The sequence below is a fragment of the Anolis sagrei genome, chromosome 6 (genome assembly GCF_037176765.1).
Source record: "Anolis sagrei isolate rAnoSag1 chromosome 6, rAnoSag1.mat, whole genome shotgun sequence".
Classification (NCBI taxonomy): Eukaryota; Metazoa; Chordata; class Lepidosauria; order Squamata; family Dactyloidae; genus Anolis; species Anolis sagrei.
In genome coordinates, this window is record NC_090026.1 from 112367345 (window position 1) to 112511523 (window position 144179).

The 144179-nt window shown below is 38.8% G+C and overlaps 2 protein-coding genes across 5 annotated transcripts; one reads left to right on the top strand and one right to left on the bottom strand.

Annotated features, from left to right (window-relative positions):
- Window positions 1-9318: 9318 nt before the first annotated feature.
- Window positions 9319-90499, bottom strand: EPC1 (enhancer of polycomb homolog 1). 4 transcript variants are annotated; one of them, XM_060782504.2, is made up of 15 exons: window positions 90423-90499; window positions 79413-79601; window positions 38496-38655; window positions 31809-31954; window positions 31516-31722; window positions 31186-31334; window positions 30560-30719; window positions 29957-30133; window positions 29782-29871; window positions 29544-29692; window positions 27842-28194; window positions 14758-14876; window positions 13673-13814; window positions 13198-13561; window positions 9319-10701 (listed from the first exon to the last, which is right to left on the bottom strand). In XM_060782504.2, the coding sequence occupies exons 3-15, from the start codon at window positions 38593-38595 to the stop codon at window positions 10629-10631; spliced, it is 2229 nt and encodes a 742-aa protein (XP_060638487.1). In that variant the 5' UTR covers window positions 38596-38655; window positions 79413-79601; window positions 90423-90499; the 3' UTR covers window positions 9319-10628. The 4 variants fall into 4 exon arrangements, with proteins under 4 accessions (XP_060638487.1, XP_060638490.2, XP_060638486.1 ...); XM_060782507.2 differs by lacking the exons at window positions 79413-79601; window positions 90423-90499 and adding exons at window positions 14591-14677; window positions 56357-56825; XM_060782503.2 differs by lacking the exons at window positions 79413-79601; window positions 90423-90499 and adding an exon at window positions 56357-56824.
- Window positions 90500-113047: 22548 nt separating this feature from the next.
- Window positions 113048-128086, top strand: CCDC7 (coiled-coil domain containing 7). Its single transcript, XM_067470576.1, has 7 exons — window positions 113048-113077; window positions 115463-115552; window positions 118098-118186; window positions 119190-119256; window positions 121772-122104; window positions 124340-124401; window positions 127940-128086. Exons 1-7 carry the CDS (start codon window positions 113048-113050, stop codon window positions 127944-127946), a joined length of 678 nt encoding a protein of 225 aa, XP_067326677.1. The 3' UTR covers window positions 127947-128086.
- The last annotated feature ends 16093 nt before the right edge of the window (window positions 128087-144179 follow it).

The window sequence follows — 144179 nt, forward strand, 5'->3', positions numbered from 1 at the left end:
GTGTGTGTAGGTTTTATGTAAACTGTGTGGCCCAGTTGTTGATTGGGTTTGATGAAAGGCACTGCAGACTACTTCAACCAGAGAAGTCAGCCATAGCAGAGCACTTGATGAACCAGCCTGGACACAGCATATTATTTGAGTACATAGAAATGCTGGACCACTCTCACAACCACCATGTCAGACTACACAGACAAGCCACTGAAATCGACAAGCAAGTGTCCAATTTCAACAGAAAGGAAGAAACCATGAAAGTGAACAAAATCTGGCTACCAGTATTTAAAAACTCTAAAATCATAATGGTAAATAAAGAACAACACTCGAACACAGGGGAATTTCAGACAAGAAACAATCAGGGACAGCTAATCACCTCCCAACAAAGGATTCCCCCAGGTAGTAAGAAGCCAGACCTTGAAACTGCTAGACATTAAATGCTAATCAAGGTGGCCAATTGAAGCAATCACACCTACCTGCAACAGACAAGAGTTCTTTCTCCCACCCTGGACTTTCCACAGATATATAAACCCCATTTTCCTAGTTTCCAACAGAACTCACAATCTCTGAGGATGCCTGCCACAGATGTGGGTGAAATGGCAGGAAAGAATGCTTTTGGAACATGGTCGAACAGCCTGGAAAACTCACAACAACCCAATAACGATAGAGTAAAATAATGGAAATGTAATAATAACAGCAATGATAGTGTAAAATAATAAATGTAATAAAAATAATAGAGTAAAATACTATATGTAATAATAATAAAGTAAATTAATAAATGTAATAATAATAATAAATAGAGTAAAATAATGGAAATGTAATAATAACAACAACAAATAGAGTAAAATGATAAATGTAATAATATTTATTTATTTAGTTATTTATTTATTTCGGGCATTTATATCCTGTCCTATCTCGACCCCTGCAGAGGGACTCAGGGCGGCTGAGAGCAAAAGCATAAATATATATCTTAGGTAAAGACAGTATAAAACATAATAAAAACATAACAACAGAGTAAAATAATAAATAACCTTGACTCAAGTATAAGCAAAGGGGAGCTTTTTCAGCCTAAAAAAGGGCTGAGAAACTTGGCTTATACTTGAGTATATATGGTAATTGATTATTGCAAACTCTTACATTTCTCAGAACCGGAATGGTTCTTGCTGTTCCCATATCAATACTGGTCATTTATTCAAGACTGCCCAGGACGTTTATGGTGTGTGTCCAAATCATTCATCAAAACTAGATACTGAGTTGGATATGTTACACAATGAAATGCTCAAAAAAGTAAAAATTAAGAACAATATTATGCCTGCCTGTCAATAGCTAATTGATGGTAACTACTTGCAAATTGTAGTGTGCTTTGTTGCCACAAGATGGCAGGCTTTGTGTCTTTAGCCTTGTTTCCTAAAACATGCTTTACGTTTTATAAGGGAGTATATTCAGGTAAAGTAAGAAGGTAGTAGGAAATGACTTGTAACCATAGATCTACAGTTCTTGAAATATTTCATAAAATATAATATTATATACACAAATTCCTAGCAGTTTTCCACATTTGTATTTCAATGGTTCCCTCTTTTTTTTCTTTTTCTTTTTAAAAATGATAATGTTTCCACACGCCTTGAGCCAAAAGACCGTAATTTCAGTGGCTTTGTCAAAGTAAGTAGTGTTACATATGGGTGGAAATCAACAGTGGAACTCACTGCATTGAGGTGTGATGGAGGTCCTTCTTTCAAGGCTTTTGAATAAAAGACCTTGTAAAACTACAGTTCCTGTGATCTCATAGCATTGTGCCATTTCCAAATGAAGCAGAGTGTTTGGGGATCAGGACATCCATAGAGATACCAAGGTGCTTGTTTATAAAGCTATTGTCCTCCCAACCCTGTTATACGCCTGCGAAATGTGGACTGTCTACAGATGTCACACTCAACTCCTGGAACGATTCCGTCAGCATTGCCTCCGAAAAATCCTGCAAATCTCTTGGGAAGACAGGCAGACAAATGTCAGCATGCTGGAAGAAGCAAAGGCCACCAGCACTGAAGCAATGCTCCTCCACCATCAACTCTGCTGAAATGGCCAAGTTGTCTGAATGCCCAATCACTGTCTCCCAAAGCAGTTACTACGTATACTCCCAACTCAAGAATTGGAAATGGAATGTTGGTGGACAGTAAAAGAGACTTAAAGATGGGCTTAAAGCCACCTTAAACACTGTGGCATAGACACTGAGAACGAGGAAGCCCTGGCCCTTGAGTGCTCTAGCTGGAGGTCAGCTGTGACCAGCAGTGCTGTGGAAATCGAAGAGCCATGAATGGAGGGTGCAAGGGAGAAACGTGCCAAGAAGAAGGTGTGGCAAGCCAGTCCTGACCGGCACCGCCTTCCACCTGGAAACGGATGTCCTCACTGTGGAAGAACATGCAGGGTAAGAATTAGACTCTACAGTTACCTGTGTATCCACCGCCAAGACACTACACTTGTAGGTCCATTATCCTCGGACTATGAGGGATCGCCTAAGTAAGTAAGTAAGTAAGTAAGTAAGCGATAACAATTAAAATGGTGTTAAACTGCTCTAATTCTACAGTGTAGGATCAGTGGTTCTCAACCTGCAGATCCCCAGATGTTTTGGCCTTCAACTCCCAGAAATCCTAACAGCTGGTAAACTGGCTGGGATTTTTGGGAGTTGTAGGCCAAAACATCCGGGGACCCACAAGTTGAGAACCACTGGTGTAGATGCATCGTCTAGCTGAGGTCTAGTGAAGGTGGTATTTAATGTAAAGGCCCTCCCTCCATTTCAATGGCCATTTCTCTGGCATCTGAGGAGGAGAATGCCAGACACAGCTCCATTATGACTTGTCCCATTAGCTACTGAGAAGCTCCTCCCTCCATTCCAGTGTCCATGACTCTGGCCACTAAGGAGAAGAGTAGTCAACATTTGCTGGACTCAATCCCTTCCCTAGCTGCCATTCCCTTTTCCTTCTGTGCCATAGCTTATATAGCGTGTAAGCCTGAGGACAAGGAACTGTCCAATTAATGATTTGTAAGGGTCACCATATGCTGGGGAAGGACTTGAAGGTGCCTAACGACAACAAAGTCACCCTGGATGTCTTTCTGCATTAAGGGCAGGATATAAATAAATAGAACAGGCAAAGGAATACTAGCTGGAATGATGAAGAAGAGTTAATGCTCATGACATTCATGAATTCTCCAAAGCAAATCTCATCCACTCTTCCAAATCAAATTCTCAACCTTTAGTGTTATCTAAAACCATCTGAATTGGATGAATCCACCACAGCATGGAGAAGATTGCATTGTGTACTTGCTTGTCATTCCATGGAGCTCCCGGTGGCGCAATGGGTTAAACCCGGATGAGCAGGACTGAAGACCGACAGGTCGCAGATTCAAATCTGGGGAGAGTGCGGATGAGCTCCCTTTGTCAGCTCCAGCTCCCCATTCCAGGGACATGAGAAAAATCTCCCACAAGGATAAAACATCAAAATATCCGAGCATCCCCTGGGCAACATCCTTGCAGACAGCCAATTCTCTCACACCAGAAGCAACTTGCAGTTTCTCAAGTCTCTCCTGATATGAAAAAAAATTCCATTCCTACACACAAAACTCTTTTAACCCTTATCTATCCAGCATCACAGCGATTGCCCCCGGTGACACAATGGGTTAAACCCTTGTGCCAGCAGGACTGCTGACCAACAAGTTGGCGGTTCGAATCTGGGGAGCGAGGAGAACTCCCCTTTCAGCTCTAGCTTCTCCTGGGGTGAACTCCCGCCTCAGCTCTAGCTTTTCAGCGGGGGTAGGATGGTAAATCATCAAATATCCAGGCGTTTCCTAAGCAACGTTTCTCAAGTCGCTCCTGACACGGAAAAAAAACCCACAGCTATAGGTGAACCTCTACGAATTCAAACCCCTGTTTTAAGAGCTAAACATTCAAAGTCCTCTTTCTGGATAGAAGTATGCCCTTCCATATTTATGAAGAAAGTAGCAAATTTTAGATTGTTTTTATTTTTAAAAGGTGGAATTAAATTTTAACACGTCCCTAGGCATCCCTTTTCTTTCAAGGGCCAGCACACACCTCTTTCTTTTCCCTTTCATGACTCTACGCCCACCATGTACTTTAAGACAAGAAGAAATCGAGAAACCCACATAGTTCCAGTCACTGAGAATGAAGGGAAAGGAGGATCAAGCTTTCTGTAATTCAACAATGAGGTTTTTTTTCCCTAAGTGCCATGGAAACGAGAAGATAAAAAATGCTCTAAAGCAGCCCCTGCAATGCTTCCACTTGATAAACAAACCAACTGAACACAGAAAGCTCTCATCCCTGGAAAGGAAGACGATTTCCAAGTGCCACTTCTGGTCTGGTTTTCACATTTGACATAAAATAAATTAGCTTTGTACAAAGGCATTTGCAAAATCGGCACAAGTCGTCCTCAAGTAGTTCAAGCAATGACTCCTTGCATCTCCTTGTGCTATCTCTCTTACCTCCTGACAATGAAATCATGGAGCCAGAAAGTCAGATGGGTACCGATATTGTTTCATTTTGCCTGTGACAACAGGATGATGAGTTTTGGGAGTCCTTGTTAACACTATGGCCAAATGTTAACAACTGTCTAGTGCCATAGAAAGGGATGCTTTGCACTTAATGGCTTATATGAAAACTAGGAATTGACAGGGAGAATGAATTCCCCTTGTTTTCACAGCTGTTATAACTGTGGGTGGTGTTGAGAGGCATTTTCTTTTTCTTTGTTCACTTCTGTGCTATACAATCCATGACAATTCACCTTCCTTCTACCATTGTCTGCAAGGGAACGTGGCACTCCAGCTATTAAAAGGAAGGAATGCTTTTCCACTATATATCATCTGCAGAATCATTTACCACTAGATTATTCATCCCATCTGCTCCATGGCAGAGGTATAATGGAGCCAGCATTCACAAGGTCAACGCAATGGGAACTGGCTCCAATTGCAGCGGAGCAATGCATCTACTCTGGATTTGAGCTTGAATTTGAAAGAAGACATGCAATGGCCTCAAAATATGTTCAGCTTCTTGGATAAACACAGAAAACTGTAAATTGCAAATCACAATTTCTATATTACAAGAAATTCTACATTAAATGTAACGTGGGAACAGTAACTAGACTGATTAGTAATTATTTATAAATGAAAGGTTGCTTGTCAATATACTATAAACACAAAAAAACTTAAAACTTCCAGAATAACAATTTCTATATTCCAGGAGATTCTTCATTAGTTCATGATGTCAGGGATAGTAACTCAATTGTTGCTAAAATGAAAAGTTACTTGTCAATATTTTCAGAATACAATAAAATTTCAGCTTCCAAAATGACCATATCTGTGTTGCAGGAGATTCTTCATCAATACATAACACAAGGAACAGTAACACAACACAAGGTCTCCCGGGTTGTTTCCCTTGTTTCATAAAATCGTCTTGGGGTGTTATTCTTATCCATGATGCCTGAATGCGCTAAATAAGAAATAAAGCAACATACAGACAATAGATATGCAATAGTATATCATCTGCAGAATCATTTACCACTAGATTACTCATCCCATCTGCTTCATGGCAGAGGTATAATGGAGCCAGCCTTCACAAGGTCAAAGCAATGGGAACTGGCTCCAATTGCAGCAGAACAATGCACCTACTATGGATTTGACGTTGAATTTGAAAGAAGTCATGCAATGGCCTCAAAATATGTTCAGGTTCTTGGATAGCTCATCTAAAGTTCACACTGAGATATACCAACAGATCCCAGACAGACAAACAAACAAACAAAAAACACAGAAAGAAAAATATTAAGCAAATGCTATTGCCAGTCGAGACATCCATTGGCCACAAGCCATTGTAAACTCTCCATTAGTTGTGTGCCCAGAGGCCTGATATCAAGAACAAACTGAAATGATTATGCAATCTGATAAATTGCTGTTAAGCACACTGATTTATAGCTAATGTAAATGTGTGCCAAAGTAGTTATTTGGATACTGTTTTCTTCAGCACACAGTGGGAAAACCTGCATTATAATTGCTACATGCGAAGCACAGCTGTAATTTCCACCTGTTTGGCTATTGTTAGTTCTGCTACAAGAGGATAATTTCACAGATATGTTAGCTGGGTAGCGAAGTGTTTATAGCAAACAAAACCAAATTGCTACGATTAGTGTGATTAAAAGCCGTGTCTTCATGGGTAATTGTAATTAGGAAAGGCTAACCTTGTTCACTGCATTTTCTATATCCACAGGAAAAAGACACCAGTTTATCATTTGTTCAAGTTTAATTCATTAACAAGCCTTACCATGTGTGAACAGAATACATAATGCAGAAAAGGCAAATCTGTGGACAAGAAAGACAGAGGGACTACAAAGAAGTGAAGTGTTCTGTTGTGGTTTTGCAATGTATGGATTTCCTGTCTAGCAAAACAATTGGCTGGTTAATAAGGTTAGCAAAATAGAACGGCAGAAAGTGCCTCCTGTCAAACTGTCACTAGAATGACCTAAAATCTACTTCCCCGCTAGTCACTTTCCTGGGGCACATCCAGACAGTCCCCTTATTGCGGAAACTTCCGCAATAAAAAGGGAGCTGTCCAAATGACGTTCTGGGCAACCCGCAATTAATTCACCACAAACCAGGAAAACCCCGGTTTGTGGCGAATTAATTAGATAATGGATTTATTCCACACCTTCTTGGAAGGCACGGGATAAATCCACTACTTCTGGTGTCTGGGCTGCAGTCCAGACACCATTCTCAGAGTTTAAGGACTAAATTACTCCGGAAAACTCTGGGAATCCCAACCCCCTCCCCTAAAGCACTAAAACCCCCTTTTAAAGTAAGGAGTGATTTTCCAGTAAAGGAAAATCTCTCCCCACCCCACCCTGCTCTTTTGGTGTGTCATTTCTATGTGCCGGACGAGCTCGGGCAACACTCTGCTGGAGGCCCAGTAAGTTTTCCTTACTTTTAAAAGGTGTTTTAGGGCTTTGGGGAAGGGGGGGGGGTTGAGTCTCCAGTTGTTCTCCGGGCCAATCCCCGAAGAACATCTGGACACCCACCCCTGAAAGCGCAGGCTTTCTGGGGTGTGGGGGGATAGGGGCCCAGGAACATCCACGTTTTTAAAATCCGGATGCTCCTGGGATAAAGGGCTGTGTGGAAGCGCCTCTAGTATTCTCAGTTTACATTTGGAAAGGAGCAAATTTCACAAATTCCATGTAAGTTGGCACAGTGACATCCCAACACTACTTCCTGAGTCCAGTGTCTACTATAAGATGGAAGTATTTGTGTTACTGATATCCGATGCCAAATCTATAGGTTTTGTCACAGTGCAATGCATGGAATGGCTTAATGTGAGCATATTGATTAACTTTTTAGCCCAAGGGTTGGCATACTTTACAGTTCAAATATGTATGGTGTCGTTTCCAATGTCAGCACTAGTCAGAATGTTTCCTACACAGTAAAATATCATCCAGTGTTCTGCTATCAATCAGAGAGGCTAGGTGGCAAATTACCTTTTTCAAAGGGTTTGGATTTGTCTGGAAGTTACTGGGTGCAAACACGTGCATACATTCTCATTACTCATTGAACTTTGGCCTAAAATGTAGAATGAAGTCTCATTTGTCTGTAACCACAACACATAACTTTTCTCTCTTGTGCTACAGACTGAATTTAGTTTTCCTTTTGACTGCTTTTCTAGTCATTCACTTTGCAAATATTCTGATAATTCTTTATCAAAGTTTACATAGAGCACTTCTCACTCTCTAGTGGGAAATCCATTAAGAGCATTCCATTTCAATGGCAGGTGAATTTGCAACAGAGTTTAGTCTTGCCCATCATTTGATGGCTCATTTGAAGTTTGAACTAAACCCAGATTCACCATCCCATCAATGTGGAGAAATCTTAGGGCCTGTCAGTATCCCTTCCAGCTTTCTAAATGTTTTTGCGGCTTCAGAGTTCTTTCATGAACATCATATTCTGGATGGAAAGTGACTTTTGAGTTGAAATTTGTTAAGCTGAACATTGTTCATTCAAATATAACTTACTATTATCGTTGTGTGCCTTCAAGATGCAGCTTACAGTGAGCCTCTCATAGGGTGTTCTTGGCAAAATCTGTTCATTTCCATTACCTTTCTCTGAACCGGAGAACATGATTTCTGTATTTAATGCTATTTGGGGGTTTGGAGGGAGCAAAGCTGTATTTTCCAAAACTAGCCGCAGCTGGTGTAGAAAGAGGAAAATTGAATAGATACCACCTAATGAACCCTCTGCAGTTGCTCATACTTACCATATATATGGCCTAAATTCTCCACAAAACTATGAGTTAAGAACTTAAGCAGGTCAGTTCTCTCTCCTATTGAGCCTTTCCAGCCAACTCCTTACATTATGTAATGTCTTTGAAAACACTGATAAATCTTTGTTAGGCCATTTGATTGTTTAATATTGTACATGGTGGAATTTTCTCCTCACCCTGCAAAAGAGCAGAGATTTATTTTTTTTTTGGAGGGAGGTTTGACCCCAATTACCTGAGAAAACATGTAAGTAACAGGTTACCTCCCATGGTTGGGACGAGTAAGGGCAAGTCAGAGCTGTGATAAAATGCTTAGAATACCAACAAAAGATTCTTCATCCCACTTCCACCCTATCTGCCTTTATTCCATGTACACTGGCCATGCAGAACTTATATTAAATTTGTGGGCGGTATTCCAGTTTTCTAAAATGTTATTCTTCTAACCTCAAATTCGCCCCAAACATGTCCACTGTATTCTCCTTCCAAGTGGTGCCATTTTGATTACACAACTAATGGCATGTGCAGCTGAACAGTGGAAATGACGAATGCTACTAACTAATAACCAATTTATAGGTATGGAAAGTTGATACTATTTTAGCTTAAGAGTGTTTAATATTGTTATATAACTTATTCTGTTTGCAGAGTTTGTTTTTTTCAGCATCAAATAACATGATGGATCTAGAAATATATAAAAAGCCAGTCACAGCAGGAATCTTTCTTCCCCATTACTTAAGACATCTGTTTTGTTTTTTTAACCTTTCTAAAAGCGAAGTCAGAACACATTCTGGATACTTTACTTCATTTGATGGATTAGTGTCCTGATCTAATGGCCCTGAAGAAATTATGCAAGGTGGCAGGACAAGAGGTAATGTTATCTGATGATTTTAAATTGTTTGATCCAATGGTTTTATGGTTTTAATTGTAAACAGAGCAGGATGGTGCTGAATTACTCTGCAGACCTGTAGACCAAGTGGGTGGGATGGATACCAATTGAATAAGAGAATAAAACTGGGTATAAAACACACAACACATTTGTCTGTCAACATGTAATGCCCTGGGTTTATTTTGTGAGTGTTCTATCACAATTTTCCAGGTGGGATTAAAAACCTTAAGGATAATGTACGCCATTGGAGTGGGCATTCAGGCTTCGGTACTGACAAAGCACAAGTAGTAGAGTCTTAAGTACCAATCTCTTCACAGAAGAGAGGGCAAATATTTCCAAAGGAAGGCACCCGACAGTTGTGGTTCTGGCCTCGCAGCCTTCTGGAGAATCTTAAAAGGAAAAAAAGCTGGCTGTTTTCAGAAACTGGAATGATGATACACGTACAGCAATTACTGCATTTCTTTCTCCCTTATAGCCTTTTTCTTAAGAACAAGTAAAGAATGAAGTCTTTTAACAATTATACAATAAAAAAATATAATTTGTGATCAAAAAGAAGGGCAAGACAACATAAAAACTCCAGTTGTAAGGACTCCATTTGCATACTTGATTCGACACCACTTTCTTTTTTGGTGCGCAAGGAAATGGGACAACAGAGGGGGCTTTATGAAGAGCAGCAACATAACTTTTAGTGCTTTAAGTACCAGAAACTGCACACGTTTGTGAGCTAGTCAGTTGGTATAATCCATGAGACTTCATTTTTAGCTTGTTACTTGCCTTATGATATTAAGAACTGGAAGATCCCATTGAATAGTACATTCCCCATTTTTAAACTGATGCCTTTTAAAAAAATTCTGTATGTATGTCACCATTTTTCACATGATACACAGAAAACTCAAGGACCCAGAGGGGGAACCAAGTTATGTTAATACCATTTACAAAATACCAAGGAGTCCACAGCTACCTAACACATTTACTACAGCACAGGAACCAATGAAGGTACAGTGTACAAAAAACTGTAAACACGGCACAATAAATAGATAAAACAGCAGGTTCCGCACCATGCACATGATGTGATGACACTTCATCTCTATACAATCTCACCTTCTCACACTCTTACTTTGTTGCAATTGTCCCTCCCGCCCCTCCCCTCCCCAGCCCCAAGTGCAAAGCATCACAAATGAACGGTTCTGTATTCAAGTAACGTATATACAAGGGTATTACAAATATGCAGTACTGTACAGATAATTGCTGTAGTCTTAATTTACAGGTGTTGATTCCTTTCCTATTAACAGTAAGAAAAGAAAAACCAAAGCATGAGAGATGTGCATTGCTGTCAAGTCCCCACAGCTGCCATGGAAACGCAATAGGCTGCATTCCACCATCCCTTGCATTCAAATTGCTACTGATGCATAGCACCTAAACAAGTTCCCAAAGGCTGCAGTTCCATTACTATAGAAACTACGTCACCTCCATTGCTACTGTATTGTCTGCTATATTGTTCAGTGCTGGCTTTTCTGTTTCATGGTTTTCCCTGTGGAAATAAGAAGGAAAGGGGAGCAGTTAATATCAAAGTAGGACAGAAGGACCAAATCAATCTGTGAAGAGCCCCATTAAAAACATTGCTTCTATCTTTCCAATATCAATTTGGCTGACAGATATAATCTCCCATTTCCACTTCACACCTCTTTGTGCAAATGTAGACAAAAGGTCCACACACAAATATCAGTTAGTTGCTCAGCTTAACTCTGATGGTTTTCAAATTTTTACTAAACATAATATGCCAAAACGATGCTCCAGACAGTTAATACAATATACAGATAAAAGTAATACTGAAAAATTAGTTTAAAATGCCATAAATAATGCAACATATAATAATAACATAAATCAAATAGATAAGCAGCACAAAATAGTTAAAATTCCTATCAATAACAGCCTAGTTTAAATGACAAAGACCTCTTTGAATATTGACTTCTTTGACTGAGAATGTCAGAGCCTAAGAGTGGCAACAACATTTAAAAACGTTGGGGAAAAACCTTATAAAAAGCCCAATAAGGCTCTAAGGGGACTAAATATGGAATGACATAGGGAGGAAACTCCAACAACCAAGCTGGAGGAGGTGTGGTATTGTACAGGAAATCTGATGACTGGAAGAAAAGATGTTAAAACTTCATCGCATTGTCTGGATTCATACTGAGAAGCTGCCTGTAAATATCTCAAAGGATACAATTAAATGCTGCCAAGAAAATATTTGAGGTAGCTGGGACTGGGTACAAGTGAGACCTTTTAGCAAATCTAGCCAAAATGAAGGAGAAAGACTAGCATTTGACCAGTGAGGAGTGACTGCTCTCTGCAAACACAGAAGGTCGACCAATTGGGGAAAGAGTAGGGGAAGAAGGATAGAAAGAGCAACCCAATTCTGGCTAATTTAGCTGCCAATTAGGAAGAAAGGTAGAGTACAGCGGTATAGAAGTAAAGTAAAGTAAAGTAAATAAATAAATAAAATTTATTTACTTTATTGGCTGCTGGTCTGTTTCTGGGCCAAATACAAAGTGCTGGTTATTACCATAAAGCCCTAAACGGTTTGGGCCCATCATATCTAGAAAAACACATCACCTTGAACAAACCTGCTCAGGGTCTTTGATCTGCTGAGGAGGCCCTACTCTTGGTCCCACCCCCATCTTAAGCAGGGCTGGTGGGAACAAGAGAAGGGGCCTTCTTGGTGGTTGCCCTCCCAACTGTGGAACGCCTTCCCCAAGGAAATCAAAATTTCCCTCTCCTTACTCGCTTTTAAAAAGCAATTCAAAATAATCTTATGCTCTCAAGCATATGAGGAGGAATAAAGCTTGCAACACTGATAAATGGAACTGAAAGGAAATGGATTTGACACTCTACTTTAGATGGGGCTGCCTTTGAAGACAGTCTGGAAATTGCAATTGGTACAAAACTCGGCAGCTAGGCTTCTAACTGGAGCTAATTATAGGAAGCGCACAACACCCCTATTAAAACAGTTCCACTGGAAACCAATAAGTTTCCGGTCCCAATTCAAAGTGCATATTATGACCTATAAAGCCTTAAACGGTTTGGGTCCTGCCTATCTTTGGGACCACATGAACTGGCGCAGGCTCTAAGGGAGGCCCTCCTCCTGCTCCCACCATAGTCACAAACATGGTTGGTGGGGACGAGGGAGAAGCCCTTGTCGGTGGTGGCTCCCTCTCAAGGGAAATTAGACAAGCCCTGACATTGTCCTCCTTTCACAGGGATTTGAAATCCTGGATGTTTCAGCTTGCATTTGAGAAGGCCTAATCCCTAGTTATAAATGCCCAGTCCCTAGGCTCAATAAAAATATTTTGTTCTCTGCATTTCATCCAATACCTGAACCTATCATATGCTGCTTGCACTATTCCATGCTCGGCCCATTTTTAGTTGGGTACTACTGGAAATTCGTTTTGTTGAGTATTGTTTTGCTTGCATTTTAATGCTGCTGTTTTATACTCCTATGTTTTATTGAATTATGCTTTTATCTGGAGTTATATTTAACCATTTTTTATTTTAATTGTGTTTTTGCTTTGATGGATTGTTTTGTATTTGTGTCTGTGGGCATTTTGTCCCATATGTAACCCCCCCCCCCCGAGTCCCTTTGGGGAGATGATGGTGAGGTATAAGAATAAAACTGCTGTTGTTGCTGTTGTCATTATGTGCAAACCTAACTCAAGGTGTTGCCATTTAGACAGGAGCCAATCTCAGCCATCTGAATGGTATTGGCGAATACAGGTTTCAAAATTCAGAAGGAAACCCCTTCCTTCACTATGGACTTTTAAATTCGAACTTCATATAAACAAAGTGTACACAGATTTCATGTAACCAAAGTGTACATGAAAGCCCAAATACATCTGAAGAACTAGATATTTGGATTACCATGAAAATAGTCAAGGATTTGTCCTCTTTAGTTGGAGCCACACTTTATATTAATTTTTCAGTCATTAAGAGAAGTATCTGGACCAACCGGATTTCCAGCACAAAAGCTTACCTTGGTACTGCGTCCACGGAAGATGAAGCTGGCACCTTGGGCACCTGACAGTTTGCTGCAGCCAGCTTTAAGGCAGATGATGGAACAGCACTTAAAGTCCTAGGTATGTGTCGTGCATTGAGCGTAGTAATAGAATTTGCAGTGGCAACAGATGAAGGTACAGTTAATCGGATGTTGTTCCCAAACAGAACCTGAGTTGTTGCAGAATTGGCAGCAGTTACTTGGTGACTCAGTGCACTGTGGGAACTTGAAGTCTGTGTTATATTTGAAGGCTGTAACAAGGTGGAACCTGCCGTTGATGAGGAGCTTGTATGTACAAGTGCTGTAGGCGTACTACTGCTGAGGTGTAAGCCCTTATATACTCCTGTGAAGAGGAAACAAAACATGATTGACATCTTTTTTTTAAAAAAAAATGCTGATATACCAATGAAAACACACTGACTTGGAACATAATATATAATATATCTTTTCTTACCTGAGGCTTGAAGGATGCCATTCACCCCAATTCCAAGCACCACATCATCCTTCATTTTGAATCCCATGAGCTGTTCTGATGTAACTAGTGCTGAAGCAGCGAATTGAGCACTAACAGAATCCAATGTCTTGGAAACAAAACCCTTTAAAAAACAAAAAGGAAAAGTAACCAAAAATGTAATGCTGAACTATAATCTACATTTTTGTGTAAAACCAAACTAGCAGAACCAATAAACTACTGAAATAATGATAAGGTTACAGAGTTTGAATATAATTACACAAAATAAAAAAAAATTACCAACTTCAAAAACAAAACATTAAACCAATATTTTTTACTCCAAGAGTTTGGATCTTTACTTCATTGCAGAAACAATACCACCAATATCAAAGAACTGGACTCCACAGAAAAGGCATTTCCTTGATCTTGGGGACAATGTACTTACTAAAAGCTGTTATCAAAATCTTCCTAAAAAGCAAACACCTTAGTGGCCAAATCAGGACAAGCACTATAAGCATGATTTGAAATCAAGTACTGATATTTGCAGAAATGATAAAGCCAGGCCTTTGTACTGTCGCATTAATCTACAACCATCCTCTGGCTTTTAAGATAGCTATTTAAAAAACTAAACAAAATAAGACATTCAGGAAGTCAAGTACATCAAGTCCTAGAAGTAATCCCCATTCTTATTAAAAATATTAAAATCAATGTAACATATTAATCTCTAAAGACCAGGGCATGCTGAAAAGGCATTTTGTAATAGTTAAGGCTTTGAATGTCAAATGGGAAAAATACACACAGAGAATAACGAAAACATGCAAGTCTAGATTACCAATGTTATCTGAAGCTCTTTAAGATACATATAACTAAGCCACCTCTTTTCTGTTAGGAGGGAGCGGAGGCAATGCCTACTATACTCACCTGTAGCATCCCTTCTAAACACTCTAGAGTATGGCTAAGATGTAGATTCGAGCGAAAGCCACTTTCCTGTTGGTTAGTTGCAAGGTGCTATGGCAACAGTTGACAATTAGAGATGAACCCTGGTGGAAAAAATGAGGGATAAATCATAATACAGACAACTCCCTCACCTGTGAAGCGTTCGCAGAAGAATTACTATTTGCTTGCTGCTGATGAATTTGTGCAAGCTGCTGTTTCTGCATTAGTGCCAGTTGCTGTTGATGTTGCTGGTATTGTTCGGCGGTAAATGCTGAACAAAATATAAAATAAAGAGAATACCACATCAAAATACGTAAATCTTCTGTTTCCATTCCTTACCCTAAAAAAGGAACACCGTACAGGTGTGAAGCACAGCAAATGCATTCAGTGCTCTCACTCCAATGGGAGCTGATAATAGCCATACTTCTATAATGTGTATAAGGAAAAAAAAGAAGCTGGCTTGTGCTTGCAGAGCAAGTAGTTGCTACATTTTAATCCCTTTGCTAATACAACTTGTAACCACAAATCTGTCCAGTTAATTTGTTTCCTGCTCCTAATTTAGATAGTATCTACATTTAATCTAAAGGAAGAATTTAATTTAGTAAGTATACAGTAATTCTATTTCCTACAATTAACCCATGGACGAGGTTGAAATCCTGTCAACAAGAACACTCTGTCATGCTAAATTGTAATGATATTAAGAAAAAACTATACCACACAACCTCGTTTTCAAATGTAGATGTGTAAACATGGAAAATTGACCATACTTTTTAAAATTTCATTTACCTTATTGAAATACTTCAGGTTGAAAACTTTTAATGTGAATTCAAGATAAAGAATCAGAATGGCATGCTAATTTAAGTCTTTTAACCTAATCTTGGCCATATGCATTAGTACATTTTTCTAAGTTAGAATTCTTCAATTTCAGATTTTGATACGAGATTCGAAATATGAGCAGGGATATTTTAGACTCTTCTCTATATCAGAGAAGTACTCTTCTCTGTACCACAATCTTGAATCACAATCTTCTAAAACAGTAAGACTTGCAATATCGCCAATCACATCAGTTCAGGATGCCTGGGACTGTAGTCCAACCAATTTGACAACACTTTGAAGAAGGCTGGCATAGGTTTTTCCCTTTACGCTTCAATTTTACATAAGCCATTTAGTTCTGCAAAACTACTACCAATTAAGAGAGACGAAGTTCAAGTGCAGAGAAAGAAGTATTGAAAGGGAAGACAATCAAAGATTTATACACACTTTGTTCAGCCACAGATTAATTCATAACTGGAACATTTCAAATCAGAACATACATGTTCTGTTGACTAAGTGTAATTATTAAGACTCATAGAATAATTGCGTTGGATGAGACCTTATGGGCCATCCAGTCCAACCCTCTGGCAAGAAGCAGGAAAATCGCATTCAATGCACTCCTGACAGAAGTTCAAGTCCATGGCTCTTACTATGCTAAAAGGCAGAGGGCTACCTAGGCTTTTAAGATTCCCCCTCTTCTGTGCCAGACCTATTCAAGTAATGACATTAAGACTTCAAGTTACACTACAAGCACAGGAGTTTGAAACATGACAGCCCATAACACAGGATTACTTACTTAAGATATAGATCTACTCTTGTCAGCTTTTATCAGTTCTCATAAAGACACTAATTTCAATCTCACTCGTGACTCTAGTCTTTCAGGTAGAAGACTTTTTTTGCTTTCAGGTGTTACATCAAAATGTTAAGCAAAACCATTTGAATTACACAAAGAGACTGAATTAAATGGAAAAATGGTACAAAGCTCTACAAATAAATTTCCTTAGACACGTATAAACAAGAAAATTAGATGATGGATCAAATTGATGTCCTGTGTTCTTAGTTTCTACTCAATGAAAAGGTGAAACAGACAATAGAAATACTTGGGACAACGCTAATGCAGCATCAACAACATGTTGGCTAGAAGTAAAACCAGTTATTCTTGAATTTCTCTGTAATCATATGTAGGTATATCATCAAAAGGAGGAAAAAAAGTAGTCAGTGCAAAACAGGCAAGCTAGAAAGTAGTGAATTATACAAATGGGCAATACTTCACTAGTTCACAAAAACCTTTCTCCACATTATTATCACCGTAGGTTTATTTATATTCTGCTTTTTCTCTCCACAAGGAGACTCAAAGATGCACATGGCTGTTTATATTTAGCCCCTTGTTGTTGCTGTTCTTGTATGCTTTCAAGTCCTTTTTGACTTATGGAGGCATTAAGGGTAACTTATTGTGGGGTTTTAGTGGCAAAATTAATTTAGAGATTTGCCATTGCTTTCTTCTCAGGCTGAGAGTGTGAGAGTGTGATTTGCCCAAGTGGGTTTCCAGGCCTTCAAACCATGGCCTTCAGGAACCGAACGGAACCCTGCATAGATTTATTGGAAGACAATGCAACATAAATTTGCTCCCAACTAACATCTATATTTTGGTTGGGTCAGAGCTACTTCTGACATCTCAAAGCTGACTCACATCCCCACATATTCATCTGCTGTTGAAATTTGCCTGAAATTTCATATGTGGTTTCTGTGTGGTTAGTGCAACTGCTATTTGAGAAACAAGGATTTTAAGTGCCCTAGAGCATACAGACCTTAACTTTGGACTCTAGCCCATGGAATATAACTTTAATACATATACTTTTACTATATGCAAGATATCAATCAAAAGACATAAAAGAGACTCTGGTCACTGGGCCCATGGAAAAGCCAATCATGTATATGAACAAGTGAAGAAAATAACAGAATTTGTTCCATTCATTATTCCTCCAATTATATAAGCAGTTAGTATTATACACCTGTTTCTAATTACCCTAATTATAGCAGTGGTCAGAATTATACATCTATTTTGCATAGTAACATATGACAAGATTGACTTGTGAAATGCCTGGATGTGCTGGAGGAGATTGTTCCCTGTATGTTATTTGTGAAATGTAATATCTATGGAAAACACATTTGAATTGAATTTCCACTTTAACTATAAACCTCCAGAATTAGGCACAGGTATGGTCATTAAAATCCCAGAATAAAAATTCAGTTCCCAAAATAACAATCACTGTTGGCTATGAAGGGGTAAAATTCACAAGTATATTGCCAAGATAAGTGCGGGCAAACCCAAAATATTTATGTAGGTTCTTTCGATATTAAAATTTGCAACTGGCACAGCACTTGCAATTTTGAACTTTTTAGATTTTATTTATTTATTTATTTAATTTTTCAACATTTCTACCCCGCCTTTCTCAACCTTGGAGGGGACCTCAAGGCGGCTTAACAACATAATCAACTATTCAATGCCATTAAAAACAATGTAAAATTAAAATTTAAAATAGGATTATAAATACATCAAAACATTTTACTGCTTAAAAGATTTTAGTGCTTATGTAACACTAGCCTGAATTTATTTGTAAAGGTCAAAGGTTAAAATAGACTAAGCAAGCCTGATATTGCTATGCTGTGACCAACATTTTAGCTGCACAAAGGTGATGAAGAAAAAAAATCAACATTTTTTTAAATAACTGGGGCTTGGGTTTTACAAATTTGGATGGGCTTATTTGGCAAAATTCTAATTGGGGATTTTTAATTTTTTTTGCCGTGAGGAGAGGTGGGTAAGAAATATTATTATTATTATTTTATTTTTTAGGAACAAGTGCCTCCCGAACATTTTAAAACAGTGCCCTAAAATATGCTTGTCTATTAACTAGTTTTTATAAAACTCAAGCAATATTTGTCCTTGAAGTATAGGATGCCTTGCATTCAACTTCTAGTAAAATTATTATTATTAGTACTACTAGTAGTAGTATTTGTAGCTCGCTTTATCTTCCCCGAAAGGGACTCAAAGTGGCTTAACATAAAAGCATCAGCATAACAATATAAAAATATACAAATATACAAAAATCAAAAGAGCATTAAATATAACCAGTATTTTAAAAATGCCAAGTTAAAAACCATTAAAACACACCCAAAGTTAAAAACCACACCACCCCCTTAATTGATCTTAAATACCTTTATCTTTAAAAGTCTGCCTGAATAAAAAGAGTTTAGCTTGCTGCTGGACAGACAGCCCGGGGGGGGGGGGTCTAGTTTCCCTGAGCAGGGAGTTCCAGAGTGAAGAGGCAGCCACCGAGAAGGCCTCTCTCTTGTTCCCTCCCACTGAGCTTGAGATGGAGGTGGGGCCAAGAGAAGGGCCTCTCCTGAAGATCTCACTGCCTGGGCAGGTTCGTACAAGGGGATGGGGGTCAGCCAAATAGCCTGGACCTGAACCATCTAGGACTTTAAAGGTCATAACCAGCACTTTGACTTGTGCCCGGAAACAGACTGGCAACCAGTGGAGCTGCTGCCACGGGGGGTTGACTGCTCCCAGTAGCCAGCCCCAGTAAGCAACCTGGCTACAGCTCTTTGGACCAGCTGAATCCCCATTCCCTGGTCTGGCCATTCCTAGGGATCTGAGACAAGATCAGAGAATGACTTCTAAAACTATTTCTCCACACAGCCCAAGAAATAATTTTAAGGCAGCTTTTGTTAGCAGATTATTTGAATAATTGGCAGGGGGAGGCTGCAAGCACCCCCAACTGATGGCTATCCAGACTCTGTTTAAAAGCCTCCAAAGAAGAAGCCTTCACCACACTCCAGGGCAGAGTGTTTCACTGCTGAACAGCTCTCACAGTTAGGAAGTTCTTCCTAATGATCAGATGGAATCTCCTTTCCTGTAATCTGCAGCCACTGTTCTGTGTCCTAGTCTCCAGGGCAGCAGAAAACAAGCCTGCTCCCTTCTCCCTATGATTTAACCTCGCATATTTTTAATGGCTATCATGTCTCCCCTCAACCTTCTCTTCTGCAGGCTAAACATGCCCAGCCCTTTAAGCTGCTCCCCTTAAGGCTTGTTCTCCAGACTTTTGATCATTTCAGTCGCTCTGGACACATTCCAGCTGTGGCCTGACCAAGGCAGAATGGAGGGGTAGCAGGACTTCCCTGGATCTAGACACTATACACCAATTTATGCAGGCCAAAATCCCATTGGCTTTTTTAGTCTCAAGAATGGTTTTAGGAAAATAAATTAGGGCATATAAAACATATTTTCGCTTGGCCAGAATGGATTGAATTTTGTGAATGAGATCTCAAGTGTATCAGAATAATACATGTAATATAAACAGTTCCTCATGCCCTACCAACTAACAACAACAACAACAACAACAACAACAACTTTATTTTTATACTCTGCCACCATCTCCCTGAAGGGACTGGGGCTGGCTTATAAGCGGGACCAGGCACAGAACGTACAACAAAATTCACCAGCAAAAACACAATAAAAAACTTAACAGTCCAATTATAACACAATTAAAAACAGCAAAGTATAAAAGCAACATTAAAACTGTATCAAACCAAACTCAACCACCAGTAGCCAGAAATACAATGGGCATGGTAAGACTAGAGAGGGCTTGGCATGGACATGTACAAAAAGCAAACTGTAGGGCCAGGGCGGGGTTAAAGTGCTGGGTACACCCTTATCGGTAAGCTGGGCTGGGCATTCATGAACAGAGACTAACCATCATCAAATGCACACTGGAACATCCAGGTTTTCAAATGCCTGCAGAAGGCGGGCAGACTGGGGGCTAGCCTAATCTCTCTGGGGAGGAAATTCCAGAGTCAGGGGGTCACCAATTAGAAGACCCACTCTCTTATCCCCACCAGCCGTGCATGTGACGATGGCAGGAGCAAGAAGAGGGCCTCCCTGGCAGATCTTACAGCCTGCGCTGGTTCATAGGGGATGATGCGATCGAGAAGATAGGCAGGACCCGAACCATTTAAGGCTTTGTAGGTGATAACTTGCACTTTGAATTGAGACCGGAAACTTATTGGCAGCCAGTGGTGCTGCTTTAGTAGGGGAGTTGTCCTCTCCCTATAATTAGCTCCAGTCCGCAACCTGGCTGCCAACCTTTGCACCAGCAGCAGTTTCCAGGCAGTCTTCAAAGGCAGCCCCATGTAGAATGCATTGCAATAATCTAGTCTAGATGTAACTAAGGTCTGGACCACCATGGCCAAGGTGCCAAAAACAAAACAAAAGCAAACAAGTTGGTTGGTTCAGGGGGTACATATGTTTTAAAAGAATTACTAGCAGTATGTCAACTAATAAGATGAGTAAACAGAGGCTCTCAAGGAATAATTGCACAACATAGTTTGACACTTTGAAATCCTGAAAAATATATCAATCATTTGTGATATTTCCTTCTGTAATCCATTTCAGAATTATCTTCTGAGCTAGTGTTGGTACACTTTTCGTAAGTGGCTTTCAGAATTGTTTCGTCTAACAGTTATGTTATAATAACAATTTTCCCTATATGCAAACCCCTAGATTAGCTTGCACATCTAAGGGAAACATGTGAACTGGTTATTTAGCAAAGTTCACCTTCAACAGAAAATGTTCAGTATAAAATAAAAACTCAGAAAAGTAATAATAAACCCCATCCTATCTATACATTGTAGAATTAATGTTGTTTGGCACCACATTAACAGCCATGGCTCAATGCTATGGAATCCTGGGATTTGTAGTTTGGTGAGGCATCTGCTCTCTTTGACAGAGGCTAAAGGCCTTGTAAAATTACATCACCTATGATTACACAGCACTCTAGTATTGCTTACAGGAGGAAAAACAGTTAAGGAGACTATTGAATTTCTAAATTGAAAAACCATTCTGTCAGTTGCAACGGCAAACCAGAACAGCCCAACCAGGTCTACAGTTCAAACTTCTATTCAGTAAGTTCAATAAACATTTAGCTTGCTATGTAATATTTCTCTTAAGCTTGTCAAAATATTATAATATGAGAATTATCAACACGCTCAAAGAAGTCACATAAAACCATCAGTTAGTGAATTTCTTTCTTTATATAATACCAACATTAAATTAATTGTGGCAAATCTGCACTGACCCATAACCCAGGGCTGACTGGGTGTGCCAAATATTGGACTGGTCCCTAGTGTGGTCCAGGTAGGGACTCCACAGCTACTGTGGAGGTTGGAGGGAGTCCCAACCCTAACTGCCCCTTCCACCCTCCGCATCATGGCTTTATCCAGTGATGACATCAGGCCTACTGGGATGTCAGAAAACCTTCCTCCCCCCCCCCCCCGCTTCCTAGCATATCCTGTTGCCATGGCCAATATCATGGCACAAGCCAGCAGCCAAATAAGATCCACCTTGCAGCTGGAGACCACCATGACATGGTGGGTGGAAGAGAGGTAACTACTATTCTATGGGGTGGCAGTGAGGGTCAGTTGTGGCTGGTTCAGTTCTGAAACCAACCCAACTGTTCTCACAGGCCCTAAGTCAGGGGAAAGTCCAAATTCTACCAACTTTGGCTAATGTGGAATGAGGCTGCATTAAGATGGCCTTGCCACATATTACCCTGCATCGACCACCATGACACAGAAAAATGTCTATATTATTATTAATATTAATAAGATATTATAATTATATATTTTATAGTACATGTAATATTACTAATAATATCACAATATAATGGTATAGTACAATATAATAATGTATAATACTGGCATTATACTATGCTAATAATATATTGTATGTATATGTATCTTGTAAGCTGCTCTGAGTCCCCTTCGGGGTGAGAAGGGTGGCATATAAATGTTGTAAATGAATAAATAAATGAATAAATAAATAAATATAGATGGGACCTTTGTTTCTATTTGAAACATTTCACCAATTGTTAGTTAAGAGTTTTTATCAACACTCATACTTAATAATGCTGTATATTATGATCAAAACCAAATAACCATTCTATATGCCTAACACAAGTTTGGATTTATGTCTCTTGAATACTAGCCCTCATTTTCTTTTCGAAGCAAATCAAGCTTTGCAACATACTATTTGATGGCAATTTAGAGAAGACAGGAAATAAGAGACACAATCTCCAGTGTGTACAGTGTAAAGGGCCCCTGCTCCTCTGACCAAACACAGCTTCCTAGGTTGTGACACATATCCCAACTAGATTTATTCAGCACTTGTCTGAAGGCAGGACAAGATTAATTTTATTTCTGCTAATACTAAATGCACTATGTAGCTGCTATCTCTCCATCTCTGTCTGGCTCTGTCATGCAGAAAGACAGTAGCAATATTCCTCTGAACAAATCTTGCCAGAAAAACCCTTTGTCAAGTCACAATTAACTCTGAGTTGATTTGAAGGCACATAAGTTTTCTTCACTTTGGTGTAAGCAGTCCACTTCCTTTCCATGTTCAGAAACTACTTCTAAGAGAAAGTTGGACAAAGTAGTCTATTAAGTCCTTTCTACTGTTCCACTTTTTCAAATGCAAGATCACAGCAGGAGGTTATTAGTAGGTATGAAACCAGATTCTGACAAAATGGATACATGAACTCTTTTAGAAATATTTCTTTAAAACCATGGTTAAATTATAAGAGTATAATGAAACTGTGCCTTATCAGATGAGTAACAGGATTCGCAATCTGACCTAGAAACAAGCCATACGAGTGTTTCTTTCATCTAACTTGAAGAGGCATAGATTTTTTGACACTGAAGAATACTTTAATCAAAATGTAATAGGTTGTATCCAGATTGAATCAGGTTGGCTGAATCAGACTTCTCTATGCCATTCTATTATTGTTTCTGTTGTTGTTGTTTACATTTATGAACTGCTTTTCTCACCCCTGGGGTGATTCAAAGCGGTTCACAACATAATCAATGACAAAATTCAATGCTTTACATGTATAAAACATCACATATCAAAATAACCACACATGACAATAGATTAAAACCATTAAAACTATAAATAACAATCACAAACACAACATAAAACATTTAGGCCTCGCATCAATCCTGAGATTATCTTTGGCAATCCCTTTAGCCTCCTGACAATTCTAGAAAGAAGGATCCCCTGAAACTAGACAGAATAGATTCATTGAAGACAGATCTATGAATCTGTTCAATCTGATTGTGAAACATAGATCCACATGTGTATCTAGCAGAAATATTACTGTTCATGTACCAAACAAAGAGTGGAAGTTTTCCAAATGATTAGCTTTCTGCTTATGAAATATCCTAAAAGCACCAGATCTTTTCTGATAATAGAAGATAAGCAGGCTTTGGTTGTTACTTGTATGAGAGACTGCCAATGGATACCAAGTACTGTAGGCTATAGTTCAGAAGGAAGTAGTAAATCTACTTCTGGGCATTCTTTGCCAAGCAAAACCTCTATGAAAGTCATGGAATCAACCTAAGTCCATATGTCTAGGTAATGTATGTGCTAGCATCACATCAAACTATGCTGAAGAAACTCAGAATTCAGTCTAAAAAACTCTTGTTTCAACAGATTCCTGTCAATATTCTACATATTTTTGTAGACCAGTCTCAAAATGCAAGCTTCTAGTTCATTTGTTTTTCCTATACTAAAGATATATTAATCAGACTAAAACCTTTTTACCTTTAATCTACCATTTTAATTTCCAAATATTTAGGATGCAAATTATTCAACGCTGTTAACTGGAAGTCTAACTTTCACTTCCATGGCCCATACAGAATAGGAATTATATAAATAAAATGGGTTCTTAATTATATACCAAAGTAATCTATACCCACAAATACAACAGTATGTATAAGTCAATAATCAATAAACAGGTATGAAATATAAATTTGCAAAGTCAGTTAATTGAACTGAAGAGTCTGTGGAGCACATGACCGGTTTTGACTTTTTTAGCCTTCCTCAGGCAAAATTATACATTTCTGTAACAGTCACTTAATATTTCTCTCCCAAGTAGTGTTCTAGTGTTTTTTTTTCTTTTTGTACATTCTATCAAAGGAGGGTAAGTTTCCATGAATTTGTATTTCTTAGATACTCTGCTCAGTTCTTTGATTCTTATTGTGAGTACTCACAATAAGAATCAAAGAAGTGAGCAGAGTATCTAAGAAATATAAATTCATGGAAATTTATAGAATAGAATTTACAAAAAGAAAAAAGTCATAGAACACTACTTGGGAGAGAAATATTAAGTGACTGTTACAGAAATGTATAATTTTGCCTGAGGAAGACTAAAAAAGTCAAAACCGGTCAATTTGCAAGTGGCAAATTTATGTTTAGTTTGTTACTTATTCTGATGTATGGAGCACTAACATTGCACTTGTAAATTTGTACTTATTTACCAAATATAAGTTTATATTTCATACCTGTTTATTGATTATTGACTTGTACATATTGTTGTATTTGTGGGTATAGATTACTTTGCCATACAGAATAGGAGCAGGAAAGAAAGGAAGTTAAATACATCTGCAAAATATGCTTCTAACTTCCTCAGCCTGTAATTTTCTTAAAACAATGATCATAAATTGCTATCCTTCCCAGTATAATCTAGCATGAATATATAATTATCACAATCATATTATGACATGATGATTTCTAGCAACTTCAGACTTTTGGGGGGAAGAGTACTCCAATCCACAGGTTACAAACTGATTCTCTATAACAACTGCTGCCCCAAAACTGCTACTTTGGCTATAATGTGGCCTGCTCTTACATTCTCTCCATGGCCTTCCAGGTGGTACAAACTACAGGCCACTTTCAGGTTTTGATGACAAACACAAATTGTAAATTTTGATGTAATCACTAATTAGGACTTTTCCAAGCAAAGGAGTAAACAAATGGGTGGGAAAGAAGAGCTGAGAAGAGAGAGCACGTTTAGAGAAAAAGGGAGCACAGATCTGATAGCCATGCTAAGGTTGAGCTAATGTGTTCAAAACAGCCATTTATTCAACCTCAGGAATTAACATATGAATGGTGTTGACTTTTAAGATTTCAGATGTTATTATCAGTATCTTGTATTTCACAACACTATGCAAACAGAACTGTTGCCTTAGAAACAATTGTTTGTTTCAACTATAGACAAAAGAAGGATAAAATAACAATGCAAACCTTGCTTGTTTCTATGGCATTTGCAGGGACTTGTTTCATAATGAATGTGTTTAAGACTGGTGCCTAAATACTTATTTAGGCTGTAGCAAATATTCAAACTATTTAGACATATATTTATAATGGTAAATGTTATAATAACTGTTCACACCTGATAGAAAGCCATTATCGGCAAAGGAATGATGCTGATTATTCCTGGTACAACTAAAAAACAATGTACAATAGCAGCAAAGTCTCTGGAAGTCATTAAAATAATGTCCTTATATTCTGAATCAGTTAAGCTTTCTTAATGCAGGCTCTACACAACTATTCAGAACAAAATATACAGAAACTAAATTCTGACACTATTGCTTCTGTTTGGTATATCTGTGGTTCTGTAGCTCTCTCTAAATCTGATGCTAATTTTCCTGATTACAGAAGTTGCCAATAATAAATGTCTTGAATTCTTAAAACAATTAGATTATCAAATGTCTTAATAAAACTTCTAGGGACGACACTGTTGATACTCTTTTATTCTGAAAGCATACAAGTTTTTCAAAAGACATGTATTCATTGCTATTAAATAACTCAGTGGAATTGAAGACTGATGATTCCTCAGCCTCATAATAGTTCCAAAGAAGAACAAGAATTCTACTACCGGAGTATGAATATTAATGACAACATATAAATCATCATTCTGCATAAGTCTGGAAACTGAAAACTAATCTAATAGGATGCCAACAATATTTAGAACCCAGGCTATTTGCTTAGCTGTATACCAACTGCAGAAATGCTTTCCTAATTTAACAAGATAAAATGTTAGAACTTGGACCTTTGAAAGTTTCAACATAATGTGCCTGTTACTTAGGTGGAGAGTTTTATTCTTTATTTGCCATTCCACTCCATAAGATCTGCCATTGGAAGTCTGCTGGTTGCCCTACTTTTTATAAAGTTAGACGCAACTGCCATACTTGTTGTTGTTCATTCGTTCAGTCGTCTCCGACTCTTCGTGACCTCATGGACCAGCCCACGCCAGAGCTCCCTGTCGGCCGTTACCACCCCCAGCTCCCTCAAGGTCAGTCCAGTCACTTCAAGGATGCCATCCATCCATCTTGCCCTTGGTCGGCCCCTCTTCCTTTTGCCTTCCACTTTCCCCAGCATAATTGTCTTCTCTAGGCTTTCCTGTCTCCTCATGATGTGGCCAAAGTACTTCAACTTTGTCTCTAGTATCTTTCCCTCCAGTGAGCAGTCGGGCTTTATTTCCTGGAGGATGGACTGGTTGGATCTTCTCGCAGTCCAAGGCACTCTCAGAACTTTCCTCCAACACCACAGCTCATACTAGATGCTTTCTATTACTTTTTTCTAGCATTAAAACTAGTACTTTGACATATTATAAGACACAGTTAAGAGAATCTTGAGGCAGAGCTTCTTGTATTTAGGTGTTCAATATACAATGTTGGCTCAATTATTTTAACTTATCATTGATCCCAGCAATTGTTTACTTTAATGCAGTGGTTCCCAACCTTTTTTTAAAACCAGGGACCACTTTGACCAGGGACCATTCTCCAAAATTAGTACCAAAAAAGATATGAATCAGAGATTTTGGTCAACTTTAGATTCAGTTTGGTTATTTGGGGTGCTGATTCAGAAAACTGCATTTAACAGACCACGTCAGCTCTAGTTTCTGATACAAAACATATGTTCTGTATCCACTAGGCGCCATCTGCTTGCCTACAGAAAACCATATTGAATAAGGCTCGGTACTATAAGAGGGTTTCGCGAGACTACTCGTTCATGTTGGAACGGTGTAGTAATGGTGAGGCTACGGACCATATTTTAGTTCTTGCGGACCATTGGTGATCTATGAATCACAGGTAGGGAACCACTACTTTAATGTCTCAGATTTTACACTTTGCTTTGATAAATCTGATTGAGAAGCAATCAATGATGGCTCTGTATCATTAAATATTAATAAAATAGCACAGCCAAGAAAATTGTGAATATGTGAAGATAGACATATCAAATCAGATTGATAAAAAACATTTAAAATATATTGGACTAGATCCAGACTTAATCATACAGTAGGACTGATGAAACCAATAGTTTCAATAAAGGAAATAGAATAATTCACCATCACTAACCTGACCAAATATGGAACTAACATATTATTATTAAAGTTTAGATTTTAGCAAACCAATTGTTTTATGCAACAATAGAAACATGCAAGAAAAATGAGGAATTAAACAGAAGCTGAATTATCTTTATCAAAGATATTTTTAAAATTAAGTTTATCAAAATCAACATACCAAAATGTGCTGAACCACTGCTACTTTTACTTTGTATAGAGGTACTGCATGTCTGGGTCCCAGGTTGTGTTGTGCCTGTTCGATTTATACTTCTGTGTAATTTCCTATAGGAAAGTTCATCATTGTCACTGTCATGTAGGGGTGGTGTCCGAGGCCTAAAATGCCGCCATCTACATGATTTAATATTGACTAGTATCTGACTGAGGTCTTTAGAGCAAGTTCTGTCCGAGGTATTTGTTTCTGAGGTATTGGCTGATTGATTGATTGAAGAGTGTAGTTGTGAGGAAAGCATTTCTGAATCCAGCTGGCAAAATAAACTGTTGTTTTCCGAATACGCTCGGTCCAGTTGTACCCTTAAAAAAAGGGAAGGGGCAGCAATTAATTTATATAGCATTTAAGTAAAACATACTTATGATTACAAAAAGTCTATACAACAGCACCTTCTAGTAGACAAAGTAAAAACACACTGAGAATTCTGTGCCAAAAACTTTTCAAAATCCATTATTAATACAATGTATCTCCAATGTACACATATATGTCCATATTATTAAGAGCCATATTTGAAACAACCAATTATCAGAAATGTTAATTTGCTACTGAAAAATGTATTGCCATCGTAGTATCATTACTTACATATCATTAAAACCTGGTTTCTAGATAATATTTTTATTATTAAGGTGTCCTATAAAAGCATGTGAAAATCTACCAGGAATAATTGTAAAACTGCACATCAGAAAATGACTTCCGAAACTGTGAGGAGGTATCAAATATCTTTTCTAAAAGATCACAGGAAGATTCTGTCTTAGATATATGCCTGAGATTTATATGCTTCCTTCTTCTACCCCTGAACATCATAAGTCATTGCTTTTTATTTAGGTTTGAAGCAAACCATGGTTTGATCTCTTGAACGAAATGAAAAAACTGGATGGTTTGAAAACAGAATAGGAATCAGAAAAATAGCACTCAGAAGAAGTTGACCATCTGCTATAAGCACCATAGAACTGATAGGAGGGAAAATGAGAAAGAATAAGGTAGGGGAATGATACATATTGAAAGAACTTTCTTTGCGAACTTAAGAGTACTCATGGTTGGGACTATTTTCAGAGTACAAATCACCATCTTCTTTAACAGTAACTGTTTACTATACTAATTGTTCAAGATGCCTGCAATTTAATAGACCAAGCATGTACCATAGGGTTCCATTCATTTCCAGGAACCTTTAGTGTTCTTTGTTATTACATCTTACTTGTGCAGCTACAATTATTGCTAAACTCCAGAACACATGTTTTGAAACTGTCTTAAAGGAGGCATGAAAGTCATGACACAGTTAATGTTTTAATAGTGATTTGGGCAATATACGGTAAGGTAATTGGTTTCTGGTAGGTATGGAAAACTTCCTGACTTAAACCATGTTAGCTACCTACCTGGCAGTATCAACAGTATTAGCAAGATGGACTTACAGTCTGATTAAGTAAAGGATAATCTCCTGTTTTCTTATGAAAAAGTATTCCTGCATTCCTATATACAAAGGTATGGGCGCACCACAAATTTCACATGTAGTGATTAAAAAATAAAAGGTTGGTTGACATCTTTGTAATTGTTTTAAAAACAGCAAAATGAAATTACAACAGTTTGATGCAATATTCAATTTTTGTTTTTATAGTATTACGTAACTGGCTAATTGTAAGATAAAGAGACCTACCTTCCACCACGTCCAACCCGTCTACGTGAAAACCCAATGCACCTCTGTGGCACAGTAAGGGTTGTTAAGCAGTATCTATAACGCTCATCCCCTGACGTTCCCCCTTTAGGACTACTCCATGGCCAGTCACCAGTTTGGTCTAAGTGAGGCTAAAAAAAACACAAACATTGAGAATTAAGTAATACTACTCAAATGAATGAACCAGACTTCAAAAGTTCTTTAGAAACTAAAGACTTACGGCATAATACTGACAGCCTGCCTTCCTACGGAAAGCAAATTGACCATCAGGATCATTATCTTCCTCAGCTTCCGAAGAACCCGACAAGACCTTTAAAACATCCAGGAAGAGATTACGTAAGAATAAGAACCATTTTTTTTCTTTTTCCAAACCAATCAATATAAAGTGGACGTACTTGAGAGAGAGGTTCCTCGTCAGAGCTGGGAAAATCATATTGATTCATATCTTTAGCATTAAAGACTGGCAGTGCAGCAGGAGTTGTCTGTTGAGTAGCAGCAGTTGCTGATGAAGGTACGATTTTAGGTTTCTTCTCATATTTTCTTTTGGGTCGTATAGCATCAGCTTTCTCTTGCTGTAGGAAGAGAAAACAGGTTAACAGTTTTATTTTAAGCTCCAAAATGCCTGATCAACTGAAAGCCCTATTCCTTCTGTAGTCCAATTCTCTGACCAGATCTAGATTTAGAGGCTGACAGGGATCTGCCGACATCATGGTGAACAAATTATTTGTATTTACAGTTTTGTACTCCAATGTTACAGTTCTAATTTTAAAATAATAATAAACACAATAAATAAATAATAAATAATAAAATTCGTGATTCCTAAGAGCAACTGCCTTCTACTGAGTATAGCAAATGCAATTACCCATACAACAGAGACCACTTTCACTGGCTATTACAAGAGAATTGATGTGTTTCTAGGAACATGTAATTTCAAATGGCATTTTCCTATATCAACATCCAATAAAGTACTACATGTATTTTAAAAAAGAGTTAGTCACCTTATTTACTTTAAATTCTTTGAGTTCCAAACTTTCTTGGTGTTTAAATTGAGTGCTATTAGGAACAGGAATAACAGGGATGGCATAGGTGGGCTTCGTGGGCTGTCGCTGTGCCATTACCTCAGACATGATATCTCCATTATAATCACCCAAATTGTATCTGTAAATTAAAAAGAAAAAAATTAGTTGCCACAACTTTGGAATGTCCAAGATCTTAATATTTGTTGTGCACCTTTTACCTCAGGGAAGCAAATATGCATACAGAACATTATGAACCCAAGTTCAAAAGGAATTATTATAGTAAATGTATTACAGAGAAGAGCAAATGATGTATATTCACTACTCTAAGTCCATCTTACTAATATTAAGACAAAATGATGGAACAGAGTATAAATAAAGTGACTTTCCTTGTTGAGGAAGCCAGCTGGTACGGATTATGCATTAAAATTTAGTATATACAAAAGGAATATTCTATGTAACAACAACATTAGTAATAGACAGGCACTTCACATTTATATCAGTGTTAAAAACACAATACATGATTCACAGGAATACAAAAAGCTGTCTTATACCAGAAACATTATCATTTTAAAAACCACACTCCACAAAATTGAAGCATTCTTTACCTCTTTTCCATAATTTCCAGTGTTAAATGCAGCAGCTCCCTCTTGCTCTTTTCTCTCCTTTTTATCATCTCTAAAATGGTGACTGCACGACTCAAATCCCTACGCAGTTTGAGCATCTTTTCATAAGAAGCTTCATCATTCTTTCGATTCTGCAAAACATACAAATACATAAATAAGCAAGGCAGGCACACACCTTTAAGTTAAATTCAAACCTAGCATTGCCAGGTCATAACAAGGTCCATATCCATTATTTTGTTTTTATTTTTACAATGGTTTGTTCCAAATAACCTGAATGTGCAAGGATTTTACATATAAATAATACAAACTTACCTTGCGAGTCTGCATCTTTTCTGTTCGCCTCCTAAATGCAACGTAAGGGTCATTTGTGCTGGAGCCATCACGTTTCTCCTGTTTCACTGCTGGGATAAGAGAGGGACCTCGACAGTTTTTCCTCTTTTTGATCCAGTACTCATATACTTCTCTAATCAATTCATCATCTTCTTTCAACAGTAGCTTGGCCTCCTGCAGGCTAACTGGCTGAAAGCAAAACACAAATGTGTCATTTTCATATATTAATTTCTTCGGGGATGGGGAGGGATCGTATTTTTGAAGTGGTGTTGTACCTGCTGACCACTGCCCTTTTCCAACCGATCTATCATTTCTTCAAATTGCAGAGGAGAAATATCAATTTTTTTCTTCAGCTTATTCACAAAGGCCTCATCTTCTGAATCCAAGTCATAATCTGGTTGCTCAGCATCCAAACTAAAAGCTGGGGGAACAAGAAGGTACATTTGTATTTGTTGTCTTCCAATTTTTTTCCTACCAAGAGTTAGTAATATGGCAGAAAACAAACTATTTGAACTGCGGGTTGTGTAAGTTTTTCGGGCCATATGGCCATGTTCCAGAACTGCCTTATGGAGCAAATCAGCTTAGCAACTGCTCATTTTATAGGGCCCAGTTTAACACACACACTATCATGGCCCTATGTTAAATAAGCAGTATTTAAAATGGTCAATTTTTGGAGCTCTAGAAAAACGCATGTAGTATGAGTACTGCAAACGTAAACACTGTATTTCCACTGAATTCTGAGAATGCTTGTGTAAGACAAGTGGGCTATTTCTAAAACCCAGTTAAGCAGCTAAGTGTAACTGAAGATAAATTATCAACACATGAAAGGGGACATCAATAGCATGGGCTTTCATCACTGAGCCAGCCTCGCAGAAAAGGCTATTTAACTGCCCAATGTTCAGTCTGAGTGGCAATAGGACACTTTAATGTTTGGTCCCTGCCCCCAAATCTTAGCATTTATGTCAAGATGGAGGCATTAGGAAAGAATAGCTGAAGTGCTTCTGTTACATTTATACTGCAAATAAGTAAGTGGAGTGTATTTGGCGGGGGGGCGGGGGGGAGGAGGGGGCTATATTCAGACTATAATTTGAAATTACAACTTTTCTGTCCTGGTAACAACAAAAACCTTCCAACAACTTTATTTTGAGGGTGGGGAGAAAACAAGTCCCAAAAGACAACACTATTATGTTAATATCAAATCAAATCATTTATTTTGGTCATAGACCAGCACAGGAAATAAAAGTCACAATTTCATACAAACTTGGTACGTTTAGTACATTTAAAATGTAAATATAAATATTTAAAATGTAAATATAAATACGATTATGTTAATAGTTGTATAAGAAGCCAACAGCCCGATTCTGAAATGTCAAAGCAAAAACAACAATCCTCACAAAGAAAACATTATAGACTTCCTTAGAGATTAACTGTTTTATTTTGGCATGATAAAACATGCTAGCATTCTGAAAACCAATGTAACTGTGCTAACAGACTGAGAAGCACTACGCAAATGCAATATACATTATTAAGATTTTTTTTGACGCAACGACGATCCTTTCTTTTCTCCCTTGCCCCAAAACAGTTTTTTTTCCAAATATTTTTTATTGGTTTTCTTAGACTACATCAATACATCAATACCTTCGATTCTCTTACATTCCATCCTCAATTCGTTACAACCATAAGCGTATATATATCTTACATACTTTTTTCCCACCTCTGTGCCCCCCCCCCCCACCTTCTGAGCCACTTCAATTTACATTCTCTTTCCAAAATGCCATTTCTTCTTATGGAGGTAATTTCCCGTCTACTTCTTTTAAGCTCTTATCAATAAATTTTCCCCAAACTTTATCAAAATCATTTTCCTTCCATACCCCTTTCTTGACTCTTAACCTACATGTCAATTTATCATTTATTGCTATTTTCCATAATTCTTTATACCATTCTTCAATTGATATATTTATTTTACCTTTCCAATTCTTCGCTATCAGTACTCTTGCTGCAGTTAACATGTTATCTATTGCATCTTTCTGTTTTTTTCAATTTCTTAACATTATATAGTGACAACAATGCAATACTTGCACTTTTCCCTATTTTCATATCTATTATAGCTTCTATCTCTCCAAATACCTTCCCCCAAAATTCATTTACATATTTACATTGCCACCACATATGTATATATGTATCCACCTCCTGGCAACCTCTCCAACAATTTTTTGTAGTATTCCTATTAATATTTGCAATCTTTACTGGAGTTAAATACCATTTCCAAACCAATTTGTAATAATTTTCATTAACACGTATCGATAAGATCTTTAAATATCTTTGATCCCATAATTGTACCCAATCCGCTTCTTTTATTCTAATTCCTAGGTCTTCCTCCCATATCTCTCTTAATGTTACATCCTTTATCTTTTCCCCCTTAATGTCAATTATTATCTTGTATAATTTGCTAGTTATTCCTTTCAGCTTGTGGTATCCTGCCGTAGCTCTTTCTTTTCGTATCATTTGTTCAACTTGCGTAAGTTTGCCTCCTTCCCCATTATTTTTTATCCAATTCTTGAACCATTGCTCTATAGTTGTAAGCAATGGAATCATGACGGTTTAACATCTCTAAATCCTCTCAATATAGTTTCTTTCCTCATATTTGCTTTTATCCAATCTCCAATCTTATCTATATTCTTCTCTCTTAATTTTTTATCTAATAAGTTTTTTAATTTTGGGGGGAATTTTTTATCCATTATTATTGGTGTTAGTGTTGAACTTTCTGATAATAATATTTCCTTGTATCTATTCCAAATTCCTATCACATTTATCAGCATTGGGTTTTTTATTCTCTTAATTTCTTTCCTTTTTATATCCTTAACAAATATATTCCAAATTTTGTCCTCTACTTCTTCTGAGTCTTCCTCCAACCGTTCCATATCCTCCCTATTTATTATCCCTTCTATAACTAGTCTCATCCTATTTGCTTCATAGTATTTTTTAATACTGGGAAGTGCTAGACCTCCATCCTTTTGTGACTTATACCAAAACTTTTTATTTAACCTGTTTTTCTTATCGCCATTGCAATATTTATTAATTAATTGTTGCCATTTGTTTAATTCCTCCTCTGATATTTGCAGTGGTACCATTCTAAATATAAAATTTATCTTTGGGAGAATTTTCATTTTAACTAGCGCTATCCTTCAAAACCATGAGTTTTATATTTTCATATTCTCGTAATTGTTTTTGAGTTGCTTTCCTTTATCTTGTTACATTTGCCTCTTCCATTTCCTGTAACTCCTTAGTTATAATTATTCCCAAGTATTTTATTTCATTCTTAATCTTTATTCCCATATTAATCTGTTTCATAAAATCTTCCTTTTTTGTGTAATTAAGTAACATCATTTCTGATTTTTTCCAATTAATTTGTAAACCTGTTATTTTGCCAAATAATTCTAAATGTGACTTTATTCTATCCATATTGCCACACATATTTTTAATTGTCAATAATGTGTCGTCAGCAAATAAACTAATTTTTTGTTTTGTTTTTCCAACCCCTTCTAATTTTGTATCTTTCCTTATTACATTTGCAAGTAATTCTATCACTGTGGCGAACAATATTGGTGACAAAGGGCAACCTTGTCTTGTTCCCCTCATGACCTTTATATCTCCTGTCACCCCATCGTTTATTGTTACGATCGGTGTATTGTTTGAATAAAATTGTTCTATCAATCATTTCCCCCCCCATTCCAAACTTACTCATAATTATTTTTAGTGTCCTCCATTCCACACAATCAAACGTCTTAAATATATCCAGGGCCAGTATCCCTACTTTTGTTTTCCCATGTTGAGTTGCCCAAACTGTATTTATTACCCTCCCTATTAAATTTGGCATTTGTCTCCCTTTCACGAAACCACACTGGTCTTTCTTTATATATTTATACATACAATTATTCATTCTGTTGGCCATTATTGCTGATAATATTTTTACATCTTGATTTATTAATGATATAGGTCTATATGAACCTGTATCTGTCAAATCCTTATCTGGTTTCGGTATCAGTATTATCAGGGATTTCCTCCATGAATCCGGTATTTCCTCCCCACATAATATTCCATTATATACCTCCAATAGTTTAGGGATCAGCATTTCTTTAAAGGTTTTATAAAATTCCGGACCTAGTCCGTCCAAACCTGGAGCCTTTCCGATCTTTAATTTTTTAATAGTTTATTCTATTTCGTATCTCTCAATGGGCTTTTCTAATAATTCTTTATCCTCTCCTTTCTTTTCTCCCTTGCCTCAAAACAGTTTTTATAAAGCATATTGTTACACTGAGTCCTGGGAATCTATATGTACAGAGCAGCACATTATCAATATACAATAGGTTCTCAGTTAACTAGAACTCAGGAGGCAACCAAAACTCACAAGCAATTGGAAAAATGTTTAAAACAAAAATAAAATAAAATAAATTTAGTTAAAATATAACTTTAAGTTAAGTTTGTGTTTATTTGCTATTAATTACTATATTTCAATATTAATATCAAGTTTATGGTATGGTATAATATGGGGCATAATATTAGCTAGGTCTATTTTTAATAATAGGCCTAGGGAAATTATATTTTAAAAAGTATTTTAAAAAACAAAACAGAGTTAGAAAATACAAGATTCCAACCTAAGAATATTTAAGAAGCTCAATCCCATCACTTATACCTATTATATGGTATTCCTAACTTAACAGCAAAGGAAAAGGGCTGAAATCTCAATACTGCTGGTTTAAAGTAGACTACATGGCTTGCTTTTGTACTATGAAAACTCTGTCAAGCTTAAAAAATTGTAACTAATTTAAAAAAGATCAGTGGAATAGCAAATCAGTTGAACAGCAGCAACAGCAGCTGCCTCAATGTAAAGGGTTTGAATTTCCAGCCTGTTTCACTGTGAAAAATGTCAGCATATACTCTTCTTTTCAGTAACTGTTAAAATTAATCTTACACAGATACAAGCACACATGTGCCAAAATAAATTTCTTAGATATTATTAAGAGGACAAAGTAGCACCACACACTGCTGATACCAAAATCCTTGGATGCTCAGGTCCCCTTATATCATTGGTTTCACACCAGTGGTCCTCAAGAACTAAAATATGATTTGCGGCCTCACCATTACTAGACTACTGGTTGGGAACCACTGCCTTAGATGCAATGACATAGTAGAATATTGTCCCTTATATAAAATGGCAAAATCAAAATCAAGGCTTGTATTTTGGACCTGGGGGGGGGGAGGGGTCCAAGCCATAGATGGCTGAATTTGTGGATGCAGAATGAAGGGCCAGTTGTATTTCTCAAAACTACCTGTCTCTCCCTTGCTTTAGTTCTGTGTGAATTCATATTAATCTCCCTCTCCCACTAATTACAATTCAAATCATCGGAGACTTCTGACAAGTAATTTAAAACTTGAACAGCAGTCACACCCAAATTCAAATGTAAATAAAAGGTCACATTTTAAATGGAATCACAACCACATTAAAGATTGTAAGGAAAAAATATTTATGCAGAATACATCCCCAGTGCTTTTTTTCTGTGACCAGACATGAGAATTCTGCGATGTGAAATAAGTTTGCTTGGCAACCACATTAATGAATTCACAGAGTATAAGTCTTTTGGGTTTCTTTCTTAGAAGAAATACACTAGTGGAATCAAAGACAATGGCAATGTGCAAAAAAACAAATGGTGCAGAAATAAAGAAGGAAAGACTAAACATTTAACAGTGGCACCCATGATTCTGGTCTATTTCTAAAACCTGAAGCATTCTGGAAAGTGTAGTTTGGAGACTTCCAGCGCCTTGAATCAATTACCACTTCTCGCAGATGACATTTGGTAGCAAGAATTAAGCTTCATTGAAAATAGGCTACTTGGAACTGGAACTACTATAAACTAATTGCTTTTGTTGCTACTACTGCTACAAACACCACAGTATAATCTGCATTCTCCTGCCTGCTTCAGCTGAGTATGATAGTTAGTATAGCACACCATTACATTAGTGTGACGCATCAATAGAATTCTGGCTAAGCAATTTTAGAAATTAAATTTTACTACCCAATGACCTAATCAGAAGAGGCCCTGGGTTAAATTCTTGTGCTGGCAGGACTGCTGACCAAGAGGTCAACGGTTCAAATACAGGGGAGCTCCCTCTGTCAACTCCAGCTCCCCTGGGCAACCTCCTTGCAGATGGCCAATTCTGCCACACCAGAAGCGACTTGCAGTTTCTCAAGTCACTCCTCACACACACAAACTAACCAGAATTGTAGCAGAGATGTCTGAATGAAACAACAGCGCTATATGGACAACTGATACTTTGTTGGTTTGATTCTTGCCGGATTTTATCAGAGAACATTGCAAATTAAAGGTTTTGAGACCACTTCCTTTCTTGACATATTAGTTTCCACAATCTAAGGTATTACCTAACAAATGTATGTGCTACTTTACATAAAGGAGATGTCAAAGCAGTTCAAAAGACAATAAAAAACAATACAAAAGAACAATAGAAATAATGACAGTTGATGGATCAATGGCTACAATCCCACAGAGGACTTCTGCTGATGGAAGTGCTTCTGTCAGCAGAACTAGGAAGAGACACCCCCATCACAATTATTCTTCATAGACTCCAAAAACCTCCTCTAGAATATTGAAAATTCCTCTAGAACTGATTTCTGAGAATTACTGGAGGCAGAAATGGGGAAAGAAAGTGAGATCATTCTGGTGTTGTAAAGCTAGAGTGACTCTGCATTTGGGCCATTATTTTATGAACTGCTGTTTGTATTTAATGAACTCATGCAATTATAAGTGCAAACATTTGTTACAATAAGCCAATTATTTTCTTGTTATTTCGAAACAACTCTTCTGAAATGAAAACAGCATCCCCCCCCCCCAACAAACCCAACCAAGATCCCACACATTGCATTATTTTTATAAAAATACACTCACGCTGTATGTGAATAAGCTGCTTTGGCATCTTAAATTCTCCAGGGTATATGGATTCATAATAAGCAATATTACTTTCAGCTTCTGGGACTGGTATAACCATATTATCCCTCTTCTCTCCATAAACCTGCTGTGCTGAAATGGCCCGCTGAAGATGATGTTCCTGCAATTGAAAAGAAAGTTATGAGGAACACTGGAAGCTAAATGACACTCTACACACAAATCAGTATAGGGCAAATTTCATAAGAATATTATTTTAGCTAGGTGAAATAAATTTGAAAGAGATCACCAAGAGGTTATAGAGATTCCCACTCTTCACTGGTGAGATTATCAGCATTCTTATTAAGAAAATGCGGCTAAGTGTTTAGGAATGGTAAGCCAAAACTGAGAACAAATATTACCATAAGTCTTTCTAGAGAGGTATTTTAGAAAGAATGGCAAAAATACAGTAAGCCACGGTATTCTACTGTTGAATACATTCTCTTCCATTGTTGCCTTCTACTCCACAGAGCCTCTCAAATATCATTAATTGAAGTGTCAGTAGTATTATTTTATTTACTTCTATCCTGCTTTTCTCCTAGAGCAGCGTACAATATAACAAAGACAGATTTACATAAAATAAAATACAGTCATAAAGGCCTGAACCATGCTTTTGGATCATGTGATTTTAATGTTTATATTAATATGTTTTAATCCTTTGTTTTAATGTTTAAATGTAGTTTAAATTTTATTATTTAATTGATAGTTTTATATTACTGTTGTTTTATGTTAGGTTTTCATGTTTTGTAAGGCATTTAATATTGCCGTGATATGTTGGAAACCGCTTTGAGTCCCCCTTTGGGTGAGAAAAGTGGTATATAAATGAAGTAAATAAATAAACTCTGACGTATATGAAATTAGCAATTTGTCACCTTAAAAAAGTCTACATCCCCAGCCCCAATAAGACAAATAAGGTAAAAGCATAATTTTACATTCTAGTTAAAAAACCCTATGAAAATTCAATTCCTTTGAGCCATAAACACGCCATTACCAAATCTGTAATAAAGTTCAACTGTGGTTAAGGGAGAAATCTCCTGAGATAAAAGGAATAGCACAATCTCAAGCCAGGATGATGTCTTATGATATTTTTGTCTACAGAAAGTCAATGCAGAAAATGCACAAGTTCTCTTTACAATTTTTCAACTATGCAGTAAAGCAGGGGAGACGACCCATGGATTTTTAATTGCTGCTGACATGCAAGTGCCATCTAAGTCCTAGCCAGAGGAATGATAAGACTTGGGAGGTTCCACGCTACTGTAGAGCTCACAATTGTCCACCCATGCTTTAAAGAAGACATAAACAAAGTGCATGCAGTCGATCAGATGCTGCTGTATTACAGCTCCCAACAGTCATCACCTCACTACTGAGGTGATGACTGGGCTGATTGTGCTGGGAACTGTAATATAACAACATCTGGAGGACAGTATCCAAAAGTGGCATTCTGCTGGCTGAAGAGCGAGATAAAAAAAAAAAAACCACCGGAAGAGGAGGCAATTCAAATATAACCATTCTATCATGTCATGCACTTTTCACAATTGAATATAGAGAGCTAGGTCACCCTTCAGAGGAATTTTTGAACAGCTTGAAGCAAAAACAGGGAAGGGAATTTTCTTCTTCAGTTGTGATTAGAATCCTGCCTTTTGGTCCTTGATGCTTAAAACCATAGAACCACACCCACTGGCAAGTTTCAATTTGCACTGCCTTAATTTATAACATTTCAAACATATGTATCTTCAGAATAAATCAAAGTCTCACCCACAAACATAGCTCTCCCACCATGCCTGAGTGAGGCAAAACAGGGAGGAAGAGCCAAGAGAACAAGGGTGGGTTGAGAAACTGACTGCCTGGAGTTAGATACAGAGTTCTGATTGTTGTGTTTTTTACCTTCCTAGGTTGGGGGAGTAGGAAAAAGCAACTGAACAGATGGAATAAAGGTGTTTCCTTTGCCTGTTTAGAAGGGAGATGAGGAAACCTGAATCTTGCCACTCTCTTTGGAAGAGAGTGATTTCCTTTGTCTGCTTGGAAAGGGGGTTTGGAGAAATCAACTTGAATCTTGAGATTCTGGTCAAGCTCAAAAGAGTTTCCTCTGCTTGCCTGGAAGTCTTTGTCTTGCAAAATGGCTGGAAAGAGAAAAAGTGCTTTCTCTACCTGGGAGGTCTGATGCAGAAACCACAACAGAAGAACAAAAATACTCATAGTTGTTCTTTGGCAGTGTGCTCATCTGCCAATCAATTTTTGCCTACTAATAACCGATTCATCAATCAGATCAGGTCTTATCTGCCTCTTTCAGACCTGGGCATCAAACACCATCACTAAATGTCCATGATGACTTGTATCAGTTCAGCTGAAAAATTTGAGACAGCCTCACATGCAATGTTTAAAAATGATCCAGTGATCACTAAGTGAGCTTATTTAGGGAGGAATTAAGAGAACCTGATGACTATATAAGATCTCTCCTCTGTTTCCACGTACTTAAAATGTGTTAGTAGAACTCTAAGAATGCCTTAGGGAGAAAACTCAGTACTCAGGTCAGTAGATAACAGAAGGCAGTCTTTAAGATTCCTTGATCAGCCTTTAAAAGTCAGGAACAGTCTGTAAGCATATTGTGTTACAGTAGCCAAAATGTGATTAATACCGCCTACAAATCTCAACTTGAAAAGGAACACAAAACATGGTCTGATATTACTAGCCATAACCTGCTCTCAACAACTCTAGTCGGGAAAACCAATAAAAGCAGAAGTGTCTCTGAAAAGGAACAAAATAGGGGATTCTGCCAGCCTCTGTCATGTTCTTGATTCCCCAAACAAGGTCAGAGTTGGGCCTGCTATATCTACTACATTCCAGTTATGGAATGGTGAACTATCTGTAACCTTTAAAATGAACTCAATGACCGCAATCATTTCATTTTTTAAGATACATATCTATTTGATCCCATTTTTTGTTTACTTATCAGTTCTATACACCCTGCATCTAATCGGCTGTTAAAAACAAATAACCAAACCAACAAAAAAACAAACAAAGGTATGCTTTGCTGAGCATTTTCATAATCACTGAAATATCCCTGTATACAGGGCTATGAAGAGACTAGGGGCACACTTCTTTCAGGACATTTAGATTATAAACCTTTCAAAATACTTCCAAATTCATACATTTCCTTTCTTACTACTTCCAAAATTAATTCTAAAATTATATTTTAAGCTTCTGCCACCAAACATCATGCTAATATTACATTTAAATATTAAGTAAATTTTCCCTTCATTGAAAGCAGCCTATTTTAATTAATTACATTAACTATTACAGAGATTGTCCAAGAATAATTTGTATTGCAGTAAAGTTTCTATCATGACATTATTTACCCCACTGAAATAAATGCTGCTTATGTAAATTAAGTATAATGCACTCTCTTGCCAAGTCTTCATGATTGTCATGATGACTTTAATTGAGAATCAAGTCAGCCAACCTGTACTTAAGCATAACCATAACACACACACATGCGCGCAAGTATTCCAAAAGCCAAAATATGGAACATTTCTGGTCTCACTATTTTCAGATAAGGGACACTTAACTTGTATTTACAGACTTTTCCATCCTTCCTTCTGTTCACAATACGATCTGAAAGTTCATTGACCTGCACACCAAAATGCTAAAAATAAGCAGCATATCTACACAAAAATAGTAACTAACAATGGCCAAAGAAGGGGTCTATATTGTTACAATTCATAAATAGGCATCACATTTTTTGGCATGCCTCAAACTCGTCCCATATCTCTTAACTTCAAAATGCAGAAATCTAAGAGTTAGGATAACTTTTTACATCAGAAAAGCTTCAATATTGTCGCCAATATAAACATTATTTTTAAGCATCTATATTATGGCCGATGTATGTAAATTATACAAAGTAGGTACGGGACATATATAGTAGGTTTGGTCAAACACAGCAAGCCAGAAATCCAGCGAACTCAAACTTATTAGCTATGAGCAGTGATCCAGCAGTGGAGTAGTGGTGTGAGCAATTGGACTATGGAAAACAGTTTGATTCACCACTGGGCCATGGAAACCCATTAGGTGACTAGGGCGAATCACATTCTCTCAGCCCCCAAAGAGATTTAAAGGCAACCCTCTCTGACCAAATCTTGCAAAGCCCCAGGGTTTCTAGAAGTTGGAAAATGATTGGAACACAATACAACAAAGGTTAACGGTCAAACAAAGGTGTCTGCAATGTTTTCTTGAACATATCACTAATATTTCTTTCCCTTTCTGTAAAATATCCAATGAAAGAGGCTACTGGTGATTTTATTTTTTTTCTCATTTTTCCAATTTTTTTCTCCTATTTTATCTTTTTTTCTTTACCCCTATCTGCTTGTATTCCTACTTTCCTTCAAAACACTTTACTTGGAAATTATATTTTTTCTTCTATATATCAAATAAAAATTTATTTCCAAAAAAAAAAAGAAAGAAATACAAGGAAAAAGAAGCAAGCCAATACATTACAAATCAGAAGCACCATCAGGGTATTACCTGCATGTCTAAAAATTCAGTGTATTTATCAACAGCACACCCACCCACCCTTTCAGGGAAGCTATAAAGTTTTTTTTCAAATAGAGAAGATTGTGAGGATATTCTGGGAAGCCACAAAACCAGTAGTAGATGCCTTACATTAGGGGTCCCCAAACTTAGGCCAATGGGCCAGATGTAGCCCTCCGAGGTAATTTACTCAGCCCCTGCCCTAAACTTTAGACTTAGGGTCATCCTAAATGTGAAGGCACACAACAACAATGCCAAAAGGAGGCCCACACTTCCCAACTGAAAAAGTGGTAAGTTTATGTTGGTTAAAATTGTTCTTCATTTTAAATACTGTATTGTTCTTTCATGGACTTTTTTTTTTTTGCACTACAAATAAAATATGTGAAGTATACACAGTAATTAGTTCATGTTTTTTTTTCAAACTATAATCCAGCCCCCCAACAGCCTGAGGGACCATGAACCGGCCCTTTATTTTAAAAGTTTGAAGACCCCTGCCTTATGCAATTCACTGGCCACAATTTACTCATTTTTCAAGATTTGAATTTAATATGAGTTTCTTTAAACACTCACTTTTAAATAGCCTATCACTGTTGACATTGCAATTCATCAAGACAGTTCAGTAAAGTTCTCTCTAAACTAAGTTGAACACAAGTGCGATCCAGGTCCCTTCGGGAATCATTTTTTTGAAACCAAACAAACTCTAGGGTAGGGATTTTTAAACCTTTCCACTAACAACCCCCTTTGGCCTAATTTTACACAACAGCAGGTATATAAAATACATACCTAAAAAATTAGTGATAACAAATCTGCATTTGCAAGACTTGTTAAACTGGCTGATTTTCCTTATGAAGTACAGCTGAAACATCTTCTGCAAAGTTTACTGTAAACACTGCACAACAAATTCATATAAATATCCAAACAGCCACTTAGGTGATGTCTAGAAAACTTTTATTATTGCCAAATTTTTCGGGACTCCCAAAATTAATCTAAGCGAACCCCATTTGGGGCCAGAACTCACAGTTTAAGCAGTGCTCTTGGAAATGTGGGGGGTATTTTTGTCATGGGGAGGGGTATCTGTGGTCGATTTAAAAACAGGCACCAAAAACAAAGGATCTGGTGCTGGGGAGCTTTAGCCTTCCAAGATCTCATGCAGGATCAAGGACAACTCCTAGCCTTCCAACCTTGCCCCAAACATGAAAAGATATCCCAACATTTCATATGCTTATAAGATGTAATTTACTTATGTAGAAGTACAGCTGTATATGCTAAATATAAAGTATAGTGAATCTAAACCCCTGTTAGATAGGAACTTAAATTAGTTTATTTACTATCATAGTTGTGTGTGTAATGCGTTAATTTCTAAACCGAACTCATTTTTATTGTTGGGAGTAAGTTTTATTATGTCAGACTAAATCTTCGCGCTAGTGAGCAGATGGTCACCTGATGCCAATAAAATATTACATTCTTAAAAGAAACTGAAACTGATGTGTTTGAACACTTTGTAAGCAATCACCCAGTTTCTCCATAAAATAATACAACCAGATTTTGATTACAGAATAAGTTATTCTATATTTTTTCTACTTCAACTTGCACAAATGCAGAGTATTCTGTTGAAGCATCTTCAACCCCATGGCTCATATAGATAAGTATATTAATTCATCTCTGAAGTGAAAGTGTGGAGTTTCACAATGGAATGTGAGAAGAATGAATCAGAGTACGCTAGATATTGTAAAACATGAAAGGGAAAATAAAAACATTGAAACACTTGGAGTGAATGAGCTAAAATGGACAGGATTGAGATATTCTGAGTCAGATAATTACAATGTTTTACATAGGAAATGAGAAACCAAGAAAAATTGAGTGGCATTAATATTGAGGGGCAAAAACAGTCCAAAAGATCTAGTAGAATGTCTGAATGAATTATATCAATAAGAGTTCACCCCTTCCCCCATAAATATAAACATAATCCAATTACAGAGGGAGAAGAAATAAAAAGACTTTGTCCTGGAATCTAGGAGGAAACTGATCACCCATCAAAACAGGACATATTGATAATCGTAGGTAATATAAAAGTAAGGGACAGAATAGAATTAAAGAAGGTCTATTGCCTTCTTTCTCAGGGCCCCTCCCCATACCTAAATAAAATCCCACATTATCTGCATTGAATCGGAATATATGGCACTGTGGACTCAGATAACCCAGTTCAAAACAGATATTGTGGGATTTACTGCCTTGCTATTCTGGATTATATGGCTATGTGGACGGGCCCTCAAACAGTACTGGTTCCTCACCAAACTAGAGCTCCCATGATTTTGTAACATTGGGCCACGGCAGTTCAAGTGGTATCAAACTGTAATAATTCTGCAATGCAGATGCACACCTAGGCTCCTTAAACAAGAAATTCCAAATTCTGGAAGCAGCTACCAAGAATCTTATCCCCCTCGTTGTCAAACATATCTGAAAAGGAATTGGGACAAAGCAAAGGGTATTTCCAAAAGATTTTAGAGCTCAAACAGGCTCTAATAGGGAGACAGCCCTTTAAAAAGACAGTTGGCCCTTAAGTGTGTAGGGCCAACTGATACCACTGAAAAATGAAATTTGGAATATTAAGCAACCTTGTAAAACAGGATATAATTATCTGGAATAAGAGAAATTAACATGCAACCAATGCTTTACATACTGACCTCTACAACATTCACATATTAAAATTAGATGTCAGAGCATATCACAGAGATCATTTGCAGATTATTAATCCAAAATAGTAGCTCCTGAAAACAATATAAGTACATAGTGTGAAATCCAAAGCGAGGGTGCTCTGAAAAATGTGTAAAGCACAAGGAATCCTCTCAAGTATCAGAGGGGGAAATAATTTCTCTCCTATTTGCATGTTCACAGATTTCACCAGCTCTGATAACTGCTGCTGATATATGCAACAAAAAAAAAGTTAATAAAGCATACTACACTTCAATTAAATTCACAGACCAAACATTCAAATTTTATCCTTAAAATGTCCTATTACAGAAACTCATCAGACTGCTCTGGAACATCGTCTCCCAAACTGTGAAGGACACCAACTGTATGAACAAAGCATGAGTCTTAAGAGCTGTGGTAAGTTACTGATGGATTGGCCTTAATAATTGTTGTCATCAGTATCACTGACTGAATTACGCAGAAAATGATTTCCTTAATAACTTCAAAAAGCTTACCAATTTTATCAGTATTTTCTAAAAATAGTAGCTAGGAACACTATCAAACTTAATAGGGGAAATGTCTTCCCTAAAAATCAAGTGCTAATTAGTGACTTGGTTCAAGTTGGGACAACTCAGCATGGGAAATCCTGATTACCAGATTCCAGTGTTAATGTTTACATAGCTGTCTAGACCAAATGCAGAACTGGAAAGGAACTCAAGAAAAGCAGTAATGATAAGAAAAACAAAAACAACATATACATTGAGGAATGATAAATGGATCACAGAGCCCCAATGCCTTGCTTTTGTTATATGGGAGTAAATGCAATATAAATTCAAGTGGGATTTATTTCCAATGAAGTACAAAAAGGACTGGGACAGAAACAAATATAACTATGATATTACAGTCCTCTTTTTCAGAACTCCAAAAGTTCATTGCTACATGCACCACACAACAATAACACAACATCTCAAAGAATTTAGCTAGATGGTAAATAGTATAGTTAGATGTATTGTCGAAGGCTTTCATGGCTGGAATCACTAGGTTCTTGTGGGTTTTTCGGGCTATAGGGCCATGTTCTAGAGGCATTTCTCCTGACATTTCGCCTGCATCTATGGCAAGCATCCTCAGAGGTAGTGAGGTGAGGATGCTTGCCATAGATGCAGGCGAAACGTCAGGAGAAATGCCTCTAGAACATGGCCCGATAGTCCGTAAAATTAACATAAGCGTTTGAACTTTCAGACTACACCTCATTCGTTCTTTGGTATCAATCCTGTTAATTTTAAGATACAAATATTTTATTTGGGAAAATGAATACATGGTTAATTTAAAGATAAGCCTATTTTAAAATGATTATAGGAGAAACTGAACTTTGAACCATATTATCATGGATTTGGAATATGTATTTTACACTGCTATATAATCCAGACTATCAAAAGATAATCCACATTATCTGCTTTGATCATATGAGTCTACACTGCCATATAATCCAGTTCAAAGCAGATAATCTGGATTTTATATGGCAGTGTAGAATACTTAAAAGCAAAACTGAAGTATCCACTTCAAATCAGATGTCTTCCTCAAATAATGATATTATCTATCAATTTGTTAGGAACAGGTCTACCAAAAGTAACGATTGTAGAAACCACCAAGCCTCTAAACTTGTAAATTAAACAAAAAAGGCATCTTAAAATCCAGCCACTTGCCTACCTGATGAAAATATTGAAGCATACAAAATGCTAATGGCAGCTAAGTCTATAAATAGGGAAAAGGAATGTGTGGGCCTTCATGTTTTATCCTGCTGCAATTCCTATAATTCCTAAACAATACATCCAATATTCATGCATGATGGGACTTGTAGTTAACAACATCTGTACAACCACACATTTCTTATGACTGCTACAAAAGCTCCCCCTCCCCAAAAGTCTAAAGACATAGAACTCAGGAAAACTATGCTTCTAGTCTAGTGGGTTTGTATATTACACAAGGGATCAATTTCCTTCACAGAAGACAATATTTCTGTACTATGGAGCCTTATTTTCCTTATCTGAATTGAATAATGAAGCACAGCATAAAATAATTCTGGAGGACCTAGACAATACCAGGAGAACTGTTTGCTCTAGGCCTCCAGTGTTATTCTATGGTTAACATTTGGTGGAACTTCCACCTAGAAAGAACACGTCTCTAAACATTATCTAGATCAGGTATGAGCAAATTTAAGCCCTCCGGCACTTTGGACTTCAATTCTCACCATTTCTAGATCCTCCAGAGCAATTCTATGTTATTCAAAGCTCTTCGTGTATAAATGAAACCACATTGAATGAGCTCGCAGAATTGGGCCCACTATACTTGAGACATCAAGACTAAGTTTATATAAAACAATGAAGCATAAACCTAAACTTAATATGAACAAGCAATATTTGCTCCCAAAAAGTTAATTTCCTAGCTACAAACACTGATTCTGGTTCACACTGGAGTAAACAATAAATCGGTACACTTTGTTCAGATGTCACAAGAAGCTATTATTTCCTGGTTAGTTTTATCCATTCGTATGGAGGAATGACTGATCAAGCTGAATGTATCAGAACTGTATTTATACACAGTAAGTAACAATAAGTACATCATTATGTGTAAATACAACTGTTAAGGTGTCAGTTTTGAAAATGTTCCCCTGAAGGCACACAGTGGACAGTGAGAGAAGATGGCTTAATCAGGTTTCAGACACACAGTAGAGCACAATGACAGGAGTGCACAATAGTGATGCCTCAGTTTTCAGTCCTTGATGCTTCCTATTTGTACCTATTTGATCAGGTTTGGGGTTGTTAGCCCATTAAACTATAATAGCCAAAAGAGAAAAATGCCATGGGAGAAGAAAGAGGTTAGTCTGTTTTATATTGGTGTTTCTCAAACTATGCTCCTTCAGATGTTTTGGACCTCAGCTTCCAAAAATCCCGGCCATTTTACAAGCTGTTAGGAATTGTAGGAGTTGAAATCCAAAACATCTGAGGGAGCACAGTCTGAGAACCACTATTCTATATAAATACTGCACTAGAACTTGCATGTTCAATGTCATTCCAAAAATGCTACTATATGAATAATCTGCAGTTTTGCTTCTATAATGCTGTAGCTCTATACTAATTACTATTTTTTTTATTTTCAACCAAAGCATCTTTCCTTATTTGGATTACACTAATCTGATTGAGCAGTAGATTCCATATTCTTCAAGTATCTGTGCAGTCGCTATGATCCATTCCTTACTCATAACAATTCCACTTGAGCAATTCTGCATGAACAGCTCAGAGCTGCAGAAAAATGTTTTGAGATTTTAAGACCTTTCAAATTTTGTTGCAACTGCAACTCCTATCAATCCTAGTCAACATGCCAGTGGTAAGATATTATGGGAGAGACAACCCAAGAATGTCTGCCCCTCTTACTTTACATTCATCTTTATTTTGTTTTGGTTAGCACATGTCAGTTAAATAAATAGTATCACTGCACACAGATATTCAGTCTCCTCTACAGATCTCCAAGCTAAGCGGAAGAACTAGGTGGACCCTTCCTTGACCAGATGACCAAACATGCAGAAAGAGATAAAGTATTAATGGGGGACTACTCTGATATTTGTTGGAAAACAAACTTTGCCAAGAGTACAAAGTTCAACAAATTCCTCACTTGCCTTGCAAACAATTTTATTGTCCAGAAGGTAGAAGAGGAAACAAGAGGATCAGTGATTCTGGATTTGATCCTAACGAACACTAAGGATCTGGTCAATGGAGTGGAAGTAGTGGAACCCTTAGGTGGGAGCGACTGTGTGCTCTAGAGTTAGTGATACAAAGAAAGGGAGAAGCTAAGAGAAGTCAAACACCCATTCTAGACTTTAGGAGAGCTTACATTAAGGAAATACTGAATGAGATACCATGGACAAGAATACTAAAAGAGAAGGGAATTCATGATAGATGGGAGTTTCTTAAAAGTGAGATACTGAAGGAGAAAAATAGAAAAAGTGTAAAACAACCAGAATGGATGTCCAAAGAACTTTTAAATGAGCTAAGATTTAAAAGAGATATGCACAAGAGATGGAAAAGGGGGAAAATCACCAGAGGAATTTAAACAAATAATCAACATATGTAGAGAAAAGGCTTGTAAGTCTAAATAACAAAATGAACTCAGACTTGCCAGAGATTAAACCCAATAAAAGGGGTTCTTTGATTATGTCAGTAGAAAAAGGAAGAAAAAGAAAATGATAGGGCTTCTGTGTGGAGCAAGTTGTAAAATGCTAAAAGGGGATAGGGAAAAGGCAGAGTTGCTCAACATCTTCTTTGCCTCAATCTTCTCCTAAAAGGAGACTAGTGTTCAACCTGAGCAATAAGGAGAGGGCAAGGTAATAGGAGAAATGCAACCCAGAATAAGTGAAGTAGCAGTCCAGGAATACCTGACTACTCTAAATGAATTCAAGTCTCCAGGGCCAGATGAAAAACATCCAAGAGTATTGATTGAACTAGAAGTAATTTTGGAACCACTGACAATAATCTTTGAGAATTCTTGGAGAACAGAAGTCCCAGCAGGCTGAAGGAGGGCAAATGTTGTCCCTATCTTCAAGAAGGGAAAAAAAGAGGGCCCAAACAATTACTGTCTAGTCAGCCTGAAATCAATGCTAGGCAATATTACTATTAGATGGATCTGTAATTGATTAAGGGATCGAACCCAAAGAGTGCTCACCGATGGATACTACACTTAGGCAGAAAAAATGAAATGCAAAGATATAGTATAGGTGATGCCTGGCTCGACAGCAGTCCATGTGAAAAAGTCTTGGGAGTCTTCATAAACAAAAAAGTTGAACATGAGCCAACAGTGTGGTGCAGCAGCTTAAAAAGCCAACGGGATTTTGGACTGCATCAAAAGGAGTATAGTGTCTAGATCAGTAGTTCTCAACCTGGGGTCCCCAGATGTTTTTGGCCTACAACTCCCAGAAATCCTAACAGCTGGTAAATTGGCTGAGATTTCTGGGAGATGTAGGCCAAAACACCTGGGGACCCACAGGTTGAGAACCACTAGTCTAGATCAAAGGACTAGTCTAGATCATAGTGCCTTTATATTCTGCTTTGGTCAGGTCTCACTTGGAATACTGTGTACAATTCTGGGAACCACAGTTTAAAAGACATATTGACAAGCTGGAAGGTGTGCAGAGAAGGGTGACTAAAATAATCAAAGGTCTGGAGACCATGTCCTATGATGAGTGTCTCAAAGAACTGGGTATGTTTAGCCTGCATAAGAAAATGTTGAGGGGAGACATGATAGCCATGTATAAATATGTGAAAGGGTGCCATAAGGAAGAGGGTGCAGGCTTGTTTTCTGCTGCCCTTGAAACTAGGACTCGGAGCAATGGGTTCAAATGACAGGAAAGGAGATTCCACCTGAACATTAGGAAGAACTTCCTGACTGTATGAGCTATTTAACAGTGGTACTCTCTGTCTCAGAGTGTGGTGGAAGCTCCTTCCTTGGAAGCCTTTAAATAGAATCTGGATGGTCATCTATCAGGGATACTTTGATTGTGCTTTTTCTGCATGGCAGGGGGTTGGACTATATGGCTCATGTGGTCTCCTCCAACTCTATTATGCTATGATTCTGCTCATCTTGTAAATTTAGGCTACAATCTTACACTGTTCAAACAGAAGTAGGTTCTCCTAAACTCAGTGGCTCCTACTACTTCTTTTCAATTAGATTTGATTTCATGCCATTTTTGTCAGAAATAAGTATCACTTCTTCTTCCAAAATCAGGACTGATGCCCCAAGACTACCATCAACATGCTGGCATCTCTGTGTGTCGGGCCATACCAACACTCGCAATTTGAATAGAATTTTCATTTTGTTAGCATTTATTTCACAAAAACCAAATATTACTGAAATGAATGGGACACAAAGTAATCTTAAAAGGCCATTCCTAAGATGTTGTATTATGTCAGTAAACAACTATATTGCATAAAAATCCTATGAATTTTCTCTGGAAAACAATATTTAATGAAAGCATTTTGAAGTTAAATCCACAAACTATTCATTCATCAAATCTTTACATGATACCAACTAGATCAGGGGTCCTCAAACTAAGGCCCGGGGGCCGGATACGGCCCTCTGTGGTCATTTAACCGGCCCTCACTCAGGGTCAACCTAAGTCTGAAATGACTTGAAAGCACACAACAACAGTAATCCTATCTCGTCAGCCAAAAGCAGACCCACACTTCCCACTGAAATACTAATAAGTTGATATTTGTTAAAACTGTTCTTCATTTTAATTAGTGTATTGTTTTAAGTGTTTTTTGCACTACAAATAAGATATGTGCAGTGTGCATAAGAATTCATTCATGTTTTTTCAAATTATAATCCAGCCCACCAATAGTTTAAGGGACTGTAACCTGGTCCTCAGTTTAAAAAGTTTGTGGACCCCTGAACTAGATTGTAAAGTATTAGCAACCATACCCAGGTGCATCCATGCACTTCAATCCACATGTCTGCAATTCAAGAACTTTAAACTGTCACAGTTCAGGAACATTTGTACATCTCTTCAGAAGCTGTCATTTAAGTGAACTATTAGAGGTGCCCTCTCCCTGCACACTGCATGGGCTATACTTAAAAACTCAAAAGTATACTGTTCAGACACATTGAACAGACATCCTTCTTAGACAGAAAGGATTGGCTGTAGTTTAGACTCTAAACTTAATCTCCATGTTAAGAAGTGTATAGGAAGTTAACAATGGTTTAACAAGAGGCAAAACTGAGAGGACCTGTCACATCAGACAGTAACACACAAAAACATCCCCTGCTTTGAAATCCTCGTTTAGTGTATTAACTACAGAAAATTCTTGAAGTGATTTCTAATGCAGATCTTACTTTAACATGTTCAAGCCATAGCTGAACTTTGTAAAGTTTTAATGCATAACAACTTTCAGAGAAAACAAAAACATTAAATAGTTTGGACATACTTTTATTTTTAACTATTGTATCCTGTAACTAACACTACACAGTGTGACAAGAGGATCTCCTTGTCCAGCAGTTAAAACAGTATTATCTGTCCAGTATGATCTGGACAGAAGGATCGCAAACAGCATGTACATCCCTTATCTGGAATTCAGCAATAATAATAATTAAAAATACTCCAGAATCCAAAACTGTGCCTATGGTGGGCTCAGAGTGACACATTCACTTTCTGTTCAATGTACACTAACTTTGTTTCGTGCACAAATTATTTAGCATATATTACGTATAAAATTACTTCAAGGCTATGTGCAAATGAATTCTGCATTTAGACTAGAGTCCCATCTCCCTGATATCTCATTATGTACTACTAATAATAACAGAGTACTAAGAACCACAAAAATCAATATATTAAAAACAACAGATTAAAACATTAATACTAATAAAAAGTAAATTTAAGGATTCAAAGTTTAAAATTGACTGCAAATACATGTACTCCAATATCCGAAAAACTTCAAAACCCAAACACTTCAGATGCCAGGTATTTTGGAGAAGGGATACTGAACCTGGTAGTAGAACAGTGTTTAGGTGATAGCATCCTGTTCCATGAAGCTTTGCCCGCAGTATAAAGTACCAATCTAAATAATGTGAGTAAGCAGGTATGTTTGTGTCTGCATTGACTGCTCAAGTGCCTTAAGCTATGTTATGAAACCTGACTCTCCCTGGGAAGCTCAGCAATACAACTTTGGTTCTTGCAATGCATTATAAACTTCAAATAATGTGAATGAACAGGTATAGGTAAAAACTGTACAACAGTGGAATCCTCTGCTTTAGAGTGGGAGCTCCATCCTTGGATGCTTTTAACAGTGGCTGGATGGCCATATGTTGGGGGGGGGGGGGGCTTTGCGCTTTTCATGCATGGGAGAGGGTTGAACTAGATGGCCCATGTGGTCTCTTCCAATTTATGATTCTGTGATTCTATGTATGTTTATGTCTACATTGAAAGCTCAAGAGTGCTAAATTGCATCACGAGACCGGTGCAACTAATGCAAGGCGAGCTCCTTGGAAAACTGTCCCAAATTAGTCCTTAGTTTGGTTACAGGAAGATCTAGGAGTGAGCATATTACACCTATCCTAAAGTCACTCCAATTAGTTTCTGGGCAAAGAACAAGTTGATGGTTTTGACCTTTAAAACCTTACATAGTTTGGGTCCAGGTTACCCACCCACACACTTTGGTCTTCTGGGGGGTGTCTGCTCCAACCAGCCAGAACCCGAGTGGAGTGGCAGCCACCACCCAGACAACCTTTTCATCGAACGCCACAAGGCTGTGGAACGACCTGCCCATAGAGCTCTGACACCTGGATCAGCTGTCAGAATTTAAGACACAAGTCTTAAGACACCCCCCAGAAGACCAAAGTGTGTGGGCGGGTAACCTGGATCCAAACCATGTAGGGTTTAAAGGTCAAAACCATCAACTCAGAGTAGGCCTGTCTATTCTAGCAAGCCGACCCAGAGAGTCTATAAACACAAACTTTCATGGCCAGAATCACTGGGTTGCTGTGAGTTTTCCGAGCTGTTTGGCCATGTTCAGAAGCATTCTCTCCTTATATTTCGCCCACATCTATGGCAGGCAGCCTCAGAGGTTGTGAAGTACCTTGTCTAGTTTCCAATATACCTCACAACCTTTGAGGATAGCTGTCATAGATGTGGGTGAAACGTCAGGCGAGAATGCTTCTGGAACATGGCCATACAGCTCGGAAAACTCACAGCAACCCTATTATTATTAGTTCCTGCACCCCAGTAGACACTCCAAATCTTCATTGTTTTGTTGTGGTTGTTTTGTGATGTTGTGGGGCTAGGCCTCTTGTAAGCCGCACCGAGTCCTGCGGGAGATGGTAGCGGGGTATAAGAACAATAAATAATAATAATAAGTAGGTATGTTTTATGTCATAAACTTCGGCCCTCCAGATAGTTTGGACTTCAACTCTCACAATTCCAAAGAGCCAGGAACTGTGAGAGTTGACGTCCAAAACACCTGGAGGGTGTTTTAGTGTTTTGCTGCATTTGTTCATTTGAATTGTTTAGTGTTTATATATTAATTAGTATATACTATACAACAGGGTTTCTCAACCTTCCTAATGCCACGACCCCTTAATGGAGTTCCTCATGTTGTGGTGACCCCAAACCATAATTTTTTTTACTACTTCCTAACTGTAATTTTGCTACTGTTATTAATCGTCATGTAAATATCTGATTTGCAGGACATATTTTAATTCAATGGACCAAATTTGGCACAAATACTCAATGTGCCCAAATGTGAACACTGGTGGAGTTTGGGGTAAAAAGACCCTGACATTTGGGAGTTGTCGTTGCTGGGATTTATAGTTCACCTACAATCAAAGAGCATTCTAACCTCCATCAATGATCTAATCAAACCAAACTTGGCACACAGAACTCCCATGACCAACAGAAAATATTGGAAGCTTTTGGTGGGCATTGACCTTGAGTTTTGGAGTTGTAGTTCATCTACATCCAGAGAGAACTGTAGACTCAAACAATTAAGGCTCTGAACCAAACTTGGCACAAATACTCAATATGCCCAAATGTGAACACTGGTGGAGTTTGGAGGAACCAGACCCTGATATTTGGGAGTTGTTGTTGCTGGGATTTATAGTTCACCTACAATCAAAGAGCATTCTGAACCCTACCAACAATAGAATTGGGGCAAACTTCCCATAAAGAACCCTTATGACCAACAGAAAATACTGTGTTTTCTGATGGCCTTTGGTGACCCCTCTGACACCCCCTCACGACCCCTCCAGGGGTCCCGACCCGCAGGTTGAGAAACCCTGCTATACAAGGTATGTTTTATGTCTACCTCATAAACTTTGGCCCTCCAGATGTTTTGGACTTCAACTCTCACAATTCCAAAGAGCCAGGAACAGTGAAAGTTGAAGTCCAAAACACCTGGAGAGTCTTTTAGTATCTTCATAGTGTTTTGCTGCATTTGTTTATTTGAATTGTTTAGTGTTTATATATTCATTAGTATATACTATGCAAAAATTAGTATATACTAATTTTTTGAAATGTGTTTGATACGAGTGAAATAAAAGCTGTTGAGGTGGCTGGGATTTCTGGGAGTTGGAAGTCCCAAACCACCTGGAGGCCCAAAAGTGAGGGGACCACTCCTGGAGTGCGAGCCTGGGAAGAGAGGAGAACACGCGGGGCGCGCGCAGCAGCAGCAGCAACACCACATGGCCAGCCTGGACTTCCTTTCTCCCCAGCTGGGAGCGCGAGGCGCAGGCGCCACCTAGCGTTGCCTGCCTTCCCTCTCCCAGGCCCAGCCCTTCCAACGAGCGCCTCCACAAAATGGCGGCCGCCCGCCCGTCGCGTCACGTGACGCCCTTTGTGCCTTTCGGGGGGCCGAGAGCGAGCGAGGCCGGGAGGGCGACCCCGAGGGCGCGCGGAGGGGCCCGGCTGGCTCGCTGTCTCCCCGCTCCCTTCCTCCTCCTCCTCCTCAAGGCAGAGGGAGAGGGCTCGAGAGGGCGAGGGCGGCGGGAGGGGGGGAATGGCGGCCATTTTGTGCCTGCGCAGAGGCGGCGATGGCGGCGGGAGGGGTTTTTTTCCTTTCTCTCTCACGTACCGACTCCTCTTCCTTCTCCATGCCCGTGGGCATCTGCGGCACGGCCCGGTTGATGGAGGCATACTCGGCCAGGTCGGGCAAGTCCTCGCAGCGGAAGACGGGCAGCGGCTTAGACGCGTCCAGCGCCCGGGCCCGGAACGACAGTTTGCTCATGCTAGTCGGCGGCAGGGATGATGATGATGGCGGCGGCGGAGGAGGAGGAGGAGGAGGAGGCGGGCGGGGGAGGGGGGCTGGAGGCGGCGCTGCTGCTCCGCGCGGAGAGCCCGGCCCGGGCGACGCCGAGTGCTCCTCTCCTCCGCCGCCTCCTCCTCCGCCGCCGCCGCCCTCCTCCGCCTCCTCGCCGCTCCGGCTCCGCTCAGCGCGCCGCGGCCAACATGGCGGACATTAAACCTCCTCGACTGGCCGCCTCTTCCAGCCAACCCCAGCGCCACAGCCATTCCCACACTGCATCGCGCAAAGGGGCGCGCGCACGGCGCCGACAGGAGGGGGCGCGCGCAACAGGAGACCGCGCGGGCACGAGCGGCAGGCTGGCGGGAGGGAGAGAGAGAGAGAGCTTGGAAAGAAACAGGCGCGATGCTTCGCACCGCCTCACAAACACACTTTGGAAGGGGTCCCCCCCCCCTCTTTTTTTGACCTCTCGCCCAGAAGATTTTTGAAAAACCCGACGGTTATTTCGTCCTCTGTGACATCAAGCCATTCTATAGAATTGACGGGGGAACCTTGTGTTTGGACACCAGGCCTGAGCCAACTTCGGCCCTCTTTCCAGATTCAGACCAGCTATATACTCAGGGTTAAGGCACTACAGCAGGCCTGGGCAAACTTGGGCCCTCCAGGTGTTTTGGACTCCAACTCCCACCATTCCTGACAACCTCAGGCCCCCCCCTTTCCCCCTCAGCCTCCTATTTTAGAACAGGCCTAGGTAAACTTGGGCCCTCCAGGTGTTTTGGACTCCAACTCCCACCATTCCTAACAGCCTCAGGCCCTTTCCTTTCCCCTCTCAGCCGCTTAAGCCTCTTATTTTAGAACAGGTCTAGGTAAAGCAGCTGAGGGGGGAAAGGAAAGGGCCTGAGGCTGTTAGGAATGGTGGGAGTTGGAGTCCAAAACACCTGGAGGGCTCAAGTTCGCCCATGCCTGCTATAGACCCTGTCAAATATTCTTCCAAAGCCGCTTAAGCCAACTTCCGCCCTCTTTCCAGATTCAGACCGGCTATACTCCTTCCTCCCCCCCCCCCGTCTCTTATTTTAGAACAGGCCTGGGTAAACTTGGGCCCTCCAAGTGTTTTGGACTCCAACTCCCACCATTTCTAACAGCCTCAGGCCCCTCCTTTGGGAAAAGGAAGGGGCCTGAGGCTGTTGGGAATGGTGGGTGTTGAAGTCCAAAGCTGTTAGGAATGGTGGGAATTGAAGTCCAAAAGAAGGGGCCTAAGGCTGTTAGGAATGGTGGGAGTTGAAGTCCAAAGCTGTTAGGAATGGTGGGAGTTGGAAGTCCAAAAGGAAGGGGCCTGAGGCTGTCAGGAATGGTGAGAATTGAAGTCCAAAGCTGTTAGGAATGGTTGGAGTTGAAGTCCAAAAGAATGGGGTTGAGGCTGTTAGGAATGGTGGAAGTTGAAGTCCAAAAGGAAGGGGCCTGAGGCTGATAGGAATGGTGGGAGTTGAAGTCCAAAGCTGTTAGGAATGGTGGGAGTTGAAGTCCAAAGCTGTTAGGAATGGTGGGAGTTGAAGTCCAAAGCTGTTAGGAATGGTGGGAGTTGAAGTCCAAAAGAAGGGGCCTAAGGCTGTTAGGAATGGTGGGAGTTGAAGTCCAAAGCTGTTAGGAATGGTGGGAGTTGGAAGTCCAAAAGGAAGGGGCCTGAGGCTGTCAGGAATGGTGAGAATTGAAGTCCAAAGCTGTTAGGAATGGTTGGAGTTGAAGTCCAAAAGAATGGGGTTGAGGCTGTTAGGAATGGTGGAAGTTGAAGTCCAAAAGGAAGGGGCCTGAGGCTGATAGGAATGGTGGGAGTTGAAGTCCAAAGCTGTTAGGAATGGTGGGAGTTGAAGTCCAAAGCTGTTAGGAATGGTGGGAATTGAAGTCCAAAAGAAGAGGCCTGAGGCTGTTAGGAATGGTGGAAGTTGAAGTCCAAAAGAAGAGGCCTGAGGCTGTTAGGAATGGTGGGAGTTGAAGTCCAAAGCTGTTAGGAATGGTGGGAATTGAAGTCCAAAAGAAGAGGCCTGAGGCTGTCAGGAATGGTTGGGAGTTGAAGTCCAAAACACCTGGCGGGCTCAAGTTTGCCCATGCCTGCTATAATATTATATAGAATATATAATATTCTTCTAGAGCCGCATAAGCAACTGAGGGGGAAAAGAACGGGGCCCGAGGCTGTTAGGAATGGTGGGGACTGAAGTCCAAAACAGCTGGAGGTCCCAAGTTTGCTCAGGCCTGTTCTAAAATAAGAGGCTGGGGTGGGGGGAAGGGCCTGAAGCTGTTTGGAATTGTGAGAGTTGGAGTCCAAAACACCTAGAGGGCCGATGTTTACACATGCCTGTTGTAGTGCCTTAACACTGAGTATATAGCCTGTCTGAATCTGGAAGAAGGGCCGAAGTTGGCCCAGGCCTGGTTAACACACTTCTCACTTTTGAAACTTCTAAGATAGAATCCTGCTTTTTTCCCCCATTTTAAATCCAAAAATTATTATTATATTGTTATTTTAGGAGCATAGGATACTCCTTTATATCGCTCCGCGCCTAAGGACTGTTCCAAGTTGAGCATCCTTTACAACAGGCCTGGGCCAACCTTGGCCTTCCCTCCAGGTGTTTTGGACTCCCAACTTCAACAATTCCTATTATTTTTCTAGAACCATAGGATGCTCCCTTATATCGCTCTGCGGCAAAGGATTGCTCAAACAGGCCTGGGCAAACTTCGGCCCCCAAGGTGTTTTGGACTCCAACTCCTACAATTCCTAACAGCTTCAGGTCCCTTCCTTTTCCCCTTTAGCTGCTTAAACTGGGGGGGGGGGGGACGTGTATATTCCAATGTGCTTCTGAGTAACCTGTTCACTAGATAATTTTGGCCCTTCTAGCCATAACTTAATATCTGGCTACTGCACTCTACCATTGTCCCTGCCCCTGTAGTTGTAGTTGACTACATGAATTGACTTGGGCTTTCTAGTCAAAACATATCATCTGGCTTCTGCACTTTTCTATCAGCCCTGTCCTTGCAGCTGTATTGCACAAACCCTGCCTCCCCCCTTAATTTTAGTATATGGCCACTATGCTCAGCTACTGGTTGTAGAATAAAAAATAATAATAAGAGTTGGAAGAGACTGCATGGGACATCCCCTGCCAGAGAAGCACAGTCAAAGTATCCCTGACAGATGGCCATTCATCTTCTGTTTAAAAGTTTCCAAGGAAGGAGCTTCCGCAACACTCCGAGGCACAGAGTCCCACTGCCGAACAGTTCATACGGTCAGGAAGTTCTTCCTAATATGAGATGAGATGGTTTAAAACAATTGATTTTAAAGTGGAGATAATTTATTTTAGTGTTTTTGTATATTTATAGTTTGTTTTATGTTCCAGCATTGAATGTTTGCCTTGAGTCCCCTTTAAGGTGAGAAAAGTAGAATATAAATGTTTTAAATAAATAATTAAATAAAAGAATGTTCAGGTGGAATCTCCTTTCCTGTAATTTGAGCCAACTTCGGCTGTCCAGGTGTTTTGGACTTCAACTCCCACAATTCCTAACAGCCTCAGACCCCTTCCTTTTCCCCCTCAGCTGCTTAAGGAATTGTGGGAGTTAAGAGTCCAAAACACTTGGAGGGAGGGGCGAGGTTGGCCCAGGCCTGCTTTAGAATCATAGAATAACAGAGTTGGAAGAGACTACATGGGACATTTAGTCCAATCCCCTGCCATGCAGAGGAAGGACAATCAAAGTATCCCTGACAGATGGTCATCCAGCCTCTTCTTAAAAATTTCCAAGGAAGGAACTTCCACAATTGTGGGATTTGGGAGTTCAAACACCTGGAGTGCTGAAGTTGGCCCATGTCTGGCCTACACTGTGTAGATGGGACCCTTGGGTTGCAACCACTTGATATTTTCTCCCCAACTACACCTAATATGAAATACTAAGCTAATATTTCTTACGTCTTTTGAATTAAAATCTTCCATTTTAAACCAGTTATAATTAATAGTTTTTGAGAAGCACATAACCACATACAACTTCCAAAATGGGGTTGCCCACCTAATTTGAGAAGCATAATAAAAGGGCCTGGTGGCACAGCAGGTTAAACCACTGAGCTGATTGAAAGGGTGGCAGTTTGAATCCAGGCAGCGGAGTGAGTTCCCGCTGTTAGCCCCAGCTTTTGCCAAACTAGCAGTTCTAATATATGAAAATGTGAGTAGATCAATAGGTACCGCAGGAAGGTAACTAATCCATGCAGTTATGCTAGCCACATGACCTTGGAGGTGTCTACGGACAACGCTGGCTCTTCAGCTCAGAAATGGAGATGAGCACCACCCCCCAGAGTCGGACACAACTAGACTTAATGTCAGGGAAAACCTTTACTTTTAATAAAAGGGAAGTGGAACGTGTTAAATTTACTGTAAAAGACAGCAGTTAGGGTAGAATATACTGAGAAGTTATGACAAAATATCCCTTGCTTAAGAAAGAATCTCTACTCAGAAAACACACAGGCAAAGAAGTGTTTCTGGATTAGATTCGCTCCAAAATGGTAGGTGTTTGTTATGTACATGTATTTCATCATATTTTAGCAGCACTCTGACACAGTAGTGTCTGATGAAAATGTTGATTTATTGTAACTTCCTGCAAGTGTTTAAACTACAGCCAAGTAAGAAGACAGATGAGGTGAAGACTTGGACTGTCCTTCACGATCTTTGCCTCTGCAGTTTCTATGGTTAGTAATTAGGTGTAATATAAATCTCTACAATGCAGTGTGCACTTTCTAATTTCTGAGACCATGTAAAGAAAATCCTTGAATTGAGGCACTGGTCAACAAGGGTCACTTCAGCAGGACTGTGGATGACGAGGGCCTAAAAGACAGCCAAAAGATGAACAGAACTAAAGTGAAGTGACCACAAGTCTATTTTACCAATTGAAAAGCATGTTTTTTGATGTAAAAACAATGGAGGGGCCACTATGGTCTATTCAGAAACTGAATAGACCATAGAAAGCATCTTCCAGGAGAGGCAATTCTTCACCCTTTTTGCCTGAAAAAAGTGTGGCACAAACATCCTTGAGACCAGAAGGCAGAAAGGCATGCAATCCCAGGGCACACTTTCCCCAGCCCTGATTTAAGAGGTGGCCTTCAGTCTTTTGTGACTCAGGATGGACCCATTGAACTGATAGAAAAGACAGGTACAGATACTTGAGATATTGAAAAGATACTGAGAAGGAATAACTAAGTAATTTAAAATATAATCGTAATATAGTAATAAATCTCTGCTATCCAAATCTTTTGTAATGCATATATTAAAATTGCAGTCCTGTACATTCTTTGGTGTTAGGAATACAGTGCCACTACAAAAGTGGGGGGGGGGGGACGACAGAAAAAAAGTCACCTAAAATAACACCTCTCTTGCAAGCTCTAGAGCTTCCAGTGCAACTCTCTATGGCCATTTTCTGCTAGAAGTTAACCATAAAATCACTTTGGAAGACCTACAAATGCCTAGAGAAGTTGTCTGTCTAAGACCCTCCAGGCAAAAGGTGACCAACAGAATCACACTGGAAGTCCTAGAGATTTCTAGAAAGAACATATTAATTAAAACACTAAATCATCAAATTCACAAAAGTGAAACCCACAAACAGAGGGATGATTGTACACCTTTATGAAGGATTATGGATAACTGAGTTTTGGAGTAGGAGCACAAGCACTAAAATAAACTAATAGTGTATTCATCTGATTTCTGTGCAAATAAAAGCCATATACCTATTCACGTATAATCTGTGAAGCTATTTTAGCAGGCAGAACACATGTGAAGGATGCATGGGTCCTAGCAGTCTTCGAGTGGGAGAAGGACTATATAACTCTGGTTTGTATCCAACATTTATTTCTCTTTTTTAAATATTTAATCTAGGATGTCACCAGCTAAACTCTGAAGTCACTGTAGACTGAACATTTGCAAATTGATCTGGAAAACTGGAGAAACAGGAATACTGAGACTCATCTTGGCTTTCTGAAGACCTTCTTAGTTTTAAAGCAGCAGGTAGACTGTACTACAGCAGGTATACGTATTACTTTCTAAGGGGTGAATGGTATCAAAATACTAACTGTGTACAATACCAGTGATAGAGGAAAAATTTCTAATTGAAACCATTATCACAATTTACTCTGCACATAATTAAATCATTAATTTCAAGTAGTTTTAAAATAAAACAACATACTTTCAAATGCTTTAATCATTTTGTCTAGTGTTCCTCATGTAAGAATGTAGTGTCTAGTACACATAGTGTGTTGTAGTTGCTTTGTGGATTATAAGGAAATGCTGCACTGAAATGTTTCATTTTTTGAGTTGTAGCACACGGTTCTCAATCACAATTGCAGGAATAACACTCTAGTGATGTTCATGCAAATACAGCACCAGTTTACTCTGTGCTATTCATCTTATATCAAAGATTTTTATATGTTTTTGTTTGCAAAAACAAATAATGTATTTCTTCATGCCCTGGTCACAATTTATAAACCTTAGCTATTGCTCCAGGAGACCAGGTGGTGCAGTGTGTTAAACCGCTGAGCTGCTGAACTTGCTAACCAAAGGGTCACAGGCTCAAATCCGGGGAGCGGCATGAGCTCCTGCTGTTAGCTCCAGCTTCTGCCAACCTAGCAGTTCGAAAACACGCAAATGCGAGTAGATCAATAGGTGCTTCTCTGACTGGAAGGTAACAGCACTCCATGCAGTCATACCAGCCACATGACCTTGGAGAAGTCTATGGACAATGCTGGCTCTTCGGCTTAGAAATGGAGATGAGCAGTCAGACACAACTGAACTTAATGTGAGGGGAAAACCTTTACCTTTACTATTGCTTGTGAGTGATTTATGCATGAATTAAAAGTTACATATTTGGGAAGAATAATGTTTTGATAAGTCTAGGAGACATACAATCTCTAGTAAATGCTTAGAAGTATAAATGGAATTGTAGAAATTAGATTAATCTTGGGGCCCTTCCACACAGCCCTATATCCCAAAATACCAAGGCAGAAAATCCCATATTATCTGACTGTGGACTCAGATGATTTAGTTCATAGCAGATATTGTGGGATTTTCTGCCTTGATATTCTGGGATACAGGGCTGTGTGGAAGTGCCTTGATTGATCTCTGTATCTAAATCTGATTTAAAAGGAGTATCAAATCTTCTCTGATCAGTTCTAGAGGATCCCTCGGTAACAGGTTTATCTACCTTTGGAACTTGCTGGATCTGGTTTTGTTCCCTCTCATGTTGCATCTGAAACAATTTAAGAAAATTACCAATACATGGTGTCTTTCATAAGGAGACTTGGAATAACTATTAATAGACAAGATTTCAACTCTTAGCCAGTTGAAAGGTGGGTCAGGGAAGAGAAATTCAATATGTACTGAAGCGCTCTGACTAAAGATGCTAATTCATAGTTTGGGTATATTTCCAACTCAGTCTTGAATTTGAAGGCTCGGCTTTCCATAGTAACCAAAGGAGTGCTTTTACACACTTAAAAGTTAGTGCACGTCCATTCTTGGAGATGATTGCTCTGGCCAAAGAGATACATAGTTTAGTTACATCCTATTCAGATCACTAAAATACATTTTACAGAGTTGCCTTTGAACATTGTTTGGAAACTAAACTTGGTGCAAAGAGCTGCAGCCAGAGTGTTAACTGCCCTGGTAAGAGGAATCATGCAACTTGTCTTCACTAGTTAGTCTTCACATCTCTACAGGCTGCCAGTTTGTTTCCAAAGGGCTGCTTATAGGGCTGCAAAGGCCTATAACTTCATCACACTAGAGAATGAATCCACTTTAAATCCGTCTTCTGCCTCCTGCAGAATTCTGGGGTTTGTAGTTTAGTGAAGCTGTTAGAGGCTCTGCCTTTCTCACCCCGAAGGGGACTCAGAGTGGCCTTACAACAGGCAACAGTTCAATGCCATACATATACATCCATAAAATAAACAAATACATTAAAACCCAAGCAGTTAAAAACATCAGTTATTAAAATATCAATTAAAATCATGCAATCCTCATCATAATCCAGGGCCGTTCAATTCTTCAATCGTATTAATCCACATTTTAAGTTTTTTCCTGAAGGGCAGAAGGGAGGGGGCTAATCTCATTTCGCTGGGGAGGGAGTTCTACAGCTGAGGGGACACCACTGAGAAGGCCCCATCTTTAGTCCCCACCAGCCACGCCTGAGAAGCAGGTGTACTGAGATGATCTTAACTTCTGAATGGAACTTAGAGGGAGATATGTTCAGACAGGTAAGCTGGGCCGGAACCCTTTAGGGCTTTATAGGCTAAAGCCAGCATTTTGAATTGTGCTTGGTAGCAGACTAGCAGCTAGTGGAGCTGACGTAACAGGGATTGTATGTTCTCTGTACGTTACTCCAGTGAGCAATCTGGCTGCCACCAATTGGACCACTTGAAGCTTCCGAACAGTTTTCAAAGGCAACCCCACATAAAGTAGTCTATTTGAGATGTAACCAGTGCATGGACTACTGTGGCCAAGTCCGACTTTCCAAAGTACGGGCATAACTAGTGCACAAGTTTTAATTGTACAAAAGTCCCCTAGCCACCGCCGAGACCTGGGGTTCCAGGCTCAGCAATGAGTCCAGGAGAAATCCCACGTTGCAAACCTCTCTCTTCTGGGGGAGTGTAACCCCATTCAGCACAGGCTGTAACCCTATACCCTGTGCGGCCTTGCGACCGACCAGGAGTACCTCTGTCTTGTCTGGATTCAATTTCAATTTGTTCAACTTCATACAGACCGTTACAGCTGCTAAGCACTGGTTCAGGACCTGAACAACCTCCTTGGCAGCAGGTGGAAAAGAGTAATAGACTTGTATGTCATCTATGTACAGATGACATTGAACTCCAAAACTCTAGGTGATCTCTCCCAGTGGCTTCATGTAGATGTTAAACAACATGGGGGACAATACTGAACTCTTTGGGACCCCACAGGACAAAGGCTGTGGGGGAAGCAGGTGTCCCATAACAACACTTTCTGAGGACGGCCCTCCAGGAAGGACTGGAACCACTGCAGAACAGTATCTACAAGCCCCATTCCTGTGAAGTGCCCCAGGATACCGTGGTCTATGGTACTGAAGGCTGCTGAGAGGTCAAGGAGAAACAACAGGGACACACTCCCACTGTCCAGTTCCCTAAGTAGATCATCCACTAAGGCAACCAAGGCTGTTTCTGTGACCCAGCCTAAAGCTAGACTGCACCAAATCCAGATAATCAGTTTCCTCCAAGAACATTTGGAGTTGCGACGACACCACACATTCCAGGACTTTGCCCAAAAAGGGGAGATTGGAAACTGGCCAAAAGTTGTTCAATTGAGTGGGGTCCAGTGATCGTTTTTTCAATAGAGGTTTTATTACAGCCTCTTTTAGGTTGGCTGGAATCTTGCCTTTCTGTAAGGAGGCATTGACCATCACCTTCACCCACTCTGCCAGACCCCCTCTGGTCTCCTTTACTAGCCAGGATGAGCAGGGGTCTAGGATGCATGTGGTCACCCTCGCATCTCCAAGGATCTTGTCCACATTCTGAAGTTGCACCAATTGAAATGAATCCATCAAAACCAGGCAAGCAGGTGCTCATTTTACATCTTCAGAGACTGCTATAAACATGGTATCCAAGTTGGAACAGATCAGAGCGTCTTTGTCCACAAAGAACCAAGCAAATGCTTCACAGCAAGCTGCCAAATAGTCAGGGCCTTGCGAGACAGGATTTAACAGCCCTCTGATCATTTGAAACAACTCAGCTGGACGGTTCTTAGCAGACGCAATGTTTGCTGCAATGTGAGATTTTCTTGTGGCCTTCACTGCCACAGCATATTTCCTCAGATAGGCACATAGTCATGTTCGGTCTGACTTGCTGCGAGTTAAATGCTACTCATACTCTAGTTCCCTCTTCACACACTTCATCACTGCCAACTCTTTGATAAGCCAAGGAGCTGATTTAGCTCTACTATGCGGGAGGAGACATTCCGGAGCAATTGTGTCTATTGCCCTAGTCATTTCCCTATTCCAGAGAGTGACCAGAGCATCAACAGGATCACCTACCGAGGTGGCGGGAAACTCCCCAAGAGCTGTCAGGAATCCATCTGGATCCATAAGCCTCCTGGGATGGATCATCTTAATTGGTCCACCACTCCTGCAGAGGTTAGGGGGTGCAGCAAACCTAAACCAGATCAGGTGATGGTCGGTCCGTGGCAAAGGAGCAATGGTCAGCTCCTCCACACCACCACCTTCCCTGTATCCCTGGTAGAAAACCAAGTCTAGTGTACCATTTGGGACAGCTCCACAGTTGCTACGGTGGCCATGATGTTCTGAGCTACTCCCGACAGGGTGCTTACATCTGAACAGACATACATAAGCACTAGCAATATACACTTTAGGTTATATCTAGAGCTATCCTTGTCTTTAACCTCTGCCAGTGGTACACATGTTGTATTACACACAGGCCAGTTTGGTTTGTACCCAGATAAAGGTAGCCTTTTCCTGCTGTACTTCTTTCACTGATTTTAATATAAAGTTTAATATCCACTATAGTCTCTATCCTTTGAATTTTGTTGAGATGTATGCTCCACTGGTAAGTCAGAAGATTTCAATTTATATGATTCCTAGGAATTTTATAGTTTATTTTGTTTCATTTTGTAAAGTGCTATTCACATCCTCTTCCAGGTGCCATATCTTGCTGAACTTCTTCCATGTGTAATGTTCTTTACAGTGTAGAAGTAAAAAATCTCTCTCCTGATTGCGTACGATGAATTGTTTGAGAATGGTATAATCCCTCTTCTGAATCAGGTGACTAGGATTAGTTTGAAGCACATCGCTCTTCTCTCATTTCTTTTGTACTTGATTTTTAAAGACAATGTCTTGTATTAATTCAATTATGCCATTCCTTTAAAAACTATTTATTACCAATTTCTATGTTGCTTTTTGTTTAAAAAGGATGTTAATAGAATATTGCTCTTCTTTTTCCAGACAGAAGACTTCCTTAAAATTCCAGCTAACATGCAAGAAACTGTAGAACAATAATATTTTAATCTATAGATTTATTAATCTAGAGAATTTGCATAGAGGGAAAAATTAAGAACATATCACTGAAAATGCATAATTTTCTTCATATTCTTAAATATTACCTCTTAGAAGTATAACCCAATTCTTTTCAAACCATGTGCTAATCAACATTTTTTAGTAACTATCTAGAGATTGGGAATGTTCAAGCTTCTAGGTGTTGTTAGATTGCAGCTTCTATCGTTCTAGTCATTTTAGTCTATGGTTAGGGATGATGGTAACCTGACATTCGATGCACCATATATTATATTTTGTGGTCTGTGCCAAAATTGATTTTGAAGCTATTTATGTAAGGGCACAGGTAAGCAATTTGTTCTTCCCCATCCTTATTAGTGTGCTAGTTTGTTCTCTTTTTATATTATTGTGGTAGCTGTTTTTTTAAAAAAAAAAACAAAAACAAAAAACAGGGAGATAATGAGAATGGCTATTGCTATTACTACTATTGTTGTAGTTGTTGCTGACAATTGTTTTATGAACCGGCGCAAAATTTAAGATCTTCCGGGGAGGCCCTCCTTTCGCTCCCACCACCATCACAAGTACGGTTGGTGGGGACGAAAGGGCCTTCTCGGTGGTGTCCCCGCCTCTGGAATGCCCTTCCTGGAGAAATAAAACAGGCCTCATCCCTCCCCTCTTTTCATAAGAGTCTGAAGACCTGGTGGTTTAAACAAACCTTTGAGAACGACTAGTTCTAGCTCTGCCCCAGATACTGTAGAAATTGGCCATATCTTTTTCTACCAATTACCCAGGTCACTTTCTTCTATTAGGCCCTGGAAATGTACAGCCATAGACTCTACCTAGTTTCCTGGGCCCTCTAAAACCGCACTAGCCTGGCCCGGCCTTTTAAACTGCCTTGAACAGGCAGGATTATTTTAAATATATGTGCTATTGTGGTTTTTAATGCTTATTTTGTCTTGTTAATTTTATGTTCATGCTGTTTTTTTTGCATGTATTGATTATATCACTTGGAAATCGCTCTGAGTCCCTTGGGGAGATAGAACGGTATATAAATAAAGTTTTGTTGTTGTTATATTATGTTCTAACTAGCGGTCCCCTGCCATGTGTTGCTGTAGCCCAGTCTGGTAATATGGAAAATAAAGTAATTAGAAAGTGTTGGTCTCCAATATATGTAATGTCTTTTGCTTGTGCATAAACAGTATTTCTTGATGTTTCTTTGACAGTGTTAACGTAGAGATTGTCTGGTTTGCCTACTCTGGAAAATGCAAGATATAATTGTCCATCTTTAGGGGTCCCTTTCAAATCTATAATACTTTATCTCTCTGTGTGTGAATCATATATATCTATCTATATCTATGGTTGGATGGCTCTCTGTCAGGAGGGCTTTGATTGTGTTTTCTTGCCCTGGTGAAGAGAGTTGGACTGGATGGCCTTAAGTACTGTATTTTCTGTTGGTCATGGGGGTTCTGTGTGGGAAGTTTGCCCCAGTTCTGTCATTCGTGGGGTTCATTCAGAATGGCCTTTGATTGTAGGTGAACTATGAATCCCAGTAACTACAACTCCCAAATGCCAAGGTCTATTTCCCCCAAACTCCATCTGTGTTCATATTTGGGCATATGGAATATTCATGCCAAGTTTGGTCCAGATCCATCATTGTTTGAGTCCACAGTGCTTTCTGGATAGAGGTGAACTACAATTCCCAAACTCAAGGTCAATGCCCACCAAATGCTGCTAGTATTTTCTGTTGGTCATGGGAGGCCTTTGTGCCAAGTTTGGTTCAATTCCATCGTTCAGAATGCTCTTTGATGATAGGTGAACTATAAATCCCAGCAACTACAACTCCCAAATGACAAAATCATAATTTTTTGAGTGATGGTCACTCCTTGTGTAGTGAGACGTTTCGTTGCCAAATTTGGTGTGATTTCGTTCATTGGTTCTTTTGTTTTTAAGGTACTCATTATGCACAGAGCATTTTTATATATATAGATTAGATAAGCTGGTTATACAGTTGTAGAGACAAGGCATTTTCCAATCAACTGAAGATTTCTCTCACAGCAGTCTAAAATAGTTTTAATTTTGGTGGCTACTTTTTCAAAAGCACACAAAAATGTCAAAGAGGTAGCCTTATTCACCAATTGTAAATAATGCCAGACAGGCCTGTAGCGAGGGGGTGGTTTTAGGGGTTCAAACCCTCCCCGAAATGTTTCAGATTTTTTAAAAAACCTGGTTTACTCATGAATTTTAACTGGTTAACCAAATCCTCATGTTAAGTCTATGAGATTCAAAAAATTAAGAGTCCCTCCAGAACTGCAAGCACTATCTCAAGCAAATATTGACAATTTATTCACATTGTCATTACTTGCAGCAATAGCCGATATAGCGAAGCAACCAAGTTGTGGGGTGTGTGTGTTGAATGCTGTCATTAAGGAGGCCAGACTTGGTGAAGGTGGTTGACAGGGGTGGAGCTGCAGGCTATTGAAGGCTGCTCTGCCCCCTCCTGTGCTCTTTGCTTCAGCGTGACCTAGAAGGCAGGTTTCAACCCCCCCCCCCGCCGCAAAATTTTCAACCCCCCCCCCCAAATTTCAACCCCTCCCGAAATTTTTTTCTGGCTACGGCCCTGATGCCAGATACAACACCATATTATTCTACTTCCTTATAAAAAGATCATCATGTTATTAACTTCATTTATATTCATTTTTCCTTAATAATAGACATTAATAGACTAAGAAGCAACATTATATCTTATTACAGTATATATCTGGATTGAATCTCTTGGTTTATAATTTGTCTGACTATACAGAGAATAAAACCAAAATGTCTAGGTGTTTTCCCATTCCTAGACTATTTGGAAGCAACATTCAAGTTCCTGAAAGTTTGGGAGTGTAGTTTGGACATAATGTTTAACTGTTGGTTTCTGGTAGGTTTCTGGCTAATTTAGTTACACTTATTGGTGGAAGAGATGAGCAAGATTAGTCAGGTAGCATCAACACACACCTTGTCAGTAGCAAAGTAGAATGTTGGCTTGTTATATGTGATTACATAGAACAAGGATATTCAGCAGCTTGGATTTCTGAATACAGGCTGCTGATAATCCTTGCCTACTGCTGTATTAGATGGATCTTAGTCTAGTCCAATGACTTGTTTTTACGCAGGATGCGATATTACAACCATAGTGTTATTCCAACTGTTAGGACCTGAGTAAGGATTAACTGTCTGCTGAGTCCAAAATATAAACAAAAAGTGGGGAAATTGGCACTCGTGTTTACAGGTCTCCTATGTAGTGTCTGCCAGCAATATTGTTTTTGAGGACACTACATTCTAAATGTTATCTCCCTTTCAGGTAAGGTAAAAGTAAAGGTAGTCCCCTGACATTAAGTCCAGTCATGTCTGACTCTGGGGTGTGGTGCTCATCTCCATTTCTAAGCTGAAGAGCCAGCGTTGTCCGTAGACACCTGCAAGGTCATGTGGCCGGCATGACTGCATGGAGCACCATTACCTTCCCGCCGGAGCGGTACCTATTGATCTACTCACATTTGCATGTTTTCGAACTGCTAGGTTGGCAGAAGCTAGGGCTGACAGCGGAAGCTCACGCCGCTCCCCGGAATTGAATCTGCCACCTTTCGATCAACAAGCTCAGCAGCTCAGTGCTTTAACCCACTGCGCCACCGGGGGCTCCCTTTCAGATCTGCATATTTTCCCAAACGTGCATGCAACAAATTTGTGGTTACTAAGCTGTGCCTCTATTTTGCTGTCCAAACTGTTTTTGGGTGTCTTTGTCTGCCCCTTAAACTTTCACAGCTGAAAATCACCAAAGCCAGCTCTTTCTCAAGGCCCCCTTTTTTTCTCGTTTCTCATGGATCCAGTACCTGTTGATCTCGTGTTTCTAAATTTCCTAAAGACCTGAGGACTAGTCTCACTTGTTCAGCCACATATATTCCCTGTTCCCTCAACCAGGGAGGGCTGGGTCAGTCCAGCAATCATTCTGAGATCTCATTTCTGTTGACATTAACCAGTAAAGTTCGCTATTAGAAGGAGTAATATGAAAAGGAGATAATACATCTCCCATTTGCTGATGTTTTGTGTTATGTTACAAAAGGAAGTTCTACTGTCTATAGTTATTCTGAATTGCTATTTTGGAATTGATTTAGTTTTGACTGGATTAAGGTATCAGCATCATGATCTGTAGATAGATTAATGCAAAAGAGACAGCACTTTCTCTTATTTGGTTTCTTTTATGTTCTTAATGTTAGCTGACATAATAAGAGAATATCTGGTTGTTAGATCCTTCCTGTTGTCTGAAAATACTGTTACAGATACAGTTTAAGCCCTTAGTGAATGTATCCTTCTGTTTCTAACCTAGCTGACAGATTTATTCAGAGATTTTCTAAACATGTCATCCTCCCCTTAGTCTCTTCAAATTTATTTCCCAATTAGGCATGCCTGATCTCAGAAGAATTCACTATAATGGTGCTCAGCCACTCTGAAAATCTAGACTGCGCCAGGGAACCTCTGTCCTCTGGATGTTTAATGATTTCTCCTGTGGACCCTTACAATTGGCCGGGCTAAGCAAACGTTTATGGGAACTGGAGTCCAATAACATGAGTGTTAAGACCCACAGTTTCTGCCAGGATGGCAGATGCTTGAGAAACTACTTTGGTCTCTGAACTTAAGGCCACTGGTAATTTTCAGAAAATAACTAGAGTTGTCTGTTTAGGCAGAAATCTAAAACAATTTTTTTATGCATCCAGAAATCTAGAAATAGGAGTTTGTATTTTTAATGGTTAAGAATAATATGGTGACTATTCAGAATGGTAAAAATGAGGGGAATAAGTGTACATGGAACCAAGCTGTAAGTCAAGACTAACACAGGTATTACATGTCTCAAACAATGAAGGCTTTCTGCAGACACCATTCATTTCTGGGGTTTCTTCATAGGAATTTAAAGTTGGACTCTCTCTCACTTTTTAAATTGAGCTCTTAAGAAGGCCTACTCTGAACACTGCTGCACAGAATTCTATGCTTACGGAAGCATGAAAAAAACAAAAATCTAATGTAATACCTTATATAGTATTTGTTTACTTTAAATTGAAAATACTAGAGCAGCTCACTTTTATTTTAACTTATTTACTTTAAAAACTGGAGGTTCTTTGAATCTGAACAGATGGATTATGCTCTTTCTACATTTGAAGCCATCTTGAAAATGATACAAAATTATTCTGTAGACAGACAGAAGCTAGCTATAAAAAAGCAGTTGTCTCATATAGCCAAAGTTTAGAGAATAAAATATCATAACACCATTCAGTTTTGATAGGCACAAAGTTATATTCACTAGGGAAATGTTACACACACACACACACAATATAAACTTTACTTCCCAATGTATAAGAACCACACAGGGCTCAAGATCATATTTATCCCCTCTATCCATCACTACATATTTGCTCAGCTTGTATGCACCAGAGTAGTCTTTGGAGTAGGTGGTGTACACAGGCCTACCACAGAAATCCAACAGCTTCATTGTAATTCTGTTAATTCTATATTGTTAGGCATCAATTTGCTGCCTGGTGTAAGCCGCCTTGAGTCACCTTTGGATTCAAGAAAGGCGGGACAGAAATATCATAAATAAATAAATAAGGAAAGTTGAATACTGTAATTCTGCATACACTTACCTGGGGGTAAATTCCACTGAATATAGACAGTGCAGCTTATTTTGAGTAGGCATTTACAGGACTGCACTGTAAGGCTCCTCAGATAGTAATGAACAAGGTTATAATATAGACACAGTAACAAGATGAAAATGAATAGAACTGCATTTTATCTTCCCATAACTTAAGCATTGCTTATTTATCACTTGACATCATTAGTCACAAAAGATCACAGAACACAACCCTATGTCAGCAGTGCCAGTAATCCTCTAGCTAATAAATGCTAAGGAGCATGCCCAAATGGACCAATCTCTGCCTGTTCTTTTGTGTTTACTTTTGCTACATGAAGGATGGGTGAAGTATGGCCTCAGTATTCCCCCAAACTGCCCATGATGGCTAAGTTTGACTGTGCTTTCACTCTAACATACGAAAGACTGTACTTTGCTTACCCGTACTTTCCATTATCTGTGATTACCCATTTTAAAACACCGGGGCAATCAGTACATTGTTGCTATATGTTGGGTCCTGCCAGATGCAACATTTATATTTTATTAGAACAAGGATATTCTGAATTAAAGTCTGTATCACTTAAGATCATAAGCACTCACCATTATTAAAAAACAGCCCATCTTCAAAATCAGTATAAACATAACTGTAGTTCTTCACCAGCACGATGATGTAGAGAAGCATCAATTTTATAAAAAATCTGGATTCATATATGAACAAGAACATGGTACATATTTTACACTGCACGTACACCATGTAGCCCTCCTCCATGTCATTGCTGAGAGCTTACTTTCCAAGAAACAAAGCAGTAACACACAAATCTAGTATCTAGATTAGTATTTAGTTCCTAAATAGATTTTAATTTCTTTAATTTTACTAATTGTTGAACTTCTTAAATAATTTTATATTTATATTTTTCAGTGATGTGTTGCATAGTTTTTAATCTGTGTTGTTTTTAGTACATTCTAGTCCTATTACTGAGAAAATAAGCTTTCAGTAGGTTGCAATGAGTCCCATTTTGATGAAAAGGGAGAATGTACATATAAAATAACTACTACTACTACATCGGCCTAAAGTCACATCTGATCCCCATCCTGAATGCATGTAGTTATTTTCTGGTTATTTAGACAGAAGGTCTATATCCTCCTACTGAACAAGTTGCAGGACAAAGCCACAGTGATCACCAACTCAAATAAAACTATGTCCCAGACCACAACTTGTTTAGACTGCTGAAATTTTCCATTCCGGGCCTTCCTTTTTGTACTATACTCACTTGTTTCAGGAAGTCTGCATTACACTAGTATTTTTCATAATCTATGCTTAACATTATCATTTGAATACGTTTCTGAGACTACAATGCTTTTTAGTTAAAGACATTTCAAAACCTCCAATATATTGCCATCTTTCATTTTTTGACTGTTTCTTTGCTACGTGTCCATTTTCACTGCTTTCTTCTGCATAAAACTAATTTACTATGTGGTCTTATGTCACTTTGCCTCACTCATATTAGTGCCTATTCTTGGTAGGAGCAATCCTCCCTCAACTGGTACCGCATACATGCATCTATATGTTGACCTCACATTTGTTGAGGGTATGTGGGGGCCAAAATTATGGATTTTGATATGACCTATGGATGTCATACCATGGAGAGGGTAAAGCATTAATGTTGTCTCAGGGTGGAGACAACATTGGCTATCCCTGGTCACTGCTGTTGTTTTCCTGCCCAGGCATTCAAAAAGGCCAAAAGTGGTGCCACACCAGAGAGTAAAGGGGATTGGTGCTTTAAAAAAGTTTTCTTAGGACATACTAAGCTCTAGTTTTTCAGCAATCTAGTTAGACGATGGGATGGTTCCTTTAAAAAAAAAACAGGATTAAGGCACAGTACTCATAGTGACACATGGGTGTTAGATTTTTTTGATTAAAATGTCTAGACATATACATATAGGGTAGCATATTTATTCAAGAAAATGCTGTTTCTGTACCAACTCATAAACTGTATTAAAAAGCTCTTAACCCAGTGTATCTCAACATGGGGGTTGGGACCCCTGGAGGGGTCATGAGGGGGTGTCAGATGGGTTGCCATAGACCCGTCTGACACACAAAGAAAACACAGTATTTTCTGTTGGTCATGGGGGGTTCTGTGTGGGAAGTTTGGCCCAATCCTTTCATTGGTGGGGTTCAGAATGCTCTTTGATTGTAGGTGAACTATAAATCCCAGCAACTACAACTCCCAAATGCCACCATCTATTGTCCCCAAACTCCCCTCACTGTTCACGTATTTGGCATATTGAGTATTAGTGCCAAGTTTGGTCCAGATCTATCATTGGTTGAGTCCACAGTGCTCTCTGGATGTTGATGAACTACAACTCCAAAACTTTAGGTCAGTGCCCATCAAATGAGACAATCAACCCACCAGTATCCAGATTTGGGCGTATCGGGTATTTGTGCCAAATTTGGTCCAGTGAATGAAAATACATCCTGCATATCAGATATTTATATTATGATTCATAACAGTGGCACAATTTTAGTTATGAAGTAGCAACGAAAATGTTATGGTTGGGGGTATAGGAACTGTATTAAGGGGTCACAGCATTAGGAAGGTTGAGAACCATGGTTCTCAACCCCCTCTTCATTGTATATTCAGTTTGACTGTTCTTGCCTCTAATTATTTTCTATTGTATAAATTATGTTCTGCACAGAATAGAGTACCATGTAATCAAAAGAAAAGGGTGGATAATAGCTATCCAAGATAGACTTTAAAAGCAAGTTGTAGGCATCTAGTACTGTATACTATTAAATTGGTTGTATGTACATGTTGTCATGTGCCTTCAAGTTGGTTCCAACTTGTGGCGAGCCTGAGATGATATATCATGGGATTTCATGGCAAGACTTAAAGAATCATAGAGTTGGAAGAGACCTTGTGGGCCATCCAGTCTAGCCCCCGGCCAAGAAGCAGGAAAATCACACTCAAACTACCCCTGACAGATGGCCACCAAGCCTCTTGTTCAAGGGGTACCTTTGCTTTCCTCTGAGGCTATGTGTCACCCAGTGGATTTCAAAGGCTGAGCAGGGATTCAACCCTTGTTTCCAGGACCATAGTCAAAGTTCTAAGAACTACACTGGCTCTTGTGTTGTGTGCCTTCAAGTCAGTTGACAGCTTATGCTGCCCACCAGTACTTTTATTGGGCTTTCTTAGGGAAGGAATATTCAGAGGTGATTTTACTAGTTTCTTCCTCTGAAATATAGTCTCCCATCCAAGTACTAACTAAAGCTGGTCCTCCTTAGCATCCAATGTAATATGGGATCTTCTGCCTTTAGGGTATTTAGGCCCATATGTATCTTTTCTGCTATACAATTACAGGAAGATACAGCTTTGCTAGTACAGCCAATGCACTTGATCTCTGGTAACTACTGCACCCAAAAAGAGACCTTTGGGTAGATACCATACTGAGATTAACAAAGAATCTGCTTATTACAGTTCAGCACCAATATTAAGAGAGGTAGAACCATGAAGCTTTGAAATATCCTGCATAACAACTTGGCTGTGCTTAATTTATTTAAATTTGATCATGTCATTCAGGCCTGTAAACTAAATTAAGTTGCCTTACTTCACTGGTCAAGATTGACCAAAGTCTCAGGTCCATATGTTGGTACTTGAGTTCCTGAGCCAGCAGAAAATTAATTTCTGGTTTTTACACATGCAGAAATTATGTGTTATCACCTCCACTGCAGATATTTCTTGTATATTGCTTTGAACCATTTGAGGGAATAAGAGGAACACAAGTGTAACAATGCAAAAACTGTACATTTCATTGTGAATAAGTGCATATGGAGACTTTCCTTGCAGGATGAAGTGGGTGGAGAAAACAAATAATCTCTATTTGAACATAAATAACAACTGATCCACCAGGGCCAGTCATGATACATTCATACACCTCTTCTACAGCTGTATGTACAAAGCACTAGGAGCTGCACCCATGTATCAAGGTGCCTGCAACACTGTATGGTGCAATCATGTGCTGCACTGCCCCATTACTGAGATGGAGGCTGCATGAGTTGCATTCTCAGATCTGCAAGAGAACATCCATGTCTGGCCTTTTCAAACAACCATTGTTAATCCAGTGGGGCCCACAGCCAGTGAAAGCACTGTTAGCTGTTCATCTGCCCTCAGTTACACTGATATTTTACTTAGATTCTATTGTGGAAATCCTCAGCAAGCCATTTCTGCAACTAAATTACCTTCATCTACAAAGAGCCAACCTTTGCTGAATGATTTTACTTTGAGACAGATAATGTAGCATCCAGCTCTTTGTAAAGAAATTTTGTTTCAAGGACAGGAAAGAATTATCTCAGGGCAGAGGCTGGAAATATTTCTGGCACAATATAAAAAGCAACAATGCCTTCTATAACCCTTGTGTTCAGCTGCATGTGCCACAGAATTATATAAATAAATACTCATACAAAAGACTTTAGAGTCTCACTCTGAGGAATTCCTAAAGAAAGAAAGAAATAAACATTCCTTTGCAATGCTTTAATAGATTCCTTGACCTGTTGCATTTTCTAAGATATTTTGGTCATTTCAAAACTATGCATTTATAAGGTAAGCCATTTTATTGAATGTTTTTAGAATGTGCTGCTACATTTTCCCAGCCATCGCTGCATCTCATCAATACATTTTCATTTTTATATATGAATACAGATATTTACAGGGGACAGTATTGCATACATTTGTGTCTTTAGTGAGTGTGTTTGTGATTGCTACACACACACATATATACACACACACGAAGCATGGAGGTCTGTTTGGCAATCTGTATTAATGCTTGTGTAATACCTGTCTTAATAATTTCCATATAGATAGATAGATAAATCTCAATTAAAACATAATCATCTATACAATATTCTTAAATACATAGCATTTTAAAAAAAGGGCCCAGCCCACAAATTTTTATTAATTTACCTAGCCTTAAAAAAAAACCTCTTAAGCAAGGAAAAACAGCTTTACAACTCAACCAACAATTTAAAAAATCCTTACAATCTAATAATGAATCTATATGGCACGAAAACTAATGATATGTTTGTGTATACATACATACACATATATGTACACGGGCACACTTCACAGAAAATATGTAATTGGAATATGGAAACATTCATTTTTAGAGCAAGGGTGAAAACATTACTAAATATTAGCATAGTTCTTGACTCATTTTAAGAGGTGTTTTTTAATCAAGGGGAAAAATCTGAACCTTGCCTCTAGCCTCACAGAACAACAAAGGACTGTGACGACACGTCTGTTATGGTGTACAGTGTACTTGGGATACATAGATTGTAATACACAATACATTTATATATATACAGACACGCACGCAATATAAGATGTGCGACATGATTACATGTTATTTTCCAATGGGAGAAAAGAAAAGGAAATGACACAAAATATCAAACCTTGCCCCACCTTTCTTGCCCCCCCCCCCTTTCTTGGTGAAACGAACATAAATTGTTTAGGAGCACCACAGCGCCACCAACACAGATCAATACAAAACAAAAAAGATTTCTCACCGTGTGCAAAAAAAATGCCTATAAAAATGCCAATTTTTTTTTTTACAAAATGTCTCCCAAATGCACCTTCTCAAAAAGAACACGACACCTAGACGAGGTCTGCCCATTCAGATCCTTTCTAGAAAGAAGGCTTAAAGATGACTGACCGAAAAAGAGCTGATTGGAGAATAAAAAGGGCAATGTTTAGGAACAGACATAACTTCATTTAAAACCCTCTTATGTCAGTCTCCTTCTTCATTGCACTAGGGGCAGTTCCTCTGGTACTTTTCATCAAACCAGCCCACCCATTCACACCCCCCCCCCCCCAAATAATTTCAGAACATCCATTTCCTAAGAAGCATTCCTTCCCCTAAAGAAGCAACATATTGTGACCCCCCCCCCCCGCTTTTAAAAATCTATTCCATTTTGCTCTAAGACAGATTCATTACAAATACAGAAATACCGCCTTGTAGGTATTTCTGAGTCCATGATAGATCCAGAAAAGATGTAAGCACAATGTATGGCTGCAACATAGAAATAAAATTGTTTCCTAAAGGTCTAAAACAATAAGGGTAGTGAGTTTAAATGGGGGGGGGGGGAGCAAGTCCACCTTGGATGTATTCCCCCCCCCCCCTTAAAAGGATTAGAAAACTTACCTCGCCAAGAAGCAGACAGCTGCCTCCCCAGCACGACTGTAACCAAATAGGCTGGGCATAGTTGCTTCTGGCTTGCAAGGCAGCCCAAGGAGCCCCCAAACATCTTTAAAAGATCTTGGCGAAGGGAGGCGATCTCTGGCGATGGGCGGCGGATTCCGAAGGTGTTTCCCCCCCTTTCTCCTCGGTATTCTGTGGAGGCGTTTGGGGGGAAAGAAAGCGGAGAAATATCCAAAGAAGATTAAAAGCAAAGGCAGCAGCAGGAGCCAGAAGACTCTGGGGTTAACAACTTTGTAATGGCAAACAGGCGCGCGCTGATTGGTTAGGAGGGCAGTGTCCCTACACTGTCTGCACTATCCCCCGCGCGCCCGCCCTCCTCCCTCCCTCCCTCCTGCAGCCTGGAAAGAAAAAAAAATGCAGAAAGGCAGTGTGCCATTTTAGACAGGCTTTTTAAAACACACACACACACCCCAAAACCAAAAAGAGCACCCCAAAAGAGCAGGCGGGGGCCGAGAACCTCACCAAAGCCGCAGCTCCTGAAAAGATGTTGCCTGGCTTGCCTCTCCTCCATAAGCCTGCCCTTGTTTGAGATGGAAAAGGGAGGAAGGAGAGGAAGAAAGAGGGAAAGAAAGAAAGAAGAAATGGCACGTGCACACATCATATCCCACTCCCTTTGACCTCTTTCCTTCTATCTGGTTTTCAAAATCCAGTATTGGACGACTCAAATGTCCTTGTATATATGTTTTTGTAAAAACAGGAAAAAAGAGTGAGGAAGGAAGGAGAAAAAGAAAGAAAGAAGAAAAGGCACATGCACATATAACCCACTTCTTTTGGCCTCTTTCCTTCTATTTTGATTTTAAAACCCAGTATTGGATGCCTCCATGTTCTTGTATGTATGTATTTGTGAAAACAGGAAAAAATAACGAGGAAGGAAGGAGAGAAATAAATTAGAAAGAAAAAAGGGGGAAAAACACATGCATATATAACCCACTTCTTTTGGCCTCTTTCCTTCTATCTTGGTTAAAAAATCCAGTATTGGGTGCCTCCATATCTTTGTATGTATATATTTATGAAAACAGGAGGGGGGAAAAGAATCAAGGAGAGAAAGAAAGAAGAAAAGGTACATACACACTCCTCTTGGCCTCTTCTATCTGGTTTTAAAAATCTAGTTTTGGGCACCTCCATGTCCTTGTATGTATGTATTTCTGAAAACGGGGGGAGGAAGAAAGAAAGAAAGAAGAAAAGGCACATACATATATAACCCACTCCTTTTGGCCTCTTTCTTTCTATTGTGGTTTAAAAGTCCAGTATTGGGTGCCTCCATATCTTTGTATGTATATATTTGTGAAAACAGGGTAAAAGAGTGAAGAAGGAAGGAGAGGAAGAAAGGAAGAAGAAAAGGGATGTGCACATATAACCCACTCCTTGTCACACATGGGGCTGCCTTCTATCTCATGCAAAAAAAAATAATCCAGCATGAAATGTTTTCATGTCTTTGTATGTGTTCCTAAAGACAGAAGAGAGGAAGGAAGGAGGGAAAAAGAAAGAAAAAAGGCACAGGCACCACTAACCACTCCTTCCCACACAGGGGCTTTGGGTCTCTTTCCATATTTCAAATGCCTTTAGGAGCTCTTTCAAATGCCTCTCTTTCTCTCTCTCCACCAATTTTTAAAGAAAACAGAGCCAAATTACTTTGCCTGGCACCTTTAAAAAGGCCAGTCAAGCCTGGAAGAAAAATCTAGGACTCGTTGACAACTGAAAGACTACAGAAATAGGAAAGGGCAGCCTTTGTTTCTTTTATGTCACTGATCTGCACACCTACCGTGGTGCCAAAGGGCTAAGGATAATTATGAGATACCTCCATTGTGGGAGGCGAAGTTCTCCCACAAAGCCTGTTCAAAAACCCCTTTTCATACTGACTGACAGAAACTTACCATGCTGCCCACAAACAAAATGGCTGTGGCACTGAGTTTTTTGGGATCCTCCCACCATGCTCCCCCCACCCTTCTTGAAATCCAAAATAAGCACTCAAAAGTACAATGTACAGTCTAGGCAACACATCGGCTCAGGAAAAAGGACAGGAATCCTATCAAAATGTGGTGTCTTGTCTGCAGGGTTTTTTTTTTAAACCTTGGGCATGCAAATCCCAGGGAGTTGACTTGGCTGTGTAATGTGAACTTCCTGCTTTACATATGTATAAGGTCTTTCACCTCTCTTGGCCAGCTTTCAAGTTAAGGGCGCTGGGAAATTTGATGCTGTGTGGCTTTTCAGTGGTGAGCTGAGTCAGTTGCTGCAAAAGGGCTGGAAAAAAAGTATCCTGGCCTCACAAAGAATAAAAACTCACATTTGGCATGCCCAATCCCCCATTTTTCTTTGAGGGTTTTTTTTTTAAGTATTGTCATATAAAAATGTGATTAAAGACAATTGGCTCTGCATAAATAAAAGCACTAAACTGTCTTTCCAAGCACTGTACATTATATAAGAAGCTTAATGATTACTATTAAAGCCCCTTCTACACTGCCATATAAAATCCAGATTATCTGCTTTGAACTGATATAATGGATTATTTGGTTTGATAATTTGGAATACATGGCAGTGTACATGGGACCTGAGTCACAGTTGCTGCATGGGCAGGTAAAAAGGTGTCCTGGCCTACCACAGAAAAAAAGTAACATATGGTCTATCCAATCCTCCATTTCTTTTTTCATTTTTTTGGGAAGGGTTGTCACATATACATGTTATCATAGAATACTGGCTCTGCATAGATACAAACATTATACCCCCCCCCCCCCCCGCCAAGTTCTGTCAATGTACAGTAGACTTTCAGTTAAGCTGCACCCATGAGGATTGGTAGATGCCAGATAAATCTAGTTTCCGGTTGCTTGAGTTACTATTAAAAATAGGCCTAGATAATGCTACACTTCATGCTATACTATATTGTTAACTCTGTATTTACTTTATATTAATATTGACATACAGTAATTAAAAGCAAATTAAGATAAATTAAGACAAACTTAACACAACACTGTTTTACTGTACTATTCCATCAGCTTTTTATTTTATTATTTCTTCTAATTTTCCACTTGCATGAGAGTTCAAGTTGCTTGAGTTCTAGTTAACTAAGGGCCCTTCCACATAGCCATATAACCCAGAATATTAAGGCAAAATAGCCCACAATATCTGAGTCCACACTGCCATATATCCCAGTCCAAAGCAGATTTTATTCGGGATTTTATTCGGCTGCGTGGAAGGGTCCTGACAGTCTACTATATATTACATCTGTAGTTTAATCATTACTGTTTATTTGGGAACATCCTGAGGATCAGAAGCTAATGTTTAGCTATTAACACCTAATGCTTGGTTACAATAAAGAAAATATATTTTTATTAACATGGAATTAAACTCTGAAACTACAAACATAAACACTATCCTTCATATGTTCTGAAACCATAAACTTCTGAAATTACTCCACATGGATGGCTTTCATTTGTCTTCAAGTAAAACAACTTTAGTAGGAAGGCTCCAATTAGGCAGCAGCTGCCTTTGAAGATCCCCAATTCTGAGGATCACAGCTTTGTAGAACAAGCCACACAAACTGCTTTGAAGGGGTTTTGCACTTAAAACTAGTTTAATTCCTCTGGTGGTAATAAACTACAATGCAACTCAAGTTGGTTAAAGGCGTTTCAATGGAACAGACTTAAAAGCAAGGGCCTTCTTAGAATTTTGTCTAAAAAAGACACAGATCTGAAGTGGATGTTTTTGCCAATGCAGTGCTATCCACATTTGTGTGATTTAAGCTCTAGCTCTATTGTAATTTCTGTACAGTGCAACCAGGCATGTAGCCAGGCAGGGAGGGGGCCTGAGGGGCTTCAACCCCCCCACCTGAAATTCTCAGAGTGGTCCGCGAGAAGGCTTTACTGGTACATTATTTAAACTGTTATGTTTATTCATATCATGATCTGATCACCATGCTCAATATATCCCATATGCATGGGAGTATTGGGATAACGATACAAAAGGTTTGCTAGGGTAGATCCTCTCTCACTCAGACTCAGCCCCCTCCCCGAACCAAAATCCTGGCTATGGGCCTGAGTGCAACCTACTCTTCTTATGGAAAGCCTTTGTGTTTGGGGAGATAGGGCAGAATACAAATAAAGTATTATTATTATTATTATTATTATTATTATTATTATTATTATTATTATATTCTGTAACCATCCCTATTATTTTTAGAGGGCTGAACATGACAAAATAGAGGTTATCTGGATTTATTATAGCTCATTGGTATATAGCTACCCCCCCCCCCCAAGTAATACTCTAATATTAATTTTAGTTTATTTGGGATTGGTGACCTTGCCGACAGCCACCTTTTGCAAATAAATTAAACCACTCCATTATTAATGTGGAGAAAGAGCATATAAACTAGAAGAGGCTGCAGCAGTTTGCTGTTGCCTAAATAATAAAAGGAAGGACAAGATTTCACTCCTTCTGCACTTCTGCTCCCTGACAAGTTAATTGAGTGCAAGTTTCTTTATTTTTTTCCCCATTTTCAACTCAGTTTGCAACTGAGGACAAAGCAGAAAGTGTCCTCTTTCCATGGTTAGAGCTCTACACTTATGCCATTCCCTTGTCCTATTGTTTACATCCTGGCCACATTTACAGCAGTGCAGTTTTATTGAGTCTTAAGTTGTAGTTTTATATGCCTATGTGTTTTACTCTATTGTATTTTATACTATGTTATATTTTATTCTTTGTTTTTAGGCACGTTGTGCCATGTGTAAGCCTCCCCGAGTCCCTTTGGGGAGATGGTGGCAGGATACAAGAATAAAGTTAATATTATTATTACCTACAAGGATGTATAATACGACAAATGGGTATTTATATGAATCATGGGTTGGGGTTGAATTTGTTTGTTATGTAGCCCAAGAACTTGGCCTGTTGCAGAAGACATCTATTGTAGTTAATTGGGGGAACCCCATTAAACAACAGCCATGGTGAAGGTTTGCTTTGATTATTTAAGGGGCATGAGTTTGTGTTGCTTTTGCCTTTGATTTTATGGCTGCATCCCATTTAATATCTACATGTAATAAATAAACAATTGTTTTGGAGCACCTGTGAACTCTTTCATTTATTCTAGCAGACACTCAAAATATAGCTGGCTGGAAATTAAGTGGATCAGATCCCTGAAATTGTTACAGCTGCTATCTGGATGTGCAGGTCTTTCTTGAAATAAATTACCAGTATGTTGTTTAATGTATACTTCTGGCCAAATTCATTCCATATCCATGACTAATTGCTCCCATTGAGAGCAGAGCAGAATATAATGTCTTACTTTAAATATTGCATAAAATATGTGTAATATATAAATTGTTAACCAAAATAATTTAAAATCTAAATATGACCTGATTAAATACATTTCAGAAAAATAATTGGACTATGACTCTGGAAACAAGGCTTCAAATCCTCATTTGGCCATGGAAACCCACTGGGTGACCTTGAACAAATAACTCCCAGCCTCAGAAGAAGGGCACAGGCAAACTTCCTCTTGTCCAAACAAATATTTTCAATAAAAAAATGGTGGTAAGGTCACCATAAGTCAGAAGTGGTATTATTGAGCTGCGGTGGTGCAATGGGCTAAACCCTTGTGCTGCTGAACTGCTGACCTGAAGGTTGGCAGTTTGAATCCTTGGGATGGAGTGAATTCCCACTATTAGCCCAGCTCCTGCTAACCTAGCAGTTCAAAAATATACAAACATGTTAGTAGATAAATAGGTACCACTTCAGCGGGAAACGCATAGGACTCTTCAAGCAGTCATGCCGGTCCCACAACCAGGAGGTGACAATGCAGACTCCTTGGCTTGAAAATGGAGAACAGTGCCTTCCCCAGAGCCAGAGGTGAGCCCTGCCTCCAAAAAGCCAGAAATGAAAGGAGAAGTCTTTGCCTCTGTTTGTGTTTGTGTGTCTCATTGCATTGTAACAAGGCATTGAATGTTTGGCAGTATCTGTTTACACTGTAATCTGCTCTGAGTCCCCACAGGGAGAAGGGCGGAATATAAATAAAGTGTTGTTGTTGTTATTTTCTTCCTTTTAATTTCATTTGAGAATCCATATTTACTACCTTGAAGGAGCAAAGATAATTTCTGTTGCAGTATTTATCTAGTTTCTGTATTCATATACAAGCAGAACTTCAGCAACTTTGAATCCATTACTGTTACACAGCTATTTATGTTCACAGTAGAGTTTATTTCCATCAAAGTGATTGAAATAAAATTACCAGCATCTAAAACAATTTTGAATCCTATTACTGGAAGAAAGCACAAAGGTCATCCAGTCCACACTCTTGCCATGCAGGAACACACAATCAAAGCATTCCTGAAAGATGGCATCCAGCTTCTGTTTCAAAACCTCCAGAAAAGGAAACTCCTCCACACATGTATCACCTCCCCCGCCCCACCAATAATAATAAACAAAGAACAGCAACAGTTGGCCATGGATAATAAAACATTCACGGGGTTTCCAGACTTCAGCCAAATATGTTCTTAAAGAGCTGGGAGGAAACATGCTGCCTTAAAACAGTACAATGTTAGAGCTGATTAATCTCTGCTAAAGGAGTGTTTCATATGGTGGACGTGAAGCCTATAGGAACTTTAGGAGGGTCGTCCCCGGGAGGAGGGACCCTGAGACCCCACCAAAGAGGGACCGCTACTTTGGCGAACTAGAGAAGCCTGATTTCAGCAATTTTATTGAGTTTAAAATAATTCAAAATAATCCTCACCAAAGTTGAAGAAGCGGCACCAAGGTGTTTATTAGTGATTCAGCTGAAAAGGATGCAATGTCGCAATAATTCGCCTACAAAGCATGCCATTACAAAGATCAGAAATGTTTTTATAGGGTTTACAGGCTTAGAAGTTTCAAAATTCCCGCCCTCCGCCCGGCTTGATGGTGATTGGCTGACGCGATAACAGCTGGGAGGAGGCTTGGTTGCCCGCCCTGCATCAGGGCCAATCACAGAGCTTCTCCGCTGCTCAGGAGCCAGTGGGAGAGCTCCTACCGCCTCAGCGCTCTGGTGAATCAGGAGAAGGGAGGCGGGACGAGGAAGAAACAATGGACTGGTGAATGAATTAATGGTTTTCATGCCTTGGGGTCTGCGACGGATGCCCAGCCCATTGTCTTTGAATGGATTTGTGATAGACATTGATTACTTTATCCGAGTCTTCCTGTCACCATCAGATAGGACACAATGGAGGGACTGGGGTGAATGTTTGTCATGGCAAGTTTTGAAAGGAGAAACAGTTTCGGGGGGAAAGACCCTCTTGAGGGTCTCCCCCCCCCCCCGGGTGATGTGATCAAAGGTGCCAAGCGAAACCTTTTTATTGAATGGGCCAACTCCGAGGTTCAATTTGAGGCTTCCAATTCTATGTTTCCATGCACAAGTTATCATAATAAGAGTTCTTTGTGATCGCTAATTGTCCTTTCCGCACAGCTGGTAGCTTCCTGATTTACTCCCCCCGAGGGGAGGGAGAAAGGGGCAATGGGTTCAGAGTTAGGTCAGAAAATATGAGGGAAAAATACATGGGGAAATATAGGAATCCAAAGAAATTAATATCAAGCATCCCTTCCCACCCCCTATCCGCCAGAGAAATTGATGAAAATAATAATTTCAATTAGACATATGCCAATAGTTCATACTGGGGAAGTTCTGATGTGAAGATGAGTTCTTTAGAGCCAAAAAGAAATTGAAGAAAGTCCAACAGTCACAAAAGGATGCTGGATGATCTCCACAGACCCAAGGAATGGATTCTTGCAGTGCCAAGATCAAGCTGGTCCTTAGTCCTTGGGAAACTATAACTTCCTCCAAGGACTGGGACCCCAAGGCCAGGCTCTTCCCTGAAAGCATCATGGGGTCCTTGTTGTTGCTAGTGTCTTGGCAAATTAACCAAAACTTAACCCCTTTGTGCAGTCTGGTACCCTTGCCCTTTGCAGAACTATAAGTTACCATCCCTTATTGTGGGGGGGGCATGCTCGACTTCAGACGCAGCCCATTAAAAGGGATCTTTGGCTGTATGCTTAGCATCAACAGGCTAAGGATCTGGTATAATGCCCTGGTGATGTCAGGAATAACATAAATGGTGGTCCTAAGGCATTTATATATCAATACTAGTAACTTGAATTGAACCAAGAGACTGAGGCCCCTTCTACAATATTTGCTTTGAACCGAAATATATGACAGTGTGGACTCAGATATCCTAGTTCAAAGCAGATATTGATTTGAACTAGGATATCTGTTATATGGCCATGTAGAAGGACCCCAAGACAGTGCTTTTGCAACTCAATCTGAAGAGACATTATTCTGACATCTGGTGACCCTAAAACAAATTATAATGGGATTTTCTTGGTGCAGGTTACCTTGTCCTTTCTATGAGGCTGAGAGAGCATGACTTGTTCAAGATCTTCAGGTGAGTTTCCAGGCCGAGCAGGGAGTCTGGTCTCTAGTGTTGTCATCCAACACTTAAACTATTACATAACTCTTAAAGAGGCATACCACAGTAAAAACATCTAGCTCCTACCATCAATCTAGCTGTCATATTTTGCACTATATGTAGTGAATATGAAGGAGAATTTTGTAACATTGCATTACAGTACAGGTTGAGCATCCCTTCTCCTAAATTCTGAAATCCAAAATGCTCCAAAATCCAAAATTTGTCCATGTGGATGATTTCAATAGTGACAGCTATGTTCAGTGAACACAGCCTTGGTTTCATGCACATATTTAAAATGTTGTATAAAGTTATCTCTGTTATCTATTTATCTATGAACAAAGTATAAAATAATTTCATTTTTAGATTTGGGTCCCATCTCTGTAATAATAATAATAATAATAATAATAATAATAATAATTTATACCCCACCACCATCTCTCCAAGGCTAAGAACCTATCAATAAGATTAAAAGAAAATGTATACAAAGTTATATGGAGATGGTATACTACGCCAGTCAAACAACATCAGATGGATAGCAAGCAAAGTAACCTCTGCTGGAGATGTGGCAAACACAAAGGGACATATTTTCATCTATGGTGGGAATGCCCCCAAGTGAAGAATTTTTGGAAGGATATATTTACCGAAATAAACAACATTATGGGATCAAATATTACTCCGGATGCTAGGTTAGCATTATTAATGGACACCACAAAGTTGAATGTAGAAATAACTAAGAAAGAATTGGTGACTATTTTGCTCACAGTGGGAAGAATTATAATAGCAAAGAACTGGAAAATAATAACCAATCTAACACTGGATGCATGGTACAGGGAAGTTTGGAATGTAGCTTTAAACGATAAACTAACAATGGAAATGAGGGTATTCAGGGGGGAAATTAACAGGTCAGATTTTGAGACATACTGGTCGGTCTTTATTAAATATGTCTTAGAGAGCGAAAATGGAAAACAACAGAATTTGGTTGGTCAGGAATTTTGGAGATGACATTTGATTAATGGCTGATTTATAAATACATGGTGAAGGAAATTATACTTGTTCAGGCCTTGGTGGTGGGGTTATGTGTTTGTAAAATGTTCACTGTTTTGGGTTTTGTCTATTTTGTAAGTTGTTATTGTATTTAAATAAAATCTTTTAAAATAAAAAAAAATCTGACATAAATATAGATGGCAAACCAATAAAAATAGAGAAATAAACTTATAAATATAGGACTGGATCTAGGAAACCCCCCCCCCCCGCCCACCCCCCCCCCCCCCCAATGATCCTGATAGGCCAAACACACAATTCTGAAACAGATGCTTCGCTTGCTTACAGTACTTATGCTTTGAGAAGATTATATTTCAGTGTTGTTTCCCGCATCCCTCACAGCTGCTACAATGTATTGCTTCTATTGTCTTCCTAGAATCAGATGAGAGATATATCTGGGTATTATCTGCATGCTGATGATGTTGCAGCTCAGATCATCAGATGACCATGCCCACCATTCAATGTACAAGTTGAACAGCATGAAGGAAAAGACTGAGTGTTGCAAAACCTTTAGGCTCCTGTCCTTGAAAATAAATTCTTCCATAGCATTAAGCCATGGTGGTTAAAGTGGTGTCAGGCTGCATTAATTCTACAGTGTAGATGCAGCCTCAGGCTACCTGGTGTTTAAGAAGCGATTATTTTTTTTTAGCCCCCTGGTGGCACAGCGGGTTAAATCACTGAGCTGCTGAACTTGCTGACTGAAAGGTTGGCAGTTTGAATCCGAGGAGAGGAGTGAGTTCCCGCTATTAGCCCCAGCTTCTGCCAACCTAGTAGTTCGAAAACATACAAATGTAAGCTACCGCTTCTGCGGGAAGGTAACGGCGCTCTATGCAGTCATGCTGGCCACATGACCTTGGAGGCGTCTACAGTTAATGCTCGCTCTGCAGCTTAGGTGAACTATAAATCCCAGTAACTACAACTCCCAAAGCTCAAGGTTTATTTCCCCCAAACTCCATCAGTGTTCACATTTGGGTATATTGAGTATTCATGTCAAGTTTGGTCCAGACCAACCATTGTTTGGGTCCACAATGATCTCTGGATGTAGGTGAACTTCAACTCCAAAACTCAAGGTCAATGCCTACCAAACCCCTCCAGTATTTTCTGTTGGTCATGGGAGTTGTGTGTGCCAAATTTGATTCAATTCCATCATTGGTGGAGTTCAGGATGCTCTTTGATTGTAGCTGAACTATAAATCCCAGCAACTACAACTCCTAAATTACAAAATTAACCCCCCCCCCCCAATCCCACCAGTAAGTATTCAAATTTGGGCGTATCAGGTATTTCTGCCCAGTTGGTCCACTGATTGAAAATGCATCCTGCATATCAGATATTTACATTATGATTCAAAACAGTAGAAAAATTACAGTTATGAAGTAGCAATGAAAATAATTTTATGGTTGGGGGTCACCACAACTTGAGGAACTGTATTAAGAGGTCGCGGCATTAGGAAGGTTGAGAACCACTGGTTTAATATAACATTGGATATACTAACCTGCTGTTGGTTTGGTCCTATGGCGTGAAGCAGGTAGCCTTTTTATGTTTGTTGATCATTCGTTCAGTTGTTTCCGACTCTTCATGATCTCATGGAGCAGTCCACGCCAGAGCTCCCTGTCAGCCATCACCACCCCCAGCTCCTTCAAGGTCAATCCAGTCACTTCAAGGATACCATCCATCCATCTTGCCCTTGGTTGGCCCCTCTTCCTTTTTCCTTCAATTTTCCCCAGCATAAATGTCCTCTCTCAGCTTTCCTTTCTTTTCATGATGTGGCCAAAGAACTTCGTCTTTGCCTCTACTATCCTTCCCTCCAATGAGCAGTCGGGCTTTATTTCCTGAAGTATGGACTGGTTGGATCTTCTCGCAGTCCAAGGCACTCTCAGAACTTTCCTCCAACACCACAGTCCAAAAGCTTCTATCTTCCTTCGCTCAGCCTTCCCTAAGTTCCAGCTCTCACATTCGTAGGTGACTATGGGGAATACCATTGCTTTAACTTTGTGGATTTTCGTTGTGATGTCTCTACTCTTCACTATTTTATTGAGATTGGACATTGCTCTCCGCCCAAGAAGTAAGCGTCTTCTGATTTCCTGGCTGCAGTCTGCATCTGTAGTAATCTTTGCACCTCGAAATACAAAGTCTGCCATGGCCTCTACGTTTTCTCCCTCTGTTTCCCGGTTGTCAATCAGTCTGGTTGCCATAATCTTGGTTTTTTGATGTTTTGCACTTTCTTCTTTCATCTTGATTAGAAGGCTCCTCAGTTCCTCTTCGCTTTCGGCCATCAAAGTGGTATCATCTGCATATCTAAGGTTGTTAATGTTTCTTCCAGCAATTTTTATCCCAGCCTTGCATTCATCAAGCCCGGCACATCACATGATGTGTTCTGCATACAAGTTGAATAGGTTGGGTGAGAGTATTCAACCCTGCAGTACGCCTTTCGCAATCTTGAACCAGTCTGTTGTTCCATGGTCAGTTCTTACTGTTGCTACTTGGTCCTTATAAAGATTCCTCAGGAGAGAGACAAGATGGCTTGGTATGCCCAGACCACCAAGAACTTGCCACCATTTATGATGATCCACACAGTCAAAGGCTTTAGAATAGTCAATGAAGCAGAAAGAGATGTTTTTCTGAAACTCCCTGCTTTTCTCCATTATCCAGCGGATATTGGCAATAAGGTCTCTCGTTCCTCTGCCTTTTCTAAACCCAGCTTGAACATCTGGCAACTCTCGCTCCATGTATTGCTGGAGTCTTCCTTGCAGGATCTTGAGCATTACCTTACTGGCATGCTTTTTACATAGTCTAGAGTTAATTGGAACTCTCAATAGAAATATTTAAGTCCTTAATATAGCAGTCCTAGACAAACTTGGGCCTTCCAGGTGTTTTGGACTTCAACTCCCACCATTCCTAACAGCCTGCTACAGCTCCCAGAAGCCCCCAGCCTGCATTCGCAGGCTGGTGGCTTCTGGGAGCTGTAGTAGGCTGTTAGGAATGGTGGGAGTTGAAGTCCAAAACACCTGGAAGGCCCAAGTTTGCCTAGGCCTGGCCTAGTGGACAGAAGGGAATCAGCTCTCCACTGTTTCAGCCAGTAAAATTCATAGCCGTTTGAAAACAAACGGCTGTTAACGGCGCGAGGGGCGCGCATGCGCGTTTTGCTCCTCCCTCTCGTGCACGCGCGCGCTCCCTCCCTCCTGGCCTCATTCCTCAGCAAGAACAGCAGCAGCAAGGCGCCCGAAGCGCGGGCTGCAGGGAGTCGGGCAGGAGATGAGTAACACCACATGGAAATCCCCCATTGACAGCCCAAAACAAGAAGCAGTCGCCCTGGTTTCGCTTAGGTGGGTCTTTTGGGAGTGAGCTGAAGAGCCACACGCAGAAAGGCAGGTGGAGATAGAGATGTGCATATATACACATGATAGATATATCTATGTGTATATATCTCTATTTATATTTCCATTTCTGTGTGTGTATATATGTGTATATATACACATATATACACACACACATACATACACAGAAATGGAAATATAAATAGAGATATATACACATAGATACACAAATAATGTACATACGCAGAATATAGCTAGATATATACATATACAGGCTGAAAAACCTACAACAACCCAATGCACATACACAGAATATAGATTAGAGATATGTATATACACAATAGATACATGCATATACCCATACACACACGGAAATGGAGATATTTCTGAGATACTTCTCAGCCTTACTATACAAATATAGTAAATACATGAATAATAAATATAGATATGTGCATAAACAATGTCGTTCATTCAGTCGTGGCCTCCTAGACCAGCCCACAGCAGAGCTCCCTGTCGGCCGTCACCACCCCCAACTCTTTCACGGTCAATCCAGTCACTTCAAGGATACCATCCATCCATCTTGCTGTCGTTTCCAACTCTTCGTGGCCTCCTGGACCAGCCCACACCAGAGCTCCCTGTCGGCCGTCACCACTCCCAGCTCCTTCAAGGTCAATCCAGTCACTTCAAGGATGCCATCCACCCATCTTGCCCTTGGTCAGCCCCTCTTCCTTTTACCTTCCATTTCCCCCAGCATTGTTGTTTTCTCTAAGCTTTCCTGTCTCCTCATGATGTGGCCAAATTACTTCAACTTTGTCTCCAATATCCTTCCCTCTGATGAGCAGTTTTTTCCTGAAGTATGGACTGGTTGGATCTTCTTGTGGTCTAAGGCACTCTCAGAACTTTCCTCCAACACCACAGTTCAAAAGCATCTATCTTCCTTTGCTCAGCCTTCCCTATGGTCCAGCTCTCACATCTGTAGGTGACTATGGGGAATACCATTGCTTTGACTATGCAGATCTTTGTTGCCAGTGTGATGTCTCTACTCTTCACTATTTTATCAAGATTGGACATTGCTCTCCTCCCAAGAAGTAAGCGTCTTCTGATTTCCTGGCCACAGTCTGCATCTGCAGTAATCTTTGCACCTAGAAATACAAAGTCTGTCACGGCCTCCACATCTTCTCCCTCTATTTTCCAGTTGTCAATCATTCTTGTTGCCATAATCTTGGTTTTTTTTTTACGTTTAGCTGCAATCCAGCTTTTGCGCTTTCTTCTTTCACCTTGATTAGAAGGCTCCTCAGCTCCTCCTCGCTTTTGGCCATCAGAGTGGTGTCATCTGCATATCTGAGGTTGTTAATGTTTCTTCCAGCAATTTTTACCCCAGCTTTGCATTCATCCAGCCCCGCACATCGCTTGATGTGTTCTGCATACAAGTTAAAAAGGTTGGGTGAGAGGATGCAGCCTTGCCGTACACCTTTCCCAATCTTGAACCAGTCTGTTGTTCCGTGGTCAGAGATATGCATATCTATATAAATAAAAATATAATGCTCGTTTGTGAGATTAACTTAACTCAAAAACCACTGGACGAATTGACACCAAATTTGGACACAAGACACCTATCAGGCCAACAAGTGACCATCACTCATCAAAACACTGAAAAACACAGAAGAGACTTAAAAAGCAAAAAAAAAAAAAAACCCATTACAATGCATGCGCAAAACCACACACATATACACAAACACACATATATGCAAATATACACAAATATATACAGACATATATGCACACAAAACACATATACACAGACTGGGCCATAGCAACGCGTGGCGGGACGGCTAGTACACAATAGATATATGCATATATACATAGATATATGCATAGACCCATACACACACGGAAATGGAGATATTTCTGGGATACTTCTCAGCCTGCTGGCGGAGAAGGGCGGTATACAAATATAGCAAATAAATAAATAATAAATATAGATAGATAAATATTTATTTATTTATTATTTGAACTTATATGCCGCCACTCACCTGGGGCTCGGAGCGGCTTACAAGAATGGCTAAAATCTAACAAAATTTAAAAGCAATTTAAAACAATTTAAACACAGCAGTATCAAACATTAAAAGCCTGTTGAAACAGGTATGTCTTACATGCCCTGTGCATAAAATATGTGCATAAACACATAGATTGATGTATATACTGACAGAGAAATGGAGATATAGATAGATATGCATATATACAGATACGTAGATAATGTACATACACATAATATAGATAGATATATAGATATACATAGATAGATGCAGTGCAGTTGCTGCAGAAATGGAGATATAGACAGATATGTGCATATATGCAGATATAGCTATATCTGCATATACACAGAATATAAGTAGATATGTGCATAAACACATACACAGAAATGAAGATATAGATATATACATACATACACAGATATATAAGCACATATACAGAAAGTGAGATATAGATGTTGTTAATTCGTTCAGTGTTTCCAACTTTGTGACCTCATGAACCAGCCCACACCAGAGCTCCCTGTCGGCTGTCACCACCTCCAACTCTTTCACGGTCAATCCAGTCACTTCAAGGATGCCATCCATCCATCTTGCCCTTGGTCGGCCCCTCTTCCTTTTTGCTTCCATTTTCCCCAGCATAATTGTCTTCTCTAAGCTTTCCTTTCTTCTCGTGATGTGTCCAAATTACTTCAACTTTGTCTCCAATATCCTTCCCTCCAATGAGCAGTTATTTCCTGAAGTATGGACTGGTTGGATCTTCTTGCGGTCTAAGGTACTCTCAGAACTTTCCTCCAACACCACAATTCAAAAGCATCCATCTTCCTTCACTCAGCCTTCCCTATGGTCCAGGTCTCACATCCGTAGTTGACTATGGGGAATACCATTGCTTTGACTATGCGGATCTCCGTTGCCAGTGTGATGTCTCCAGTCTTCGCTATTTTATCTAGATTGGACATTGCTCTCCTCCCAAGAAGTAAGCATTTCCTGGTTGCAGTCTGCATCTGCAGTAATCTATACACAATAGATATATGCATATACACATAGTTATATGCATATACCCATACACACACGGAAATGGAGATATTTCTGAGATACTTCTCAGCCTGTGGGCTGTGAAGGGCGGTATACAAATATAGTAAATAAATAATAAATATAGATAGATAGATATGTGCATAAACACATAGATTGATGTATATACTCACACACAGAGAAATTGAGATATAGATAGATATGTGCATATATACATAGATTGATACATATACACATACACAGAGAAATGGAGAAATAGATATATGCAGATACATATATAATGTACATACACAGAATATAGATAGATATATAGATATACACAGATAGATGCAAATTCATATACACATGAAGAAATGGAGATATAGACATATGTGCATATATGCAGATATAGATATATGTGCATATACACAGAATATAAGTGGATATATGCATATACACATAGATATGTGCATATACACATACACAGAAATGTAGATATAGATAGATATATACATACACAGATATATAAGCACATACACAGAAAGTGAGAAATAGATATATTCATATACAGCCCAAAAAACCTACAACAACCCAATGTACATATGCAGAATATAGGTTAGAGATATGCATATACACAATAGATATATGCATATACATATACACACACGGAAATGGAGATATAGATAGATATGTGCATAAACACATAGACTGATGTATATACTCATACACACAAAAATGGAGATATAGATAGATATTATTTATTTATTTATTTATCAATTTTATATACCGCCACTCCCTGAAGGCTCGGAGTGGTTCACAATATACACATGCAATACATAACATTAAAATCAAGGAAAAATTCGATCAGCAAGGTTCAAATGCCAGCCTAAATAAAAACATTTTAAAAGCTCTATGAAAGGATAGTTAATCTCGGAGAGCTCGTGTCCCCGCTGGCAAGACATTCCACAGGTAAGGAGCCACCACCGTAAATGTTCTACGCCTAGTAGACATCAGGTGAAAGGTCCTAAAATTGGGAACTTCAAGTAAATTCTGGTCGTCTGAATGGAGTGATCTCTGGGGTTTGTAGAGGATGAGGCAGTCCCTCAGGTATTCTGGCCCCAAGCCATATAAGGCCTTGAAGGTAAGAATCAGCACTTTGAAAGTAATCCGATACTCAATCGGCAACCAGTGCAGTTGCTGCAGGATTGGAGTGATATGACGTGCATATATACATAGATTGATGCATATACACATGGATCGATGCATATACACCTACAGAGGAATGGAGAAATAGATATATAGATATATACAGATACATATATAATGTACATACACAGAATATAGATAGATATATAGATATACACAGGTAGATGCATATTCACATACACATGCAGAAATGGAGATATAGATAGATATGTGCATATATGCAGATATAGATATATTGCATATACACCGAATATAAGTAGATACATGCATATACACATAGATAAGTGCATATACATATACACAAATGGAGATATATATATAGATAAATACATACACAGATATATAAGCACACATAAAGTGAGATATAGATAGATATATGCATATACACATAGATAATGTACATGCACACAGAATATAGGTAGATATAGACATATACACATACAGTCATACACAGAAAGGTAGATATCAATAGATTATGCATATACACATAGATAGATATGTGCATATACACAGATATTGGCATATATACATATAGAGAGAAAGGCAGATATAGAAAGATTATGCATATACACAGATAGATATTGGCATATATGCATACACACAGAGAGAAGTGCAAATACTGTATAAATATATACAAACACAGTGATAAATATATACATATATACACACACAGATCCACAATGAAGTGCTGATATAGATAAACACAGATAGATAGATAGATGTGCATGCACGCAAACTCACACAAAGAAATGCAGATATAAATAGATATATGCATATACACATACAGACACAAAGAAATGTATCTACATGCACATACATATACATGCACACACGCATGCATACACACAAAACAAAAAAGGAAAGAAGGAAGGAGAAAACCGAGTTACAGGTAGCACTGTTGGCTAGGAAAAGAATATTATGAACAAATCAAAACTATCAAAATGTATCAAATCCCTTTGGTAGGGGTCGTGAAAATGGCATTTTATGCAGTTCTAGCATTCTCAGGACTTTTTCTTTCCGTTCCCTGTTAAATTTGTTCAGATGCATTTGGTACCTTTTGGGAACAAGCTCAACATGTATGTAGGTGTGTGTGTCCATGTGTATATACACACACACCAACACATGTATACATCCATGCACACACACACATGTGTGTGTGTGTGTGTGTATATATATATATATATATATATATATATGTAGCACACATACACACACACAAATAAGCATAAACACATACAACTTACACACAATACACACACATGCATTCTCAGGTTAGGGATGCCCCGAAAATAACATTGTGTAGTAAACATGATTTTCCGTGTAGAAAAATTGAGGGCTTTGCCAAAAAAACAAAATCTGCATAAGAAGCAGGTTTTGCAGAGAAGCTTAGATTTGTGCCAAAAAAAACAACCCAATATTGTTCAGAAATCACATTTTTAGTTCAAATCTGCTGCCTATTTTAGGGACAGATCAATGAATTTTACTACATCTACATTTTCCTTATAAGGAGTCCTCTGACAGTTGAGATATCCTTCTTTTTCTTTTTCTTTTTTTTTGTTTTTGAGGATGGAAAATGCTCTACACTTTTACATAACATGGTGAGATGCAATATTTGCATATTAAAAGTTGTACAAAATGTCGTATTTTAAAAATAGAAATGTGTTGTTTTGTATGTCATTCCTTTCACTTAATAATTTGGATTAATACTTTCTTTTACAAAAAATCTGCTCTCCAAAAGTCAATACAGCTTCAACCATGAAAACAGCAAAAGAACCAAAATTAAGAATGAAAGAAATATTTGCCAGCTCTCCATCTCCTGGACCAAGGAAAAAAGAAAAACTAGCGTATGAACTTGAACCAATGGTTATAATTCCTGCAGTTCCCCCAGAGTCTGTTGCAAAATATGCTTTAACTCTTCCATCAACAAATAAAGATAGAATGCTGGATGAAATGGATATGCTTAGGAATATCACAAGCAATCTAAATGAGGTAGGTTGTGGTAGTAATTCTCCCATTGTTTTTAGTTTAGCTTTACATATATTATATTATTTTCAGATTTTATTTTATATCATTTTAGTGTTTATGTGAAAACATCTGTTCGTATCATATTAATTTTTTTACTCTTGAGCAGTGGTACAAGAGCTGAATAACTCATTCCAGGAGGCACCATGTGTATTTGTGTGTAAGTAGGCCCCGTGTATAGGTCAAGATCAGGTTTTTGGGTCCAAAAATTAAGGATTTTATTATGATCCATTTAGAAGTCAAGGGTTGTCCTGCAGAGAAGAGAAAGCACCAGCACTGATGAAAGGGCCAATTGCCCCTGGCTGCCAGCAATTTCCCACCCAGGCACTCAAAAGGGCCATAAGTGTGTCTGTAGCAGAGAATAGAGGAGGTTGGAGGTTCTTCCAGGTTTTCTCAGGAAGAACTAAGCCCCTCCCCCTTCCACACATATGCATAAAATCCCACAGTATCTGCTTTGAACTGGATTATATGGCAGTGTGGATCCACATAACCCAGTTCAAAGCAGATATTGTGGGATTTTCTGCCTTTATATTCTGGGTTATATGGCTGTGTGGAAGGGTCCTAAGTTCTCACCTTTTGCCAGGTTTTTCAGTGCCCTTCCAGACAGGCCCTTGGCATTATACTATATGTCCTTTTTTCAGAAGCTGGCCACTTCTTACAACACCAGCTGGTCTCTGGTGTTGTAAGAAGGTCCTCCACTGTGCATGTGACAGGGCTCAGACTGCATTGTAGTAGGTGGTCTGTGGTTTGCTCTTCTTGACGCTCACATGTCTTGGACTCCACTTTGAGGCCCCACTTCTTAAGATTGGCTCTGCATCTTGTGGTGCTAGAGCACAGTTTGTTCAGTGCCTTCCAAGTCACCCAATCTTCTGTGTGCCCAGGGGGGAGTTTCTCATCTGATTTCAGCCACTGATTGAGGTACCAGGTTTTATTTATTATTTATTTATTTGATGCACTTATTAACCGCCATTCTCAGCCCTTACGGGCGACTCACTTTTGGACTCTCACTTGCTGAGGTGTTCCTTTGAGTATCTCTGTAGATCTTAGAAAGCTGTTTTCTTGATTTAAGGTGTTGGCATGCTGGCTGATATTCGAACAGAGGATAGGCTGGAGATGTCAATTCTTTGGTCCTTTCATTATTGGCTGCTACTTCCTGATGGATGTCAGATGGTTCAATACCAGTTAGTATAACTTCCCCAGTGGTGTAGAGTGTAGACATCCTGTAATAATGTGGCATGTCTCATTAAGAGCCATATCCACTGTTTTAACATGGTGAGATGTATTCCACACTGAACATGCATATTCAGCAGCAGAGTCGCAAAGTGCAAGGGCAGACGTCTTCACTGTGTCTGGATGTGATCCCCAGGTTGTGCCAGGGATATGAGAGAAGCCTCCCCGCAGGAACATAACACATCCGTGCACCCCCTCAGCAACATCTTTGTAGATGCCTGGTTCTCTCACACTAGAAGCAACTTGCAGTATGCAACCAAACAGACAGGACCTATATCCCAGGATCTGATTTCAGGTTTTCTGCATTAAACTGGATTATATGACTTCCCACTGCCAGATAATCTGGGATAAACAAAAAACTTGGGATCAGATCCTGGGTTATAGGTGCTGTCTGGAAGGGCCCTCAGAACAGTTTTGATAAGTTATGGTAGTAAAGGTAAAAGTAGTCCCCTGACATTAAGTCCAGTTATGTCTGACTCTGGGGTGTGGTGCTCATCTCCATTTCTAAGCCGAAGAGCCAGCGTTGTCTGTAGACACCTCCAAGGTCATGTGGCCGACATGACTGCATGGAGCGCCGTAAGTTATGGTACAGATTTGAAAAGTTGTGGATAAATCGACCCAGCTTTTTGGGCTCCAATTTCTAGACTTATTTATACATTTTTGCTACAACTAATCCTTGTGCTTGTTTACTGGTTTAGACCGGGTTAATAAGCAAGGTTAAATTTTTCTGTTTTTTTTATTTTGTCTATAAAATTGGTGAAAATATAATCTGGATCAATGTAGTATTCACTGGTTTACAAAAGAATGGGTGGCATCACATGATCAGTGTTTTTGCTGGCAATATCCATTAATTTTCTTCAATCTCATTCCAGGATTTCTAATAGTATGGTAAATAAAATGATAAGAGTATCTCAGATTGGATAGTCTCCTAAGTAATTGCTCTAAAACAGAATTCCTCCAACTGAATGTTTTCCTTAATTGAGTAATGCAAAATAATTAACAATAAAGACAGACAATAATAAATGGCATGGCATTCTAATGCTCCAAAAGTTAAGACGTTTGTTAAAACTAAATTTCATGCTATTGATGCTTTTTTTGGAATATGTGCCATGTTATATAGTGAAACATAACTTTGAAAACTAGATCCTATTTCCGCTTTCCTGGCCAGGAGGACTAGACATAAGTAGACTCTGTTACTTAAAATCAATTTCTTTTTCCAGTCCTATCCAATAAGTATGCCTCGCCATTTTCTCAAGAAATGGCAGAAAATAATATTCTCCTTTATTCTTGTTTGAGCCCAACAGGAAGAGATTAAATCTCCTCTTATTTAAAAGGGCTGAAATGAAAGGAAATTAAAGTCTACCTTGAAAGGAGGAAACCTTTTAAATCTATCCTTGAAGAAATAGCATAGCTACGATGAGAACAGTAAAAAACACAATTATGACACAACTTTATCATAATCTGCTCATAAACAATATGACAAGAGTTGAGACAGGAAATAAAATAGACTATTCCACCCCCAAATTTTTTGATGCATTTTCCTGTGAACAACAGAAGTGCTTATCACACTACTCAGTTGTTTCAGGTTGTTCTGGTCAGGAAACGCTTCACCCACACAGTTTAATGAGTATTAATATTAATAGAACAGCTTAATAACAGCATAAGGACATGATATCACAATACTACCATATTACACTATTGCCTTAAAATTAAATTAATAATTAATTTAATTTTAATAATTAAAATGCATTTTGGAAAAATTAACACGGGTGGTAATACTGTGTCAAGTGGTACCATAGAAATGCAGTTGAGAGATCTTAATAATGACTTTCAAAGGTTCAAGCAGGTCAGGGTTGCACCATTATTGAACTAGTAACATCAAACCATTTGTGTGTGTGTGTGTGTGTGTGTGTATGTAGAAATAAATAAATCCACTAAGGGTATCATGAATATAGATACCCTAATTGGACTGATTTATTTATTTATACACACACACACACACAAATGGTTTCCTGTTACTAGTTCAATAATGGCTTTCACTCCTTCCCTGTTGCTGACCAGGGCATATGTTTTGTATCAGAAACTAGAGCTGATGTGGTCCATCCAATGCAATTTTCTGAATCAGCACCCCAAACCAAATCTAAAGTTGACCAAAAACTGATTCCTAACTCTTTTGGTATAAATGTTGGAAAGTGGTCCCTGGTCAAAGTGGCTCCTGGTCAAATGGTCCCTGGTCAAAAAAAGGATGGGAACTACTGATATAGAGTATAGAAATCGGAACAGCAACCCCAACTATTCTCTTGAGAAGTCTTGACCTCTCTATCCAAGCATGGGAAGTAATTTTAATCTTCCCTGCCAGATATCTCCTTGGGAAGCTCCAATGGACAAACACTTAGACCACACATGCACCATACCTACTGTGCAGTCTTCTCTCACAATGAAGCAGAATGTGTGCTCAAACTGGTTATTGAAACATAGTGGGAAATAGGGTCATTAATAGATTCTTTTTAGCTTGGAAACCTAAGTCCCAGTGACTTTGTAGCACAGCAATCACTGGAAGAGTTACAATATCATGTGATAAGCTTGAGGAAATGGTGGGATTTATTCACCACTATAACACTATAGGAGCTCCTGGTGGCGCATTGGGTAAACTGCTGAGCTGCTAAACTTGCTCACTGAAAGATCAGCAGTTCAAATCTGGGGTGCATGGTGAGCTCCTGCTGTTATCCCCAGCTTCTGCCAACCTAGCAGTTCAAAAACATGCAAATGTGAGTAGATCAATAGGTACCACTTCGGTGGGAAGGTAATGGTTCTCCATGCAGTCATGCTGGCCACATGACCTTGGAGGTGTCTACGGACAATGCCGGCTCCTTGGCTTGGAAATGGCGATGGCACCATCCCCCAGAGTCAGACACGACTAGACTTAATGTCAAGGGGAAACTTTTACCATTATATAACACTATAACAGCATTGTGTGATACACCTAAGTGTCACTACTGCCTTGTACTAGTAATTCTCTTTCAGAGTTGTTAGGTTAACATGAGTAGGAGGAAAACATATAAGTTATTTGACTTCAGAGTATTAATATGCCCACTTAATAAAAGATTATTGTGTTGCTTAATGAAAGAAAAATAGATTACTTTCTTGGTACTCTTGCCCCAGTTATTATATAAAATGATGACTTTTTGGACCCAGGCTTCTATATATAACAAGTAAGAAGTATGGCTAATGATTGATAATAAAAATAATTTGAAATTTTTCATAGATTGTAAGAACCATGGAAGATGTGTATATAAAGGGTGAAGAAATTCCAAAAGAGGAAGGAGAAGGAGAAAAAGAAGAGGAAGACCTAATTTCTGTATGTTTTGTAACTAATATTATATGCCACTTAAGTAGCTGCAAATGACCAGTAATGCAGAAGTACATTATTTTATTTAAACATTTTATTGGTGATTTTAACTAAGCTTTGTTGAAAAAGTGAGTTTCAGTCAGAAGGCATAGGCATAATACAGATCCCATGTTAACAACTCTGCAACTATAACTTGAGCTAAGTAGACTTTTTGAAGTGTCTTCTGCTGCATAAAGCATCATGTTACTCAGTTCAATAGTCTACATGAGGGTATCTCTTTCCAAAAAAGCCACCTGCTGGCAACATTCCTCAGCTGGTGAAAAATATTCTGCACCATGGAGCCAATCGGAGCCTCTTATAACAGAGCTAAATCATTCAAAGACATAGCTTGGTTAGTCTGGATCAGTATGCAAAGGGGGTCTTTTAACACCTTTTACACTAAGAAAAATAAGTTCTGTGAGAAGCAATAAAAATGCAGAACTTGTCATATGCTGATGAAATGACACTAAGTTCTTCATAGTCTCTGACTCACACAAATGGGTCATCTGTGTCTGTGTAGTGCATCATTTGGAACCTCTAGAACCATTATACGTTCATTTTCCTTTACAGAAAAGCTGTGCTCTGCTTTATTATGATCAGTATCTAATTCTCAAGTTAAATTCCATCTGCCATGAATGGATTCAATCTACATGAAATATAATTGTCCTCCTTGTGTCAAAAATGTACTGTTCCCAGGAATGAAGCTGGCCATCAATGATGTCTGCAGTGCTCTCCAGTTTAATTAGATAGGATTTAAAATTATTACATGTCATTTATTTATGTTTGTAAATTTATCCTATTATAGTCTGCATGTTTATATATTGTTTATTTTATGTTCAGCTCTTGTAGTTCTTCTGTAAGACACCCTGAGTCCCTTCAGGGAGGTGGTGGCGGGGTATAAATAAAGGTGATGATGATTATGATGATGATGGTGATGATGAGGATTTTCTGATTCTGAAGGCTGGAAAATATTGAAACCCAGTATTTTTAGATAGACAAAGAATCATTAGTGGAGTCTCATAAACCTTAGGAATACAGTCTCTGGAATGGACAAATTACTTTGCATTTTTCTCCTGAGGATAATAAAAGTACATCACCAGCTTTTAAGGAAGTCGTTCTGGCAGTTGACACTTGTAAAGTGATGACCTGAACTTTGATCCATAGACTGCAGATGTGGCATTTGAACGATAGGTTCTGCAGAAAGTTACCTGACATTATGTTACTCATCCCTTCTTGCCTGCCTATTTGTTCACTTCTCCAGTAAGTCTGAAATAAGGGATGATTTATATGAAGCTTTCTGAGAAAATTTGAATTTGTTTTTACCATACATTTTTGTTGCAAAATACTCTACAGAGAGAGTTCCATATTCTTAATTGGGTTGATGGAACAGTATGAATTCAATTTTTGAATTGAATAAATGGAATAAACAGGAAACTGATAGAATCATAGAATAACTGCTATGTACTTTCCTCTTGGGAATGCACTTCAACCAATTTAGTTGAACCTACTCTATATTAAATGGGCACAGACTTCTGACTAAGTAAACTTTCAACCCCCACCGCCATTTTACTAAGTAATTCAGTAGCGACACTATTTAATTTCATGATAACTGCTAAAAATAGTATTTTGAAACTGGGAAAAGCCCAAGAATTGAAGTAAAATTAGTAAATAAACTTCACTAAATACCTTTTTACCTATGCTATCAGATTTTAAGATAAATTACAGCAACATACACTTAAAAGTATTTCTTTCTTTTATTAGAAGGAAGAATATGAAGATATGACGTCTTTTCTAATATGTTGTACACACCTTAAAAATCAATTAGAAAGTGCACTTCGTGAAGAAAAACAAGTATGTATTATGCATAACATGAACATAAGGCTTTTAGAAATGCTTTCTTGCTATTTTTGGAAAGATGTATGCAGTCCTTCTTTTCACATCTACTGATTGATATGGTTTAGGATGCACTGGTACATATTAACCTTAGATACATGTCTCATGTATATAGAATAATCAAGTATATAACTTAAAGTAGCTGTTTAAATTATTGCTTTATAATAATTTAGGCCCGTCCATGAGAACTGGGTCTAAATACAACTAGACAAAAACTTGAGTACTGTCAAGGTGCTAAACAGCTGACATGGATCCTGTCCCTGAAGTGCACTACAGGGCAGGAGAGAAGTATTTTCCTATCCAAGAAGAATTATTGACTAATGCTGCAGTTCAGGAAGGACGGGATTATTGACAGTTAATTCAAGCAGGTTGCACAACTCTTTTCTTTCTTTCTCTCACCTACTCTGACCTCATCTACACTGACCATTTAATGCAGTTTCAGATTGTTTTGCAGAGTCCTGGAACCAGCTTGAGGCCTGGATGGTGATTATACCAATCACAGAGCACTGATGGGAATTTTGTGGGAGTTTGTTTTGTTGCTGCTGAAGTTTGAAGATACCTTCAAACTGCATTTAATGTCCAGTGTAAATGGGGCTTCTGCTAAGTTACAAAATAGCCAGGCCTTTTGAAATGTATTCATATATCATATCTATGTATATATACATCTTTTGTGGGTTTCCTACATCATTTGTTTAATTTGGTTATCCATTGAAACATTCTGCCTGTGTGTTGCAGCATCAATACACTTATAGGAACATGTAGTTACAAAATATCTAGATGTGAAATCAGTGAGATCCTAAGATAAGGGAAGGAACCTCCCCTTCAAAACATCAACACCACCTCTCTATTCCCTATAGGGACCTCTGGGGACATGATATTAAGGGCATTGTCATATCATCTGGCCTCTAGAAGGCTTGTAGTGATAGAATCCTGACCCCAACTTCTTTTCAAATATTACTTTGAGGCTGGGAAGTATTGAGAGTTGGCAGGTTGGGCTTAGTTTAAGAAACATAGTATTATCAATCAAATGTTTAATTGTGTTATGAAACCTCAGTATAGTTTTTCAATTTTTTGTAGAAGGATGATTTTGAGGGGAAATGTGAGGTACCTGATTTATATGGTACACCAGTCATATTTTATTTGAAATTGCATCCCACGAAGGATTATAATGTATTCACATGGTAGTTGTTATAGAATTTTTCATGCTATTTTTTGTAGGAATTTGGTGTAAAAATTATCTCTGTTCTTTTTTTTTTTGTAGATATTAGAATCATTGCTTAAGGTAAGAAATTGTTTTTAGACATACAATTTAAAATCTGTTTTATTTGGGAAGGATACGCAGTAATCTGTAAATACCTAACTGTACTTATTTGTTTTTCTTTTAGTGGTTTGAAAAGGAAGTACATGAGATGGAAGAGGTAAAATAAAATGTAGAATTTGGATTTTTCCTATGATTATTTTTACATTGCTATTAGGTGGTCTAAAAAGGATTTTCCCTAAAAAGATTATAAACTCCATTTAAAAAGGGGGATATAATTAAAATGACATTGTTTCTTGATGTCTTAAATCAGGAGTCTCCAAACCTTTTAAGCCGAGGACTGGTTAATGATCTCTGGGACTGGTGGGCGGACGTGGATTATAACTTGAAAAAAAGAAAAGAATGCATACTAGGAATGTTACACACCATGCATGCTGCACACATCTTCTTTGTATTGGAAAACAATCATGAAAGAATACAGCATTTAAAATGAAGAACAATTTTAACCAACTGTTGTAGATCAGAGGCTGATAGTTTCACTGATGATTTAGAGAGGATTGTGGGCTTTCCTGTGGCACAAACTGATGAGGGCTCAAGTCTGGGAAATTCAGGTCTGGGAAATGATGTTTCCCTCTCTGAGAAAACTGGCTTAGAAAGTGGAAGGCCTCAAGGTCAGTTCAAGGAGCCAGAAGTAGTAACAGCAGATAAGAAATCAGGTGAAAAGTTCAATGATAAGGAGGGTTCCCAGGAGAAATCACCTGTAGCTACGGAGATGAGCAAAAGTCTTTGTTTACAAATCAGAACAAAAAAATAGATTACACCAGGCTGAAAGATTACATGGGGAAGTTGGGGGAAACGTTCATGGGAGATGTGATGCTTTCATGGGTTGCTATTAAACAACAAGTTGTTTACCTTAAAATCAGTTCAGGCAACAATGTGTTTAGAGTAAGAAGCGAAGCCTGAGTTCTCTTGTTCTTGGTTCAAATCAAGCCTTGGTTTTGGAGTTTAATCCTAGAAGTTTTCCATGTTCCTGCGTATGTATTCCTGTTCAAGTTTTACTAGTTATACCTTTTGGCCTGTGGACTTATGCTGTACCTGTAATTTCTGCCTGTTCCTGGACCTTGTCACCTCTGAAACTTTATGAGACATTTGGGTTATTGTTTTGTTATCACCTGTTGCTAAATCTTTTTGGTTTATGTATATTCCTTTTTTTATTCTTGCTTTTTCATATTTTTTTTTATGTTAGTTACAATAAACTGTTTGCTTATATTCTTGGACACCAACATAAATTTGGCAGTATTTCAATGGGAAGAGTTGTTCAGATTAGATATATTTCTTGTCCATGCTTTTATTAAATAATAGTATTTCTGAAATGTGTGTGTACACACACATTTCAGCCTAATATGTTAATCATGTAAATACATTAATGTGCAGCTTAGATATAGTTCAATCTATAAAACACTCCATTGAGACAGAGTAGTTTGTGAAAAAACTTTTAATAAGGATTAAAAAAATACTTTTATGATGCTTTGATATTGTTATGTTTCAGATAAGTGTGGAACAACTTATTCCAGATTGGGAAGTACCAGTTCCTGATAAAAACATAACAGCAAACATTACTAAATTACGGAATCGCATTGAGAGACTTGAAGACTTGAAGGGTCGGGTTCAGGAACTACCCAAGCTTATCCAACTTGCTGCACCCAAAATGTAAGAGGGTTGTGAATAAGAGAGAGATTTGGTAACAGTGAAATATAGATTATCACATCAAAATTATTTGACATATTCATTTGCTAAGATAGAATTGTAATATTTAATTTATACATTCTTAAACATTGTTAAAGTGTCTTAAGGAGGGACACTTTAACAATGTTTAAGAATGTATAAATTAAATATTACAATTTAAAGTCTAATTAGATGTTATGCATGTTCTGCTCAATACTTTTTAAAGATTGTGTCAGAAGTGATTTGAGAAACAGCAAGTCGCTACTGGTGTGAGAGAATTGGCTGTCTGCAGAAATGTTACCCAGGGAATGCCCAGATGTGCTACCATCCTGTGGGAAGCTTCTCTCAAGACCACACATGGGAAGCTACAGCTGACAGACAGGAGCTCACTCCTTCTCACAGATTCAAACCACTGACCTTCAGATCAGCCAGCAAAAGGGTTTAACCCAGTGGTTCTCAACTTTCCTAATGCTGTGGCCCCTTGACACAGTTGCTCATGTTGTGATGACCTCTAACCATGACATCATTCCTGATGCTAGTTTGTAACTAATTTTGCTATTGTTATGAATCATAATGTAAATATCTGATATGCAGGATGTATTTTGATTCACTGGATCAAATTTGGCACAAATACCCGATTCACCCAAGCTTGAATACTGGTGGAGCTGGGGGAGGGGGGATTGATTTTGTCATTTGGGAGTTGTAGTTGCTGGGATTTATAGTTAACCTACAATCAAAGAGCATTCTGAACTCCACCAATGATAGAATTGAACCAAACTTGGCAAATAGACCTCCCATGACTAACAGAAAATACTGGAAGGGTTTGATGGGCATTGATCTTGAGTCTTGGAGTTGTAATTCACCTACATCCAGAGAGCACTGTGGACTCAAATAATGATGGATTTGGACCAAACTTGGCACAAATACTTAATATGCCTAAATGTCAACACGGGTGGTGTTTGGGGAAAATAGACCTTGACATTTGGGAGTTGTAGTTGCTGGGATTTAAAGTTCACCTACAATCAAAGAGCATTCTGAACTCCACAAACGATGGAATTGAACCGTTCTTGGCAAACAGAATGCCCATGACCAACATGCACTCCCTTCCCTGCTTGAAGTTTCAGAAACAGCCCTCCCCTTGGCTGAGAGGTCAGCCAATCACAGTGGAGGAGGGCTTTTGGTGAGAGGATTTGCTGTCTGTTTCCGGAAAGGAAGAGAAGGACAGGCGGAGAGATCTTCAGTCTTCTCTGTCAAAGGAGTTCCTAAGACCATCAAAAATATGTGTTTTCTTATGGTCTTTGGTGACTCCCCTGAAACTGTCCTCCTGACCCCCAGGTTGAGAAATGCTGGTTTAATCCATTGCACCACCCATTATTCCTGTTATATTTAATCAAAGAAATGCATAATTTGATGTTATTATGGTATTTCACTGGAAAAATAAATCTTCTGTTACACTTGTATCCCTAAGCACTTGAGTATGTTTGTTTGTGGTTCTTTCCTCTTCTTATTTTATCCTCACAACAACGCTGCGAATTAGATTATCCTGAGAAATATGATTGGCCCAGTGAATTACCCACTGAGATTCATAGAGAAGTTGGGCTTTCAGGTTAGGTTTTTCCATTCCAACTTTAGTTCTATACCCAGCATATTATACTGATTTGTCTATAATCAACTCATACCAAACCATACCAGCTGTCAGCATGGGATTCAGAACCATATTCATTCTTCTGAATGTCAGACATTATGATGCATAGAATTTCAGATATTTTAGACATACCACTGAGCACTTCTCTCTGATATCTGAAACCATATACTATATTTTAAGGAAACACTAAGGTTGTGTTAAAAGATTATCACACAAATGCAATACATCTGTAGTTTAGTTGTCTGATCATATGTTTTGGCAGTCTGTTCCCCAAATACTGAAGGACAGGATGCTTATTATAGGAATTATAATTTTTCTAGTGTTTCTAGAAAAATATTTTTCATCCCTATATGAATAAATGCAAAGATAGCAATTGTCATTAGATCTTTTGTTTGAAGTGGCATCAAGGTTTTTTAAAATTAGAAATAAAATTTACAATATTGTATCTTTCAACAGGGATAAGAGAAAACCAATTAGTCCCTTACCTGGTGCTCCGAAAGATGCAAAACATATCATTGAAGGTAAGGGTTATGCTTTGAACAATGGTGAGCCTAAAACAGTGAAAGATGAACTTTGTTAGAAGGAACATGATTGAGTGGAGTGAAGAAAAGTAAGAATGCTTGGCTATTAACAATGCAGCATGGTGCCTACTATGGCTAAAGAAAGCAGGATTGAATAAGTAGAAAATCAATGGCTTTGAAAAGTATAAGCAGCGTATAAGACAATTTGCTTTACATTCAGGAGGGGAAAATCCTTTTTTGTAGCCAGTTCATATCCAGGATACCTCTTGCTGGTTATTATTTGGTCTTGGTGGTGTGGTCCACCCACTAACGGGGTGGATCTACTGATCTGTTATAAGAGGTCTGATTTAATGAGGTGCAGACTGGATTGGCCCTGAGATAGGTTAACCAAGCACCCCCACAATCACCATGAAGACTGGAAATAGTTCCAACTAACCAGTGGTACTGAAAACCCTTATTGCATCAAGTTGGCATTGCCCCATGTTACTCTGGGTTGTCTGCTACAGAACAGATCCGGGTCTCTTTGGACATAAGTGGTGAGTGTTGATGTGCCCAGGGTTTGTGGATGTATGGAGGAGGTATTGGATGCTATCTAACTCAATGATCTTAAAAGTACACATGTTAACACAACTGGAAGTTATGTGAGTGAATGTTAACAATAGGAAGTTGTAAGTTCTAAGATTGTGAGCATGTTAACTCCTCTGCAACTGAATCCACACCAGAACTATATCTTCGTTCCAGTGTGTGATATGCTGTGCTAATTTAACCCCAGTAGTGTCACATGTACCTGTTATAATCCAAATGCAATTTGGTATTGACAGTGGCACATTCAGTGTATATGTATATAGACAGAGAGACAGAGAGACAGAGAGAGAGAGAGAGAGATGTTTGAGTAGCTGGAGCCTCATAGGGTGCCTGAAACTGAAGCATCTGTGTAGATATGCATACATACACAGAACTAAAAAAAGGATAACACACAGTAAACTCATTTGCCACCTCCCACCATTATTATTATTATTATTATTATTATTAAATAAATAAATAACTAGATTTGTACACAGCAAACAAGATCACTATGCTAGCTTTTGTATTTGATCACACGGACACTTCCCAAGCGTCTAGGACTGTGTGATGTATCGGCAATTAATGCGTGCAGATCTGAGTAGGGTGGCCTTTTGCAGCCAGACAACCCAGACAACCACCCACCAACCTGACTTGGATTCTACCCTTATCCTGATTTGGTGCACATGTATGCGTAAAGAACATGTAAATGTGCAAAAGAGCTAGATAATGCAGAGCAAAAAGGGTGTTTTAAAATATCATGTTAACTCCCTTAGGTGTTTACAAGAATTATGTTTACTTTTAATACAGAGAAATGTCGTGCATTCCAACAGCACCAATAAAGGACAAATTATTTTGCTGGTGTAGACTCAGTCTTGGAGACAAATCACTTCTTGCCATTATTATTTCATTGATCAAAAATACATACTATGTATCCCATTTTAACATGGGAAGATGGTGATTGTGTTATGGTCGAGAAGGAGTAATTTGTTTGTGAATTATATACATTTGAAGATTGACATTTTTATTTTAAATAGTTTAAAAAATACTTTGTTTCAGAACTTGCTATGAAACATGCAACTGAGGATGTGATGAACATGGTACAGGTTTTTCAAGATGATACAGGACAACCACGTAAGATTTTAGAAATTTGATTGAAAAGTGAAAATCTCAACTGTTTTTCAGGCCTTTTAAAATACTATTGTGCTCCTGAATTTGCAGAATTTGTTATTCTTTACAAGATATGCAGCACAGAGAAAAACATTTCTTTGCATACACGATCCAAGGCTTGAGTCTCTTGTTGTAAGCAGGGATTGAGATCATAATGCATTGCAAGGAAATTGTACATACCTGTGAACAATAAAACCTGGAAAAACACAACTCTGTAAGCTTATGTAGTGTCATGATCCACATTGAAATAGATTTTTCACATCCTCACCTTGAAGGTATAGCAGATGAATTAAAACAATTTGTTTGTATAGTCAATTAAAATTAGCTGTGGGATGTGCAACTTCTCCCCTTTCTACTGTTTGAAGTAAATTACATGGATCCTTGGAAAGAAGGGGAAGATCAAGTGGCAGGTCAAGTGGTTCTTTGTCAGCCTGCACTAATTTGCTTGTAATTGAACAAAGGAGCTTGCTTCTACATTCTCCTCTTTTCAGTTAGCTGTAATGTGCTGTTTGTGGTGTGTGAAGAATGCTTTCATTACTTTCATTACACAAAACAATGGCTTCAAACTACAGGAAAGAGATTCCACCTGAACATTAGGAAGAACTTCCTGACTGTGAGAGATGTTCAGCAGTGGAACTCTATGCCCCGGAGAGTGGTGAAGGCTCCTTCTTTGAAAGCTTTTAAACAGAAGCTGGATGGCCATCTGTCGGGGGTGCTTTGAATATGATTTTCCTGCTTCTTGGCAGGGGGTTTGACTGGATGGCCCATCAGGTCTCTTACAACTTTATGATTCTAATGAAACATGATGACCTATATGTCATACATATATTATTTATATATTAATGTTTGTATGTAGTGGATTACAAATAAAATATATACAATTTGTAATCTTAATTATTTTATGTGTTATTGCATCATCTTGTATTATTAATGTGGAATTGGTGGAAGCCATTGTGTATGTATGCCTTTAAGTTGAATTTCATGGTTTTCTTAGACATGGAAGTGATATTCAGAGGCGGCTCCTTCTCTTGAAATATAATCTACAGCACCTGGTATTAAATTGACATATTTCAGAAGCAAACCTGAAGGTTCCAGACTTAACCTTTAACTAACTTTGCTTTTTCTTCAGAAACAATTGAAGCGATGAACCATCGTATGTTAGAAATAATGAAAGTATTTGAAAGACAAACAAACAAGTTACATAGGTAAGGTTTTGCCGTTTTACATAGAAAAAGATCTCATATTAATTATATGTAATGGGCATTACGGAGCCCCCAGTAGCGCAGTGGGTTAAACCGCTGAGCTGATGAACTTGCTGACTGAAAGGTCACAGGTTCAAATCCAGGGAGCAGTGTGAACTCCCGCTGTTAGCCCCAGCTTCTGCCAACCTAGCCATTCAAAAACATGCAAATGTGAGTAGATCAATAGATACTGCTCTGGTGGAAAGGTAACAGCGCTCCATGCAGTCAGGCCGGCCCCATGACCTTGGAGGTGTCTACGGACAATTTCGGCTCTTCAGCTTAGAAATGGAGATGAGTACCAACCCCCAGAATTGGACACGAATGGACTTAATGTCAGGGGAAAATCTTTACCTTTACTAATGGTCATTACATATACTCTGCCAGACTATCTTGTAATAATTGATATTTCCTTTTGGTTGGAAGGTCAGTATTTAATGTTGATTTCTGAAATGAAAAAGTAAAGTGAATTAGAATTACACCAATCTACCCAAAGCATAGATTTATGGGGCCCACATGTGCATACCGTATGAGCCATTGCTTCTCTGTTCCATGTGGTGTACTTTTATATTTGATATTTGTGATATATCAAGTTTTTGCATTTTAATTAGATCATTAAGATTTATAAAGAAAACAAGTTAAAACATATAATTCATGCTTTTCAGAGTTTCAAATGAACAAGATGTGCTGGAAGGTGTGAGTATGCTGTACTTCTTAAGATTCTGGAAATGATTCAGAGTTGCTAATAATTTAATACATTTTGAAACAGGTTCATGGCTTAATTCTAAGTTTCAGCCTGTTACGAATTCAGCTTTTATAATTCAGATAGTCCTTAGGGGGTAATGAATTTTGATGGGAAAAAATGCTATTCCTTTGATTCAAATATATCTTCAAATTACAAGAAAGGAGATTCCATCTGAACATTAGGAAGAACTTCCTGACTGTGAGAGCCATTCAGCAGTGGAACTCTCTGCCCCGAAGTAAGGTGGAGACTCCTTCTTTGGAAGCATTTAAACCGAGGCTGGATGGCCATCTGTCAGGGGTGCTTTGAATGCAATTTTCCTGTTTCTTGGCAGGGGGTTGGACTGGATGGCCCATGATACTTTAAATCATAGAATCAATACTTTGATTCTATGATTCACTCCTCTCTTCAAAAGGGACACAACAGTGTCAGAGGGGTCAGAGCCCTTAGTATCTTGGACAGTGGAAGGATTTAAGTTGGAGATGCATGTCTTGCTATGTATTTTCCTCCACCTCCTTTATATATGATAAAACTCAGATTGCTGAACCTTTAAGGAAACAGTACATCTGTTGAGGCTGATGGCAACTGCAATTGTAGTGACCTACATCACCAGACTTGAGTTTTTAGCTTTGCAGTCATAGTTTTTGAGAGAGTTCAGCCCCCAGTTTGGCACTCAGAATTGAAGGTTTAGACACCTTTGTAATCATGCTTTCCTTGCGGCCATCACTTCTGCCTTCAGAGTCATAGGCTAGAATGAGATTTTTGACCCTTACCTTTGTTTCCACAGAGACAAGGTAGTTCTTCATTCTTTCCCCCCTAAGATTGAGTCAATCATGACACTATCTTACTTGTATTTTTCCCTGACCTGGTTTCACACATTGATAAAACTTTTAACACATTAGATTTTTGGCATTTGCCCACCTTTTCCATCCAGTGATTTCTTTTACTTAATCCATCAGACTTTCTCTTATGTTGTGGTCACTTCAGAAACATCACCATACTTCTACTCCAACCCTCTCTAAGTAATCATTGGCTTACTTACCCTCCAAGAAACCTTTTCTTACTGGTGTTAGAGCATTCCATTAGGGCTGTCTCTGCACCTGTAGCTCTCCAAAGTGGCATTTCATTACCAGAACTCTGCAAAGTAGCTACATGATCTCAGTTCTCATTTTTCTTGAGACATTAAGGCTTGGATTGTAGAGCCAGAGATGACACACATTTAGATCACAATGTGTTACATTCTCTATATTTTTGTGACGTGACCCTCTAGTGGTAAGCTTTTTAGTCACCTGTTTATGTGAGGCACAGATACCATAGCAGAGAAGAACATGTTGCTTACCTGTAACTGTGGTTCTTCATATAGCCACCAGTACTCTCATGCTTATTTACTTACTTACTTAGGTGGTCCCTTGTTGTCTAAGTATGATGGCCTTCCAAGTGTAGTGTCTTGGAATAAATAACATTTCATATGATTACTTGCAACATGTTATTTTGAATTTCAAAAACATATCTAATTTTAATTTTAAAACCTTTTTTAATAATTCGTTTTCTTCTAATTTTCCTTTTCTGTATTTCTAGAAATTACGAAAGATTCAACAAGAATTTCAATTGCTAGCAGAAGAGAAAGAGATAATGGAGGATGAACTCCAGAAAATGAAAGCTACTGAGGTATGAATGAATATTGTAACCAATATCGTATTATTCCCTCTATTATGGAGGAAGCTCAGAGATGCTGTGAAGAGGTATATTGAGATAAGCTGTGCGTGGAGTTTCATTATCCAGGCTATAACTCCAATGAAGACACTATATAATGAAATAACCTAACAATAAATGCATTTCTGTTGCTATCAGAAAGGTAGCAACAGACTCCTTATCTCAATATCATATTTGTCAGCCAGGGCATACGTATTTTGGATTAAAGATTTGTTTAATGATTTTGGGTGAATCTAGACCAGTGGTTCTCAGCCTGTGGGTCCCAGATGTTTTGGCCTTCAGCTCCCATAAATCCTAACAGCTGGTAAACTGGCTGGGATTTCTGGGAGTTGTAGGCCAAAACACCTGGGGACCCACAGGTTGAGAACCACTGATCTAGACTGTAGAACTAAAACAGTTTGAAACTACTTTAATTGCCTTGGCTCAATACTATGGAATCATGGGGTTATGGTTTTGTGAGTCCAACACCCTTTGGCAGAGAAGGCAAAATACCACGTAAAGCATAATCTTGCATCATGAAGAAATAACATGAGAGATTCAGTTAATGCTGAAATGCAAGCCAGAGCTCAGTGTTCTCTAAATACTCTAAATATTTTAAACTCTATGAATTTAAGTGCTAATTTATATAATTTATCACATTTGCCTAAAACAATCCATTTAAATAATTTAAATATCTTCCATAATTTTATGGAAGTTTAATGAATTTCCTATATCGAATTGGTTCAGTGATGCAAGTTCTGTCTTAATGATAATATGTTGAATAATCTATCACTATTATATATTTCTAATAATCAAATTAATAATCAAATTTCTATATACTGAAACCTCTGACCTAAGATCACTTTAGCTCTAAAATATGTTTAAGCCAAAAGGTGACAGTTTTCTTGTAATTAGAAAGAAAGAAAATTAGCCTTAACTATTAGTCCCAGTAAAAACTCTATTGTAATTAATTCAGTAACTTCACAGTGGTCTTCAAATTAGTGGATTTTTTAAAGCCTTGGTGGAGTTATTGTATATGCATTTGTTATACCTTTTCTGCCACCTTGTGTCCAGAATGGTTGTTTTTTTGGTCGTGTCAGGAGTGACTTGAGAAACTGCAAGTTGCTTCTGGTGTGAGAGAATTGTCTGCAAGGATATTGCCCAGGGGATGCCAGGATGTTTTGAAGTTTTTACCATCCTGTCGGTCTTCAGTCCTGCCAGCACAGGGGTTTAATCCACTGCGTCACCGGGGGCTCCAGAATGGTGAACTGTATAGTTTGGTTTATCACTTTAAAAAAATAGGTTTCATCTAAAAAAAAAAGTGAAAAATCCCATATTCATTATTACCACTTGTATCCATATATTTTGGCCCAAGTCCTCCTGTACCATGAAGATAATTTCTGAAAATGTCTGAAAATAATATTTAACTAAAGATGCAGATCTGGTTTAATGACGTTGCTTTTTGCCATTACACAAAGTTCCACATGAACTGGGTGTAATTTAGGGCCCTTCTACACATCTCTATATCCCAGAATATATGAAGGCAGAAAATCCCTGGGTTATCCGAGTATGGACTCAGATAACCCAGTTCAAAGCAGATATTGTGGGATTTTCTGCCTTGATATTCTGGGATATAGGACTGTGTGGAAGGGCCCCTAGTGTATTCAAAAACTGCCCAAACGCTTAAGTAAAATTTTGTTTAGGCTTCTTTCTAGTGCACCCAAATAAGCACTGACCCAAAGAGAAGCTGGAATTAACAGTTTTAGAATATGTCAAAACAATAACATCTCCTCTTTTCCTCTTTTCCTTTCCACACAGCCATATAACCCAGAATATCAAGGCAGAAAATCCCACAATATCTGCTTTTAATGGGTTATCTGAGTCCACACTGCCATATATTCCAGTTCAAAGCAGAAAATGTGGGATTTTATTCAGCTGTGTGGAAGGGGCCAGTGACAGCTTAAATACCTTAAAGGCACCAGATCCCATCTGATCTTGAAAGCTAAGCAGGGTCAGCTCTGGTTAGTATTTGGATGGGAAATTGCCAATGAGAGACAAAAACAAGCAGTACCACCTTTGCTGCCCTATCTATACAGCTCTATAATGCAGTTTAAGAATGCAGATTAACTTCATTGGACTGGATTATATGGCAGTGTAGATGCATATAATCTAGTTCAATGCAGTTCAGTCTGCATTATATGAGTCTACATTGACCATATAATGCAGTTCGAGCTGCATTATATGGCAGCGTAGATGGGGCCAGAGTCTTCCTTACCTAAGAAAACCTTATTAAATTCATGAGGTCATCATAAGTCAATTTGAAGAGACATACGCACATACAAAGTGTATACACACATACATCAGGCAAATGACACTTTAGCAATATAACAGCAAACTTTAAGAACTCACATATGTGTGTGATGCTTCTTGATAAATGTGTTTCCAGTTATGTGGCTGTGGAAAGTATTAGTAATGAAACTACTAAGTTAACAAGTTGAATTTCATTGCCTATCATTGACAGCCAGACAAAGCGGGAGATACAAGAAGAAGAACGTTACCAAAAATAGAGAAAATGAAACCTGAAGAGAAACCTCCTGCACCTCCAGAAAGGTAAAGCCAGCATAAATAACTGTAATTAATAAACAATTTATTTTTGCTTCAGGCATGCTAAATATAAAGAAGAAGAAAAGTGAATCATATAAACAGCTAATTAAACAACTAACAACCATCTGGTCATTGTTCAAAATTACCAGATAAAAACTTCTTTTTAGGGCAGATCACAATAAGTAAATGTAACAAAATACAAGGACATAATTGAAAAACTGCAAAGAGCATGCGTGTTTTACAAATTTGCCACAACCGCAAGAGCAATTTCAGAATGTAAGGAATGTGCAATTCTAGTGTTTCAACCAAGCATAGGCATTCTTTGGCCCTCTAGGTGTTTTGGACTCCAACTCCCACAATTCCTAACAGCCTCAGCCCCCTTCCCTTTCCCCCTCAGCTGCTTTACACCTGGAGGGCCAAAGTTTGCCCATGCCTGGTTTAAAACAATAGTATACATCCTAGGAATTGTTTGCTGTTCTTCAAAACCTTCTGGAAACTGATGAGTAGGGCTGGACTAAAGGCTCTCCATGTCTTCTTCCAAATATTATTATATATAGATATGCTTTATTGTGTGTGTTTTGGTGTATTAATATGTTTTATAAGCTAGTCTGGAATCCTATGTATCGGTTACTGGGAGATATATATCCTGGAATTGTCCAGTACAGTCTTTTTTTCATGTTGGGAGCGACTTGAGAAACTGCAAGTCGCTTCTGGTGTGAGAGAATTGGCCATCTGCAAGGACATTGCCTAGGGTATACCTGGATGTTTTGATGTTTTACCATCCTTGTGGGAGGCTTCTCTCATGTCCCTGTATGGGGAGCTGGAGCTGACAGAGGGAGCTCATCCACGCTTTCCCCAGATTTGAACCTCTGACCTGTCAGTCTTCCTTCAGTCCTGCCGGCACAAGGGTTTAACCCACTGCTCCACTGGGGGCTCCCGTCCAGTACAGTAATAGCAGTTAAATACCCTTTCCTCTATAATTTATTTGCTTATTTTGTTAAAAATACAGGGTACAAACTTTTCCTTCGAAGCAGAAGGAACATCTGAAAATGAAAGAAGACCTAGCTAAAGCTCAGGTAAGCAGAGTAGCTTTTTGGACAAGATAAAGCTTCCTACAATTGCATTTATCTGTTGGAGAATTTCACAAAAAAACATAGCCTCAAAATTGGCTGAGATGAAAAAAGAAACATTTCTAGTTCAGATGCAATAACTTAATCTTCATTTAGGTTCTACAGAAAAGGGGGATGTTAGGGTTCATAATATCATTTACTGTAAATCTAGAAATTTGGATCAAAAATTGATGTACAAAACCTGGGTTGAGTTATCCATGGGTCAATGTAAGAACTGAGCATAGAGTCCAATAAAAAAGGAATCATTCCTTTCTCTGAGTAGACAGTCAGAAGGTGAGAACTTTGGCCCCTCCTACACAGCTGTATAAAATCCACATTATCTGCTTTGAACTGAATTACATGGCAGTGTAGACTAAGATAATCCAGTTCAAAGCATATAATGTGGACTTTCTGCTTTGATAACCTGGATTATCTGGCAATGTAGAAGGGGCCTTAGTCAATTCCAGGAAAACCTGAAATAAGCACCAACCACGTAGAGCCCTTCCACACAGCCATATAACTCAGAATATCAAGACAGATAATCCACAATATCTGCTTTGAACTGGATTATCAATGTCCACACTGCCATATAATTCAGTTCGATGTGGATTTTATGCAGCTGTGTGAAAGGGTCCTTTTACTCTCCGCTATGGCATCACTTCTAGTCTTTTTTAATGTTCCGATGGGAAATGGGAATGACAGATCTTTGGTGCTTCCATTAAAAGACCTCATAGAAAAGCCAATTCATCTCTTTTTTCGGGGAAATAATACATGTGCAGAGGGGTAGAATATATTTTATATTTTATAATTTAAATATAAAAGAAATTCCTAAATATAAATGAACACGTAAAAATAAAACTTTGATATTGCAGGCAAACATTCAGTCACTTGAAAATGAGAAGAAAATGCTTGAAGAGAAACTGCAGAAAGTAATGGAGGTACTACTTTCAGCACATTTTGGTCTGTAAATATCGTACAAAAACAGTAAATGAAAATAAGTTTGAATATTTAACCTAATAAATTATATAACTCTCCAAAGTACTGGAAAACTCAAGACAATATGTGAAATTTAGCCCTTATGTTCACTCTACTACCCTTGGCTCTAATTAAATATGTAGGATTTCCAGATCACAGTACTATATTATAGTCCCAGTAGAGTTTGCAATGGGAAGAATAACTATACCAATATTAGGCCTACTTATCTCCTATCTTATTGGCTCCTGGACCAACTGTTGCTAATTCATCAAGTCTTCCTAACCTGCTCATTTCACGCCTATCCTCTGAATCACTGCTCTTCTGTTAGGCGTGCTCTAAGATCTGCCAGGGAGGTCCTCTTCTTGGTCCTGCCTCTGTCTTTAGTGTGGTTGATGGGGACAAAGGAGAGGGCCTTCTCAGTGGTGGCTCCTCGACTCTGGAATGCCCTCGCCAGTGAACTCAGACAAGCCTCTACACTTCAGCATTTTAGGAAAGAGTTAAAAACTTGGTTTTTCCAGCAGGCATTTGATAATGGTTTAGACAGAACTGATTGTCAATCACTTAGCACTTTATATCTATATTCTGTGCATTCAGCTAGGCTGCTATATTGATTACATGAATCTTTTAATTGATTCTATTTTTAATAGAAGTTGTTTTATCCAATTTATATACCTGGTTTACATAATGTATTATTGTTTTCATGTTGGTGTATTTTATTTTATGTATTATGTATTTTATGTATGGCATCTTTGTGTGCTATTTTGTAAGCTGCCCCGAGTCCCTATGCGAGATGGTGGTGGGGTATAAATAAAGTTCTATTATTATTATTATTATTATTATTATTACTTACTTACTTACTTTCTCCTCAGATTACTTTTGAACTTAGTGTCTTTTTATTAGTCTTTTAACCACTTGTATGAAGCCTGAACCATAGATTGTTGTGGTTTTTTTTTTTTGCCTTTTGATATCCCATCTTCAACCTGTCCTGCAAATCTACTTCTTCAAAAATATGAAATTGCTATACACCAATGGCTTTGTTCTCCAAGCAACTGGAATGTTTATGAACATTTTTGTGCCATCAGATCAGCTTAGACGTTAGAAATGTAACTTTCAAAATAACTTAACTTAAGCAGCTGAGGGGGAAAAGGAAGGGGCCTAAGGCTGTTAGGAATTGTGGGAGTGGAAGTCCAAAACACCTGGAGGGCCGAAGTTTGCTCATGCCTGGGCTAGAGCGTACTGTCCAACTTGAGTCAGTCTACTAATGTTTCTTCTTTGTCTAACAGAGACATTTCTCAGTAAAATGAGGAAGAAAATACATTTTCTGTAAATACTCGTCTCCCCCATCCTGCTTCGTTGATACGTTTGATACACATCCTGCTGTGTTGTGGGCTTTATGCTGAAATACTGAGAGACTTTATATAGACATTGAAAACCTTTCTATCCTGCACAGAATAAGCACATTTCAAATTATTTAATCAGAAATACTGTGTTTTGTTTTATTTCCTAGGAGGCTGGGCAGGCAAAGGGTCAACTTGCAGAAATACCTCCAACTACGCCAGACTGGGAGTTCCCTTATAGAACAATTGTGGAAGATGACAAAGATGTTTCAAAGAAAGGCAAAAAGTCAACAAAAACAAAAGGCAAAGGAGAAGATGTGAAACTGGCTTCTATTAGCGGAACTGACAGACCAGGAAAAGCAGGTGAAATACTTCCAGGAAAGAGTCAGGACCTTGCTGAAACAAAACCTAAGAGAAAAGCGAGTCTGATACAAGATAAAGAGCCTATTACTCCAACTGAGAAAAGGGAAGAGACCAAGAAAACAAAAGCTAAAACAGAGGCAGTAAGTAATGTTTATTATCATTTTTTTAAAAAAATACTTGAGTTATTTTTGAGTGAAGAATCTTTTACACATTAACCCAATTTCTTCAATTCTTAGACACAATTTCCCACATCTCTAAAAGTGGGGTGCATCTTAGAATTATAGGCACATTCCTTATGCAGGCAGTCCCCAAGTTATGAACAAGATATATTCTATGTTGTCAAAGGCTTTCATGGCCATAATCAATGGATTGCTGTGAGTTTTCTGAGCTGTATGGCCATGTTCCAGAAGCATTCTCTCCTGAAGTTTTGCTCATATGTATGGCAGGCATCCTCAGAGGTTGAGGGGTCTCATCTCTTTCGCCCACATCTATGGCAGGCATCGTCAGCTTCTGAGGATGTCTGCCATAGATGTGGGTGAAATGTCAGGAGATTATATATATATATATATATATATATATATCCTGACAGATATATCTATCTATCTATCTATCTATCTATATATATATCTGAGGATGTCTGCCATAGATGTGGGTGAAATGTCAGGAGGTATATATATATATATATATATATGTTTTGTTTTATTATATATTATATATATATTATAGCAAAACAAGCACTGCAGGGGTGTTTTCCTTTCCATATATATATATGGAAAGGAAAACACCCCTGCAGTGCTTGTTTTGCTATAATATATATATAATATATAATAAAACAAAACATATATATATATGGAAAGGAAAACACCCCTGCAGTGCTTGTTTTGCTATCTGTACCCCTGTTCAGAAGATTTCACCTAACTTTATGTCCCTGTGATACTTTTGAAATTTTTTCTTTGTTGTGGAAACAAGGATTGGTGATACGGTTTAGGTGGATGCACCTGATGACTCTTTCAGGAATGAATTCCCTTCCAAGGGGTAGATTCTCTCATTCCCTATTGTTTCACCCCCCCCCCCCACGGTTCTTAACTGTGAGTCAGTTATAAGTCTGATGTTTGTAACTTGGATACTGCCTGAATATAAATAAAGCTTTTCTTCTTTGTAGCCTCTGTGAACTCACACATGCCAATGTTCTGTGCCTGAACAGAGCAGTTTGGAACTTTTTCGACTTCTAAAATGATATTTTTTTTGGGAGGTAGCCACAATCACTCTCCCCAAAGATATTTATTTATTTATTGAAGACATTTATATTCCACCCTTCTCACCCCAACGGGAACTCAGGGCAGAGCACAACATATAAATGAGAAACATTCAATGCTGGAACATAAATAGATTATACACATACATAAACAATAATTTATCTCAACATTAAAATCCACTGTTTAAAGCCATCTCAGCCACCTGCATTGAATCTGGTTGGCATGGTGAGGTTTCCTATTGCTGCTTATTGTACTGTTCCAAAAGCTTGGTTCCACAGCCAAGTTTTTGCCATCCTTCTGAAGGACAGGAGGGAGGGGTCTGATCTAATCTCACCAGAAAGGAAGTTCCATTTCTGGGGGGGCTATCACTGAGCAGGCTCTCTCTCTCTCGTCCCCACCAATTACGCCTGAGACTGTGGTGGGACAGGGAGCAAGGCCTCCCCGGAGGATCTTAATTTCCATGATGGTTCATAGGGGGAGATGTGTTCGGACACGTAAATTGGGCTGGGGTCGTTTAGGGCTTTATAGGCCAAAGCCAGCACTTTGAATTGTGCTTGGTAGAAAACTGGCAACCAGTGGAGCTGACGTAACATGGGAGTTGTGCCTCTCATTGGACTATTTGAAGCTTCCAAATAGTCTTCAAAGTCAACCCTTTGAAGACTAGAGCATGTTGCAGTTGTCTATCCTAGATGTAACAAGATATAAATAGGTGGATGTGCCAAAAGCTTCAGTTTATTTTTTCCATTATTGAAGCAACACTATTGCAGCTTCCACTATGGGAGTCAGAAACCTTGTGTCTTTTGTATTCCCCCCCCCCCCCCCAAGCTTTCCTTAGATTTTCTGGCTTAACTCATGATCAATGGTGTCTTAGAATGGAAGAAATATGGCACATTTCTCCCACCACAATGTTGTTTCCCTTTCATTGGACTTTGTCTGAAGAGGCATACCTTTAGAAATATGTTTGTGTAGCAACGAGGCAGCTGAAGGCTTTTGTTAAGCAGAAGAAGAACTCCCTTTGGAAGATAGGGTGGAATATAAATAAAGTTATTTATTATTATTTTGATATATATGCTGCATATATAGGCCTATAATTTTACAATAATATTTTTGTCTTCAAAGGTGGATTCCAAAGGTGTGGCAAAAACTAAGGACTCTGGGGAAATGAAAAAGCAACGAAAAGGGTAGGCATACTTGAAATTTCATCCTATAATGGTAAAATTACATAGAGCTGTTTTCCAGTATTTGCTACCAGTGTGCTAGACGCTCTCGATGTTTATCAACTTTGATTTAATGTTTAGACTTGTTGAAAAATATTGCACAATATCTGACAGCAAAGACATCCTGTTGTCCTGAAGAGCCTTGGAATCACAGCTAGACACCACAATGACATCTTCATTTTGTGGCATTCATTCATGATTCCATTTGCAGAATCTCACATATAGATTTAATATTATTATTTTCTAAGAACAGTTTACTTGAACTTTGTAAACTATAGATTTTTTTTACTGTTTTTGCTAAACATCTAATCAGGTCTTATCTTGTGGTGTTTTACATTAGGATATATGTACAGACAATCCCTGAGTTATGAACATCCAAATTACAAACAACTCATAGTCATCAATGAGCCTCTCTTCTCCCTGCCTACCATGAAATACTAGCACTGAACCAAAATGTTTCTTTATCTCTCCACCTTCCTTTCCTTTTTCTTCCTATTGATATCTCCCCAAATTTCTGGGATTTATAGTTTGGTGAAGTAGCAGCATTCTTTGTCAGAGAAAGCTAAAGACAGCTTGTAAAACGACAGCTCTCAGAATCCAAGAGCAATGAACCAGGGCAGTTAAAGTGGTGTCAAACTGCAATCATTCTGCAGCATAAGTACACCCTAAGGAAGATGGGGCAGAATAAAAAGGGGAGACTCCTTGGGGGAAGGGATATCTATTTCTATGTTTTTCCTTTCATTTGCTTGGAAGCTTTGGTGCTTTTTTTATTAAAGGGAGTCTAATCACACAGGAACTATAATGTGCACCTTTTGTGGCCAAATTGCAAAGAGTGCACTTTTTGCTGAACCTGTTCTTTCTGACTTTCAAACTAATACCTCTTAAGAATGAACCTAAAAACTTACCTTATCTTGGGGACTGCCTGTATGAGAGTTTTCTTTTGTCTCTATGATGCTATGACATTTTACTTGATACATTTTGGGACATAATAGTAGTTATCAGGGATTTCTACCCTTTAAGACTGAAAACTTTCAAACCCAGTCAGGTCTTGGAACCTCTTTGAAGTATCCTAAAGAAGAAGGGATTGTCAAAACCATCTCTGCTTTTCCATCCTCTATGAAAATCCTATGAAATTCATGGAGTGGGCACATATACTTGAATGTATATGCAGGCAGTCCCCAAGTTACGAGCGAGATAGGTTCTGTAGGTTTGTTCTTAAGTTGAATTTGTTTGTATGCTGGAACAGGTACATTTTTTTCAGTATAGCTCCAGCTTTGAATAGCATAGGTAAGGGTGAACAATACCCCTGTAGTGTTTGTTTTGCTGTCTGTGTCCCCTGTTCAAAACATTTCACTGCACTTTCAGTCCCTGTGATAATTGGATTTTGAAAAATTTGGCCTGTTGTGGAAATAAGGATTGATGAAAAAGCTTCAGTGGAGACACCTTTTCCCCACGATCACACTTCCAGGCGTGATTTTCCCTTCCTGGAAATAGATTTCCCTCTCTTCCTGTTGTTTCACCCCCGTTTGTAACTATCAGTCCTTTGTTAACTCAGATGTTTGTAACTTGGGTACTGCCTGTACACACTCATATCCCTCTTCAAACAGCATTTTATATGAGTCACAATGAGCTGTATTTGAAGAACTCAGTCAATGTAGTTTCTTCCAGTTGCTTTGAAATGCTGGTATATAGGAAACCTGTATCATATGTTCTAAGTGAATACTCTCCTATTTCTTATTCCATTTGTTTTGGTGGTGATCAACATTAACAACATTGAGAAACCCAGATGAGTGTTTTTTATATGGTCATATGACACTGTACTTCATTTTTACACAATTCATTTGACTATGTGGTATTTCACGAAGTCTAAGTATTTCCTAGATATTTATTGCTAAGTTATTTCACTCTGTAATATGGCAAATTGTATATTTTATTGTTTTTAGTGTTGTTAGAAAATAATCCTTGAAATATAAAAAAGTGGGATGAAAAAATACTTTTCATTTTTATTTCACCCAGATTTTCTAAAATATCATTTAACAAAGAACAGTCAAGAATCACCACTTCTTAAATTGAACTAATTTGACAGGGCAGAAAAGCCAATTTTGATCTAGAGTGAGGTACTCGAATTAGCATTGTCAGAGACTACACTGCCAATTGGATGGCGGCTGAATGGCTGAGCAGCATTTGAATCAATTTAGCATCACTTGCCTGGGGCCTTATCTTGCCTCCCTCAATCTGCTGTTTGCAGTGTCCACTAGGCACAAAAATGAAGCTGGACAGTGCTTGACACCTGGATTGATAATATCCAGTGATGCAAGAGAGGGAAGGGGGGGGGGGAGGAAGAGTTGCTTCCCCCTCTCCCTGCTTCCTTCTCCAAGTGCCTTGGCATTCTGGATATCTGTGACTCTATGTGTCATGTAACCTTAACCTAACCACCTAGGAGATGACCCTAACATGCCAGTGAAGATGCGCCCTTAGTGGCTGTTGGTGTATTTGTATTCAGCTCTGCCTTACATACTGTTACACAATTATTGCATTTCAGTATTGTACCTTTGTGGTTCTAATATAGCAACTAATGACTTAAATGCAGTTGTTAGTCCTAGTTACAGCAAATCCATTGCACTTATGAAATATGTATTAGGTTATTTTATTTGGTTTTGTGAGTTTTTTCTAGCTTCATCTGTTAACCCTATTTGTTTTAAGGCTGATAGCAAAATATTTGTTCATATATCTCCGGACCAAGCTCTTTGCTTGTCCTTCTCCTGGACTCTGTGTTTAACTTCCTTTTCTCATTTGTGGACTCCCAGCAGTTTTAAATTTGATGCTATATCTGCATTGAAAGTATGATTTGCTTTCATTTTGTATTGTTCCAATTTTTAAAATAACATATCAATTGTTTTGGTCTTTTCATTGTCTGTTACTTTGTGAAATATTAGTGAAAATCTAAATATTTTAAAGAAATAGATAAACAAATAATAGGGACTGGAGGAGAAGAAACAAGTGTCTAGATGTTCATGCAATTTAGATATTTACTCAGAGCGTATGTGGTGGTATTTCTTTTAAATTGTATTTTTAAAAGGAAAATCATGAGGTCACACTACTGATTGTTGCTTTTGAAAGATTGCATTACAAATTAGACCTGATGTGAAACATATTCTGGATGTTTTTAAATTTGCAAATACTATAGCAGGCATGGGCATGGGAGTGGCACTGCAGATAAATGCCACTGTAGCTGGCACTGTAGCATTAGCCACATAAAAGAAGTTTCTATTGGCAGTATGTATTTCTGTGACTTTCCTCTTCTTGATGTTTTACTAAACCAAACAGGACATTGTATACCGTTTCTTATGTACTAAAGTTTTAAAAATAACATCGGTCTGAGTTTCCTTATGCAAGGTGGTGAGCGATGCTTTCAGCTTTAACATAATAAATATAGGAAATATTAACTCTTAAGGTCACTGAAACAATATCCTATTAAAATTAATCCCGGGTTGCTCTTTAGGTCTTAAAAGAATTCCTGAAAACCTTTGAAGAATACCTTCAAAATTCCATGCGGCGTGAAATAAAACCAAAACAGGATGCCGGGTCTTGCTGCTGAATAAATAAGATGGTTTGAGCTCCAGCATATTCTGTAGTCTTATTAGGCATTAAGGAGACAATTAATAGGAATGTTTGATTCAGCATGAACAAAGAATACATTCACTTTTAGCCACTTGTTTTTAGTCTATGTGCATTAATTCATCATTTTGAGTATGCATTGACCACTTATCCCAATCTGGCCAGATGGGGCACTGGATACTTCAAACTGTCACAATTGTGGTGTCAAATTCTGAGAGAATATAAAGAATTCCAAAGTGCCTGGCAAATCTTTCACAGCAAGCAACCAAGGTTTCATTCCTCCTCTCTGGGCCCAGTGCCAGGAGGCTTCACAATACATGGGATAATTCTGGACAGCAAGTCAATGATGCAATGCTATAAAAGTAATTTTTTGGTGCAAGCATGCTTTCCATAGCTCTAAGAGAATGTCTGTTATGATAGGGAATATGTGTTAGGCTGATTGCTTTGTTTGCTTGTAAGATACTTTCAAGCAGCCAAAATTTATTAAAAAGACAATGGGAACCGTGGGGGATCTCACAATATGCTTTGGTCTTCCCTAAATTACATATCAGCTGCTCCAGATCATTTTCCTTTATATATTGATGTACAGTCAGCTAACCAAAAACATAGTAGAAATCTGTGTCAAGTTGGTGTCAAGAATAGCCAATAATAGCAAGAAAATGCACTCAGATAAAGACCTAGAGTTGTGTAACATTTAGCAAACTTTGTAACAACCCAAATCATATCGTTATGTCTCCAGCACAGTATCCTCTACTTCACGGCATAGAATAATATGTTGCTTAGTGCTTTGCTTTGGCATAAAACTGTTAGACATGACATATCCATATACATAAGGTCCAATGTCCAGTGTGATGGTGGGGAGGCGGGCAAGAGAGAGGGAAAGAGAATGTCCGTGAGCATGCATTATGTACTTTAGTTCTAAAATTGTACAAAGGCAGAAATATTATTCAAGAGCTCAGAATATGCCATCTTCTGTGCAATGTGAGGCCATAAATAAAACTCTGAGAATCAGAACAAAGCAGCCTACGTTCTCCTTGGCCTGATACTTGTGGGTATCCTATGTGGTACCATATCAAATCTTATGGCATACCGTTTTGATACTCTTTCACCACAATCCTTGCTGCACGGAAGAAGAGTCAAGGCTTTGGAGGATGAAGATCTCTGGATGCATTGCTCCATATAATGAAATCCATGGGTATAGTTAACTGTTCCCAAAAGTGTCAACGTATGCAAGTACATTAGACTGATGAATCTGTCACAGAGATTGTTATTTTTTTCAATAGCAGTAGTTCTAATAAACATTCTGTCTGCTCAGAAAGCATAGACTTTTTGATTCCCCAACCTGAGAGTTAAACAGATTTTTTAAAAAGTCCCATAGATTTGCCTCCCAACATGGGAAGGCTCCCATGTTGCCATGGTGGCAGAGTGCACTGCTTTCTCTCCTTTTTCAGCACGGGGCAAGACCAGAAGTGCCCATGCATAGTGTGAAGTGCTCCATGCTGAAAATGAAGGAGAAGCAGCGTACGATGGGCAAATCGGCCCATCTGATGAGGTGGTAAAGCAATGTCATAGTCAAAATGTTTTTATTAATAATAAACCCCCAAAATTTCCAAGGAAACAAAAAACAGAGCAATAATGGTGTGGTGGTTTAATCATTGGATTACAACTTTGGAAACTAGGGTTCAAATTCTCACTCAGAAATCTACTAAGTAATCTTGGACAAGTTGCATTCTCAACATCTGGAAAGTAAAAGTAAAACCTCCTCTGAACAAATGTTTGCAAAAACCCCACAAAACCCTGTGATGGCTTTGCCTTAGGGCACTTCCAGACAGTGTCATAATGCAAGGTCAAAGAGCAGGGCAAAATCGTGAGACCTGACAGCAAGTCCACACACAGTCCTGCCAGTCTTGAGATATGATCTCCCATCATCCTAATGCCTTTCTTTGAAGTGAATTTTACCAGTACACAGGACAGAAGGGGGGTGGGGAACATCTAGCGGAGATCCTAATGTACACACACAGATTTCTTATTCTCTCTCTTCACTCAATTATAAATTCAAGTTCTGTTTAATTTTGTAAACATTAAGAAAGGAATGGCTTCAGAGAGTAATAATTGCTTTCCAACTGTGATTAGTTAGATTGAGCCACTTGTGTGTCCGTGACTCTGTTTTTTGACAGCTCGATCAGCTATTTGGGTTTTTTTAATGTGCACCTGCGCTGGAGCAGTCCACACAGGAGGCTCAGAAATAAATCACATAATTTTCATGAATGCAGGGATATACAGTCATGTGAAAGTGCACATTTTTGGGGGCAGAATCGGGAAATACTATGAAACAGGAATCTAGTCTGAAGAGATGACAGTTCTATGTGTTTTGTAGAATACTTATCACATGTGACTTACTCTCAGACAGACAAAGACACCTATATAAAATACCCACCTTTTGCTTTGCATGATTACTCCACATGCATGCTGCTCTGGGGCAGGGATGGATTTTGTTTTGCTGTCAACTACATGTCTTAGAAACTTTGCAAGTTTTCCATCACTCCTGGGGTTTTATCTTACAAATTTATTCATATATTTTTTTCTTATTCTTTTTAATTTGCTATTATTTTGAGTGCATTTGCATTACATAATTAATGCAGTTTGATACCACTTTGACTGTCATACTCAATGCTATGGAATTGTGGGAGATGCGGTTTGATTACGAACAAGCACTCTTTGGCAGAACCGGCTTAAGAGCTTATACAACTACAACTCCTAAGATCCCCTAGCATTAAGCCATAGTAGTTAAAGTTGTGTTGGTTATCAAAGTAAGGTGAATCTAAATGAGTTCTATATGTTCTAAAATAAAATTAGAAACAAAAGATTTGATTCAGGTATCCAACAGATTTTGGGCAACTACTGTACCAATTCAGCGAATCACATTTAATCGTGATATTTGAAATTGGAAGACTCAGCTATAAATTGAACATCTCTAAGGAGGAAATATGCTATGGATAGTCAGGCCAAGTCACAAGATGACCCAGAAAACAGAATGAGTGTTCTCCAAATTCCTTGCTTCTTTCCAACCTTTTTATTGTACAGTATGACCCCCACATGTTCCAAGATCCGATATGGATACTTGAAACTATAGGTAATAGTGAACCATATATTTTGACTATAATTTGGCTGGAAGCATACAATATAATAATACTCAAAGACCTAGAGAGATCCAGAAACATCTTTTTGAATGTTGGTAAGTCACACTGTGGATATTTATTATTATTTATTTATTTAGGATATTTGTACCCTGCCCTTCTCAACCTCCTGGGGGAGACTCAGGGCGGCTTCCAGCCGGCACATATTTGATGCCTACAAATAAACACAATAAAATGCATACCAAAACCAATAATTATAAATAGTTAAAAACATTAAGTTAATACAATAAAATCTACAAAAAATAATAATACACCAGACTAGTGCTATTGTCTATATTGACTCCTTGGATAGACAGATTATATTGTCATTGAAAAAACTGGGCCCAGGTTTTCACATAGTGACTGTTGCCTGCCTCCTCTTTCTCTAATAGAAGTAGTTACATTGGGTTTCCTCATAGTTTCTGAGAGATCCCAGCATCAGTACTGGAATTTGCTCACAGTTTATTTATAAGTATGTCATATAGTATATACACAGTACACAAAGAGTGACTGTGAAAGCCAACCATCTTAGTGCCTTTGTAAACCAGGTTTTACCACTGCATCTTCTGTAGAAAGAGGGTATCAGGAAATCAGAAGGCATTTACTCCTTGGGAAGAGAGCAATGATCAATATCGATAAAACAGTGGAGAGTAGAGACATCGCACTGGCAACAAAGATCTGCATAGTTAAAGCAATAGTATTCCCCATAGTAACCTATGGACATGAGAACTGGACCATAAAGAATGCTGAGTGAAGAAAGATAGATGCTTTTGAATTATGGTGCTGGAGGAAAATTGTGAGAGTGCCTTGGACCGCAAGAAGATCAAACCAGACCACACTCCAGGAAATAAAGCCCAACTGCTCACTGGAGGGAAGGATATTAGAGGCAAAGATGAAGTACTTTGGCCACATAATGAGAAGACAGAAAAGCTTGGAGAAGACAATGATGCTGGGGAAAATGGAAGGAAAAAGGAAGAGGGGCTGAACAAGGGCAAGATGGATGGATGGTATCCTTGAAGTGACTGGCTTGATTTTGAAGGAGCTGGGGGTGGCCATGGCCGACAGGGAGCTCTGACGTGGGCTGGTCCATGAGGTCACAAAGAGTCAGAAGCGACTGAACGAGTAAACAACTTCTTCAGAGACTTCTAAGGAGGAATCATTAATTTCCAATTTAAAAAATGTTTATTTTCTAAAAAAACACTGGAATATGGAATACTGTAGGCAAATAGATTAGATAATGTGAAATATGAACTAGCAAAGGATCTGAGCTCATCAGAAAGGCTTTCTCCTATAACAAGTATGTTTGATGGGCAAGCAAGCAAGAGCTTTCTCGGTAGGTGATCCTAGACTCTGGAATTCCTTTCCCAGGGAAGCCAGAAAGCCCTCCTTGTTATCCATCTAACTCAGTGGTTCTCAACCTGTGGGTCCCCAGGTGTTTTGGCCTACAACCCCCAGAAATACCAGCCAGTTTACCAGCTCTTAGGATTTCTTGGAGTTGAAGGCCAAAATATCTGGGAACCTGCTGGTTCCTAGGGGGACTCTAGCTGAAGGCTTATACCTTTTAATTTAGACAAGATTTTTTAAAACAAATCATTAATGGTTTTAACAATTGTATTGAGTTTAATTCCATTTTAACATCTACCTTTTGTATGTTTTAAACTGTTTTGTTTTTAAAATTGTGATCCATGTTGGGTCCCAGTCCTGGGAAATTGCAGTATACTAACACCACTGCTACTATGATATTGCTATTCAGTTACCTATAATACACTTGCATAATAATTCTGCTCCATAATCCAACAGAGTCTGGGGGAAACTAAATGTATTTCAGTTTGAAGTAAAATATAATGCATTGCAAAGACAAGATACTCTTATTGTACTTCATATTAAATGAATAACATTTGTAAATAATTAGAAAGATCTCCACTGATTTGTTGGCGTAATTCACACTTCCAACATACTGTTAATAATTACAAGGAATTGGAAACAAATTTAGGAATAAAATTATGTTAATCGCAAATATCTAAGAAGCATAGGCCTTCAAGATGATTTTAGCATTAGATTAGAATTCTGGAGACCAAGGTTCAAATGCCCACTCAGCAATGGAAATCCATTGGATGACTTTGAGCAAGTCACACTCTCACTCCCTCAGGTGAAGGCAAATGCAAATCCCCGCTGAACAAATGCTGCCAAGCAAACCCCACCATATATTCGTTCACCTTAGTGTAAACATAGATCGGAAGCAATTTGAAGGTACACAACAGCGCATACATTGTAAGCTGCTCCGAGCCCCAGGGGAGTGGCGGCATATAAGTCCAAATAATAAATAAATAAATTAAAGGAATCAATATCAAATTTTTGGCATTTAATTAACAAATGAAAACATTGTGGAAGATTTTTCCATAATTGTTTAAAAATAGAAACATGATTTACAAAATTTCAACTAAACAACTGTGCTTTGAATTGAAATACTTTTGTTAAACGGAAAAAAGAGCACAAAAATACTTCCTTTTTGGTGCACAGAAACTAGAAAAGGAGCAACGAGTCCAGTTTTTATACAGTTGAAAAAATTAAGCATCTTTAATTCAAATAGTAGTCCTAAACTCATCATCTTGTCCACGGGCTTACAATTTGACAAGAACCTGATGGATGGAAAGCTCTTAATTCTTTACAGCCATATCATATGGAACTTCACGTTCTGCTCACTAATGAGCTGAATGCTCAACTTTTGTATCCTGTTTGTTTTTTGGATGCTCTACTATATTTTAGGGTAGCGTGACCGCATCTCCGTTTATGAACCCACGCGCTCCCTTCGTTCATCCGGAGAGGCCCTGCCCGCGATCCCACCTGCGTCGCAGGCGCGTTTGGTGGGGACGAGGGACAGGGCTTTCTCTGTGGTTGCCCCCTGACTTTGGAACACCCTCCCCAAAGACATTAGACTAGCACGTACGTTGGCAGTCTTTAGGAAGAACTTGAAGACCTGGCTATTCCGATGTGCCTTTCTGGAATAGGATAACCCCCAGCACTATGTCCCAGAAGCACTTTATTAGAGTTTAAGACTCTCTGCACATTGCACTTGCCCAGAATTCCAACATACAACCTGCCACACCCAGCACTTTTTAACTTGTACCCATCACTGGCCCGGCCCTGGTTTTTATTGCGTAATGGTGTAATGTTTTGTTATTGCTTATGTTTTTAATTTGCTTTGAATTGTATTGTTATTGTTTTGCTGTTGTTGTGTTGAGGCCTTGGCCTTTGTAAGCCGCATCGAGTCCTTTGGGAGATGCTAGCGAGGTACAAATAAAGTTTAATAATAACAATAATAGTTTTCCCTAACAAAAAGGGTTATGGGCCCAGTCTTTGTGCCCAATCTAACTGCCCAGACTGCATATATGCTAAAAGAAAGAGCTTGAAAGAAAAATAGGAAGGCTGAGAAGAGCAGAGAGGCTTCTTTAAAAAGATTTTTGGAGTTTTTGGATTTTTGCGCATCTTTATTTTTGCCAGTGAATTTTTTTTAAATGGGCATTTTGAAAATGGGATGACATGGATAGGAACTAACTTTGGATTTATTTATTTATTTATTTACTTTACTTGTATACCGCAGTTTCTCAGCCTAACCGGCAACTCAATGCGGTTTACAACAAGGATAAAATCAATCAACGATATACAATTTAAAACCACAAGAGGACAATATACAATATTACACAACAGTAACAACACAATGCATCTCATAACTAGAGTCGTGATCCAAGTTCGTCGTCCATATTTCCATTCCTGTAATCGTCACATTCATTGCACTGATTAACCAAATGCCCGTTCAAACATCCAAGTTTTTAATCTTCTTCGGAACACCATTAGCGAGGGGGCTGATCTTACCTCCATGGGAAGGGCATTCTACAGCCGAGGGGCCACCACAGAAAAGGCCCTGTCTCTCGTCCCCGCCAGCCGCACCTGTGAAGCAGGCGGGATGGAGAGCAGGGCCTCCCCAGAAGATCTTAGGGTCCTGGCGGGCTGATAGGCAGAGATACATTCGGATAGGTAGCTTGGGCCAGAACCGTTTAGGGTTTTAAAGGCCAACGCCAGCACTTTGAATTGAGCCCGGTAGCAGATCGGCAGCCAGATTAAAAGGATACATAGTTTCTGCATTCTATTTGGGTGTATTTTGACACTTCAGGTATGTCAACCTAACCTTCCTCTGGACTGGTTTTTATGGAGGGGGATGAGGGATAAAATTTGCAAGATTTGTCAGACTGAGAAACCTCTTTATATCATTCCCTAGTACACTTGATGTCCTAGATGGCAGAACATGGCGCTAGTCTTCAGTTGTGACCATTCTGCTCCACTCAGATAATATATAATTCTGCAGTAAACAAAACCTGTATAATTTGAGCTTATCAGAATTATTTATAACCCTTCTTCGATAATATTATTATTTCTTAAAGTGCAGGGAAAGAAGTATCTTTGCCTCCTATGGAAGGAAAGAAGCAAGTGCCTGAATCCAAAGAAGTTGAGGAAGAAACATTACTAGCAGTTTTAGATAGGTCTCCTGAAGAAACGCTTTCACCAGACTCAAAAGGACAGAAAACGGAAGTTACCCCTTCTCCTGAAGAAGGGAAAGTGCCTGTAAGTGAAGAGAAAGTTTCACCACTTCCTTCAGAATTTGAAGTGGAAGTATCAACTGTACTGGAAGAAGCTATGGGCCCATTCAGACAGGAAAACCAGGAACTGTCTCGGTTTTACGGGAGATGTCCAAATGACAGCTCCAGTAAAACCAAATGAATTCGGAATAATCAGGATTTTCCTGATTCCCCCCCCCCTTGAATTAATTAAACACTTAATTAGATCCAGATCCTAGGTGTGGGCCTTGGGTGTATTGGGCCTAGGGGCCACATCATGTGATCCCTGGGCCCAATTCACACAGCTATCTATCTATCTACACACACACACATATATATATACATAAATATTTATCTTATGCTTACTGAAACAGATTTCAGTAAACTAAAAACAATAGAGAGAAAAAAATCACACCTCAACATTTGTTGAAAAAAGACAGTTTAAGTTTAAGGTCTTTTATTGACATTTTTCTTTAAGATTGTGATTCACAAGGATCCTTTAAAATTGGGAGTGTGATATCATTTAAGTCAAGATAGCTGCTGGGTGAGAAATTAGTGGGTTTTAAAATATCTGTTTTGTTTACAAATACACAGGCATGGTTAGTGTATTCTAACCAAACTTCTTAATTCTGGTTTTCTGAAACTTTATTTAAGACTTTCCTCATTGCTCCATTTCAGTAACATATTGATTGTAGAATGTAGTATTAAAATAGAAGAGAAGGGTAAAAATTATGAGCTGTACTTATGAGCACATGACTCCCCAAAGCTGTATTTATTATTCTAGTTAAAGTATCACATTTTAGGCTCATATCAAAGGATGACTTGATTTTTTGTGTTTATTAATTTTTCTTATTCTTCATAGTCTTTCATTTTAGAAAAACGATTTCCGAGATTTCATAGAGATTCATTAGAATTGAGAGGTAATTATTTTTTTATTTTTTATGTTTGAGTTAAAAAGACTGTTCGTAAAGGTATCCAAAAAAATCTCTCAAGCTGTTCTTAGATACAAAGATTTCTAGATTTTAGAATTTATTTCAGTTGCAGGTTGAAAATAGCCATGTCCTGGAAGCATTCTCTCCTGACATTTTGCCTGCATCTAAGGCAAGCACCCTCAGAGGTTGTGAGGTCTAGGAGAATTGCATTTTCAATCACCATTCACACCACATGTACATGCATCCATCACCATGCATCCAAATATTTCCATATCTTTTTTCCCTCCTTGGAAAAGCACACCTGTTTAGGCCAGGCCCTGCTTCTTTGCAGCCTACCAACCCATAGTTCCAAAACTTCCATAACTTCAAAACTTCTTTCCCTAAGCACAATGCTACAGACCAGATTTCTTTTTTCCATACAGCAGAACCTGACTCCCTGCACAAAATCTTAAGACTCGAAAACACACTTCTTCCTCTTCCCTTGAGAAAGAAGGCCTAAGTGACCAGACTGCTCCGGTGCAGATCTCCCACTTTCCATATGTACACTTTCTCTGTCCTTCCCATGGACCATGTGTTCTGCCACGTTTGAAAATTATTAGATTGAGTCTTTTATTGGAATATTCTACTGATGTAGTCCCAAAGTTGTAACATTTTTCATCCTGGTTCCATCTCAGTTTCCTGGCCAGATGTTGACTCTTCTTATTTATTTATTTATTTATTTATTTATTTATTTATTTATTGTTCTTATACCCTGCTACCATCTCCCGCAGGACTCGGTGCGGCTTACGAGAGGCCAAGCCCAATACATCATAAAACAACAACAGCAAAACAATAAATAACTCAAAAAAAGCAAAACAATGCAATAATAACACAACACATTTTAAAAACATGAGGCAGGACCAAATGTGAAGATTTAAAAATTAAAAGCTGGGAAGTTCAAAAGGGAATAGGAGAAATGTTTTGGGATAGGTGAATGTGCAGACAATTCTAAATCTCTCATAAAGTGCATTAAGGACATATTGCTTAAGATTCCTTATTCTTCTTGATTGGTGTTAGCCTTGTGTTGACTTTCTTCTTAACATTGTTAAACATTTCCCTTATCCCAGTTCTTATCAGAGTTTACTTTTCAGTTATTAGCAACTTCCCATGTCCAGCAAGCAGGTTTAGTTATTGCAGGCCTTAATATTATACTGGTGTTTCTAAAATTATTAACTCCCATTCATTCATTTCTTCCATTCGGTTCATTCATACCCACACATATATTAAATCCATATTTATCAAATCTGCATGCCTGCCATAGAAGCCTTCCAATGTGGCAGCCAAAATAGTATGAACTGTAAACGAGAAAGCAGAAAACATTTTTTTGTCCCATACTCAAAGTGCATAAGATGGCAACTTCCATGTGCATGCTATACTTTGATATTGTTTATGCTCTGTACTTCTCTTGAGACTGATTGTTTTCCTCCCACCTGTGCTATTAAAGCAGTAGAAAGCAGCCTTGGGAGGTTCTTAAATTATTGCTTACCTAGGCGATCCCTTATAGCTCGAGGATGATTGTCTTCCAGATGTGGTGTCTACAGCAATGGGTCCGTAGGTGGCTGTGGAGCCCTATTCTTGATCTGCATCTTCTCCTGCAGTGAGGGCATCAGTTTCCAGGTGGGAGGAAGTCCCGGTCAGGGTTGGCTTAATGTGCCTTCCTCTTGGCACGTTTCTCTCTTTCACCCTCCATTCGTGCCTCTGAATTCCGCAGCACTGCTGGTCACGGCTGACCTTCAGTTAGAGCGCTCAAGGGCCAGGGCTTCCCATTTCTCTGTGTCTATGCCACAGTTTTTAAGGTTGGCTTGAAGTCCATCTTAAATTATAATTTCGCAGAGAATCTTTTTATCCATGCAATTTAAGCACTAAAATAACACAGGACTAGTGATGAAGCCATAAAGGAATGATATCCCACTGGAAATAGGTCATCATATCTGATACTTCTCTGATACTCCTCCAGGGCCAAATCAAGAATGGGCAACTTGGAAGTCCCTGAACAGACTCAGAAGTGGAGTGGGCAGTACAAAAGACAACCTGGCAAAATGGCACTACCTAAAATATTCCCACACCTTGTGTGACTGTGGAGCGGAACAGACAACTCTGCATCTGTATGCTTGTCCACTGTGCCCTGCCTCATGTACAGAGGAAGGGTGTTGGAGGCTACAGACAATGCCATTGCTGTTGCCTGTTTTTGATCAAAGGATATTTAGCTGCCTGCGCTCCTTCTGTTTTTATCAGTTTTATACTAATTTACGAAATAAATAAAATCTGATACTATGCTCTTAGCATAAATTATAATGTCTTTATCTGTATAAATAAAATGTGCACACTTTTGAACAAAGTTAGAGAAAACTGATGTTTGCAAGTGTACAAATAACATTGTTCTAGTGATAAAACTGAATCTAGTGATTCAGTTTTTGGGATTCTTTTGAGGTATAATATAGTTATTGATTTTGAAGAGAAAACAGTGCAGCAAAATGCTTTCCTCTGTCATTTTTTAAAAACAGATGATGAGGTCAAAGACTTGATCAATAAGAAGATTAATCAAATTGCAGATCGTTTGATAGAACTGCAAGGAATGCCTGAAGCAGAGACTTTAGCAAAACTTCTGCTAGAGCCTGGCAAAGGGATGGGTAAGTATCAATTAGAGCTCCTTAGAATATGAAATTATGATTATAGCAACATCACAGTCCATGTGATGGAAGCATTCCTATTCTCTGTTCACCCTCACATTGTCAGCCTCAATTTGCTACTTCGATACATTTGATACCAGTTCAACTGTCATGGTTCAATGCTATGGCATTATGGGAGTTGTAGCTTAGAGAGGCACCAGGAAACCTCTATAATTCAATAGCATTGAGCAAAGGCAGTTAAAATGGTAACAAACTGCATTAGTGCTACAGCGTTAGAATGTATGGGGTAAACCCATTCTTACTTATAGGTTATCTATCCTCTTGTGCCAAGCCAATCAAGCAGGAGTCTCCTAAAATGCTAGACTGTAATACATGTTGCTCCTTTCAACCAACTGGATTTACTTAAGTGTTGATTTGCCATCCAAGCAATTGATTCAGTGGGCCTGTAGTGGTTGGGGCCAGCAGTTGTATTCTTCTTACTGATTTTAAAGGAAACATTCTGTTTCATGCCTTAGTTACATCTAGAATGGACTACTGTAATGCACTCTATGGGGGGCTATCTTTGAAGATGGTTCGGAAACTGCAGTTAGTGCAAAGGTTGGCGGCCAGATTACTAACTGGAGCTAGCTACAACGAACATACTATGCCCCTACTTAAGCAGCTCCGCTGGCTTCTGACAACTTTCTGGGCTCAATTCAAGGTGCAGGTTATTACCTACAAAGCCCTATGTGCTTTGGGTTCAACCTATCTTCGAGACTGCATCTCTTTCTATGAACTATCGTGGGCTTTGAGATCAGCAGGTGAGGCCCTTCTCTCAGTTCGACCACCATCTCAAGTGTGGTTGGTGGGGACGAGAGAGAGGGCCTTCTCTGTAGTGGCTTCCCAGCTCTGGAATACCTTCCTGAAAGAGATTAGGTTAGCCCCCACCTTTTACTCTTTCTGATCCATAGATTTTTACGCAGGCTTTTGGCCTCGAGGAGGCTGAAATGGGTCCATATGAGGTTTGCACACTGGCACACTTAAACTTGTGAATTGATGGCAGCTAGTTTTACCTACAGATGGTTCTATGTCTTAAATGGTATTATTTAATTTTTAAGTGTTGATATTGGTTGTTTTATAATTTTTATGTGATATTGTTTTATACTCACGTAACATTTAAGTATTATACTGCACTGCAGTGTCTTGTAAGCTGCCCAAGTCCCTTTTAGGAGATTGTGGCGGGATATAAATAAAGATGATGATGATGATGATGATGATGATGATGATGATGATTATTATTATTATTTATTGTCCCAGAGAGATATGAACTCTCACAAAGTTTCAGACTATTTTTAGTGGAAGTATAACAGCAAATATGAGACAGTGTTAAGGGTGGGGCTATCTGATCTCAAAACATTTAATTTTAATCCTGTGATTCAAAACCTGTCAGTAATTATATTTCCCCATGATTCTAATCTTTCTATTTGCCATTCAAATTGAAGAATTATCAGATAGACAGAAACTTCAATTACTGGATCAGCTGATAACTCCAGATGGGCTACAGCAAACTGGTAAGTAGAAAGACAGTAATATCAAAAACTAGCAAGTGATTATCGGTTATCTTGAGATAGCATTGTGTTATGTTTGCATTTATTAATTTGTGAATATCTCTCTCCCACACATACGCGTGCACACAAAGTATACATTATACTAATTACTACATCTCACATTGTTCCATAAATCTGTTCAATGGAAGTTTTGGAATATTTGTCTTTTGTTTCAAAAACAAAGTACAATCAATGTCTTCCTAATCTTCATTTCAGATTACTACAAAAATCAAATAGCTTGTATGACCAATTGTGCATCAGGCAGAAAATACAATTTCTGTTATCTTTTCAAAGTGTTTTGCTTCAAAATGCAGATTAATACCAGGAAGATCTAGAGCAGTGGTTTGCAACTTGTGGGTCCCCAGGTATTTTGTCCTACAACTCCCAGAAATCCCAGCCAGTTTACCAGACATTAGGATTTCTGGGAGTTGAAGGCCAAGACATCTGGGGACCCACAGGTTGAGAACCACTGATCTAGATCAATCAGGTTTTCTCTTTCCTCCTCCATAGTGAAAGAGTGTTAGTCAGACACTACATAAGAGGCACAACCAACTCCAGAAGCTATTGCGTAATTGTTAATGCTGTTATTCATTGTACATTTGCTGAAGAGCAAATCCCAATGAATGCAGCAAGACTGTGGGTTCTAAAAACCACATTTATGTACTGAAGTTATTTATAAATATTTTCCCCAAAAATTGGTTCCAGAATGTGATAGCTTCATGCAATATAGTCTTAGATAATCCTCTTCTCAGTAAAAGAGTGAGAATGTTATTATTTTTTTCTGTGATAATATGACCCCTCGGATATTTCATTCTTTGTAGATGAAACAGATGAGCAAATGGAAAAGAAAAGAAAATTGTTTGGAAATATTGCAGCAACCCTACAACTTTTGCAGGAAACACACATTCTTGAAGATGGCCAATCAGGTAAAACGTATGAGGCAAATGCAGGAAGTAAGAGCTTAGGCCAAGACATATATTCTGATATGTATTAGTAAAGCCAAGGATCCTGCAGCATTAAAACATTATGATGAGTGTTTTGACAGTTAAACTGTTCACACACAATATATTAAAGATCTCCTTGTGTGAGCAGTAAAGCAGCGACAATAATGAATGGTGGTGGGAATCTCTTGCAGTTACTATGTTTGCACTTCACCACCAAACCTTCTCTATCCTTCCCAATACAGGCCAAGTCTATCCAGAGCCCCCTGTCCCTTTGGTGTGGATTTCTTAACCTTAAGTCAGTGTATCTCAACCTGGGGGTCGTGACCCGTGGGGATATTGCGAGGGGGTGTCAAAGGGGTTGCCAAAGACCATCAAAAAACACAGTATTTTCTGTTGGTCATGGGGATTCTCTATGGGAAGTTTGGCCAAATTTCATCATTGATGGGGTTCAGAATGCTTTTTGATGGTTGGTGAACTATAAATCCCAGAAACTACAACTCCCAAATGCCAAGGCGTATTTGCCCCAAACTCCGCCAGTGTTCACATTTGGGAGTTCTGTGTGCCAATTTTGGTTCAATTCCATCATTGGTGGAGTTCAGAATGCTCTTTGATTGTAGGTGAACTATAAATCCCATCAACTACAAGTTCCAAATGACAAAGTCAATCTCTCACAACCCCACCAGTATTCAAATTTGGGCGTATCGGGTATTTGTGCCCAATTTGGTCCAATGAATGAAAATACATCCTGCATGTCAGATATTTACATTAGGATTTATAACAGTAGCAAAATTATAGTCATGAAGTAGCAACGAAAATAATGTTATGGTTGGGGGTCACCACAACATGACGAACTGTATTAAGGGTTTGTAGCATTAGGAAGGATGAGAACTGGTTCCTTAAGGTATTATAGGCAGAACAATCAACTTCTTTGGAATGGAAAATGATCTTGGCTAAAACTAGCCATTTATTACTGTGACTGGCACAGTTTTAGATGCTGAAGAAGACTGTAGCTAGATACAGTTATAAAAGATTTCTGTTTTCACAGAGGAAGTAATTAATGAGATGGCAGAGAAAAGAAGAGTTTTATTTCAAAATCTGAAATTAGACCTAGAAGATCTTCGACGAGCACAGGCTATGGAAGGTTCTAAAGAAGACATTGGTGGGTATCACAATATATTACTTAATCTCAAAAGCATAATACAGAACTGTCAAAGTAAAATGGATTATTATTAATATTAATTACTTTAACTACACACACCACCTTTCAGGCTTAGAAGTCTCAAAGTGGCTTATGGTTAGAAAGGTAAAATACATACAATAAAACAAAATAATAAATTCAGAAAAGTACAGAGATAAAAACAGAACTGCAAAATAAAACAACAAAGTTATTCCTGGAAAACGGTCTGGTCATGAAAATCACCCTTAAAAGCAACGTGTTAATCAGCTTTCTTATTAGAAGTAGGGTACTTGCTTGCTGAGCCTCTTAGGAAAGTGTGCCAAAAAGTAAAATGTCACAGAATTAAAGATCCTCTTACTTGTTACTGTCTTTAGCACCTCAGAAGACAAGAATATTTGTAACAGGAGCTTTCCAATAGATGTTAAGACTTGGGTAGGAATATATGGGTATTTTTAATTCTGAACCAGAGGTTGGGAAGCTGTATTTATCATGTTTTATATAAACACCACTGTGTTGGGGAGGGGGGGCATTTTGTGTAGTTTTGGCACCAAAATTATGGACGTATCTTCTTTATCATCATTTGGGGTCCCAAAGTTTATCAAGGATAGCGGAACATAAGTTGAATAGAAACTCAATATCCCAGTCCATAGTTCTCTGTGGTTTGGATAATGTCAGGTTCAAGGATGTTCCACCTGAAGCTGACTAAAGCAGCAGCAGTTTTTTCCATCTGGCACTGTATCCAGGAGCAGACATCACTTTCCTGAAGTGTTTCCTTCTTTGCAATATTAGACAAGTATGACAAACAGGAATTTCAACACTTTCTCGTTGTTAAGGCCAAATTAAAAATGTGTAAAATTGGATTAGTGATGTATAAAAGTTTGATGTCAACAGTAGTTTTGGAGCCCCCGGTGGTGCAATGTGTTCAACCCTTGTGCTGGCAGGACTGCTGATCAAAAGATCGGTGGTTCGAATGCAGGGAGCAGGGTCAGCTTCCATCTGTCATCTCCAGCTTCTCATGCAGGGACAT

What these genes read in the sequence shown, in the direction of transcription:
- CCDC7 (XM_067470576.1), top strand. Translation starts at nt 113,048, where the DNA reads ATGAACCATCGTATGTTAGAAATAATGAAA. An exon ending in AGAAAATGAAAGCTACTGAG is followed by an intron (nt 115,553 to 118,097) that starts GTATGAATGAAT and finishes TATCATTGACAG; the next exon opens with CCAGACAAAGCGGGAGATAC. An exon ending in CCTCCTGCACCTCCAGAAAG is followed by an intron (nt 118,187 to 119,189) that starts GTAAAGCCAGCA and finishes TTAAAAATACAG; the next exon opens with GGTACAAACTTTTCCTTCGA.
- EPC1 (XM_060782507.2), bottom strand. Translation starts at nt 56,509, where the DNA reads ATGAGCAAACTGTCGTTCCGGGCCCGGGCGCTGGACGCGTCTAAGCCG. An exon ending in CTGGAAATTATGGAAAAGAG is followed by an intron (nt 30,720 to 31,185) that starts GTAAAGAATGCT and finishes TTTAATTTACAG; the next exon opens with ATACAATTTGGGTGATTATA. An exon ending in CTTCTGCGAACGCTTCACAG is followed by an intron (nt 14,678 to 14,757) that starts GTGAGGGAGTTG and finishes CTGTTGCCATAG; the next exon opens with CACCTTGCAACTAACCAACA.